The 144,179-nt window shown below is 38.4% G+C and overlaps 2 protein-coding genes across 3 annotated transcripts; one reads left to right on the forward strand and one right to left on the reverse strand.

Moving 5' to 3' along the window:
* Window positions 1-648: 648 nt before the first annotated feature.
* LMBR1 (limb development membrane protein 1) lies at window positions 649-72,945 on the forward strand (the record flags this gene model as incomplete). Of its 2 annotated transcripts, XM_082015590.1 has the most annotated exons (17): window positions 649-711; window positions 17,385-17,457; window positions 19,875-19,914; window positions 22,333-22,472; window positions 28,850-28,953; window positions 50,332-50,458; window positions 50,873-50,941; window positions 53,687-53,751; window positions 54,881-54,953; window positions 60,942-61,022; window positions 61,826-61,902; window positions 62,134-62,211; window positions 63,107-63,180; window positions 63,415-63,505; window positions 64,932-64,998; window positions 69,374-69,535; window positions 72,187-72,945. In XM_082015590.1, the coding sequence occupies 17 exons, from the start codon at window positions 649-651 to the stop codon at window positions 72,267-72,269; spliced, it is 1,467 nt and encodes a 488-aa protein (XP_081871716.1). In that variant the 3' UTR covers window positions 72,270-72,945. The 2 variants fall into 2 exon arrangements, with proteins under 2 accessions (XP_081871716.1, XP_081871717.1); XM_082015591.1 differs by lacking the exon at window positions 69,374-69,535.
* A 9,324-nt stretch (window positions 72,946-82,269) lies between these two features.
* On the reverse strand, window positions 82,270-97,743 carry RNF32 (ring finger protein 32; the record flags this gene model as incomplete). Its single annotated transcript, XM_082015350.1, has 7 exons — window positions 82,270-82,509; window positions 82,864-83,028; window positions 89,105-89,213; window positions 89,431-89,555; window positions 91,757-91,899; window positions 96,920-97,190; window positions 97,720-97,743. The coding sequence occupies 7 exons, from the start codon at window positions 97,741-97,743 to the stop codon at window positions 82,270-82,272; spliced, it is 1,077 nt and encodes a 358-aa protein (XP_081871476.1).
* Window positions 97,744-144,179: the final 46,436 nt, after the last annotated feature.

Genomic DNA, 144,179 nt, shown 5'->3' on the forward strand with positions numbered 1-144,179 from the left:
CCTCTTCCTTCCCCCTCCGCTGCCGACCCCCACGACACGACACGCGTGGGCTCTGCCTGACCCTGCCAGACCCCACACAGGCATAAAGCTTCCCGTTTCAGGGGAAAAACAGCGCGGCGCGGCACACCCCCCGCTCCTCAAGCCCCGCCCCTTTATCGCCCCACACCCACTCATCGGGCTCCGCCCCACCACAGCCACGCCCCTTCCCCGCCTAACGCCCACCTTCCCTTTAGCCACACCCCTGGACGTTGGTTCGCCCTCCCTTCACTGACCATTAAACCCTGCCCCTCCTTTGCCCCGCCCCCGCTTCGGGACGGTTTGACCACGCTTTCCGTCCGTTAGCCCCGCCCCTGGGGTTGGGGGCGGTGTCGTAGTGTGCGCGAGGACGCTGCGTGGTGACGCAGCAGGAGGAGTTGAGGCGGTGGTGCCCGCCCTTCCTCCTCCTCCGCCGCGATCCGCCGGACGGAGACGGTAGTAGCGGAGCTCGCCGCTCAGCCGCTGCCGCCGGAGCCGCTCAGCTGCCGCCAGGGCCCGGGGGAGCGGCCAGCGCTGCCGCTGGCCATGGTGGCCCGCCTGCCGCCGGGGGGGCAGGAACAGGCGCGGCGGCGGCGGCCGCCATTGCGCGCGGGGGCCGCGGGACTATGAAGGATGGAAGCGGACGAGGTGACGATCCGCGAGCAGAACTTCCACAGCCAAGTGCGGGAGTACACGGTAGGCGGCGCCGCCTTCGCCCCGCTGGGCCCCCGCGGCCCCCTGCCCTCGCAGCCGCCGGCTGCGCGATGCCCTCTCCCGCCTTCCCCTCTGACCTGTCATTGCGGGGCCCCGGAGGGCGCACTGCCGCCGGGCACCCCCCTGCCGTCGCTGGGCAGCCGTAGGTTTGTCCCGCTCTTTCCCTCTGCCTGCCCTTCGCTGCGTGGCCCCTCGCCCCAGCTCCCGTGCCCAGACGGACTCGGGCGGCCTGTCCCGTGTGGGCCCAGCTGTGCTGCGGGACCCTCGGGGCTGGCTGTGAGGATCCCGGCCCTTGCCCCTGTGGGCGTTCCTCTCCCCGTGCCCGCACAATGCGGTGTGTACGTGCAGGGCATAGGCGTGCTTCTGAAGGTGCTGCCGTGCGCTCAGCTTGCCTCTTCAGCACCTTGGGCTGCAAGCGCAGCCTTGTTGCTGTAAGGCGCGCGTGGGAGTTCGTGTTACCGCTTGTGATGTTAAGACCCTCCTGCCTTTCGCTGCACTGTTCGCAGCGGGTGTGTGTATCTCCGAGTTCCCTCTAACCCCTCGCGTGGTTCTCAGCGCTGCTGCACGCCCCGTGCTCGCCGAGCGGAGCGATACGGAGTGCAGCGCCTGTGCTGCCCCGTCTTCCCCAACCTGCTGTAGTCAAGTGCAGCGCTACACCTTACGTGGGGACGGAGAGCTGTTGCGGTTTCCTCTCTGGTTGCCTCATAATTGCTTTTCAGGACTATTCAAAGCCGGTAGAGGTGTTTAGATGGAGCTTGTCGCTCTTCTGCTTTAGTTCAAGCAAGGAAATACATGCTGCACACAGGAGAGGTGCAATGTTGTCCTGTCTCAGCTGGGTAATTGCATTCACTTAGCAGTTATTGCTGTCTTGATTTCTTGAATAAAAATATATCGTAATTTAGCTTTAAATATTTTTCAGCTGTATTGGGAGACAATATTAAATATCACTGTTAACTGACTTATGTAGGCCTATGGATAGGTTATTTGATAGAAGAGACTTGGTTGGATCCCTAGTGTGTTAATTTCTTTTTGACATTTTAAGAATCTCTATGTTAAGACCTCCTTTCTTCTGGTGAGTATTATATTTCTGGGATATTTTTTCCCTGAAGAGTGCAAAACAAGTCGGTATGAAGAGAACTGTTACTTCAGGAGACTTTTCTGGACCTCACTTTTCTGTGAGTGGATGTAGTGTATGTTGTGAGAGCTGTGACCAGTGGAGGGCCATAAAAAGAAAAATACTTTTTTTGTAAAGAAGTCTTTAAGCATTGTCTTAACCTCCTTTGTACTATGAAAACACAGGTGTATACTCAAAGTATGCATCTCTTCTGGATGCTAGCGTCCATCTTTTCCCTAGTGTCTGTTTTTTCCATTTGTATTTCTTTGTGCACTGATTATCTCCTACTTACATCCACCAGAGTCTTGTTCTCATGCATTGTGTGCTACATGTTGTGCTTTTGTACCTAGTAGGATGCACAAATTTTGAGTCTGAAGGAATGGCTGCGTGCAGCCTTTCCAGGCACTGTTACAAATAGTGAAGACCTATTAAATTCTTAAAGAGCTAGCTAATCTATACTACAGCTACTTCTCTAAAGCTTTTTCAGCCCCTCTAAAGCAATTGGTCACAAGAAATCACATAAGACATAAGGAACTTGTATTTTAGAGGTGCAGTGTTCCTTTATTTGGGCAGTGGAAGCAGAAGATTCATTGAATGACTTCTTGCTCTTGAAACTGTACTTTGATCTTTAATATTGATGACAAGCCAGCTATGTTATTGTTTAATTGGTGGGGGTGATAATAACAATTTTGCCTTTTGCCTTTTATATCATACATTGGTATGGTTGTGATCTTGTCTTTGTGTTGAAAGACCACAGGGTTTTAAGAATGCGTAAACTGCTGCAATCCACACTGGGTATGCAAACTTCTTGTGGCTCCCGCGTAGCTGCAGAAGGATATTGCAAGTATGATTACGCTTGTGGTTAGTGTAAGCATAAAGAAATACATGGAGTATGTTGATTACATGTACCATTACGTTAACATCCCCTTCTCATCATTGTTGCCCTTGCTGGTCATGAGGTTACATGGTGAATATAATTTCTTAAAATATGCAAATAGACAGTTGTTGTATGGGTGATGGGTATAATCATCAGCCCCTCAGCCTGAGAAAGGAACATGTTCCACTTTCTGACACATGCACAAGACTTTCATTCCAGCTGCAGGTGGACTGGGAGCAGTGAAGCAGTTAATAGAAGGATTTGATGTTTGTTGTGTAATATTACAGTGGAGGAGACCTCTATATGCCTGTTCATAGAAGTAAGTAAAATTTATGGCATCTGATAGTATTTTACTGTCTTTGGAGACCTAGTTGTGCGGCACAAACTGTACTGGAAGCTAAAACAATGTATTAATGAGAGAAGAGAAATCAAAGTAAGTTGATGTAGTTGAAAAGAAAACCCTTTTCACTTTTCTCTTACAAATTTTTTTCATTTTCTTTGAATAGATAGAGAATTTCTAGATTATGTTCCCTGAGGGAGCGTCATAAGGGCACACTAATCTTAACTTCAGTGTAATGCTTCATTTCTGTTTTATTTGTTCTCTGAACCAGCAAGCTATGAAGTTTTCCATAAATTTGTGTTACATAACAAAAATTAAAGGCTTTTTGTCCTTTTGTTGGTGGTGCCTGTCTCTTTCTGTAGGTGCCCACTTATGCTAATTCCACCTTGGAAATATAAATGTTTCTGACACAGGTTTATAGATTGAACAAAGGTAGTAAAATATCAATTTTTTAAAAAAATAAATCTTACATCTGCTTTTGAGGTGGCTGTCTCTGTGATTTAGTGCTTAATTTAACTCAGGTCCACTCACTTTTGACCTCACTTAGAGTGTCTGTATGGTACCTGTTTTTTTCAAGAGGGTGCCTGTTTGCAAGAAGATAATCTGCCTTGTATTTTGTTGCTTCATGCTTTTACTAATAGGAGGTTAACTCCCTAGTCCAGTTTCAGCATGGCTCTTCACATGTGAATCTGCTGTGTTGAGGATCTGTTGTTTGGAATAGTTATTGAAAACACCCAGACTTGTACTAACTTTAAAATTCAGATTCAGTAAAGTAAACGTGGAGATTGAGAACTGATGACCCAGTATAAGAGACGTGGCACAACCATGAGTTTGCTCTAGGTGAATGAGAGCCTTGACTTCAATAAAACCAGAGTCATGCTGAGTTCTAACTAAAAGGGGCATCTTTCTGAAAAGCAGCTTTAGTTGGTTACAAATATAGAAGAGAGCCTGTGTTTTGTACTTGATCAGCATTCGTGTGAAAGAGTTGTAAAGGCCCGACAATATTCTGTGCTGATCTGATACTATCTGTTATTTTTGTACACTTAATTAGTTTGCCTTTCTTGATCCTTTAGATTAATTTATGGTTTGCTGAGATCTTGCACATCTGGGGAAGATATTTAGGCTTTTAGCAAGCTGCTTTTCCCTTGTGTCCTGTTGTTAGGTCTGTTTATACAACATACTATAAAGTGTTTTCCGCTAGTAGTGTTGTGAACTGTTTATTTCAAACACAAATCAAGTGCAATGCTCCAGTCTCTTTGTGTTCCCCTGGGTTTGCTTTTTGGGGAAGAAAAAAAAAGGAGTGTAAGAACATTCTAGTTTAAGTCTTCTATTCTGCAATATTAGTTTGTATTTTTAAATTTTAGATTTACTTTTTAATTTTTCCATTTACAAAATGTAGGATTTTTGAGTTTGTGAGAATACACATGTACACGTGGTTATGAGATTTCCCTGGCAAAATAAATACACTGTGCGTGCATTTGTAGTGTGGGGAAAACTGTGGAAGAGAAGAGTTTGGTGACCATAGACTTATTAGTTAAAAGCTTAAAACAAACATGGTATATTTGGAAATGACTTAATTATATTTAATATGTCATAAAAAAAAAATCAGTCCTGGTAAGTTCAAATACAAAAGTGCTATTATAACTAATCGCTTGATGCAAGTTGAAACTGGTGTAATATGTAGTTTTGTGATTGATGTCAGATGCTTCCATTTGAAGGACTAAATGTTTTCATACCACTTTTAAATTTATTTTTGCTTCAGCTGTATTAAGGTTTTTTGGTTTTTTGCTTGTGTTTTTTTTTGTTACAGGTGATATGATTGTTATTTATTGTGTAAGTGGAGAATTCTGGATCTAAAAATAACTTCCAGCATTTTAGAAAGGCCTTTTTAGGTAGTTGCAACTGTGTCATGTCTTTGATTTTTGTCTGCAACTTCACACTAATACCACTGGCTTTGTTTTTTTTCTCTAGTTTCTTTTTGTACCTTTTGTCCTCTCATCCTATTTTGGGGTAGAGAGGTGTTCAGGATTCTTCTATGTGAACTAGTGCAGTTTGTTACTGCTGGCATTTGTGCCCTGTGTGGCTGTAAAATGAGAAAGCCAATTTGAGCACTGTACTCCTTGTTGGTAGTGTGCTCTTGTTCCTGACCAGTTCTGCTTCCTTAAATTTATGCTCCAGACGAAGATTGTGATCTTCACTGACCTTTTTTTATGCCAGAAGTGATGATATTCTGACAGTGGGCCAGGAAGAAAATGCTGACTAGAAGCATGGGTGACTTTTAACAGCAAACTTATTACAAATAAGGAAATGTTTTTGTTTGAATGTTTATGCAAGTTTATATTTTATTCAATAAATTTGATGCCTTTCAATTTTTCTATCCATGCTCTGAAAATTTGAGATACAAGAAGCACTTAAGATACAAATCACTCCTCAAAAACAATTTTGCCTAGGTTTCTTAGCATTGCTTCTCTTTTTTTTTTTAATGCTTTGGAAAAGAGTTGTAACTGAATAAAGGAGTATTTGTAGTAGTAGCATGAGATGTAAGACTGAAAGATTGGTGAGCAGTTAACAAAATTACATGTACAAAATGTTGGCATTATTCTGTCATCTTAAAAATATGCTTTTACTTGTAAACATGGGTGCTGTACTGAACTTTAAGAAGTCATGAGTCATCTTCTGGCTGCTGGTCCTGAGGATCAGCACTGGTGGATCCATCTGGAATCAATAGGCATCTCCAAATACTTGGCGTAGACAAGTGGATAGAGAGGTGCTTATTCCAAAAACAGGAACAACTTTTGGAGAGTTCCACTTTTTCCATTTACGTAAAACAAACATGAAAGGCTGAAGTGTAAGAAGTTGCTATTAGTTACAGTTCAAAATAATTCCATTTGAATACTGGTGTGTTTCTTTGTGGTAGCAATTGACCAAAAGGACACAACACACTTGATGGAAGGTACTGATCTAATGAAAAGTGAAAGAACTGACAGCAAACAAAACCAGCTCTTGATTACAAGGCCACAGACTAGAATATCTGTCTTGGGTTTTGTTTGGATGGCTGATCGTGTGGTAGAGGGACTGAGTAAGATAGCAAGATGTAACTGGGAGATCGTAGGGCTGTAATGAGCAGCCCAGTCTTTCCTGTGGTGTAGGAATGCTGAGTGTGAGTGAAATTTTTAAGCCCAAGACCCTCTTGAAAGAAGTGTTTATTCAGAGATGTTGAGGAGGGTTGAGGGGTGGGTGAAGCAGAGAGCGGGGGAGATAGTGGTAATGTCAGAGCAGAGGGAGAATCTGAAGCATGTTTCCAGTGAAGTTCTGATAAGAAAGTGAGAGTTCTGGTGACATGGATGGGAATTTCGCTTAAGGAAAAGTATCTAAAGAAAACATTTCATTCAATATAAGCTTACTGCTTTTATTTAAAGGTTATGCAAGTTATTTTTAATTTTTTTTCTAAATTGCAGTGCTTTCTCCTTTCCTATCTTTCACCCTCCTCTATTTCATTTGGTATTTATCCTCATTTAGGAGAGCAGTGGTAACCTGGTTGAGTAAGTCTTAACTTCTGCCATACTCTGTAGTCTCTCCATGTCCCTCCCCCTTACCTTGAAAATGACCAAAGCTTTCCTGTAAACATGTACTGTCAAATGACTAGGGACACTCACTTCATGGTAACATTAATCTGCAAGAATTTACATAACTTATAGCACAGGAACAGGAGAGACTTTGAAAGTAGTTTATGTCTTTATGCATATAATAATTAACAGCCTTGGCTTTTGCATCACTCTAAAAAGTAAGCATAGCATACAGCTAGGTAGAGATGACCTGGAGTAAGTTACTGCTGTAACCCCCATATTAGTCATTCAGGTGACAAGTGAAATTGCTTCATGCTTTCAGCAGCTTTGATCTTTTGCTCTTTGGGGCTGTTGTGGTTTAGTCCCAGCTGGCAACCAAGCCCCACGCAGCTGCTCGTTCACTGCCCCACAGCGGGATGGAGGAGAGAATCAGAAGAGTAAGAGTGAGGAAAATCATGGTTTGAGATAAAGACAGTTTAATAGGTAAAGCAAAACAAGGAATTCATTCACTGCTTCTCTTGGGCAGGCAGGGGTTCAGCCATCTCCAGGGAAGCAGGGCTGCATCACGGGTAATGGTTACTTGGGAAGACAGATGCTGTAACTCTGAACGTCCCTCCAGCCCTTCCTTCTTCGCCCCAGCTTTATATACTGAGCATGACGTCCTATGGTATGGAATATCTCTTTGGCCAGCCTGGGCCAGCTGTCCTGGCTGTGTCCCTTCCCAGCTCCCCGTGCACCCCCAGCCTTCTTGCTGGCAGGCCAGCATGAGAAGCTGGACTGTCCTTGACTGCTTAGCAGCAGCTCAAAACATCATCACCTTATCAACATTTTCTCATCCCAAATCCAAAACACAGCCTCACATCAGCTTCTGTGAAGAAAATTAACTCTATCCTGGCTGAAACTAGGACGGGGCCCAACTTACTCTCATGAAGATGGTGACAAAACTCATGTTGATGTTTCACCGGCTTGGTGTTATATATGTATTGTAGTGTTGCTGAACTGCTTCCCACACATAGGTTTCTAGTTTCTTGATTAACTGAACATATTAAAAGTTGTTTCTAACTATCATCAACATGATTTCAAGAAAGACCCCAGTGCTTTGTGCTGTTTTAATATTTGGGCATGTTGATGATAATTTGGTGTTGAAAATTTTGATTAACTAGAAAATATTATTCTATAGAACTTTGTTTCAGTTCCTCTATTTCCATATCACATATGTTCTCTACAGCAAGTAATATGTGTGTAGATGGCATTTAAGTATGTGTATGCCTGAATTTAATAAACAGAGGATAGAAGCAGTATATGTGCTTGACTTTTTTTTTTTTTTTTAAATTTCCCTGCTCCCGCCTCCCCCTTTACCTTCTTGGCTTATAGTGGTGTGGTTTCCAGTGTTAGGCTCCATGATTGTCATTGAAATGTCGTGCTTCACAGTTTTGCTGTTGATTTTTAAGTGCCTCTTTATGCCTTGAGTATCCCATTTTTCCATTACCTAGTTGTACTTTCTATTTTTAGCATATTTAGCTGATGGGAAGAATTGGTGCTGATGAGTTTGTGTTCAATTTGAATAGCAACACGTCTAAAATATCACAGTCTTAAACTCGGCAAATAACTTCTGTACAGTAGAGAGTCTGCATAATTAGTAAGAATTATGAAAACATACGTATAAGTATTGAAGTTTAAATAATGTTTTTGTTTTGGGAGTGGGGGTGAAAAAAAGAGATGTGCTGCTTAAAAATTCTGTAGTACCTATTGTGAGAAAACAAGGAAGAGGATTTTTATGAGTTGGGAGGAGAAAATTAATTAGCTCTGTCTTCTAAGATAGTTATGCATCTTGCCCAGGAAATTAATACTAGCCAAAGAAGCTGTCTCAACACAAATTTTTTTACCAAGTTTGTATTAATGAGACTTGAGTCTATATTTTCAGGAAGGAATTTTTAATGGAATGACTCTGTGAAGTTTTAATGTGACTGATTATTATAGTCTGCTTGTACAATGTTGAATAATACCTTCATTCAGTGGCAGAATGTTAGCGTGATCTAGGTTGGTGCTATTGGTGTTAATTCTAGAGGGTATTTTTAAGTCTTGCGCTAATGATGAAAAATATTCTTGAATCTGATTTTAATGGCACTGCTGTATCCCATGCAGGTCAAAGAAAAATGACTTGCAGTCATTTTTTGAGGCGTTTTGAGTGTATTACCTTTGTTCAGAGTACTGTATTCTATACCCAGTATCTTGGGCCTATTGTGAAGACTTGTGGAGGTGTCATAAAATACTTGGTTTTCCCTTTACCCAGCAACTTAGATACATTTCCATTGAGTATATAAAAGGGAATGTAAAATCTATAACAAATTCATATATTGATTTAAATTTCTTCATTAGCTTGAAGTGGGCCTCCGCTGGGGAAGTTAACATGAAAGTAGTTTTAATTGAATGACATATGGAAGCTACCTTCTGAAGGGTTGTAGAGGCTGGTTTTTTTAATCTTCAGTGGAGCAGGATTTCTAGCACATGGAATATGATTTTTGATCTTTTTTTTTTTTGTAGTTTCTGCTAGATCCTGGGATTTTTTCCTAGATGAGCAAGTCTAGGGACCCAGCCTCTGAAACACTTATGATTTCTTCATGATTTAGGAACCCCCCCCAAAAAAAGTGGGTCACTCTCTTGCACATGTCATAAGCCAGGGAGGAGTCCTGAGAGGAAATTATACATGTAGGGGAAATCATAGGTGTGGAGGGCTGTGTTAATGAGTAAAATTAATCTGTAGTCATAAGATGTGCTTGACGTTTTCTCATAAGCTTGAATTTAGTGTGTCAGGCAGTGTATAAGGCTGGCTGGGTTAGAGTGAACTTAATCTAACCACAGAGTGCAGAGTTCTAAAGAACAAATAGTTAATACCTCATTTGGAGAAAAGTGAGATGTCCAAAGGAGATATTATGAATGCCAAGGTGAAACTCAGAGTGGAGCTAAAAATTTTAGTTTTATTTAGGGTACATAGTTTGTTATAGGTAACTTACTGTTGACCCATCCAAAAGAGGTGGAACACCTTATTTGCTTTTTAGATGTCAGTGGGATAATGGGGGTTATTAAAAATAGACCAAGGACAACTGTTTGTCTCCACCTGTATTTTCTTGCTATTTATTCCTACCATCCTTTCCACGAGTCAACAAAAGTAGTTGCCAAGTGGGACAGTAGGAGGAAGCTTTTTAGTGGCTGTGTGGTATTTTAGTGCATAATAAAATACTTTAACAGCATGAGAGTAGTAAGAGATGGGTGTACAATGCTATGTTTAGTTGTTTTCTATTACAGAAATTAAAACCCAGAAGTACAACAGTACTACTTTTCTGTAGGTAGTAATCACCGTCAAGCAAAACACTGGTAGTTCCATGTTCAACTCTTAAACTTGTTCTTAGACATATTCTACAGGGTGGTATTACTCAGGGTGACCTCTGCCTTCTCTTTTCTCTATGCTGTTTTTTCTATTTAGGGAAAAGGACATGTTCTGTAAAGTAACAGCAAGAAGTGGAGATATTCTTCATTATGTTCTTTACATCTGTAGCTTTTTTTGGCATATCCTTTGCATAGAAATGCTGGTGGATGTAATAACAGTAACTTTTTTTTGGTTTAATACTGACACAGCTGCTACTTTATTTTGAAGTTATTTTCTTCCTTCCCTTATTCCTTAGTTTTTTGGAGCTTCTTGATCTTTCATTTCATACGTAGCCTAGTACAATGCTGTTCACTTCTTGTCTCTTTTACTCCTCCAGATTTACTCTCCCTATTCTAAATGCTAGTATGCAGTCAAGTGGGAGAAAATGATCACTTGTCTGATGCTTTTCAAGTGGAAATCTGGAACGTGTGTTTCATGCTTGAAAATGTGTTATATTAAAGAATGTTATTAAGGTCTGTGACAATCTTCTGCAAAGGAGTTTTGTGACGGTTCCTTACTGCTAAAAGATGTCATTCTGTAAGATGTCCAGCTTTTTCATAGTGGGAGGACATCCCTGCTGCAGGGATGTTTAAAAGTATACACTCATACTTTTAAAACACATTCATGAATGACCTGGAGAAGGGTATTAATTATGAGGTAACAAAGTTTCTGATGGTGCTAATTAATTCAGAATAGTAGAAAAGAAGGCTGACTGGACCCCCGCCTCCTGCTCAGAGCAGGGTCAGCTATGAGATCAGTCTAGGTTACTTAGGTCTTGAAAACCTCCAGAGATGGAGATTGTACAACCTTGCTGGGCATCTGCTTCCACTTCTTGGCTCTGCTCATGGAGGGGATTTCTCCTCACCTCCAGTCTCATCCTCCTGCTGTGCACCACTGTCAAGAGCCCAGCTCTGCCTTCTCTGCCTTTTTAATGATCTCCTCATAGGTACTGGCAAGCTGCTATCAGGTCATCATAGAATAGTTTGGGTTGGAAGGGACCTTTAAAGGTCATCTAGTCCAAACCCCCTACAATGAGCAGGGACATCTTCAACTAGATCACGTTGCTCAAATCCCAGTCTAACCTAACCTGGATGGGGCATCGACCACCTCTCTGGGCAACCTGTGCCAGTGGTTCACCACCCTCATTGTGAAAAATTTCTTCCTTATGTCTAGTCAAAATCTGCCCTCATTTACTTGAAAACTATTACCTCTTGTCCTATTGCAATAGGCCCTGCTAAATGTCTTGTCTTCATCTTTCTTATAAGCCTGCTTTAAGTATTGAAAGGCTGCAGTAAGGTTTCCCCAGAGCCTTCTCCCTGGAGAAGACTCCAGGCTGAACAGCCCCAACTCTCTCAGCCTGTCCTCAGAGCAGAGGTGTTCCATCCCTCTGATCATTTTTGTGGCCCTCCTCTGGACCTGCTCCAAAAGGTCCGTGTCTTTCCTGTGCTGAGAGCCCCAGAGCCGGATGCAGTACTGCAGCTGGGGTCTCACCAGAGCATGGCAGGTACTCCTGAAGCCTTGTCCTCTGGCTGAACAAGCTGAGGTCCTTCAGCCTGTCTGCACAGGCAAGTGTTCCAGTTTCCTGACCATCTTGGTGATCTTCCTTGCTGCAATTGCCAATGTCTTTCCTATATTGGAGGCTCAAAACTGAATGCAGCAACTACATGTGACCTGATGAACTCTGACTGGAGAGAGATAATTACTTCCCATGATTATTGGCTTTGCTTCTGGTAATATAGCCCAGGATGCTCTTGGGAGTGTTTGCTAGCAGGGCACACTGATTGACAGGTATTGAACAATTATCGGACAACACAGCTGTATGCTTTTTCCCTAGTAAAAACTACAGCTATATTTTCTGCACAACACTTGTGAAGAATGTTGTGCTATACAAATCAAAGCTGTTGATCTTTCTGTACGCAAAAATGCAGCTTTTAATGTGTGCACACACACACAAATTACAATTGTGAAGAATGGTTATCTCTTGTATATTGGAGGAAAAAAGAGAATTTTATGCATTTTCAGCTTATTATTTCATAGTGTGAAAGTGTATCTCTAGGACTTGAAACAGAAGATGATGCTTTATCAATCCGAGGCATGAATTTCAGTGCCAAAGTTTTAAAGATCATCCACACAAACAAATTAATGCCAGCTGATTTTTAGTAACTGTCAGTGGGATAAATACAGCGGGATTGCAGTTAGCTCAGACCTTTATTGCTTGTGTTTAATGCTAGACTCTTCACTGCCAGCCCCTTAGACGCACATAGTTATGAACTGAAATACATGCAGTTTATCTCCAGCTCCATTCTCACAGGAGCTGAGAGCTGTCTGGTATAGATAAAAAGTATGACTTGGATCACACTTGGATGATTCTGGATGACAGATCAAAAAGCATGACTCTGTGGAAGAGTTGGATACACTGTACTACATCCTTTGGTATCTTGTATCTCCAGAAGTAGCCTCTCTTGGCGTGTCTAGTGTGTAATCTAAGGAGGACTTGAGGATGAACTGCAGGGGAGGACAGGTTTCTTTTGCTTGTCTTAACAGAGGCTGTATTAGTCCATGCAAAGAGATGTGAATGAATTATGTGCTTGAAGTTTGAAGACTTCTTAATGTGCCACCTGTTAAAAGGGAGCCCCTAGATGTAGCATAGAATCCATGCGTTTTGTTTTAAGTTAGAGTGGTGTGGAGGGGAGAAAACAAAAAAAACCACATTACAGGTTTTTAAGAATTGCTTTGCTTGACTGCTTGGTTATAACAATATAAATATCTCAGACTTGTCTTAATTTCCTTTGTATTTTGATGCAGCTGGTCAAATGTGCGGGGAGTATATTTCCCCTGTAGTGTGAAAATGTGCCATAGTTGAGTTTAAAGTAGCTTCCCAGGAGCATTTAAACTGTGGCAGCAGATCCACAACCACTTTGTCCCTCTATAAAGCTGGAATGAATTTAAGGAAATAAATTTTAAGATTGGAAGTTGTTGTTGTTCGTGTGTGTTGTGTTTTTTTTTAAGCTGACATGATCAGGGAATGTCAGAAATCCTTATTCATCTGTTGTGTGCATTCTCTGCACAGTGTCTTCACTGTTCCCTCAAGTCAAACCTCGAAGAGCTTCATTTGAGCTTCAGTGAAAAACTCCTTGCAGAGAATTTGGGGTTATGTGGAATATAGCTTGTCCTGGATTTGCTGCATTTGCAGCATCCTTAACATTTGTCAGCTCTTGTTGTAGAGGTGGGTGATGGCATAAAACAGTGCATTTTGGTTGAAAACGTGGCTTGCAGTATGATTCAGGTTTAACTTTGTATTCCAATATTGGCTCCAGTATTGTCACATATAACAGTTTTCTGAAGAAAAGGTGGAATTTACAAATATAGGCTCTTCTTCCACTGAAGATACCAATGTAGCTTTATGTATGGTGTTCTCTTTTGATTAGTGCCCTATTTCAGCATGACTACCTGTGCTTTTCAATAAATGATTAGAAAGGAAAGTTAACAGATGATTTAGGGTACTATGAACATAAGTATATGTGAATTTGCCCTATTCTAAGTTGGTTGGTTTTTTTTAAGGAAGACAAATTAGGAGTTGTTAAGAACTGTATTTTTTGAAGCCACATGGCTATTGGTAGAGTGTTTCTTTTGCATATGCCAAGGGCTATATCCAGGAAATGCAGGGAAAGGTACTTCTGCTGCGGCATACTGACCCTAGTTTAAGAGCTATAAAGGGAATAAGAAACCGGCTGTAGTGCACATCACAATAGGTATTGTGTTTGGGGGGGAAGAAAGCTACTATTCAGTTTCCTCTGGTATCAGTATTAAGAGCAATCTTGCACAACTTAGCTGAAAATGAGGTAAAACATTCTGTTGGCACAAAACTAGTTCTTTAGGAGATGTAGTCAGGAAATAGGAGGGTTAGAACATGGTGCAGAAAGGACTTGATTACCCCAAAATAATAGATGTAGCATGAAATTAAGGTGTGGCTTTTAAAAGAAAAAAAAAAAAAGACATGGTGATGAACATGAACCCTAAAACCAAGTTTCTACTCTAACTTGAGAGTTGCTCTGCTGGAAGCAATTGGGGAGGACAGCATGGATGGATTCAGTGAGTGGAGGATAATGCCGAGTTACTAGCATGATTCTCGAGTGAATGTGGTGAAGTATTTTTAGCACAGAAAGAAAGGCTTGGTGCTGTTATAGATAGCCATAAGACCTTACCTGGACTACTACTACAAGCCCAGTCATTCATAATTAAGAAACATCAACTGAAGCTAGAACAAGTACAAAAAAGGGCTATATTTTTTTTTTGCAGTACAAAAATATCTTGAAAAACAGAGAGCAGTACGAGGAGTAGGAACCCTGGATTGCAGTGTGACAGGACAGTGGAGTCTATTCTTTGTCTGTCATGGGCATCACATTCCTTTTCCCCAACTTAACTGAGTTCCACTCTAAAAATAGCGAGGATGCTGGCTTTGCTGCTCCCTTTAGAAAGCTATTCAGAATACATGGTTAGATCATAGGTTTCACCAAGTATAAATTGAGACTGAAGAAATATTTCCAAGTTTGCTTATTGACTTGTTTTGGTCAGTATGAAGAACTTTTAAATTATGAATACTCTTTTTTTTAAGATCCTAAAGCTTTCACTGATTGTAATTTACTTAGTTATTTTCTTGTCAATAATTTAAAAATTATGTGTATTTTCAGTAATAACTTTATCAAATATTTACAAAATTGTTCTCAATTCTGACAGACGTAGAGGGGTAATTACACCAAGATATATAGTTACACCCTATTGCTGAGTTGTGAAGTAGCTGTCATCTAAAACTGCAAATACAGCCTTTGACAGTTCATGTTACTGGACAGCTTTCTCCTGCTGTGCCCTCAAAATACCTCAGTTATCTCAGCCGTACCTTATAAGTACAGACCCACATTTTCATTGTAACCTTGCTATCAAAGATAGAATAAAGGTCATCTATTTTATTTGAAGATACAAACAAGATTGCTGTCATTTTTATTCCTGTTTTAAATAAAGATATAGTTAAGCTCATTTTTCAGTTTATTTTACACAGGAGCAGAGCTATTTCTGTCAGATTGTGTCAGATTTTTAAAGGATTTTACTGACCCTGTATATGTGATACCTAATTTTCGAAAGTGAGTGCCTAAAATTAGGTATCTCTATCTGTAGCCTTGATCTAGTTTTTGGAGGAACTGGAAACCTAGGGAAGGACTGTTTGTCAGCACTGGCACTGTGTTTTCCGATACTCTGACACAGCTTGTCCTGTCAGTACTCTGAAAACCTAAGGCTGTTCTCAGTTTCTTTTGTTTTTCCTCATTCAAAAATATGCCAGCATATTTTTTTAATTAAATCTTAATAAAATTCTTTATTAATAGAATTATTTAAAGAATTAAATTTTTTATCAAAAACCTTTCTCTTTGAAGCATCCTCTGGAAAGTTGGAGTGGTGAACTCTATTCAGATTGAGTATTTGAATTCAGACATCTAGTTGTGAAATCTAATTTTCAGCATCTGTATTTCAGATGTCACTGCTGGGTGTTGCCTGCACAGAGAATGAGCTCGGTTGCCACTTTCAGACTTAGGGCACTATAATACTCCTGGGGGACACCTATAGGGCAGTTGCAGGCACCCAAATGTCATGCTCAGACACTTGATTATGCTCTGCTTTTTTGTTTTGGTCTAAATGTCTAACTGCACAAAAGAAAGAACCCTCCCAGTTTATTTATATTAGTATTTCTTAAAAAACCTTGTCTTTCCTGGTAGAGTGATACATTCTTTCCCTCTCTGATTCTGCTGGTTTGGATGTAACATGCTTCTTTAGATGTAAATTTTTAAGAGTTATCTTCACTACCTTTGCTTTTGCTTTTTCCTTTCACTTAGGGTAGCTTCTCTGCTCCTGATTTTTTTTTTTTTAAGACAGTGAGTTCTTAAAGGCAACAAATCTTTAAATAACTGATTAGAGGAATAGTTCAACTGTTGCCTGGTGAAGTAGTTTTGCAGTTTCAGGCCTCAAAGGAGAGTAGAGCTCAGACTGAAGTAGCACACATTTAGAGTGCTTAATATTATGAATTGCAGATCCAGGCAGGGCCAATTAAAAAAAAGCCTTGTGCAGGTAATAGGGAAAACACGACTAATAGTAAAAACTGCTACAACAGATTTGCCTGATTCAGTTGCTTAACTGCTGTGTGTTAAGACTTATTCGGTGGCTACTGGTATTGTGCACAGACAAAAGAATATTAACAGTTTGGGCTAATTCAGGTAGCTTCTCAGCCTGTGGTGTGCAGGTAATGTTTCCTGCAAGCTCACAGAAAGCAGGCAAGCTGTCGGTGTACAGCGCTGTTCCCCGTGACTGCTCAGGTTCTAGTGAAGGCTGAGGGCCACGGCATCGTGGAGTGACATGCTTCCTTCTGGTTTCATTTCTGACTGACTCATGTTTCTAGTAAGTATCAATAAGCAAGATTCAGGAAGCAGTGTTGAGCCACTGATGCCTCATCCAGGAGCAAATAAAATGTTGGGTTTTTTTCTTTTCGTATCCCCACAAAAGCTTGGAGGGTTAAAACTGTCTTCCTGTTCGATTCCTTTCCTCCAAGATTTCAGACCTATTTGTAGATGTTTTGGTCTTGCCTTATTGTATTGAAATTCTGGTGCTAAATCTTAAACAAGTTGATGCAAATCACGCTGGGCTCAAGGTACAGCTGACCTAAAGTAAGCTACCTATTTTATGAGGAGGAGAGTTGTGCCTTTGGCTTCTGACTGTAAAGGGAATGCTGTGTTTGACTAGCTCGTGCTTGGATGGCCATTGTAGGCAGATGAGTCTTCCCTGTGTGTACTGTCACCTAGAATTTGTTTGGTTCAAGACATGAAATAGTAAACATAACTGCTTTCTTCTTTCCACATATGTTGATAACTTAATCTAAAATAGATCTTCAAGAGCCCATCGTATATGATACAATTACCCTTAGGTTACATATGAATGGGATACAAAGGGTGATAACTTTTACAACTCAAGTGGATTAAAACTTTAAAAACCCCACCCCTCCCTCAAACAAAAAAATCACACTTTAAATAAGGCTTTTTCCTTAATTTTAGAGTAAAATTTGCTGGCCATATAATTGATCCAATACCTGTTACTCCAATTAAACTATTCTTATTGGTTTAACTTTCTATTAATAAGATATAAAACATAAAACCAGTGTTAACATTTACATACAATACACTGTTGAGCTGAAGTCAGTTTTAAATTGCTGATACTGGATATTTTCTGTTTATTCTTATTATAATCCAGGCATTTCTTCCCAACTTAATAAATGCAATGTTGGTTTTTTTCAGATTTGTTTTCTCCTATTTACTGTTCTCTACATAATTTCCTACTTCGTAATCACAAGATACAAAAGGAAAGCAGGTAAGCATAGACTTTTCAATATATTAAAAAATAATTTTGTTTTTCAAGTGAGTAGGTGTTTCTTTTTCTTTCTGCCTCTACAAGGAAAGTGGAAGAACTAGATCTCTCACCAAAAGTGTTTCTCAGGCTGCTGGGCTATGGCAGCCTGGACTGATCTGATTGTGTATGCTGCTGTCTTGCCTTCTATCTGCTCCCTTTGTCCTTGAGCCACAAGCTTCCATCACCTCCCTTGTGCCCGCTCTGGCATTTCTCAGCCTCTTCAATGTCCCTTCTGATATCACTAACGAAGGGAGGGAGTGCACTGAGGCATCTCAGAAAAGGATCAGAGAGTGCTGTAGCTGGCACTGTGGCTGAGTGAGAGTGGGTGGCTGTTATGGAGGTGGTGTGGATGGTCACAATCAGTTGTTCTGTTGTGGCTCCGTGGCAGACAAAATTTTAACAGTTTTGAGAGGGAAGAATGGGAAGATTTCAAGTAGCTGCTTTTGCCTCCCTTGCCTTTAGATCCTGTTGTTCTCCTTTCATGTCAGCTTTTCTAGAATAAGTATCTTTAGGTCGTGTTCTAGCACCAAAATCAAGTTCAAAGCTTTAGTTGGTAAAGTGAAAAGATTGCTGGTAATACAGAAGTGATGTCGTGGATTTCTGTTAAAAATCCTGCTTTGTGCAGGTACAGTTATTTTAGTGTTCTTAACGTGTTCCTTATGACCTCACCACCAAAGTTTTATTCCTTGAGATAATTCTATATTTTTTTTTTCCTTTAGAAACATTGTCTGTCTGAAACTAGTCTGTAGGGACCCCAGTCATTTTCTTCTGTATTTCTTCTAAAGACAAATAGCATAAAAATCTGTATAAAATGGCAGAATCTTTGACTCTTGACAGCTTATCTGGGACCTTGGTGCTCGGTGATACTGTCAGTCATGCTGGAGAAGCATTCTTATGCATGGTGATCTTGGCACTTTGAACTTTGGAAACTTTATTGAGCTATAGTGATCTGTTATGGTAGAGCTGCTTTCATAGATGGATTCATGTTTAAAAATGTAAACTCTAAACAAGTAAGACAGGTACTATTTTCTGATACTGATGGGTATTTTGGATACTGCAAAGCTGCTACCATTTGGAGATAGGGAAGAACAGGGAGAGGGAACTGGTTTGGCAAATACTGTTGGATGTAAAGATGTTTTTATTACCTTTTTGGGCAGTTGAGTTCATCAGCCTAGTTAGAGGAACTGCTCTGCAGCTGTCCTGACTTTATGAAAGCTTTGTGAGCATTTAGTTAGCAAACTTTGTAGCCTGCTAGGATCTTCCTGATGAGACACATTTGAAGGGTTAGCAGTTCTGGAAATTCTTTCAGGACAAATTGTTTGCTGTTTCTACAACAAGCTCTTTAGTCAAAATGATTCATAGGAGACCTTGACTTAATCTCTCAAAACACCATCAGATTCCTGGGAAAAAAACCCCAGAAACAATAACCCAATGTACTTTCAGAGAAGAATTTCAAAATAGCATGGTGTTAGTGACTACATGTTTATTTCAAGTATGTGCATGACTCTTAGGAACTTGAAACACCTGGCTTTATTTATTCTTAGGTTTTAAAATAAATGTGAATTATCTCTCCTGGAAAGCCTGGGAGACTTAGAAGAAAGCTGACTCCAAAATTATTTCAGATGCAGAAATACATATATTTGTGTACAGACATGTGTAGAGAAGGATATAAAGAATAAATGAAGGCTGTATTAATAATTGACCTCAGAGTTAAATGTTGGTAATATTTCAAAAAGTTGGAATATTAATTGAGGAATAAGTGAACAAAAATAACTTAAAATGTGAAATAATGGAAGGGGAGCCATTGTATCTTAAATCCAAAACAAACAACAACAACTGGCCTTCTCCCTCTCCCCCAAATCCCCAGGAGTGGTGGGGAGGGATGACTAAGGGGAAGCAACTGAGTGGTCATCGCTACTGTTCTGGGTATGCTTTCTTGTTTTCAAAATACAATACTCAAGATGAAACAGCTATTTAGGGATTTATAGTACTTAGTATGGACCCTAAAAATTCCCTGTAGCTTGCCTGCTCTCAATAGTTTCAGAGATGCCAAAAGAGACAGTTCCTAGCAGCAGCTGTGGTAGTAGTAGTCTGAAAGCTTGTTTGCCATAGAGCCCTCTGGAAGATGTTCCCAAGAAGTTTTGATCTGCATATTTAAATAAAGTGAAATAACTTTGTAGTTACATTGATTGAAAAGAGTTTAAGACTAGCAAAAAAAGTATTTTTGGTAGGAACGTTCTTAAAATATTGATGCTAATAAGTTGTTTTAGTAATTCTAAGTTTTAATTGTAAATTACAATTATTCCTATGCATATACATTTTAGCCTGAGGAAAGATGACTAAGTATTGGATATAACCTGCTGTAATTTACTTTTCAGATGAGCAAGAGGATGAAGATGCCATCGTTAACAGAATATCGTATGTATAGTTCTTTTTTGCAGAACTTTTTTCCTGAATATATTGTTATGATAGGAATCTTGTATGCTTCCAAATAAATAACAATCCATTTAAAATGTGATGGCAAATAAATTGCTAGAGGGCCGAGAAAAAAGATTGGATCAAGTGGCACCTAGTATTATGAAAGGCATGACAAGAGGTAGGGCAGTTTGGTGTGGGGCTTGTCACCTGTGGTTTTCCCAGTAGGCATGAAGTTGGCCAGAATATTGCATGAGGACCTGATGCAAGAGGTGGAATTCAGTGTAAGACCTGCACCTAAGTTTAAGGCTCTAAAATGTAGGTGTTTATATGGTTGGTAGGTGTTTAAGTTCCCACTGCAGTCCATGGAAGTCCTGTCAAGGGAGGCAGTGGATCCTGGAAAGAAAGTTAGCTCACCCTGAAGTAGACATCTGTATTTGATCATCTTAAAAAAAGCTTAAAAAAGAATAACAAATGGAAGACAAACACTTGCCAGACTTGATGGTCTGCCAGCAACTTTCTCTTCTTCCTGTTCCTTTGTAAAGCTAGATATTAATCTCTCCTACTTAAATATGTCTGAAGATTTACAGTACATTTATAAGCTGTTGCTGCCCTCTGTTATGTGATTTGCTAAACTATGTGGGCTTGCTACTTGCTTATTACAGTGTTCTTAGCTCTTCCATGGCAGTGCTGTCATCCTCTTGAAAGGAGAGCTCATGGAGTATTTTATTGATTTGTCTTGTACCCTGGGAGAGTGCCGAGTACATTGCAAGCTGTTAGCTTTTAGCTGTGCATTTGTGGCAAGCTTGAAAGATATACAAAGGTGATGTAAATCTTAGGCGTGCTTCTCCCAGTAGTGTCTGATACCAATACTTTTTATGAATTTGAAATACTTATTTGCCACAAACTCTACTTCAGATCTAGAGAGAGAAAAATACGTACTTTCAAGTACTGTGAAGCTCTTTGCTCTCAAGTAGAGGGGCATTTCTCCTTCTTTTAACACTACAGTGAAGGCTTTTCTAGATTGAATGATTTTCATAGCAGCTGTGGTCTTAGCCTGGTTCTGAATTTTTTAACATGCAAAGACTAAATTTAGTCTTGTTCGCTGTTATTCCCCCTGCATCTATTTTCTAGTTTACCTCTAAAATACAACAAATACCAATTGTAGTGTTCGTGCAAAAAGTGTAAGACAAGATTAACACTTCCATCAGAGTAGTAGCCTTTCATTAAAAGTGTTGTTATATTTATAAAATGCTGCTTGTTCTTTCAGCTTAAGATTTCTTGTACCTTAAGTGTGTGTGTTGCTTTCCAAAAAGCAATAACTGACAAACTTATGCAGATTGATATTTCTTTGCATAGCATAATTGTCAAGACTTAGAGGTGGGTGGGGGACAAAACAAAGCCAAACTGCTGTAGCACCTTGAAAAGCTGTAGTGTGTTAGGTTCACAATTCTGGCTTAGAATACTTAAACATCCTTAAATAAAAGAAGAAAATACCTCAGAAACCAACAACAAAACCATGTAAGAACATATATTTAAAATAAAATTAGTCACCCACACTTTCTTGAATAAGTATTGTGTGAATGAAGAATAGATTTGTAGACTGTTAAGTAAGATCTCTGTAAGCAACTTACAAATGATCTATTTAAGTTTATCTCTTTTGTCATGCAGTTTTGAGAATTATTACTAATTTTATTCTAGCATCGGATTAGTTCTGTAAGAATATTTTTGTTGGTCTTATTCTTTTTGAAGAACACAGTTCTTTTTAATGCCACAAGATGGCATTTGATATAAGTTGTATTTGGGATCTGAAAAGAATAAGCTTAAACACTTTAAATAATTCTGACAATTTCTCTGTATTGACTTTACAGTTACAAGAAAACCCCAAGCTATGAGATGATACTCGAATAACTACTTTGTTAAAGAAAAGCAATATTGTTTCAGTTTGGTATTAAAATATTTATGTATAATTATATTCACTTTTTAGACATTAAAAAGCTGCTCTGCTTTTAAAAATTGTAGTAAGAATATAGAAATGGAAATTATTTTCATTCTGAAAAATGAATGAAGTGTGGGAAATGAAGACTAAAATAGGAGACTTATGAAAAGGTATTCCGTGAACTCCAATAACTTATCCTGTATATGACGTTGGAATTGAATGCATGCAAGTCCCAAGAGAATAATTGTGGTAGCTGGTAAAAAAAGTAATTATTTTTACTGGATTCTGTAAACTACTTGGTATTTGAAATTTGCTTTCTGGAAGTGAAATATTGTGGAAATCAGTCTCTCCTGCCCCTTTACAATGTAAGAATGTGTTGCTTTCAGACACTGATTAACAGGTAGGCTAACTATTTTTTTTTTTTTTTCCCCCCTGTTCAGAGCATGTTGGTGGTAACAGTGGTACATTTCTTTAAATTTCAGGCTGTTCTTGAGCACCTTCACTCTAGCAGTTTCAGCTGGTGCAGTCCTGCTTCTACCTTTCTCAATAATCAGCAATGAGATCCTGCTTTCTTTTCCACAAAACTACTATATTCAGTGGTTAAATGGCTCACTAATTCATGGTTAGTACTCAGCGTAATGTAATTAAAATGGATATCTTCATTATACGTGCACAGATATGTTCTTATTTCCAAACTAATTACTCCCTTTTCATTTAAGATGCTAATTGAATTGTTAATATGTCATTGGCTAGTTGGTTTTGCTGCTGTGTGATGTATCACAAGTCTGTCTTAACTCTTCTGTGGGGTTTTTAAAAAAAATTATGCAGCCTTGATGGAACTAAACAAATTCACTGCTTCGTATATATTAATGTAGAATAAGAGCTACTAGAATCCAACCTGAAAACACACTGTTCAAACTTCTTCAATATGTTAATGCAAGATTCGTAAGCTTATCTGTTTATTATGATACATATAAACTTACTATGAAAATAAAAAATTGATTTAAGAAACTTGCTAGCTATGAGCAGTTGGGATTAGATAGTTAAATTCAACTGTTCGTGATTTATTTGTAAGCAAGGAAAATTACAGAGTACAAGTGTATTGAGTGTGGTAAAGAGGCACAATGAAAATGAGCTATTTCAAGGAAAACAATGCAAGAAAAGAGTATTTTGTATTTGCAGCGATGATGCCTTGATGTCTGGCAGAATGAGTTTTGCATGCTTTCCAGTATTGGTTAACATGCTTATGACTATGATGCGTGTGATGGATACTAATACTTGAAAATGGTTTGGATACTTCTATGTGTCTAAGGGAAATAGCTGGTGGAAACAGGACATTCTTTAGTAGATTTGGCTGGAGAAAGACGATAATACCTTTGCTATTGTGAAACAATCTATTTCATCTGGAACAAATAATTTACAGGTTAACTGTGCTGTCCTTTTTCTGTGAAGAGATAGTAATTGGGCTTTGGAGGATGTTTCTCTGAAAAATGTACTCTTTTTGCTGAATGTCTAGTAGTACTCACAGACAGCAAATTCATGAATTCCAGATCCAAATTTTTTTACAGCAAATTAAATGTGAATAGGTGAAGACAGAAAATAATGCACATTTCTGTCATCTTTCTGAAACTAGTTGAGTATTTTTTGTTACTTGAACAGTAAAAGAATTTTGTTGTAAACCCTTGAATAAAGAGGAGTGGACTGTAGGCGTGGTTGTCAATGATGACCCTGATTTAAACAGAGTAGTTTAAGACCTGAGAAGAGTGAAGAAGGAAAATAGTAAAATAAAGATACTAGATTTTTAAGAGAGTATATTTTGTCCTCTTCAGGAAATGTCTATGTGGGACCTTACTGGAGAATGCCCTGAAAGCAAAGGTAGCCAGGAGAGATGCTTACTGTCAAGCACTATAATGTGCACCTCAGTATGCAAGAAAATTAGCAGGTGTAACAGGAGGTCAGCTTGGCTTAATGGGGAACTCCTGAGCTCAAAACCAAAAAGAAAGTGCACAGAAGGTAGAAGTAGGAATGTACTGCCTGGGAGGGGTGTAGAAATACTGCTTGGGTTAAAATCCTGGTGTGAAATTAGGAAAGCCAGGGCACAGCTGGGTTTGCAACTGGTGAGGGGTTTGTAAAGAGCCAGCTGCTTCTCTGGAGCATGCAGTGAGAGGCAAGAAACAATGTTTGCGGGACATAAAGCCAACAGTTATTCACAGCAAGGATGCTTGAACACTGGAAAAGGTTGTCCAGAGGGACTGGGAGATCTAAATCCTTGGAAGTTTTCCAAAGCTCATCTGGCTAAAGCCCTGAGCAACCTGATTGCATCTGTGTTAAGCAGCAGATCAGACTACATAACTTTAACTCAGATAGAAACAACCTCTATCCTATGATTTGTTTTGTCACACATCATGGGGGATTGCTAGTTTGGTATGTCTTCTACATGGAAGGAAAAACCCTAGCCTAATTCTCATTTTTTCACATGGATTTAACTGCTCAGACATTTATATTCTTTACTCCCAAAAGTGGGAAAAAAATTAGTGGACAATAATCCTTCCTTCTGTGTCTGAGCTGACTTTGGAAAAATGACAATAAAATATTTCAGTGTGAAAAATTTATATGATAACCAGTTCAGAAACTTCCAGTCTGTCAGAATTGCTATGGTACTTGAGAAAACTCAGGTTAATTAGAAATCTGCTGGAAAAAGTAGCTGTCACATAGGAAGGCCTTTGAATTTCCTAGTGGCCGTCATCTTTTGATTTTAATTTGATAATCTTTTGAAAATTTACCACTTCTTGAAAGTTTTTGAAAGAATACCACTTTATTCATGCACAGTGTAACTTACATTTCTTAAGTCCAATAATAATGGCCAGCAAGGAAGTAAATTCAGCATCCTGGTGTTTCTGAGTTTGATTGCCTATTGCAAAGCTTATGCTAGGGGTAGACATGACTGAACTAACTCTAGAGTTACCACAGTTGGTGTGAAGACTTCAGAAACATCAGTAGATTTTGGATCTGACCATGGGCTTCTGGTGCTGCAACTTGACAAAAATCTGTACTTTATTTCAAAACGTGACCTTGGGCTCCCTCTTGTGGTATTCACTGGGTTTGCAAAATAACTTTGCACTGCTCTCTAGAAATCTATTCCATGTAGTGGCAATACCTTTTTGAAGTTAGTTATGAGATACCTATGCAAGTTTTGAGAGCTGTTAGTGCTATCACAAGCACTCAAGTTCAGAAAATGTTCATATCTTTGTAATACTCTGTCTAGCATAGCTTTCATGTATGGTTTGCTTACTGCTTTGGAAGTGTTATCAACTGGGAAAATTTGGCAGTAAAACGCTTTGGTTTTGCTAGATTTATCAATTGCAGGTATAGTTGGAGGTACTTGAAGGTAACATTAAGAGGTTTTATGCTGTAGACTCTTGCATTAGTTGTGGCATACAGAAAAATAGAAAATACATGCTTCTGATTTTTGAAACTAGGCTGGAAGCCAATACCTGGATCCAGTATAAACACTTTAAACTAATGCATGTTGAACTAAACCCAGAAATACTTCTGACAGCTGGATGGTCACTTGTGCTGTTGCATACAACCACCAGGTGGGGGTAAAACGTAATGAAACTGCCATGAATGAGAAAGACGAAGAGTTGCTGAGGGTCTCATCTGTTTGCCAAACACTGAGAGATTTTTAATTTTTATGTTTCATTAGCCTGTTTTATGGGAGATAGTCTTAGGTTGTTAAAAATGCAAAACCAAAAAATTTAAAATATTCCAGTAACTTCCTTAAAGCTATTACATATGTTGATATCAGCAAGTCTCTCATGCAATTTTATGATGCAGTCAATGTAGTAAGAAATAATTAATTTTTTTGGGTGTATTTTAATTTCATTTCCAAAGTATCAGAATAAGAAATGTATGTTCCTTTCTTTGAGAAAAGTGTGTATGTATGTCAGCAGCAGTACACCAGTGTCCTTAGCTTTCATAAGTTTACATCGATGTGGTAGCTCTGTAGTTTAATATTCTGTAAATGTGGTTCCTATCAGCTGCTAATGTGTAAATTTCTTAAAAAAACCACTCTGGATGTCCTCCACTCTTCCCTCCCTTAAAATGCTCTGTACATACTATGCAGCTTTTATCCACAATGTAAAACAGTGCTTATACATATAATAGAGCTGCTGAAATTAGGACAACCAGGTACTCAGCTTTGCAGTAAGTAACTGAATGCACTGTCTTCAGTTAGAACTGCTGAAATAAGACCCCCATCTCTATCTAATAGTATTTCTACTCTAACACTGGTGTCTTAATTTTCTGGGGTAAAAAAAAAAGGGAACAAAAAGAAGGAGGGGAAAAAAAAAGTATGCAGACTGCTTGAGTTAATGTACCCCCGGTAAGGGCTGTTAATGACATTCTTGCTGATGTTGCTATGTGTGAATGTTTCTTGAATGGTAACAGGAGCTTCCTGGCTAAGCAAATTCAAAAGGAAAAATCCCCCTCTTTGTTAACTGGAGTTTAGCCACCTTTAGACAGTCTGTTTTCTTTAGCAATTCAGTATTGCATTTCATGCATCTTTTGGAATTTTCTTGTTTTGTTTTCTTTAGCTTATTTGGCTAAGTTTGGTTCCTGGTGTCCTGGTGTTATCAATTGCCCAAGCAGTAGATTTCTTGGCCCCCCGCATCCCTTCTCCCCCCTTGTTTTTTTTTTTCTTCTTGAAATTTAAATAGTTTAATTTAAGGAAAAAAAGTATATATGGTAAAAGCATTTTTTAAGGGGGTGTAGGCAAAGATAACTGCTAACTATTTTACATTTGGAACCGAGAAAAGGAATGTCTTTCAATAATGAATTCCCCAGGCATCCAGTAAATATCTCTTTCCTTCCCTATTCTCTTTCCAAAATGGACATTTTCAAAGGAGAAGATGAACAAGCCTGTACATGAGAAGAAAGAAATAAACAAAGCTGTTAGTTCAAATTTTCTTGTCATGGGGGATGTTCTTTTTTTTGTATTTCAGGTGATATAATATAGTCCTTTAGAATTGTGGAAATGTATGTGTTTTGGGGAAGGTGGGGGACTAAGCCTGTTTTTCTCAACTACAAAATAAAAGCTGTGTTTTCAGGATGCAGAACATGTGACACTAGTTAAACCTCTTAGCTACTAAATTGCAGGTAAGCTTCTGCTTTTATAAAGAAGAAACACTGCATCCTGCACAACTTTTGATAAGATGATGATGGGTTTGTGTTTAGGCATCAGAAACTGGCTGTTCAGAAAGTGTTCAGCTTAGAAAATCTTAAAAGAGCAGATACCCTTAATGGAGATCAGTTATCACTCCAGGTTGTTTTTTAAACCTTTTCCCTTCCTGCAGATGTCACATGTGTCTTACAGATGTCCCAGTTGTTGATTTTTTCACCTAGATCACAGAATGGCTGAGGATGGAAGGGGCCTCTGGAAATTGTCTAGTCTGCCCCCCTTCCTCAAAGCAGGGTCAGTTAGAGAAGGCTGCTCAAGGCAGTGTCCATTTGGGTTTTGAGTATATTGAAGGATGGAGATTACAAACCCTCTATCAGCAACCTGTTGTAGTGTTTGACTACACTCTCAGTGCAAGTTGGGGTTTTTTTCCTTGCATTTAAGTAGGTTTCCTGGCTTTTTAATTCATGCTCTTTGTCTCTTCTCCATTCACTGGATACCACTGTGTAGAGTCTGACTCTGCTTTCCTTTCCCCCTCCCTCATCAGATATTTATATACATTGATAAAATCTCCTAGAGTCCTCTCCTCTCAAGGCTAAACAATTCCAGCTTTCGTAGCCTCTCCTTGTATGACACATGCTCCAGTCCTTTTATCATCTTTTAGTCCTTTGCTGGACTCGCTCCAGTATGGCCATGTCTGTCTTGTACAGAGGAGCCCACAACTGGATGCAGTGCTCCTGACGTGTGCCACCAGTGCTGGGCAGAGAGGAAGGATCACCTCCCTCAACCTGCTGGCAACACTTCTAATGCAGCCCAGAATGCTGTTGGCCACCTTTGCTGCAATGGCACGTTGCTGGCTCGTGCTCATCTTAGTGTCTTGACAGAAACTCTAAAGGCCTTTTCTATAAAGCTTCTTTTGGGATGATTGGTCCTCAGTGTGTGCTCTGCCCATTTGTCCAGCCTGTTGAGGTTCATCTGAGTGGCAGGCCACTGCCTCTCCCCATCTTGTATCTTCAGCAAACTTGCTGAGGATGCAGTCTCTCCTATCATCCAGGTCATTAGTGAAGATGTTAAACACAGTATCGACCCTCTGGGGTATGCCACTGGTGATTGGCTTCCAGCCTGACTTTGTACTGCTGGTCACAAACCTTTGAGCCCAGAAGCTCAGCCAATTTTCAGTCCGTGTCAGAGTCTGCTTACCTAGCTCATACTTCATTAATTAGACTATCAGGAGGTTTATGGAAGATGATGTTGAAAGCTTTACTAAAGTTGAGATAAACAACATCCACTGCTCTTCTCTTGCCCACTGAGCCAGTCATCTCATCGTGGAAGGCTGCTGTTGCTGTTACCATGATACCTTCTCATTTGGAGGTGATGGTGGCGTTTGTTTATTGCTCATGTTAAAATCCACGATTTGTCCAAGTTTCTCTTGAAAAAATAAGGGAGGAAGCGAGTACACCGAACTGAATTTTGTGAGATTCACTGAAAGTATTAAGGTACTTTTGTCCTGAAACCTTATAAAATGATTATCTAAAGAGCCTTCAGTGGGATATTGTGGAAGTAGTCCACCTGAGTTTGCAGTCTGTGTCCCAAGATTTCAGACATTAGCTGCTGTTCAAGTTGGCATCCAATTTTTGTTTAAAGATCATTACGCAGAGAAATGAGTATTTTTCAGGAATGACCTATAACTAACTATCCATAAAAAACTGGTTTCTGTTAACACTTGTATGTATACTACACTTTTATATGTAAGGGAGAAAAAAGTAATATCTCTAACTTTTAAAGCTGAGAAACTTATAATGTCAACTTCTTGTTTGTTGCAGGTTTATGGAATCTTGCTTCTCTTTTTTCAAATTTATGTTTGTTTGTGTTGATGCCCTTTGCCTTTTTCTTCCTGGAATCAGAAGGATTTGCTGGCTTAAAAAAGGTAGGAAAATTCTGTTAAATACATAGTAATTACAGTATATATTCCACTTTCAGCCTTCCTTTCTGATGAAACAGAAATTACAAATTTAGGAGGCTTTGGCACTGGGACGTGTATGGTTGTGTGAATGTGTATACAGGTGCGCACTCTTGCACAAGCAAGTGAAGTGAGTGTACAGCATGTGGGTGTGAGTAAGCTTAAGGGGAAAAAATGGTCCTTGAAAAGCCATGTGTACTGAGATCAAGAAAATGACTTAACTTGTGTCTTTTTGATAACAAAATGTTTTAATCAAGGTTTTATTTTTCGGAAAATGATTTTGTTGGGATGCTAAAAGGAGGGAGGGTTCAATAAATACATAGAAATAAAGTAACAAGGGAAAGAAGTACAGGCTTCTTATTAATGGGGAGGCTGATTTAAACAACAGATGACCCAGAGAAAACAAGCTTGATTTGTGAATTTTAAAGATTACAAATATCCCAAACAAGGTTCGAGTGTGGTCAGTATTAACAATAATGTGTTAAAAAAAACTGTCTTAAATGGGCAGAGAGTAACTAAAAATATTCAACTTAATTGAATATACTCAAGTTGGGAGGGCTGAGTATTTCAGTGAAGCATGGAATTTGGCAAAGCAATTTCTGAACAATGAGTTGATAACTTTTGTATTAATATGTGAACTCAAGAAATATAATGAAAAAATACTATAATGGGAGGCCCAGCAAAATGAATTTCAAATTGCAAATATCAAATAAATTAAACTGGAACGACTGTCTGGGGACCAACTGTAGCACGTTTTCATTAATCTTTATCATCCAAATGATTACACTTTTGTTTTTAATGACACTACACTTGAGGGAATTCTGTGCCCTTTGGGTGACAGTTATTAAAAAGCTAAGAATCTTGAAAAGTCATCTGAAATCAGGAAAATAAAATGCATTAAAGATGGATGCGAAAGATTTGAGTCACTGATGGATTGCACATAATGTAAATCAATGAGGGAAGAAAAACATAATTCCTGGTTGCGTGGACAGGAATTGGCACAGAGGCAATGAAGTTGCCATTTTTGTTCTTGGTGGAATTGGGGAAAACTCAAGTACTGCATTCAATTTGGGATTTTAGGGTTCATGTAGACACTTGAGAGAAAACAGAGGACAGCAAGAAAAAAAACACCAAAAAGTTAAAGCACAGCATGAAGGAAATTTTTAATTCAGAGGGAATAATGTGAAGAAACAGAGACTTTATTCTATATCTGAAGCTACCGGGAGATTACATAGACTGAGCAGTATTGCTGTGTCAGAAAGGACCTGCAGGACGCAACCACGATGGTGTGTAAATACTTGTTTGATGTAGCCTGTTCTGAGCTGGTTGCTGCTGCTGCAGTGTTACATCTACAATTTGGTCAAAACACAGTATCCTAGTTACTTCAGTTACAAGTCTGGGTGACTAAGCTAATGAGTTCAACTTCAAAGAGGTTGGTGATGGCCTGCTATGTTTAAGTCTACTTATCCAACTTGGCTGGAAAACACTCTCCTCTCCCCTTCTTCCTTCATTTCAGGCATCTATAGGGCTAAGAAAATTTTTAGCAGCTTCTTTTGTCCTTTCAGTTTTCAGGTGGAGGCCGCTTCATTTTCCTTTTGACTCTGTTTAGCCACAGCTACTGTATAAGTTTATCTTCTACAAAAGAAATAAGTTAACTGATTTTAGTGGGGTTTGTGTCTCCTGCAGTCTAACCATACCCAAGGATTCTCTCCATTAGTGTACCATGTACTGTAATGGTGGTGTGTCCCCTTGACTTGTAGATTTCTGTTGGCTCCAGCAGGTGCATTATGTATCCCAGCTGCATTAAACTTGCATTTTACATAAAGCTGTAATAGTTATAGCGTAACTTTTAAACTTATGATACTGGGTATCAATAAATACCATTCAAGATAAACAGAATCACCGTTACATGTTTACACTTGGAAGCATTTGTAACTCCAGATGAGGTAGAACCGTAATCTATCTGCAGACGTCAGGAAAAAAAAACGTTTGTTGGTGCTTTAGAGTAATTTTGCTTCTTCATGGGAATAAGATCAGATTTTAGTACCAAAACCCACCTATTGGGGGCTGGGGGGGGCAAACCCCTGTTTTGGGAATTTTTTTTTTTGTTACTTTGACTTCTTTTGGATGTTTTTGGTACACCCGAGAAGCCAAGTGTGATTCCTAGTACAGGTACTCAAAGCCTTTGTCCAATGTCTGTTCTACCTGGCTGCTCTATTTGAAAGTAACCAAAATGAATGCAGGCATACTGAATTGTTTTAACAGCTTTGAGTGAGCCCTAAAGCTATTGGTGGAAGTGTGGGAATTGTAGTCCGTTTTAATATGAACATACCTTGTCATTGATTGCTTTTCTTAGAACCCAAGTGACAAATGTTACTTCTGGATTAAGTTGATAGTTAAAATTGAGTATGCTGTTGTGTTGAAATTCTGATGCAGATAAATGATTCTACTTGCAATAAGTACTCTCTCTATATTTTTAAAAGAATTACATGATGTAATAAGGTGATTAGAATCTGGGAAAATTGATAGTTAAGTGAACTCAGGATTACATGTAAGCTTTTCAGTCCTAGAATCTGTGAAGGGTATTCCCCATCTCTTACTTTCCTTAGATTTTAGCACATTGCTTATCTCTTTACAGAGGAAATTTTGAGACCATGATTACTTTGTACAATTCTGGTACTTTAACAAGTTATTTTTGTTTTGATTATACTTGTGCAAGTTTTTTTTTAAAAAAAAATTGTCATATTTTGCCATTCATTACATCAGACTAATGGGCCAGAGAGATAAAACATCATTCAAATGCTATTACTGTTAAGTGGCAAAACTAGACTTTAGTGATCTCAACTTAAAAGAACATTTCATACATTTGGCAAAACTTGCAGCATTTAAGAGTGATCTACTGTAAATGTGAAGACATTCCATAAGGAGGTTTGGCAGAGGATATGGAATCTTTAACCTTTCAGTTGGGAGTTGGATACAAGGAGTAGGGAAAGCAGTTCATTCTAGATACCCACCCAGCTCAGCTCAAAACTTTGATAAAAAGACTGTTCCAGTGGAAGCTTTTATGCAGGTCATCTTGAATCTGTCATAGAATTACTTTCATTATAATGAATAAATAGGTCACTGGAGATTTAGATGTGTGTAGTCAAGATGTCTATTTGAAGGTGTTCATGTAAGAATTACTTGCTGGATTTTAATAGAAGATCTGAAAATGGATGATTAAAAGAAGTTCAGTTCTGAAGTGGAATAGATTTTTAATTTTTTTTAGATGGATTTCTTTGTTCAGCTTAAATTGCAACAGTAATGTTAGTCGTTATCACATATGGGCCTAACCCTCAAAGTTTTTAGCCATCTGTTTGAGTGTTTATCAATACACTATAAAAGTTGCTTCTGTGTATTCACTGTAACGTCAACTTCTTGCAAGCTATGATATTTCAGATAGCTCAGGTTGCTATTATGAGCAAACTTTCCTTTCCATGTATTTGTAAGGAAGTATTGCCCCCTTAGTTGTTTAAGTTTCATGAATCAGAATGGGTTTGATTAACCATCTTCCAATTTACTATGGCTTTTTTTCTCGGTTGCTAGTATACTTTCTAAATGGCACATGGCCCCTCTTATAGACTCTTTTTGATTCCCCAGGGCAACAGTTTAAAACAACCAAGGACTTGCATATTGTGCAGAGGAGAGAAATACGGAAATTAGGCACTCACCATGGACGGATGCAGTGTTGTACTGAAAATCAAACTGATTCTCTGCCTAGTTTTTAATGAAAACCACTATGTTAATTCAAAAATGGCATTTTGGGCCTAAGGGGGTTCACCATCGTCTTTTAAAGAGCTTAAGTGCTCTTCCTTACTATCGTTTATTTCCATTTAATGGCAGTTGCAGACTTCTGTTATCAGGAAAATAATTTTAAAAGCAATATTGGAGGTGTATAACATGTATGTGTATATGTATATCTTTGTGTATTTATGCACACGTATTTTCATGCACACATGTGAGTTAGTTTTTTCAAGGCTGTTGAAGTAGTTGGAGGTCACTGTGATACATTACACCTTAGCTGGTGCTATTAACTGAGCTATTGGAGTACCTGAAGTAACTTCAATCTCCTGCATTGTTATTAAAAACTTTTTCATATCTTTCTGTATTCTTCGTGTCTTCCTTTGTAGAGTCTGTGCATAAAGGCGTATTTCTTGTTTAGATACTCTTCCAGTTCTTTGTCACTGGCCTTCTCAAATTCTGTAGTGTAGTTATGAAACAGTGTCAGCCATGTTTCTTAATGTCAGAATTAACCTCATTCTTTATCGTTCTCTCCAAAAAAGGAAAATTGTGGTATTTGGAGTTGGACATCTGTAGTTCACAGTGCTGATGCTGCCATGTGTGATAACAGACTTCACAGAAAATTACGTGTGTGCTGCTGTGTGAAGGAGGCAAGCATTTTTGAGGAGATAATTGCTATACCTTTTCTTGACCTTTAAAATATGCTTTCTCTTGATGTAACTTCAACTGAAATTTGTATTTGTTTGAAGTTGACAAAGATAAAGATGCTTAGGAGTAATTGCCTTGTAAGAAAATACAAATAGTGCAATTTACTGCTGTGAGAAACTGGAATAACTAGGTATTGCATAATCGTGAGTGCAGAGTTTTAAAAAGGCTTTATGAAGTATTTTACCTTAATACTGATCTTTGAACTTGAAGTCATGGCATAAAGTTTAACATGAGCGACAGCAACATCCTGACCAATTATCCAAATTATCCAGACATCCCAAAATGTTCAGAACACAACACACAGAGTCTGTGGATTAAGAGGTTAACTCCTGGAACATCAAAAGAAGTGCATGATAATAAAAACAAATAGTACAAAAATTTGAGGTAACTTCCTTGCTTAATTAATTAGGTAGACCAGGTGGAAGCGAAGAGGCCAGAGCTGGTGCTCAGAATGTCTATAAAGCTGAGCAACATGACAGCACAATGGAGGAGGAACAAAGATTTTTTTAATATACTTCTATCCTGTGTCACAGTTTGAAATTGTCCTGGTTTATGTCCCTTTTGGCAAACTTACATAAAAGTGACCCTGTACTGTATTTTATGACCAGATGACTTTTTTCCCAGTGGCTAATTTGTATCAGACCCCCATCTTAAAGAGACACAGAAATGAGTAGGAAGTCCAAGCCGGTTTGTCTCAATGAGCTTTCATTGCATGCTTTCATTATTTTTGCTCGTTTTTGCCACTGATCATCCATAAATTGTTGGAAATGAGTGATTAAGGAAGTGCTGCTTAGTGTTAGCGGCACATGCACATTCTTGGTATGTTTTTTGTGGGTGAGAGGAAATCACGTACTGCACAAACAAAAAGGAAAACTCCTGCTGGGAACCTTTCAAGGAAATTTAACTTGCATAATGTTTTGATCTTGGTGTTTATTACAGAAAATAAGAGTAATATTTCACCAGCTATTGTTATGTGTCAGCTAGTCTCTCCATCTGCTTGCCTTTCCTCGATATCTCTTTCCAAATTCTCATTGAGTTTATTTTAATACAAACACCACTTAAAAATGTAGCAGTTTATTCATACACTTAAGGCAGGTGAGATGGGTCAGTGTTCAGAACAGTTTATTGTGTAGTGCTTGCTACTGTATAAAGATTTGGCTGTCATGACTGCAAAGTCCTGCCTATGTTAGCAAGTTGCAGCTTAGCCCATGCAAGTAAAACATAGTGTGTAGGTTCCCTTCCAAATAGTGAAAAACAGTGGTTGCTGCTGTTAAAGGCAGATTTCTTCCTCTCTTCCATTGGAGCATGGCTTTTAAAAATGTGTTCTGTAAATAAAATTACTTATTGGGGGAGGAATTGAAACGTTGAAGCTTTGCAAAAATACATTTATTAGCATTTTTTTTATTTTTTTTGGAAAGTGCTTTTTTTGCTGTAAAGGTAAGCTATTGTTAACTTGCTGAGCAGCCACAGTGTGTATGTCTGCCATCTCATCAACATTTAAGTTTATTTGATAAGCTCTCTATTTATCAATAGCAATGACTTTTCCTAGTCATGTTACTATGTAATAAGACTGAAGTAAGCTTAAGTTTCTAATGTGTTGTGTTGCAGTACATTGTATTTGCAAACTCTAGGTAACTGAACATAGTAATAAATGTAAGTGAAAAGTAAACCTGCCACTTTTTGTGGTGTGTATGGAAATTCTAATTTCTGTGTTTTTCCATGTAGAAAAGCCGTACTTCCCAGTTTTGCTGTGTGTACCAGTAGAACTCTGGTTTAACTGTAGGTGTAGAGCACATTTTCAGCATGTGATGAAGCAAGTGTAGGAAGCATGTTCAAAGTCAGTTTTGAAGTATTCTACAAACCTTTTTGCTAATCTCAAGAAGTGTTCTGTGGAAAGCAATTGTTTCTATTATGCAAAATACTGGGGAAGTTGGCTTGGAAATCCTTCCCAATGTCAGATTATCTCTAATTAAACCAGTCAATTTTCTAAATTTGTATTGATTTTTCTGGAAAAGTGATTTGGAGAGTGGAAGAGTCTTGAACCCTGTTTGGAAACAGCATTTCAGTTTGTCTTTTATGCTTGCATGTACCTCCAACTGCAATACCCACGGGCCACTGTGTGTAATGGCTCACCAAATAATCTTGAGGTACCCTGTTAACAGTGTATGTTTATTTGGCATTTAAGCACGTATTTATTTGTCTATAAAATCATTCAGCATGAACTGAGACTTTCGTGCTCTGATCTCCATGAAATGTTTACTAGTGTGTAACTAAATTATTGTACATTATATTACAACCCATTTACTCATTCCATTAGTAATACCAGAGACAAAAGTTGTTTAATCAGTCACATCAAAGGCAGCTGTTTGGTTTTGTATTTTTGACATAAGCTAACATCTTAAGTTCAGATATGAAGTCTAGTTCTTTAAACTGGAGTCATTTAAAATGACACCACTTAAAATTTATTAGAGTTTTTCTGTTGTTGTTTAAAAGCAGATCCTGATCATTCTGGGATTCTGATTTGGAAAGTAGCTTGATCGGGTTTTTCCTCCTCCCTATTAAAATAAAAGCATACTTAACTGACACTTACACAAACCCATAACATAATCTATAAGATGTAAGGTGGATAGTTAAGGACTATATTTAATGGCGAACCTTGCCTTAAGAATGGAGCATATCATGACTCTTCATATGCTTCCTGCTTCAGTTGAAGTCTCAGAAATGACATGTATACAGCTAAATGTAGTGTGTCTAATTTACAAAGTGGAGGACAGGCACATCTAATACTAAATTTGAGAAGAGTTTATAAAATGGCAGGAAATGAAAGCTGAGAAGGTTTAGCATACTTGTTAGCATGTCACACTGGCGAGTGTCTACACTAAACTCTGGAAAAATGTTAAAATTACAGTTTTACACTATGAGGCCCTTTATTTGCAATTCTGAAGAGGAAAAGAAAATTTCGTACTTTAAGGGTGTATTTCAGCAAATGAGTCTGAAAAGAGTTCTGTGAGTGTATGACCTGCTTCAGAGGACCTGTGACTGGAATGTGTTAACTAGAGACTAGTATGACTTTAAAATAGCTTTGTCTGTAAAAGTATTGCAGGGGTATCTGGTCTTCTGTCCTTTCACGATGACTGTAACTAAGGCAAAGTTAAAGACAGTAAGAACACAAACATTACTACAGGTAGGTCAAGAAGAGGTTGGGAATGTTGCTTGCATGAATTTTGGTGTTACAAAGCCTAGACTTCAGCATGTATAACTTACTTGGTGTCTGTATTTAGGAACGAAGGCTGTGCAAGACTTTTAGGTAAATAACGTGTGTGTATCCTTCAACTTAGGGCCCTGTCATGTTTCAATGAGACCTAAAAAGAATTCAAGAATTGGTGGTTAGGACAGAGAAACTTGTGGCTATTGAGTAAGAATGGCTTAATGTGAGGATTTACTTTTGTAGCTTTATAAAACATTTTATAAGGTATTAGAAGATGTCTTGCTTAAGTCAGTTGGGGACATTATATGCAAAACCTGTCCTTTTATTTTACCATAAGGAGATCTATGGTTTGTTGAATATATGTAACAGTTCTGTATCTGGGACAGCTGAGGGGGAAATAAGTGGATGTTGGTTGTTGCACACATTGGATCAAGATGTGATGAGATGTGATCTGTGCTCCGTTTCATTGAAGTAGTTAAATGTCAGTTGGTTGCTTCCATAAATTAGAATGTACTTCTTTTAAAGAGGCCTCGGTATAAGTTAAAAAAAATAGAGTAACAGGAGATAAGCTAATGGTATAGTTTACTTGGCATAGCTTTTCTGCATTACCTGTCTCCCTGCAACTTCATTAGCTGAGCAATGATTCAGCCTTTCTGCAGGAATTTATGGGGTTGAGATTATAATTACTTTTTTTGACCAACTCTTTAATGTAGATAGAAAAGCAAAATGTGTCAGGCTTACTCTGGGTTCTTGCAACATTTTCATGTATTTGAGCTATGGAAATTAGTAGACTAACAAAGTGAAACAAGAATTATTAGTAATATGGGGGTAAAAACACTGTGCAAAGAAAATCCCAAACATGCTTAGTGTTACTTCAAAATGTGGTTGTCTGACCATTACCTCTAGCATACGGTGGGAAACTGTATTAGATGACTCTTACAGATGAGTACCTACTCATATGCAAAACTAATTAGTTTTAGAAGCTAGCACTGGAGCATTAGTGTTTCCATCTCATCTGAGCCAGGAATGAAATGCATTGCTGAACTCTTGTACTTTCCAGACTCCTACATTGTTCTGAACTTGTACATCTCTGCTATATTTAACATGCATGTATTTTGTGGAATTTCTGTAGTTCTTTGGTAAATGCTTTAATATGTAGTTGGAAGTCTACAAATGGAATAAAATTTGAATATTTTTCTCTGCTGCTCTCTTAGTGAGTAAATTGATTGGGTTTTTAATGTTACAGTTTTTATTTGTTTTTAGGATAACTTATGAGTTATGCCTGAGTAAAAATAGACATGCTAAATACTTCTACTACTCATAAAGTATACAGATGGTACAGCTACCAATACTAAGCCTGAATCTTTTCATTTGTCATCAATGTAAACTGAAGCACTGGGTTCTAAAATACTTTTTTCCTAAGATACTTTTTTTTTTTAGGCAGAAATGAGTAGTTTTCAGATTTTGTTTGGATGATGCATACTTAATGCCCTCTGTAGACCCTTCTGTTTGTGGTAGATGATAGCTGTACATCTAAAAACCCTGAGGTATAGTTCTTCATTTCTTTAATTGTCAGTTTATAATAAAGTTCACATAAGTATTTCATTTACACTAGAAAATTTTCCCATCCTCTGGGAAGGAAGTAAGTATTCACACGTGCAGGATCCCCGAAATGGCTGTGATTCAGGGGATCTAGAAGCCCCTCCTCTTAGTCAATGGAAAAAGGCAGATGCCTCTCAGAATTTGGCATGTCTGAATTACAGGCTCCAAGAAGGCAATGTGAACACCTTTCCATCTCAGTATATGGGTTTCTTTTATTAAATGGTAAGACATGCTGTTGGTTTTATTTGAACATGGTGATTTGTTTTATAAAAATGGCTGGTTTATGCATGAGGAATGTTTTTATTAAGCTTTGAATATTTTCACACTAGTCTGTGTTTTCATTTGAGTCTTCATTGGTATCAAATAGTGACCTTTCAGGACAAGCAGAAACATCGTGTCTATTTTAAGTGTCTTTATGCAGTTTTATGACTTTATATAGAAAAAAGACAAACTTTACAGATTTAATAGAAATGTTATTTTAATTCACACAGAGGAAAATCACCATATAATTTTATGTTGATAGTGGCAAGATTTAATATAAATATCGTAATCATAAAGGCATGAAACAATTTTCTGAGGCTTCCTTTTACTAAATGAGGCTTTGCTAGTTAAACACCACTTCTGATTCCCTCTCTAGAAACAGTTTTTTTCACTAATACTGATAATCAGCAATATGATATTTAGACCCTTAGTCTATATTACTTATTTAGTATTATAAGAAATACTCCACATTAAGGATTGCTCTATATTAAGAATTACTTATTCTGAATTGACAATGCAAGAAAGAGCTAATGCATCTGTAGTGAGGAGTTGTAAGGCAGCCAACAACTTCATTTACAGAGGACATGAGGAAGGAGGACCAATGAGTTTCTTCCATCCCTGGCCATTTTCTTTTCTTTTTTAATTTTTAATTTTTTGGGGTGTAGCTTTTTGAAGGATTTCCCAGCTTATTAAAAGGAACTTCCAGCTGTCTGGTGCTTTGGTCAATTCCTAGAAGCATGTTTTCTTCTTGATCTTATTCACACTTGCAGGGGGTTAGTAACAGACACTGACACCAAAAAAACTTCAAGTTTCTCTGTATTTTAGAACTTTAATAGTGACCTTTGTGCTTCTATGTGCCATTTGCTTTTGGGAACTGTCTTTGTGGTTTCTTTCTGCCAGAAACACAATCACAAATTCCAAGTCTGTCTTTATACTTTTGCGTTACTTATCTTAATCCTCTGCCAAGCTACAAAGAAGTTGGAAAATAATCCATTTATCTTCCTATCACTCCAGTCTAGCAGGAAAGATTCTTTCTGATCCAAAAGTAAATGAGTAGAGGCAGACTCATGGTGTCAGAAATCCCACAGCTCCCATGTTGTTGCAGGTGGCTTTGGAAAGTCTGGGAAACTTGGTAGATGGAGAGAGTGGAGCATCTAAGAGCTAATTAGCAAGGGCTGGGCTAGGGAATGGAACAACAGAGGAAACTTAGGGGAGAGGGGTAGCATTGGGACAGTCATCGTTTTACTATGTGTATCTCTTCATTTCTTACTTCCTCTCTCTCCAAAAGGTTTGGGTTGTATTTTAATAAGAGCTTAGACATAATCCTGGTTTGTTTTTTTTTTCACAATAGTTTCTTTCTGCAAAGGAGGGATGGGCAGGCTGCAGCAGGGTAGTAGCGTACATCTGACAGCTGTAGGCTGTAATTATTTTATTCCAGCTAGTAGGTGTTTGCATTTTCTCTGATATTCTGTCTAGAATTCTTTTCCTCATATTAAGAAATTGGTATGTCTTCTGTTACAAAATTTGGGGGGAATGTTTTTCTAATATACTATTTCTATGTTAAATATGCAAGAATGATATCTAAGTGTGGAAGAGCCAGGTGTATCTTCTTTCCTGAAGTAATTTGAATCCATTTATTTGAAACAATGCCTTAACTGCTAGGCAGTATATGAATCTCAGGTTATCATTTTCACTGGAGTGTCTTGTATTGGTTAATTAAAAAGGTCCTAGGGAAAAAAATGAGAAAGCACTGTTTTTTTTATCCCAGTTGTGAGGATGCAAGTCTGCAAGGAGTCCATCTTGGTTCTTAAGTTATTTCAGTGAGTTACTTGCATGCAAAGATGTCAACAGGAAAGTTTGATGGTTATAGACCCCAAAATACACTATAACACTGTGGTTTGGATGCTCTTCTGGGACACTAAGAGGGCCTAAGTTTTCTTTGGCAGAGAAATCATTCCAGTGGGTGTACTGCATCCTGGATAGATGTCCTCTTCACCAGTGTACTAAATAAAAACATCTCTCTCTCTTTTTTTTTTTTTTTTTTTTTTTTTACCCTAGTTGAGTGATTTTGGTCCTTCATTTCCAGCTTGGAAGGCATAGGTCTAATGCTTGTTGGTACATGTCTTTAGCCAATACCCAAAGAATTAATCATGTTGGGATTTTTTTTCCCCGTAAAGTTCCTTTAACTTTCATTTTGTTTTTCTCTTTCCAGTTCTTAGCTTCTTTTAGAAATTTCTGGATTTTGTTACTTACATTGTGTAACTATTATATTCTGTACAGTTAAAATGATTTCAACTGCCGCCTCTTGATCTATTGACAGAATGGTAACCATTGTGAAATCATTTCAGAAAAGATACTAACACAAAATCATCTGAAAATTGCTGGGCATGTTTTGCGACTATGAATTTTTTTTTTATTGATTTGTATTGATTGAAGATTTGTATTGTGAACAATAAATATAAACTTTAAAATCCTGTGTTGTGATGAAAAGTGTTCGTTTTAATCTTAATCCCCACAGGCTGGAAAGATTCTGTGAGGGAAGACAGTGTGTGGGAGAAGGCATAGTCAGCACTGGTTACAGTCTGAAGTCTTTGATTCTTGTATGGGCAAGGAAACTTTTTTCCTGAGTTCTTGAAGCTGATGCCTGAATATATTTCTTGATTAAAATTTTTTAGCTCACTCTGAGGGTTCTGAGTCATTGGATTCTACATTTTAAAAATGAACTGAGTTCTCCTAAAACTACAGCTTCTGTTTTTGATTCAGTAATTTGTGGTAGTCTCATAAGGTAATGACCCCTTGACTAAATATCAGTGTGCTAAATTTAGTATGTGTTTCCATGTTACCTAATGGAAAATGGGTCTCCTTTGCTTACTAAAAAAAATGGTTCTGCACTGTCTTACAGAATTCAGAAAAAAGGTTGCGCAAAGTATGGTTTCTAACCATAGAAATGCTTAGAATGCTTGAAGCTCATCTCTTCATTAACGCTTACAAACTGAGAAAGAGGTGGTGTCGTGTGCTAAAAATGTGGTTGATGCTAACATCCCCAACCTTGTACCTGCTGTCGTTCTTCTTCTTTTGTAGTACCTCCATTTATTTTCCATAGATGTTCGCGTGCATGTTTGTTGCAGTCAGCCTCTCACTGAACAAATCTTAAGGTTACTAAGACTCCTTTTTGTCACATGAAAACAATGGGCTTCATGTGTACTTTAAATGTGCCATGATTGCAGAAATGTTTCCCAGGGTTTCCCTATGGGTCAGGGCATGGTGTAAAAAGTAATGTTTACTTACCATGCAAGAGGTCAGGATGTCCAGGCAGAACTGTGTGCAAATATTCAGCACCATAGAAACTTTGTTAGACTCTCTGGTTTTGTGTGTAACATTGTAATTTTTACTTCATTAAGAATAGGTTTTTTCATTATTTTTTTCTGCACAATTTGCAACCAAATTAAAATGTGGAATTAATAAAAACTAACAGAAGCCATACGATGTCATTGGTCATATAGTTCCAAATATGTCCATCTTATAGGAGCTAATAATGTGTCCATCAAAACCACTATAGCCAGGTAATGTTCCAGCAAAGTGCTTTTTCTGAGGTAGGGGTGGGGCTGTAGTTCTTTGGTTTTGCCAGGAGTTTTGCCTCTTATGGAAAGAGAAAATAACATGTTGCAAGTTTTTGTACTCCTTCACCAGTGTTAAAGCACAAGAACTCTTGGTAAATATTGTTGAAATCCTTACAGTGTTAGAAAACATCAACAATTAGGCTTAAATCGCTGGAAAATGTTTGTATTCCTGATCACAACTGGCAGAGGAAAAACTGGCAAAAAATGATTTGATTACTTTCATTTACGTAATCATCCTTTACCAAAAAGTATTAACTTGTGACTTTCTGGCACAGGGTTGTGTTACTGCTTGGAAGACAGCTGTATCTTCCACAGTGTGTTTCCTGAATACATGGTGCATGTTTTACCGTAGCTCTGCAAGAGGTGGTCGTCAGCGATTTCCTTTTAAGCCTTTCCAGATTTTGCATGTGACTCAATGGAGAGGGGAGCAGTCAGCCGGTTTCTTGCCTATGCACTGTCCTTGTGAGGCATTGTGGTCAGGAAAGATCCCTGTGCTAACTGCTAGTTACACGAGATACCTGAAGCCTTGTGAACAACCAGTGTGCAGAGCAAGGTTTTTGCTTTTTACCTATGCTAGCTTAATAGCAAAGCATTTTGTGCTGTTAAATTTGTATCAATCAAAATAGTTATAGAATTTCAAATGGGGGGAAAAAAGGCCCAACACTTCTTACTGTCTCCATTATCAAGAAATCTCCCCTTTCCATATTGAAAAGCTGTAAGAAATTATCACCAGACATATGTTCTCTTATGAAATAAAAACCAGCCTCTAAGTGTTATGTGTGAACACACGTAGTGGGGAAAGTCTTAATGTGTTGCAATTGGCATAAAAGTCATCCTGCTTAACACAAATGTACTTGGGAGGAGAAGTGGTTTTCTTAGTAATTATACTTTTTGACTTTCTTGTATGACATCTGTCATCCCTTCAGGACTGTTTTTGCCATTTGTACTTCATTGCGTTTTTCAGCTGGAGAATTACCTTTTTTGGCCATGTGCTGGTTTTTAATATGTTTTGGATATTTCTCATCCAGGATGACTTATCTGTGTTAATCATAGTAGAAACATGGTAAGGTCTTGGTGATGCCTTCCAGAGTAGCAACTAAAAATTTGTCAGAACGCTTCTAGAATAATTAAAAGCTTTCTTGCTAAAAGGAGGCTTTTCTGGAAACATGAACCCTTAGGCTCGCTGCTTCAGGCAGTGTAAGTAGCTCAGGATTAAACAATATAAAAACTTCTGAGTGTCTGAGCAATTGAATTTTAAAGAAGCAGAAGTCTGAGAGACAGATATCTCTAAGGCTATACAAACCACAAGATCCTTAAAATGTGTTTGTAGGACAGCTTTTCTTTATAGGGATGCCTTGAGAGCTTCAAATGCTCTTTTTGTTCATCTTTCATTTATTCCCCCCCCATTAGTGTACAGAGAAGATGACAGATATTACTAGGCTTCTGTCAAGTTCCAGGCTGCTGGGATTGATGTGTTAAACATCTTTCCTTTAAAAAAATATTTCACTTGGTTAAGCACTCATGTTAAAGAACTTAGTGGATTTTGAAAACGTGCTGTGAGTAAAAATGTAGGTGAGCTGTTGAGTCTAAACTGTGAAACTTTGAGCCTGAGGTAGAGGGGAAAATTTTTAATTCTTTCTAAAGGCTGTGGTTGTGTTCATCTCATAAGTCTACAGCATGGGCGCATTATTTAAGGCTGTGTTGTTAATGCTGTACTTGAAATCTGAGTTTGATATTTTAATCGGTAGTGGTTTCAAGGTTGTTCTCCTTGTGCCGCCCCTAGTAAGCTGTATAGACCCTTATTTGTTTCAGTCTGCATCTTACATTTTAATTCTTCTTTAAATTAGAACTAGAACATAGGATAGATGCAAACCAGTCTTTTTCTTCACGGTGTCAATATCCTGGAGGTATCCTTCTGGTGCTTTACGGTGCAATCCATGCTTGGTTCGGAGATAATTAAATCCCTTCTCCCTTAAAACAGGCTGAACTGCAAGTGGAATTGCATTAAAATAATTCATAAGATGGTGAATTAATTGTGGTATATGCATTCTGTTTGTAATGAAGGACACCTTAAGAATGAAGTAGTATTTGCATTATGAAATGTAGGTTTAAAAGTTGGGATCTAGAACAATTTTCAGAAAAACCTGATGTGTGCTGGTTGGTTGAAAAGTGCTTACTTTCCTTGTTCTTACCTGTCAGAACCATTAGGAAAATATGGCTAGATGAAGATTTGGACAACTTAATTTTCCTTCCCGAATACAATATGGAAAGCTAAAAATACAAAGTATTTTCCCATTCCTCTTTCTTATGGTCAGTCTAGTTTCCATAGGATGTTAAGCAGTGATCATAGGAGCTCCCGAGGCAATTTCTCCTGACTAAACAATTGAACTGGAAAACTCTGATGTAAAAGGTGACTATTTCCCCCTTTCTTCCCTTACCTGTCTGTGCATGTGTACGTACATATGTGCATGCACACACATTTAACTTGCTGGGTAGGCCACCTTCTTCATTTGTGTGGTAAAGGTTTCCTTTGTTCCAGTTGCACATTGACGATGAGGAATGAAGGGACTCTTCCAATTGATTCAAATGCAGTCACTTTTTGACACCAAGATTTAGGCTGTACAGCTGTTTTTCCTTGCTTAGTTAGAATGCTGATTTGAAGTAGTCCTACATACCTACACTGCATGTTTTTCATATTGTACTAATTTGTTAATTCTGTGCTCGAGACAGATACGATGGTGTAGACCGAACACAAACAATAACTGTACTTTTACAAGCTGATTTGAAATTTGGGATTGTTGCTGTTTTTGAAGATGGCAGACTCTAATGCAGCTTTTCACACAAAAAAATGTGAGGAGTAAATTAATTCAAAAAGTGCAACAAGTATTATATGAAATACAAGTGGCATTACTTCTGCTCCATGAAGATATGCTGTGACATTTTGTTCATCTAAGAAATCTGAGTAATATAATGGGGCTGTAGGAGGGAAGTGAAATGACTCAAAGAGGAAATGTTAAGCCAAAACCAAAATGTCAGTGAAGAGGTTTTTGCTCAGAAAAAATAATTCCGCATTGAATTTCAAGGTTTATTTGCATAGTTTTGCTTTCATTAAAAAAAAAGAAACGTTGCTTGTATTTACCTGTTTTTTCTCTGTTCTCAAAGTCAGGAGTATAGATTTTTGCCCAGCTCTTAAGTTAGTGATGTTTCTAATGATAATGTTTAAGCTTTAAGTTTTTTTCACCTGAACAGACAAAAGTACCTTCAGAAAAAATAAGAAGTAATAAGGACGTCTAAGGCTCATTTATCACTACTTTTTTTTTTTATACCGTGAGGGTGCCAGAGTGCTGGCAGAGGTTGCCCAGGCAGGTTGTGGAATCTCCATCCTTGGAGGTACTCAAAAGCCACCTGGACACAGTCCTGGGCAGCTGGCAGTAGGTGGCCCTGCTTGAGCAGGTAGGGGTGGACCAGATGACCTCCAGAGGTCCTTGCCAACCTCAACCATTCTGTGAGTCTCCAGAAGTTTTCTGTATATGTGTGTCTGTGCGCATGGGGGGAAATTCTGTACCTTTCATTCCTTACAAATAGCAGCTATTTGATAGGTACACTAATGTATGTAAGTATGAACTAATGTGCCTGGAACCTTAATGTTTTAGTAGGGCACAGTCTTATGGGTGCTTAATTGAGATTAAGTATTTACCGATATGCTTTAAGCATCTTAATTTTTTTTTTTTTTGAATCCTGGACTGTTACCAGGTATTCATTAGTGCCTATGACAGAATATGTCTGTCTAGTCACTTCACTGAAGTTCTTCAAAAAATTACTGTTTTACTATTTTTAAATGATCATCAGCGTGTGAATCCTATCGTGGGCATGTTCTGTGTAATACAAAAATGATTCTGCCCTTGGTGTGAACTGTCAGTCCTGCTTTTCAATACACACATGAAACTGCAGTATTGTTGATGTATCTCATTGATGCGGAGATAGTGTAATTGGTGAGAACAGGAGATTGGTCCAATTTTCTGAGAATAAAACTAGCACGGAAACCAAAAAATGGGGAAGGCTCATTAGATAACTAACTGGCTTTTTCTAGAGTTTGTGCCAATGGTACTTTTGGTCAAAAGCAATGGTTACCTCAGAGTGCTTGCTGTGATCATTTCTCTCTCTTTTTCAGGGAGAGTTATTTGTATTTTCTTAATCTTACCTGTCTTTAGAGAACACTTGCAGTAAACGTGTGGTGGGTTGACCCTGGCTGGATGCCAGGTGCCCACCAAAGCTGCTCTATCACTCCCCTTCTCAGCTGGACACGGGAGAGAATATAACAAGAAGCTTATGGGTTGAGATAAGGACAGGGAGAGATCACTCAGCAATTATGTCACAGGCAAAACAGACTTGACTTGGGGAAAATTAATTTAATTTATTACCAATCAAATCAGAGTAGGATAATGAGGAATAAAAACTAAACCCCTTCCTCCCACCCCTCCCTTCTTCCTGGGCTCAGCTTCACTCCCCATTTCTCTCCCTTCTCCCCGCGAGCGGCGCAGGGGGACGGGGAATGGGGGTTGTGGTCAGTTCATCACACCTGGTCTCTGCCGCTCCTTCCTCCTCAGGGGGAGGACTCCTCACCCTCTGCCCTGCTCCAGCGTGGGGACCCTCCCACGGGAGACCGTCCTCCATGAACTTCTCCAGTGTGAGTCCTTCCCATGGGCTGCAGTTCTTCACAAGCTGCTCCAGCCCGGGTCCCCCCACGGGTGCCGTCCTTCAGGAACAGGCTGCTCCAGCCCGGGTCCCCCCACGGGTGCCGTCCTTCAGGAACAGGCTGCTCCAGCCTGGGCCCCGCGCGGTCCCAGGTCCTGCCAGCAAACCTGCTCCAGCCGGGGCTCCTCTCTCTCCCCACGGGGCCACAGGCCCTGCCAGGAGCCGGCCCCAGCGTGGGCTGCCCACGGGGTCACGGCCTCCTTCGGGCATCCCCCTGCCCCGGCGTGGGGCCCTCCCCGGGTGCGGGTGGAGATCTGCTCCCCCGTGGAGCTCCATGGCCGCAGGGGCACAGCCGGCCTCCCCGGGGGCTTCCCCAGGGGCTGTCGGGGACCCTCTGCTCTGGCGCCTGGAGCGCTCCGGTGCCTGGAGCCCTCCTGCCCCTCCTGCTCTGGGCTGGGGGCTGCAGGGCTGCTCCTCTCACACATTCTCACTCCTCTCTCCACCTGCAGATGCTGTGTGCCTGTTTCCCCACCCCCCCCACCCCCCCCCTTCTTAACTCTGTTACCCCAGAGGTGCTACTACCATTGCTGATGGGCTTGGCCTTGGCCAGTGGTGGGTCCATCTTGTAGCCGGCTGCACTGGCTCTGTTGGACACAGAGGAAGCTTCTAGCAGCTTCTCACAGAAGCCACCCCTGCAGCCCTGCCCCTACCAAAACCTGCCCACGCAAACTGAATACAATATGAAAAAAAATGTTATTTACAGTTGATGATCTCTGTCACAGTGTATTTCTTGGTTACCTGTTTTGACAATTGTGCTACTCCAACCCAAGGGTGTTTGGGCTGCTGTGTAAATTGAAGTATTTTCCAGGTCTGTCCAGAAAAATCTCTTGCTGTGAAATCTGAAGTCAGAGAGGCTGAGATTTGTGCATGTGTCTCATAGTAGGGAAGTAAGGAATCCACCTTCTGTGGCTAAGGCTTTCAGAAACCCAGAATGTATTTTCCTCTGCCTAGGAGAGGAAAGGGGTCTTCAAGGCTTTTGGAAAGGTTGAAGCAGATCTCTCTGTGTATGTGTTCTTGAATGTTTTGGGTTTTCTTCTAATCCTATGACTTTCTTCTGCTGCAAAGAGAAGGCTCTATTTCAGTGCTCAGTACTTAAGACAGTAATCTATTTTTTCCACACAGAATCATTAAGGTTGGAAAGGACCTTCAAGATCATCAAGTCCGACCATCAACCCAACACCACCATGCCCCCTAAACCATGTCCTGAAGTGCCACATATACACGTTTTTTGAACATGTCCAGTGATGGTGACTCCACCACCTCCCTGGGCAGCCTGTTCCAATGCTTGGCTACACTCTCAGTAAAGAAATTTTTCCTAATATCTAGCCTAAACCTCCCCTGGCGCAACTTGAGGCCATTTCCTCTCGTCCTATCGCTGGTTACTTGGGAGAAGAGACCAACACCCACCTCACCACAACTCCCTTTCAGGTAGTTGTAGAGAGCGATAAGGTCTCCCCTCAGCCTCCTCCTCTCCAGACTGAACAACCCCAGTTCCCTCAGCCGCTCCTCATAAGACTCCAGACCCCTCACCAGCTTCGTTGCCCTTCTTTGGACATGCTGGAGCACCTCAATGTCCTTCTTGTAGTGAGGGGCCCAAAACCAAACACAGGATTCGAGGTTGGCCTCACCAGTGCCGAGTACAGGGGCACAATCACTTGCCTACTCCTGCTGGCCCCACTATTTCTGATACAGGCCAGGATGCTGTTGGCCTTCTTGGCCACCTGGGCACACTGCTGGCTTATGTTCAGCCGTCTTCACTGGTAACCTATTGCTGGTAACCTGTTGGTTTCCTGGTAACTTATTGCTCAAGTTCAGTACTTTAATATTAAACATGTGGCTATTTAATCTTTAAATATATATATTTGGCTTAGATGCTCACCTTCAAAATAACTCATGAAAGCTTATTTCTGAGCACTACAAAAATAACATTTTAAATAACAACCTCAAAGACACTTTTATTATAAACAAAATACATTCTAGGAGTAAATCCATATCCTAGCCATACTTTAACTTGAAATGTGGTGTTTGAAATACTTTAGGGAGTTGGTCTTAAGCTGCCCACTTAAGCCTTAAGGGGAATTTTGTGAAGGGGTCTGTTTTTCCTTTGTGCTGCCTGAGCTGTTCTGCGGAGGACTGATGGCAGAGTGGAACTGCTGTGCTAGAAGAGATCAACACCCATGGTTAGGATGCCTGAGGCCATCGTTCATGACTGGATGCAGTGGTTACGTAGGGACCATAATTTCCAGTGTAAATGTCATGTAAAGATTACCCTCTTGTATTAAGCAGTGAGGGAAGAGGTGATAAAAGTAGTCAAACAATAAAGTAAACCAAACTTTCTGCTTTTTACTATAAGGTAGACTTTTCAATGGTAGGTTTTTCAGTCAGGTAGACTTTTTCATATGCTCAAGTTGGTGTGAACCTGGGTGAGAAACAAGTTTGGGTTTTCTTGTGGAGATGTATACTGGCAAATGAAGAAAAAGAAAACTAAAATTGTTATGTGAACAGCAATGTGATGGTCTCTTAATGGTAAGGATGTCTGAAGAAAGGATCCCAATAGCTCTATTTCTTGAAAGTAGTTAAATTTAGTGTTTAAAACACCAGTAAAAAAAAAAATATGATTTTGTGTGTTATTTGGTATATTTACATTTGCAAGTCTAACACTTAGAGCGTAGTTACATTTTTCAACTCAGGAGCAAGTGCTATGATCTATGAGCTTGTAGGCCTGTGATTTGTGTGTGCTGTAAGCAAGGAGTACGTGTTTCATTCAGCTGGGAACTCGCAAAGATGGGAGGCCATGGATGCGGCAGCAGCAGTGTGTGGGCAGGCTGAGAGCCAGCAGTACTCCCACCGTACGCTTGAGGGCTCTGAAGACTGCGAGGAACAGTGCAGAAGCACTTTGCAGTTGAAGAATGTATTTTAACTAAATTGGTGCATTGTACCTGCTCAGGGTTTAATGCTTGCTGGGCCATTTGGCTATTTGCCATAATTGGCTTTCCATTCCCTTGATTGGAATCATAGATAAAAATTTGCTAATCCACTTTCTTTGCTGAAAGTATTAGAAAAGTAATCCATCTTTTAAAAAAGCTTGAGCAAAATCATATGGTATAAAGAATACTTTATGGAATAATGAGATTAATGAGAACTGTAAGGCATATGCAATTTAAAACATTTTTGCGGTTTTAAGGGGGGGAAAACGTAATCTGGGCACTATAAAGCCATAAGTACTTCCTTTTTTATGCACTGCCTTTTAGATGTGTATTACATGTTATGCTGTTGTGGACATGATAAAATGTGAGTATATATTCAGAAAGAAGGAACTGCTATTTATTTGTATTTTTCTTATGCTTGAAAATACCTGATTCAAAGTTCTTGTCTGTGTTCTTTCCTCCCTCTCCCATCTTCTGCCCACAGGGCATCAGAGCACGCATTTTGGAAACCCTTGTAATGCTTATTCTTCTTGCACTGCTTATCCTTGGAATTGTATGGGTTGCTTCAGCACTCATAGACAATGATGCTGCCAGTATGGAGTCTTTGTATGGTATGGAATTTAAAAAACACCACACTAGTTTAATTTTAATTACGGAAATGGATGCTTTCAATTAAATGTATTTCTAGTAAATGCTATGTGAGTATTGCATAGGCTGTGAAGAAACTGTATTAATTTAGTCAATGCCATTTTTTCTGTTAAATCTGTTTTTAGCATGCTGAGAAGTTCCATGCTTATGTGGACACGAGGTATGTTAAAACAAGTGACTTAAATGATAAAACCTGAAGATATTTTTCAAGCTAAAGTACTTTAGTTGCCTGCAGGATTATTAACTAATTCTTAGTTTATGCTTGAAAATACAATCATTCAGTCTTGAACACTTAAGAAAAGTTAATTCAGTTGTGTTTGTGACATAAGTAGCCTATTTGTGATAAGCTAAGACTGTGCTCAATATTTTCTTTACAGACCTCTGGGAATTCTACCTCCCGTATTTATATTCCTGTATATCACTGATGGGATGCTTGTTACTTCTGTGTAAGTATTTTCCTGAATATTCCAAAGGATGAATGATTTTTTAATTTTTTTTTTTAAGATTAAAGGAAACTGTATTTCACTGTGAAAGTTGAGTGTGGGAAAACTTTATGGGTTTTTTTTTATTTTTTATTTTCACTCAAGTTTAAATTTAGATGTAAATTTGTTAGGTTTAGGTTCTGAAACTTTTGGAAAAAATGTTACCTTACACTTTCAGGTTTTGAGGAACATCACACCTCACCAAAAATAATGACAATTTTTAACTTTTTAAAGCAAGTATTTGAAAAATAGGGACTCTATTCCACAAAGAAAAACACAATTTTTAAATGAAATGTCTGCAGGAAGTCAGTAGTATGGAGAGAAAGTTATTTTGGAACACTTAGTTTGTCCTATATTCAGTAAATGACCCTTCTTTTTTAACTGAAAATCTTCCCGTATAGACAGAAATTGGAACACAGTGCAGTTAGCTTTCATAATTACAAAACTGGTATCTGGTCAGTCTGGAGGTCAGTTATATGATTGCATATAAAACAAATGCAGTAAAAACCCCCAACCTTATACCAGCTGGCCCTAGCCAGAGTTCAGTCATCCATGTTTGGGGGATAAGAAAGATGATGGAAGGCTCCAAATCCCACTTATAATTTCAGCTCCACCATTTCTAGAAAATTGCTGAGAGGGGGACAGAACATCTCACTTCAAGATTATCATGGTTTCACCTGTTCTCCAGGCTTCATAGGTTTACAGCTAACACTTACAGGGCTCTCACTGTAGAGAATGGGTGGGGAAGGATAATTTGAAACTTCCTTAAAGCTAAGCCTATCTGTTCCTGAAAAGTGTTGCTTGCAGAGACCTTGGTGAGTCTCCTTCAGTTCTCTGTCTGCAGAGATTCTTAAATGCTCTTTAATTGAGGGAGGTGGGAGGGAAATATAAAAAAAAAGTGCTTCTGAATGTCTCACATAGGCTGTTCAAGAGTGTGATTCACAACAGTTGCAGAATGGTTTAATGGCAAAGTTGGCTTACAAACTTCCTACATTTGTCTTGCAGTTTGTTTCAGCAGGGCTGAAAACACGGTGTGTTCTGGGGCTATTGTAAACCAGTTCACCCAAATAATTGGGATTAAATCTCAATTTTTGGAAGAGTTATTTGTAATTTGTACAAGCAAACCACCGAAGTTATTTAAGGCCCTCCAAACTGTTATATCTGTGTAGCTGAAAGGGCAGCATGCAGCAGTGGGAAAGTATTAGGTGCTGGGGTAGAGCTTCATTAGATCTTCAGCTGGCTAATTGCTGAAGCAGTGTATGAATAAGTCTTACTGCAGTGGTAATTTGGAGCATTGCTTCCTTTCTCTTTTCTCCTTTTCCTTCAGGCTTCCTCTGTAGTAAAGGAAGACTAGCTTAAGTTAGCCTTCTTGAACACTTAGTTTTCCTGTAATACATAGTAGTCATAGTGAAACACTAGTTAATATAAACAAATGTAATCCTCACTACAAAATCTTGTGTGCTTCTCCTTTTTTTTTTTTGACAATGCTGCTTGATTATAATGGAAAGTATAAATGTTTATCCTCATCTATGCTGTTACAGATTCCTTCCATCTCCTATCTTCTACACACTTCAGTATTTGAAGGCTATTCTTCCTAAACTATTGATTTTTACTAATAATTTTCTATGATCATGGTTTGAGCCTTTCTGTCCAAAAACATAATCATTAAGGTTGAAAAAGACTGCTAAGATCATCAAGTCCAACTGTCAACCCAACACCACCATGCCCACTAAACCGTACCCCGAAGTGCCATGTCTACACGTTTTTTGAAGACTTCCAGTGATGGTGACTCCACCACCTTCCTGGGCAGCCTGTTCCAATGCTTGACCACTCTCTCAGTGAAGAAATTTTTCCTAGTATCTAGTCTAAAGCTTCCCTGGTGCAGCTTGAGGCCATTTCCTTCTGTTCTATCACTACTTACTTGGGAGAAGAGACCAACACCCACCTATACATATAAACATATATGCAACCTATACATGTAAACATAGATGCACCATACCTGGAAACCATCACAGGCTACGATCAAAAAGGACCAATTGTTATTTCATAGAAAAGTTGCAGTATAACTTTCTGAGCAAAGCAGCTTCATGATCTCTTTACCTTACAGCTGCACTTGTGCTAATAGATTAAATGTGCTTGAGATGTTCTCCAGTGCTGTGGCCAACTAGTGTTGTTGTTCCATCCATGATATTGTAGGTTGCAGAAGGTGGCTGTGTATGTATTGCCTCATGATAATGGTTTCTAGTCTGCATGAACTCCAGAACTGCACCTGGGAATTGTTTGGGAAGGTGCTAACTGGCCCAGGGCAAATCATGCTAGGGATAGTTCTAGCAATTTATTGGTGTAGACAATCAAGTCTTAATGCCCAGGAATGTATCCTGGCACTGCTAAATTTACAAGTGTAGACATAGCCTTTGGTGCCACATACTTTGAATAGATAATTACTTAAGCAAGTTTAAGATACCTGATCATATGGTGTTCCTTGTTGACAAGATTTCAGAGTTATGCTTTTGGAGGGGAAGGATGCTTGTCTTGTTCAAAATTCTTATGATAGCAATGTGTTTTAAAGTTTGTATTGGAGTTTCTAGCTCTTGCAGTTCTCTTCAAAACCATACTTGGTTATATGTGGAATACCACGTTGAATGTCCAAATAAAAATCGGTCTTTGACTTACAAATCACCATTTTGCATAATCTTTCTTCCTCTGCAGTATGCACGCCAGTGGGACTTTCACGGATGTTTACAGTAATGGGTCAACTGCTGGTGAAGCCAACAGTAAGTGTTAGAGAAATCTGTCCTCATGTGCTATCTGTTAGAAGGTAGAATGGCATTAGGGTACTTTCTTCTAGAATGCTTGCACTTCCACATAATTCTCTCTTCAGTTCATCAGAGTTTCTATAGTCAATATTTATGTACTTGTTTAAACTTTTTGTATACCACAAAAGCCTGTTTTCTTCCACAGAAAAAGTTTGTTTTTTTTAAAATCATATTGACTTCCTCTGATTTTCCAATTTATATAACTGTTACTAGTATTAATATTTATTGGCAGCATTACCTATTATGTCTGTCTTAAACGCCTGAAAAGTCTGGGCTTGTTCTGAATTCAGGAGCAAAGGATACAAAACTAAACTAAGGCTGGATGACAAGAAGGGTACCTGGGGGTACATGTAGATGGGTGAAATGTAAGACCAACCACCTACATGTAAATACTCTAACTGTTTTTGTACTGAATGCTTTGAGGGAAGGGAGAAGTTTGTACCGTGTGCAAGTACTCTGGTGACTTTGCTGTCACATTTATTAGTTTGTTATTTGCTAAAATTTGGGTGCACTTAGGTCTTGCATTCCTTTTCATTAGGTCAACCCTGAAAATACAAAGGAAATATATAGTGCTATGGTATCTGTAAGCTTTAAACTCAAAGCACCTGATAGTAAGGTAGACAGACTTCATTTATTTCGGTATAGCTTCCAATAGCAATTTATATTTGCTTGAAATACTGGCTTATGTGAAGTCACTTTTTAACATACTCTTTCAAAATCTGCAGTTATTTTTATTTAAATCAAATTGAGTGTGAAGGTTGATAGGTTGTTATTTTTTTTTTCCCTTTAGAAATGATTTGAATATAGGTCAGATGCACTGTCCCTTCCTCTGTTCCCTAAGTCTCTTTAGATTGAAACTGAATGTAAGAGCTTTAACCTGAGAAGAAAACTTAACAGAAAGTTTGCTTACAGTAAAGAAGTAGATCTGCAACAGAATGTAATAATCCTTTGTGGAGTTCTTACTTGTGTCAGTATTGTGAACTTGTAGATTATATATTTAAAATATAGTGTACTAGAACAAAACAAACCTGACTAGATTAGCACAGTTGACTGTTACTCAGTTCATTGTTTCTGTTTCCAAATACAGATCCTTGAAGACCTAGATGAGCAGATGTATATCATCACTTTAGAGGAAGAAGCAATTCAGAGGAGGCTTAATGGTATGCTTGTTCTGGTACTGCTTCAAGTATGGTGTTTAGAGTAGAGTGGTTCTGGTCATTACTGTGGATCTCACAGTTACATAGCCTCTTCTCTCAAAATAGAAAATTTCAACATCTTTGTATGTAACAAGCGTTACAGGCTTACATTTCATTGCTCACTGCGGTGTTCAAGATTGGCTTTTGTGTGTGTGGTTTGCTTTGGTTTTGCTTTTAACATGTTCATCAGCTCTAATATGTGAATATTCTGAGACTGAGAAGGCAAATTGAGTGGCTGACAAACCCACCACCCTTACTGCAAAATAGTTTGGATTGGTAAATGACTGTATTTTAGCCTTGTCTGAAGAACAATGAACTTATATTCGCAAGAGGCTCAACTTTCTGCATTATGAGTTGTGTTTTTTGAGTATTTTTTTTTATTTCAGTTCGTTATTATTTGGAATCTTAGGTAATAATTCAGTAAACATAAGAGCAGTCTTTTATATTCTAGGTGCTATTTGATGAATACAATAATTTTAGTAATTCTGTTAATGAGTAATTACAGTGAATAATTAATACAAATGTTTCTTTCTTGTATTTAGTATTACAATTTTGCACTTCTTGATTAGGTGTTTCTGTTTTGAAATATTTCAAAAGCAGTGTGAAGCTTTGGCTTCTAAGAGTATTGCAGCATGGCAGGCACCAGTTAAGGAAAATAGATCAATTCTTTAAATGTGGAAATCATGTTATACAAATTCGGTTCTGAATCACTTTAACTGCATGGATAAGCCATCCATCCACAATTTATACAATTGCTTCAGGTTGGAAAACCAAAGAATATTCATGTCATGACACATCCATTGTTGTGTTGTCTTATGATTTATTTTAGCCTCAATTTTCTTCATTTCCTGCCTTTCTTTTACTCTTCAGTCTTCTGTCATATATCTCAATCTTTTCTTCTTTCAAGTCTCAGTAAGTCTCTTTTCGAAGTTGCTTGGTCAGGGAAAGTACCTCTGATAACAGTAGATCATGGTGGTCGTCTTTATTGCAGCATTTAAAATTTGTGGAGGAGTAGTGACTTCTTCATGCTAAAATCAGCCAAGGTTTCAGTTTAAAAGTAAGCTGTTTTGGAAGCTTAGGTTTTATACTGATACGCATATATAGCATACACATACAGACACACAAAAAGGTGCATGCAGTGAATGTCTTTGAAGCTGTGATGGGGTAATTATAATTGTTCTGTGTGTTTGATGTTAGCTAGCAACTGTAAAATATTTGTTACTGAATATTTCATGTTGTCATGGTGATTGTGCTTATGTACAAGAAAAGTGATACAGAAAAACGACCCAATAGTTATTCAAGTATCTATCAGAACTAGTGCAGAGTGATTTCCACTATTCAAGTGGAGAATGTGATTATTTAGGTCCTTGTCTGCTGTTTTTCTGCGTAGAAGTCTATGCAATAGTTTTTTATATTGTGATTTAGTAATATCACTCTTGAGGTGGAACTACTCTGTTTCTTGGCATCTGTTAATTGGCTCTGGATTTAGAACATGTGGCTCCCCTAAACAGGTGGCTCCCCTAAACACTAGCCGAAAGGCTGGATTCTCTTTCAGCGAATTGGTTAGTATTCAACGTAAGGTGGAACTGCAACCCACTCATGTTCCACAGAGCTCTCACCAGCCTGCTCTTGAGCGGTGAAAGATGTGGGGCTTAAATGTCCTTTGACAGGAGAGGGAACTGAATTATTCTCTTTGACATGCTGAGGGAATGGTATTGACACCACCATCTGAAGGAATGCTTGAAAACCCATAGTTTGTTGTACAGAGAAAATTAATGGGCTTAAGCTGAAAAGCAAATAAAAATCTAAACGTGGATATAGCATGTAGGTGGAGGGCAATATGTTATATGCACGAGAAGATACTCTGCAAGATTGAGAGTGATTATTTAAGTAATTTTAAGTATGGTTCTCATTTATGTTGCAAGCATGGAAAGCTTCATCTTCTCTGCCAGAAGTCTTTCTAATATATATAAATTATGCCAGAAAAATAGGTACCATTTTTGCCAGAACTATGGAGACTCATGCTTGTCATGATTATGCAATTTTTAAGGACATGTACAAATGGGCGTGTGGTGCTAATTACATCAGCAAATCATGCTGTGATGTTAGAGGCCGTAATCTGTGACTTAACACATAGATTGTGTAAGTATTTTTCTTGCTGTATCAGAGCATATATATTAGGCTGCACAATTCCTGTGCCATGGCTGTTGCAACTCTTCCACAGTTGTGGTAGTGGAAATATATGTGCTTAAGTAACCCTGGTGGAGACTTTTGCAGTAAAGTGTTCTGAAATACATATTCCATTTATATATATAAACGAAAGAGTTGAATTTTTATTAAAACTGAAGAGGACCAGAGCACAGGATTAAGTGATAATTGATGATTGTCAATGCTGATCGGTAGAATATTTGCTATCACACTCCTAGCACTGCATTGCCCTGTCCTAATTAATGTTTCCTCAGACAATGCCTGGACATAAGAAGGGTGTAGCATGAATCACTGTTCCCACTGAATAGGCTGGGTAAAGCCTCTGTTTTCAGAGGAGAAAAAAAAGTTTAGCTGTGTGAGCTGATGCCCTTCTTGATTCGCATAGATGTAAGTGTTGGGGTGATGATGCAATTGATAGTGTTCTATAAAGGTCTTCATAATTGAAAATAAATCTAACTGGGAAACTGCATATCTTCTTTGCAGAAACTAATTTTCTTCCTTCACAGATGTCTACTGTGTATCACTGAAAATCAGAGGAGGAGGGAGGGAAAAATTTGATCATGTTATCTGCCCTAGTATTTTTATCTGTTGAAGAGATACTGGGCTTTGGGAAAATGTTTGTTTCCAGTGTATTATATTTCAGTACCCACATCACTCCTACAGTGAAGAATAAAGCTGGGACTTTTTTATATTAAAAGAAAAAAGTTGCCTTCAGCTATTAGTTTTCCTGAATCCAAAGAGACGGGTGGGGTAGGATCAAAAATACTTACTTGATCAAAGTTATTGGCTCTGAAGGTATCCTTACCTATGTAAGAAAGATGAAAGGTGTTGTTTTTATTGCACGCTAGTAACAGTGTAATTTTGAACTAATTGGTGTTGAACTGCCAATCACCTAGGGGGAATGCAAATAGATACTCTTACAATTTCCTTTGAGGTACTGAAATCTTATGTCGGGGCTGGAAGAAAAACAGAATAATACCGTTAAATTGACCTTAAATGAGCTGCTTTGTGGCTTTCTTGGAGAATCCCTTCTAACTTTTCATTGCTAGTCCAAACAAGTCTCGTCTACCAATTTGATTTATTGGCTAGACAGCGCTGACATTGAACTTTGTGCGTGTTTGAAATAAAGCTAATGTTATAGAGCTTTTAAGAATTTAGCTGCATCCTTTTCAAATACTCTTTTGACTGATCTGAAACTTTGTCTTCCCCTCTTGTAAAATATCCTTTTGTACAGCAACCTGTTGTTTGCTACTATTTTTAAGGAGGAACTACCACAGCACTTAAATATGATTCAGAATGTCTACTGAAGTGTCTCTTAGGGACCTAATGTGATCACACTGACTTTGTTGGAAAGACTCCATGAATATCAGTGTTTTGAGCTCTGGATCTTTATATTGAGGGGAGGAAACATGTATCTTGAACAAAGCTTTTCCTCAGAGACCCCTAAATCAATTATGGAGAAGAAGAAGATGTCAAATGCTAACTTATGTTTCTTATTTTTTCAACTACTTCCATTAAAGTACTTGAGACTTTTTCCACTGACCTATCCTTTTTCTCAACTTGTAGTAATTAGAAATTCCATAACACAGATGTTCTGTACCTTTTTCAGAGGGGATGCATCAGTACAAAAGCTTATTTTTTTATAATGATACTGAGATTTGTTTGTGTTTTTAAAAAAACCACAACTTTTTCTAACCCTCCCATATTATGATTACTTATTTAAAAAAACATTGACAAATTAAACTAATGTTCGTATTGCAGGTACTTCAAGTGAATACAAGTTGTTACAAACCAGCATTTGTAGGTATTACTGTTTAGTCCTGGGAATTGAGATATTTATATATTTGAAGCCCTGTAAATATTACCACATATACTGATATAAAAGATAAACGTTTAGGCATAGCACAGAGGTTACGTGTTATATGCAAAAATGTGTGTGAAAGAAGCATGTAATTAAACATTTAAAAATTAATTTCTGAAGCAGTTGGATGCCTCATTGATAATTTGACCGCATCAAACAGATCAGTATTAATACCCTGAAATAAAAAGAGACTAAGTTTAAAAAAAAAAAAAAAGTCCAAGAAATACTCTTGTATATCTTGAATTTCAGGTAGGACCTCACTGTGCTGGAATATGGAGAATGTGGAGGCTGGATGGGATAAGAAATTTGCCTTCTTATCTTGTACTGAGATTGCTGGATGGATGAGCAGACAACAGAAAATAAGGAAATAATGAGACTGGACTACTGAGTAGTGTTGGTGTGCCAGCAATCCAAGTGCTATTTAGTTTTTGTATGCAAATGATCAAGATATGAGATAAAAGCCTATTAATCTCATAGAAATTTATTAGGAGTATTTAAAAAAAAGTGTCTGGAACATGGTGCTATTACAAGTTAGCCTGCAATCAGAGGTGAGGCTGTGGGTAAGGGAATGGCCAACAGGTGAAGGGTGTCAATGTAAATCAAGAAAGAAGATAACAGAGAGGACTTAGGGTTTATTAAGACCTTAAACTGTCACTGCCACAGAGTGTTTTTGCAGAGTGAGGTTGGCCTGGAATAGACAGGGAAAAAATGAGCCCTCTTACCTTATTTTCAGGTGAGATTATTCAGAAATAAAAGGGATGCAAGTGGGGCAAAGATGAGAGTGGAGAGTGTTTCTAACTTATCCTGGGAAGAATATTTCCAGTTTGGTTGCAAAGAGTAAAAGCTAAAGTAGAAATAATGAGATCAGAACTGAAACAGCAGTTCTCTAGTCAGCATTTTAGAACTGTGTCATTACTTGAACACTGTGCAATGTTTGAGGAGGAACTGGAATCAAGGAGAGAAACCACAGCGTGCTCGCACTGGAAAAGATGGGTGGTTGGAAGAGAATGGGAGGTTGATGAGAAAAAGGATAAAGAGGAAAAATGGGCTGAGTTCCCTAGAGCCCATGTAGGGATAGGAGGAAGTGTTGCCGAGCAACTTGTAGGCAGAAAATTAGCAAGGGAGAGAGGAATTAATATTATGGTTGTCCGTTTTGAGCTGGTGTAGAGATGAGAGTTTGAGGAGTTGCACAACAGTGAAAGCATATGCTGTAAACTGTAAAAAGGAAAGAATAAGGTCTCATGGGTGGTTGTAAGGAAGATCTGACTGTGGTGTCAGAGGGAGCTCTGCAGCATGGAGAGACTGACAAATCGGGCAAACTGATGGGAGCAGAAAGTATGTCAACAAACAGGTCAGCAGTATGGAAATGGAGCTTGAGTAAAAAGGACTGGGGAAGGGCAGGGAGAGGCAGAAGCTGAAACTGGAGGTCCAGACACCAGCTTCGTTAGTTTGGAGGCAAAGACCCACTTTGTCTTTAAGTTGTTAAACAATAATGCTCTTGAAGGGCATCCAGAGATTCTTTAGATCTTGATCTGTGAATTATATAAAGATACAAGAATGAGGCATTTGAGATATCCTGTGTTAGGCTGCCACACCATAACTGATTTTTTGAGCTTTGCCACAATTCAGCAGTAGCAGTTCTTTTACTTCTTGCAGCAGCTGGTCAACAGAATAGGCAGGGTTCGCAGAAGGTCACCCTGTGAAACCTCTGATGTGTTGAACTCCTCTGGTTAGACAGAATTAGAGGGTTCTTGTCTAACCCCCTGTTTTTCAAAAAGTTGAAGACCCTCAAAAAAACCACCTGCAGTTTAAAGCCACAAATGCATTTTACAGTACTATAGTTAGTCTCATCCAAAAGAAAATACTATCTTCTGTTTCAAAAGGTGTATCTTCCGCAGTGGAATACCAGACAGTAGAGTTGGAACGGGAGCTTGAAAAAGTGAAAAGCAAGAAAACGAATCTAGGTAATATTTTTTTTCCTACTGTTTCATGTGGATTGGAGTTCATTAAATGACCTTAATATGCTCTGTTTAGCTTGTAGCAGTCACTTGATTGATTCCAGTTTGTTCTTAACCAAATTTGTGCATTTGAAGTCCTTTCAAATTGTAGTTTCTACAAATACATCACATGGAATTGTTGTACCCCTCTAACAAACAAATTTAAGTAGGGAGTGTGATTTTTTTAACATAATTTTAGAGAAAGTCTACCATTCTTAACTTCCTTGCATGGAGCTCAATGGCATGGTCTTTTCATATATGATGATGTGATTATTTGGGATAATCTAAGACATTACTTTCCCCTCTGTTTTTGAATTATCTCTGTAGAGGTCAAATTGTGTTTAAGACACTTCTGGTAACAGCAGCCATTCAACAGGAAAATACTGTTTAAATACATGAAAATCTCTTCTGTCCCTTTAGGTTGCACGAAAATAGCCATGTAAACAGCATATTTTTAAATTCAGTATGATTTAAACTTTGCAAAACTGCTGTATGCCGGGGAAAAAGATGTGGTGAAACATGCCTGTAAACAAGAAAGAAAAATCTACTTCTGTATGTCTCCTCAGCCTTTTCTCTAAAGAGGCTTCATGGTTTTGGCATTACTTTGTATAGCTCTTCAGGGTGGGTATTTTTACAAGCTGGTTGGTGTTGGTTCAAGATAACATTACTTTTGTTACTTATAACGAGTTTATAAATAGCTGAATGATTTTTACTTGTTTTAATCTAAGATGATCTACAGAATTAAGCTTCTGTTTTTCTCTTCTGAACAGAACGGCGGAAAAAAGCTTCTGCTTGGGAAAGGAATTTAGTCTATCCAGCTGTTATGATATTGCTACTGATCGAGACAGTAAGAATTTTTGCTTTTTTTCTTTTTGCCTAGCAAAAAGAATGAAGAATTCTGTGGTCATTTGGGGGAATAGTTTTAAAATTTTTGAGTGATGTGTCTTTAAGCAACAAGCGGGGTATTCTTTTCTTGACCATTTTGAAAGAACATTATGAAATCTGGTGAGGATAGATGTATACGTTTTAAAAATGTGGAATACTTTTAAATAACAAGGCTCTTTCTACTTCTTTATAGTCCATCTCAGTCCTGTTAGTTGCTCTCAACATTCTTTACCTGTTGGTTGATGAGACTGCAATGCCAAAGGGATCAGGGGTAAAGTAAACTTCTCTTATGATTTTTGTAACTTTAGTAATGCTTTGCGGCCCTTACAAAAGTGCAGGTGAGAACTTCTGCTGTAATAACATTGAAACTAATGAGCCTCAACCTTCTAGATTTCGGTCTTGTGCACACATAAACATTTTTTACATGTCATGTTTTAGTGAGTTCTTAACAAAACTAGTCCAGAATCTTTATAAAGACACAGTGATTGAGTAAAGTAAATCAGCAGTCTGGAGTTTGCATTTTACACGTCTCCTACTTTCTAGATCTAGAAATGTTCAATTTCAGAAACTATGTTAAAAACCAGTATGAAAAGCCTGTCTTGTGTTTGTGTTCTTACAAAACATGACATTTTTTCCTCCTTTATGATAAAAATACTTCAAGAAAGTAAAGAACAGCTGATTGAGTAGTAGTGTCTTTAATTATAAGAGGTTTTTTATTCACTTGGTAATGCTTTCCCCTCTTTATAGCTGTATATGAGCTTGCAAAGCTATAAAAGATATTTAGGGGTGGTGGCAGCTCTGCCTGTGGTATTGCGAACATCTAGAAGTGTCTTCTTTTGAGACCTCTTACTTTAGTTTCCAAAGTAATGGAGTATATATAAAATGCAGCATGGTGGGTCAATGCAGTGTGCATAAAATGTGAATCATTATACTTACTGTCTTAGTAATACATTTCACTTGAGTTTGAAAGCCAAGTGATGCAATTGCATAGGATGGGAGACTTGCAGGTTAAAACATTGGAATACCCCTTAAGTACTGAATTGAGAAAAGGCTGTATTTCATGCAAGATGTTGTTGTGTGGTTGTTTTTTGGTCCTGGTAGAAGTTAACTTTATGAACAATTGCATGTATCTTACTAAATTATGCAAAGTGTTTTTCTCCTTGTAGGGGCCTGGAATAGGAAATGCCTCCCTATCCACCTTTGGTTTTGTGGGAGCAGCACTTGAAATCATTTTGATTTTGTATCCTTTCTTTAAGAATTCAGTCTGTTAACAAGTATTCTGTCTAGTTTTCTGGGACATTGGCAATTTACTAAGACACTTGCCTGGAAAGAAGAAAGAGATAGGTCAGTCCTTCTCAAGCACTCGAAATGTTTTTGTTTTTTTTTCTTTGGTTCTTAAGACTTTTAGGAGACTGCTGAGAACTTGAGTGAAACTTGCATTCCTTGGAGGTTCCTTTTTCCTTGATTCTCACAGCTATCTTATGGTATCCTCTGTCGTCGGCTTCTACAGTCTTCGTTTTTTTGAAAATTTCACTCCCAGGAAGGATGACACAACTATGACAAAGGTAAGGTAAAGTCTGTGATGGTGATGGCCCCCTCTTCTCTTTCTTGCCACCCAAGACAAACTGACTCTTTTAGTTAGTAATTACCCTGAAAGGCTCATTTGCAGTGATCAGTATTTGTTTGTAAGCTGCGTAAACACAAACTGGAAGATTTTCAAAATGCTGAATGAGTGGGAAAAAGGATGTGCTCTGTTTAGTTTGGATGGCATCCATTCACTTGTAAAAAGCTGGGAATAGCACAGCTTGTTAACTAGCTATAGAAAAGCTAGTGAAAGAACTTTTTTCAAAGGAAACGTATTGCTAATGAGTAACTTTGATTGTGCTAACTGTACTTCAGGGACCTTGTTTGAAATCTGAAGAACTTGGTTGCTAGAAGTAATACAGACAAAGTAATTCAAATTTGAATAATTAAACTAAGACTGAGGAGAGCTATTGCAGTCTGAGGCTAATTTGACTTTCCACAATTTAGCCCTGGCTTCAGAATAACAAATGCTGTTACCTAATGTGGAGGAACATGCTTAGGTTTTTGGAAAAATATTCCCACAGCTGACCAGGGGAGGTGATCAGTAATCACGGAACAGATGTTGAATTTAATTATTTTTTCAACGTGTTTCATTGTTTGGTTGGTTTGTTTTAAAATAATGGATAAAGACATTTTTATCATAAATTGTTGGAAGTGAGAAAATAGGTAAACACATAGAATAGTTATGGTAGGTAGTAGGGAGTTGGAATGTTCTTAATGTTTTCTATTGTTTGTTTACAGTACATCAGGAATAGCATAAAAATAAATAGTGAATGCACAAATATCTACCTACTTTTAAGAAGTTTTCTGTATTTTTTTCTTCTGAATTCTGATAGAATTAGAGCTGAAGAAAGTGATCCCTTGTGAGAGAAAGTTTCAATTACTCTTTTTAAAAGCTTCACAAAAACTAGAGTAAAATCTAACAGCTGTGAATTTTTTCATACTCTTTAAAGTAGTCAGCAGGCATTCAATTGAAAGGAAGCTCTTTGTTGTAATTTTTTAAATAATGCTAATCCTGCAAGCAGTTACATACAAAGCTTAAGCTGATGTATCAGTCATCTATTCCCATGGAATGGTTCTTTTATAAGAAGTTTGCAAGAATTAAGTAAACAGCTGATCCTTACAACATGGTAGTTTTGAATTATTTTGAATCTAAGCATACGTAGCACTTTGATTAAAAGGAAATGATTACATATTTGATTTTTTTTTTTTACTCTTCTCTTGGATCATCTTGTGTAACACCATATGGAGAAGTGTGCAGAAATATGTTATTGTAAATTGCTTTAGGTTCCATTTGAAGAATGTAACTTTCAGGAATCCTTTTTCATCTTGACTTCTGTTTTTTTTCCTTTTTTTTCTTCAGCAATACCATTTATAATTTAAATGCTGTTTGTCATTTTCAAACAGATCATTGGAAACTGTGTCTCAATCTTGGTGCTGAGCTCTGCTTTGCCAGTGATGTCAAGGACACTGGGTAAGTGAAATGGAAGCATAAAACATTGTAATAAAGGATGTTTAACTGAGTTTAAAAAAAAAAAAAAAAAAAGAAAAAGGAACAGCCTGTAGCTGTACCTTTCATACTGTGTATTTAATTTTCCATCACTTTCAATAGAAGGAGCATGTATGTGTGGCCGCCTCTTCTATACCAACATGAGCTGTTGAACATACATTCTACCTATATATGAACTGCAGAACATACATTCTAAAAAAAGATGCTAAGCATTTTCTAGAAATTATATTCTTTTAAAAAGGTAGGTTGGATTTTAAACTTCTTTGGTTTAAAAGAGATGGTGAGAAGAATAGACATGGAGACTGCTTGTTCAGGGCAGTATAAAAAAGTTTCATGTTCACTGTGAAATTACAGTGCTCAGTTTTTGTGGAGATATACATTTGGGGATTCCAACTATAAATTTGAGATAATGTTGAGTGCAGATGTCTTTAAAAACGGTTAATGACTCTTAATCAGGTTTTTTATCAATGATAGCGGGCTACTTTCATTTTCTCTAACATAATTTGCTTACATTCTTTGTTACTTCTATTTTCAAATATAAAAATTGGGAATCCAGCATAGTAGAACTGAAGAAGTTCTGATTTTATCGTTAAGAACTGGTGGTGGCATTTGAAGTGGAAAAACTATTTTAACCAGTTGGAAAGACAAGGTGTTTTGTATCTTCGCTTTGTTTAATTAGGTAATCTTCCACTTGAATTCTTGAAGTTAGATTGCAAGGCTTTTACATGTTAAGTAGTGCAGAATACTTGCAGCTAATGTGAATTTCATTGGGAACATTAAAAGGAACAAAACAAAAATCTTCACCTTGGGCTGTACGAGTCTTAAGTAGAAATTTAGGAGTTTAAGCTCAAGCCCACAGACCAGTAATATGTACCCAATAGTTCTGTAGTTGATTTTCTTTCCAACCAGAATACTGTCAAATCAAGAGTAGTTAATATTTTTCGGTAAACTGTATTGTATGTTTTCATGATGTGTATATCTGCAGATGATGAGTTTTATTAGATTTACTAGATCATTTCTACAACAAACAGAAAAAACCCCAAACCTGTAATGCATTTTGTATTTTAAGATTCAAACCTCCACATTCTAGAGCTCACGTTTTAAAAAAACTAAAGTTAGTTTAATAAGTTTAAGTTACTAAAATAAAGTAGTAAAACTTCACAAAAATGCAACAGAATAATTCAAGTATTTAAAGTAGTGCAGTTTTAAAATATAGCCAGAACAATAAAGAGATGAGAAGTAAAACATCTCTAGCACTTAGAGCAAGATGTTATGTTGAAAAATTAGTGTTTTAGAATAGAATTTTAGCATTGGTATTGTCCACTAAGTTACTGCATTCATCACTTAAAAAAAAAAAAAAATTAAAAAAATCATTGTTAATGATCGATGAGATTAACAGTTGATAATAAATGGATTCTGTGGAAGTAAGTATACATGCTGGGTGCATTGTTGTCTCATAGGAAACAGATTAATGGTAAAACTCACTTAAAAAAAAGACTAACAAATGAAATTCCTGAATCGTTTGCCATAGAGATAAATAAAAGAAGAAAAAAGATGGAACAATTAACACACAGCTAACAAATGCACAGTCACAGCTGTCCAAACAGGATTAATAGAGTGTATTAGAGTACAGTGAGTCATGTGGTGCTTTGCAAAAATATCAACATGTGTTGCACTACATGCTACCGCCCTCCGGCACTGAATAGATGAAAAGAAATAAATATGTTAAGCAGATTCATAGTCTTTTCACTTTATTAAAAAAGCGAGTTTCTAGACTATACAGAAGGGACTAGACTTTATCATTATGGGAAAGGTAAAAAAGCAGAAGATACCTAATACATGTATTGACCTTTTTCAAGTTTTAAAAATGGAAATAGGAGAATTTTTTACATGTTTCATAGCATTCTCATTAGATGTGTAGGTGGTGGATGTCTCTAATCTGTCATTCTTTTAGGACTCCAGGAAAGTTTTTGCTAAAATAAGTTATTTTAGTAAAATAAGTTAACTCATATTCCCAGAACTTTTCAGCCTTTTAGTAGTCCTTCAGAAATGTTTCCCACCAGCACCATATTGCTAACCACTGAGAAACAAATTGGGACAGGGCACTTAATAGTCAAGAATACAGAAACAAAGAATTGCAAACAAAATTGAATTTTCTAAAATAAAAAAGTTTTCCTAGAATTCTACTCTTGAGTACTATGGTTTACGTAAATAGTGATTTGAAACTTGTTTGTATGTACAGTCTAAAAATATAGTAACTTTTTTTAACCTGAATAATTCTTTAATAGTTTATTTGGTAAATTGTCACCAACTTCCTTGGATATATGTTTGTGTCCACTAGAGATGTAGCTTTCTGTTCAATTACTGAGTAGTTTTTCAAATTGCAGTCTTGGGAATTTTTTTCTCTGTGGGCCGAGTAGACACTTCTTCTGTACAAAAGTGATGAAAAACTTTTTAACACTTTTCTCCCACAAACTTACAAAATAATACTGTATCAGATCTTTTCTGATGAGCAGTGACTTTTATTTATTTGTAAGAGGAAAATGAATGTAATTTGTGGACAATATTTTTCCCACCTGTTCCAAGAGGAGTGTCAGGCTTCATTTTTGTTTGTCCCTATAATGCCTGCTCTGTTGCTAGCTATTCTGCTGGTCCCCTTTCTGTCAAGGAGTATTATTTAGTTTCCAGAGAACCCAATGCTCTACCTGTTCTGTTTCTTTTCCTTTAAAGGTCTGGAAGCCTATACGTTCAACCCTGACTTTCTCAATTTTCCTGTAGCTCTACAGTCTGACTAAAACACTGCTTCTTTGAAAACACTAAGGACACTGTTGGCCTTCAAGTGTGAAAGCAGCTCTGTGTGTGTTGTCCTTCATCTGTTTACTGGTTAATTCAGTTAACCGGTTTCTTTTTGTGCTAAGACCTCTATGCTTTTTTGACATTTCTCCCTGCCTCTTTTGCTATTTTGATCAGATTCAGTGATTTTTTTTTTCTTTATCCTTTGAAACTTCTTCTTTTCATTTTCTTCATTTTGCCATGTTTTCCTTGGATACCAAATTTGATTCCCATATTTTAAGTGACTGAAGCTGAGTACAAGAAGCATATTTTTTTTAACATTGTGATAGCTGTCTGTAAGTCTTGGGTATCAAGGTGCAATGAGATTCGCAAGTGCCAGGTTTACCCTTAATTCTGTCTCCATTTATTATCACTGTTGAAGTCACAGTTCTTAAAGCCCCCAAACCCTTTCAAAATAAGATGAGAGAAAACTTGCTTCCAGGAACTTCAGAGTCAGGGTTGTTTTTGGATTGCCTAGTTCTCTGCTGCCATTTTAGTTCTGGGGCGAGGTAAGCTTCCTTCCTTCGCACTCTTGGTCTTGACTGTGAGAGCACACATCACTCTGACATCGTCTGTGCCAGAAGGTTTTTTTTTGGAATATAATGGCTCATCAATCCTAGACAACTCTTATTTGGGTATCATCTCAATATTCTGCCCTTTATTCAGTGTAGTTCTCGATGTAGACCTGGCAAAGGAACAACCCGTTTCTTCCTCTTCTGCCTTCTGGGGTGGACCCTATCGCTTGTAAACACTTCTACATTTTGGAAAAATTTTGCTCACTTAGCTTTAGTGATTGACTAGCCTTTGATCAGCACAAAGCCCAAGTCAGTGTTACGAGGTCCACTGTGAAGGAGACCTGTCAGCACTGTCTTTCAGCCAGACTCTTTTCATTCTGTGCAAATGTTCTGTGGCTGTAGTGGTGGGTAGATCTAGGAGAAAAACTGCAGCTGGAAAGATGTTTTTAGAGTTATTGTCTTCTGGTTTCAAAAGTAACGGCTCTGGAAAAAACACTTACAAAGGCTTAGTGTGTACTGTAAGATGTTGTGGCTCTCACAGAAAGGCTTTCTGCTACCTGCATTTTTTAATAAGAAAGCCCACTGTGCATTTCGTCCTGTTCTGGAATAGGTAAGGATTTCATAGAAACTGACAATTCAAGCAGCTTTCATACTAATACTGTTTTTTTTTTTTTCCCGCTAGTTAGATTTATTGAAATTATAAAAGCAGATTTCTTATCTAGAATAGACAATTTACTTCAACTCACATTATTCAAGCATTTTACTAGGAAACCTAAGAAACATTTTTAGAAGTATATCTTACAGTTTTATAGTGGTCAGTGAAGCGGAAAATTACCTTGAGATCATTGTCTTGTGTGTTTAACCATGTGTCTTATAGTGTGTTGTCTGAAAGAATTTTGCTTCCATATGTAAAAAGTAATAGAATGGAATTTTTGTGTTCATTAAAAAATTAATCAAGATTTTGATGTAAATCTTAAATGCAATTTTAACAGGAATCACCAGATTTGATCTGCTTGGAGACTTTGGAAGGTTTAACTGGCTGGGAAACTTCTATATTGTATTATCTTACAACTTGCTCTTTGCTATCATGACAACGTTATGTCTGGTGAGAAAGTTCACTTCTGCTGTGCGAGAAGAGCTCCTGAAGGCATTAGGTAATATAGCACTGCACATTTAGTTTGTACTTGAACGTTTCCTTTCTCCAGCATTGATACCTTGATGTGTTACTGTTAAAGTTCTGTTAGAACTTGCAGAAAACTCTTTTTGGTGGAAGTTTCTGTAAGTTAAGGTGAGAATACATAGCTTTGTTATTTTTTTGAAGAGTTGAGAGCTCAGGTACAATGTTGATCTTAATGATACGTGTGTGTACTTAACTGATCTGCAGTTAGATTTTCAGCTTTTAGAGAGCACAGAAACATTCTCATTTCTACTGAGCAATTATTCCAAAATAAAACTTCAACTTGTGTCTGGATTTGCTTTTTTGTGTTTAAAGCAACTTATTAATTCCCTAAAAATAGTTTAGTGGAGGTCTTACTGCTTTGTTGTGATGCTTTTTTTTTGAGCACTACATCTTCAGAAAATCTTTGTACAGAATATACAGACTCTTAGTAACTGACCAAGTAAAACCTGTACTTGATAGAATCAAAATTTTTGTTCAAATTTTGCATTCATGTTTCTTGGCCATAGGAGAAAAGCTTGAAACTTAATACTAAGAGGATAAAACGTACATATTTAGGAATTGTGTTGTTACTATGTCTTATCTTTACTAATTAATGAAGCTCTGACCTCTTTAGAACCCTAGAGTAGTATTTGCTTAAATTGAGAGGACTAGTGGTGGAACTTCAGTGTTTGTTTATAACTGCAGTTTCAGACTGTAGTGTCTAAAAGGTACTTTCGTTAGTTTTCACCGTTACTGCTTTCCAGAGCTGTGGAAAATCCAAGCATGTCCTAGAGTGCACCTGTCCTGGTGGCAATTAAGTTAAAATCAGACCTGCTAAATAGGGAAATACAAAATGGCTGATAGCGAAGGATTAAAACAAGCCATTCTGTGATTTTTGATGTTGAGTGTTCAATCTCCAGGGGAACAGATTAAGTGGGCCAGGGGTGTGTAAATCTGTCTATTGATTTTTATGCCGAAAATATTTTCAGAGAAGTTCCATTGTTGATTGAGACAGATAAGTGATGTGAGTATGATGTATTTGACATTATCCCCCAGCTTTTAGTTAAGGTCATTTTATGAGAGGACCTTGATTCATCTCTTTCAGTTGACTTGCATAATCTTTTTTTTTTTTGGCAACTGTTTTGACTGTAAAGGGATTACTTTGTATAATGTAATGGCTCTGAAGAAAATAAATTAACATCATTCAGCATGGGCTTATAGCAACAGGTCTGGTAAAACTTTAAAGTTTCGTTCTTAAAGCAAATGATGTAAAATATTTATCTTGATAATTCATAGCACTTTATTAAAGATATAATGTTTAATAAAAATTATGTTGAAAGCAGATTAAGAAACTTCAGAATGCAGGTGTAGTAGGATAATGGTCACTGGATGGCATCATCCAGTGGATTTTTTAGGGATTTTTTTGGCCTCTAGCTATCACATATCGTGTGATTTTTTTTTTTTTAATTTTTTTTTTTTGGTGTAAATATTGTGGTGGAGACAAAAAATTGAGAAGCAAAGTAATTGGTAAAAAGTTTGCATTTGACACAAGCAGGGTTTTATAAATCCTGAAGAGCGCAGGTTCTTGACACAAACGGGGTTTGTTTTTAATGCTATGTATAACAAACAGTGTCTGTTAAAAACTATTGCATGGAATTCAAAGAATGAGAACCAAAATTCGCATGCTCATTTCTACCCTGTGCTGAAAAGCATGACACTGAGGACTAAAGGTTGGTGAAGCATCAGAGCTAATTTGTGGAAGGTAAATTCCTGCTGCATGCTTGTGACCAAAATAGTTCATGTAATATTGGGACTTAAAAGAATACAAAATTGATTAGATTTTGGAATTTTTTTTTTGGTGCCGTCAATTTTGTAATTCCAATGATGCAAGAAATTTAACTTGGTACGTCATAGCTCTTCAGTAAAATGTTTAATATAGTCTACACTAAATGAATAAGCTCTTTCCATTTTTGATCCTTAATTTTAGAGACTTGATAGGAGACTCCAGAGAGAAACTGTAGCAAGCAAGGAAGGACTGACATTATGTCTCTTGTGAATAAAATATGGTTAAATTTACCATCTTTCCCCACCTCCCCCCAAAAAAAGAGTAGTTTAACTACTTGCCTGGGGCAGAATGGGAGACTTTAATTAGCACTTATAGTAGAGAACTGTGCAGTAAGAACAAATAGCTGGAAATGGAGATAGACAAATTAGTAATAACGTATGCCTAAAAATGTCATTAGACTTATAAACAATTTAGAGAGGTGATGTGGTCATCACCAATGATCTTAAGATCAGCAACGGGTGCTTCTCAGATGCTATAGTATAAAAGAAATATTTTAGGTACTTACTTTGGTCTTTGTAGTTTGACAGAGTAAGGCAAGTCTTTCTCGGTTCTTAGCATGAAGTTAGGCTTCTCTCGTTTCCGTGCCTGTCCATTGTAATGAACTTTTCTCACTTAAAACACAACTGAGGGAATTTCCCAGAAGTAGCTCTTACCTGAGATAGAATGTCAATTCTGGTCTTTAGCAAATGCTAAGTCCTCAATCACGAAGGCGAATTTGGTTTCTATGTGTTCTTTTGAATAGCTGTATGTGTGAAACATGGGAGAGTCTCAGTTTTTCCTTATTGTGTCATGTTTTGCAGGATTAGATAAACTTCATCTGTCAAACAATCCCAGAGACTCGGAGACAAAGCCGTCTGCGAATGGGCATCAGAAAACACTGTGATTAACAATCACCTGCAATCAACAGAGCTGAAAACATCAACCTCATGGCATTCCTGTCATCTCATCAGCATTTTTATATTGATTTTATTTGTTGATAATTTGGGTCCAACCTTGTCTCGTTTTTTGATGCTGTGTGCTTCTTGAGGGAGTTAGGTATATCAGATTCTTCTCTTTCCAGTGAACTTTTGGTCTGCTTGTTTATTCGCCAGTAAGTTAATGCAGGAGGTGCCTTGAAGACTGGAAGCTGAAGAGAATAATGCATTCCTTTTTATTTGTTGACAGTCTCATATCTTTAGATATAAACCTGCTACCATTTGAATGCACAGTACCTCCTGTGTTATACAGACACAGCTATAAAGAATAACTTTGGGACTTGGTTTAAAAAAAACGAAAAAGAAAAAAAGATACACTTGAAGCCCTCTATGACCCTTACTGGAAACATAAACTACCTGCAGTAGGTATCCTTGACAGTAGATAGAGTTCCACTACGAACGTGTTAAAAATGACAGTAACTGGTAGAGGTCAGAGTTTCTTTCATGCTGGATGCAGTAGGCTGTTCGTAGCCTGATGTCACGAAGCTTTCTCGGAAGGCCAGTGTTTTCAGCTTTCTGTTCGTAGCTATAAATGCCAGGTTGCTTTACTGGTCTTATCAAACAGACAATGTCTTATCGAATAGAGTGAAGTACAAGATGAAGATTAACTTCAGGGTTAAATCTGAGCCTAGTATGCTTTGTAAAAAGCTGTGTAGACCCTCTGTCACAGTTCTTACAGTTCTGTAAGCTATTGTGCCATGGAGGTCACTTACCCTACCAACTATATCCCTCTCAAATTCTTTATGAACTACTGTGTATAAGCAGTACTTGTAATCAATGCAAGTAGCACAGGCCTAGGAGGCTGCAATTGCAATTTTTTTACAATCTTCTTTAATTTTAAGTAAATTATTTCTCTAAATTTATACTATAGTTACTAGGATTTCTGTTCAGTGGCATAATCCAGGATCTTTCACTAGCCTATTTTTTAATGTACACGTGAACATGTATATAGGCCTATATGTATAGATATCGTAAATTAAACTCTAAGCTTATAGAGATGACATAGGTGGCTTGGTAAGTAAAACTTGTGTGTTCAGCCTCAGTAGTATGAATTTCTGCGGTGTTACTGTTTGACTGCTCAGAGGCCTTAGATTCAGGATGTCATCGGTGGGTGGTAACGTCCTTTTTCTTAGCATTACTGCAGCCTTAGGAATCCTTTAAGCAGTTTATAGTAAAGAAAAAACCCACCAACCAAAACCCAATTACGTGTTCAAAATCTGGTTGCACTTTTTTTGTCCTGCTCTGCCACAAATAATCTTCAAACAGATCAAATGGAGACACCTTCAGTGTGCGCCTGTTATGTAGTGAGTCAGAGAACGTTCCTCTTTGGTTCCTGTTTCTCTAAAACAAGTATGTCTGTCTGTAGTTTGAGGTCTTACACGTGATCGAGCGGTGACAGCTAGCTCTCCAGTGTGGTTCTGAAAGAAGATGAACCTTGTCAGGAACTCTTTGGGTGTTCTCCCAAGATGACTGCTCTGGGCTGTAGACCGTAGTGCTGTCTGTGTGAATGTGAGCTTTTTTTTCCCCCCTCGGAGTGCTTCAGAAATCAAGCTCCAGCATACATAAGGATTTCTCAGTTGTTGGGTTGTGTATGATGTTTTGGGTTTTTTTTTTTTTGCAGCTGCCTTTTCTGACTTGAACTGCGGCATAATGTAAATACTGCTGTAGTAAATATGATGCTAGAGAGTTACTTTTTTTTGGTGATAAGTATAAATTCAAGGCTTATTAAACTGGCTATTGATGTGTTGTACTGAGTCTTGGAAGACTTAAAGTAAAACTGCTTGATTTCAGTAAGATTTACAAGCATCTTTTCTGTTGTTTGAGTTTAATGCTGACATTTTAGTGAGAAATCTTTATCTGAGTCAAAGTTCTGCAACCAAGAACAGGGAGCTGTAATTAAAAGTTGTTTTAAAATGCGTTTACATTTAAAATATTGGAAGATTTATTATTAAGGGTGTCATTCAGGTATTCTCAGAACTTGTAGCCTTATGTATTAGCATTATAGTTAAAAATAACTGAAATGTATCCACTTGTCCATGCAAGTGATTGTGTGACCAAAATTGTCCTCATACCTTAATGGGGCTGGTGAGTTGTGGTGTGTGACGCTAGTTAGCTTTAGTAAAATACTTGTATTAAAACTTTAAGATAGTTATTTAAATGCACTCTGTGAAACTGAAGAAATTAATTTAAGGACTAAATCTAGGGAGTGTGAACCAGCATAGGTCTTGCTCTTCATGCTTTCTCAGTACTTAGACTGAGATGACGTTTTGGAGAGATGTTTGTCCTGGCATCGGTGACCCAAGAATATCGAAAAAGATGGGATGAGGATGTGTATGTGGTTTCTGAAAGTGAGTTGAGCAGTTACTTAAATTGATGGTTCCTGCTGATAAGCACACAAGTTTCAGGCAAGACTTCAAAACTCTTTCAAAACAGATGTGAGCGCCTTGCTTGTTCCCACCCCTTCTGCGGGACTCTGCAGTTGGAGATGTGTGGGTTAAGGCTACGTTAGTGAAGATTTTACACTGAAATGCGGAGGGTGGTTAAGATGCTGTGTGGTTTCCAAGGTGGATGAGAAATTCAGAACTACCCTGTGCAACTACTGACAGTGTTTTGTTTGAGAATCAGCTGTTTATATTGTGACACTGTCCACATGAAAATACGCCTTTGCCCTTGAAAATGACATGCTTATGCAAAGCCTTCTTTTATGCTACTTTCAAATATACAATGTGTAAGATACAGGTCACTATATACTTTTCACAGAAGCGTATGGTCACTTAAATACAAGCTACTGGTAATTCATTAATGGATATTGACGATGCATTCCTAGTATTTTGACTCATGTAGAGTCCGGTGGTCTATACCTTCAAGGTATATACAGCTGATCTTAGTAACATTAACATCTGCCTCACTTCTTATGAGGCAAAAAGCACATAAATGCTTCCATCTTCAACTAGATACCACACAAGACCAAAAAATAGGTATAAACTAAGTGTTTTAAGTTAGCTGGCTTTATTCTGTGTTGGTAGCACAATATTAAATGCAGTGGCAGAACTGTAATATTGTGGGATTTCTAAGCCTAAAGCACACATAGGTATCACTTTAAGCTAAAAAATAATAGTATTGGTTACTGTACAAGTAACAGTCTTTGCATTCAAAACAGCTTTGTTTACTGTCTGTAATGTGATGTTTGTCTCTGGCCCTGTTCCTCCGATACCTTTTACCCTGTTGACTGTTTTAGTGTCGTAGAAATTAAAGGATTTGACAAGCTGTTTTCCTTGTCTGGTTCCAAAGTACCACCTCGAGTAGCAGAGCGGCGCGGCTGCGCGCTGCCGTCGAGTCTGGGCAGGCAGGAGCTCATGCAGCCGCGTGCCTCACGGGACGAACACGCGAGCGGGTGCTGTGGCGCGACGCTGTCACCAGGAGTGACGAGCGCGAAGGGGGCCGCAGCCCTCGTCCATTCCACCGGGTCCCTCCTGCTTGCCCCTGTGTCTGCAGCAGCTGATGCTGCCTCAGGTGCCGACACGTGCCCACCGCTGTGTGGTAAGGACGAGGTGGCCCTTTTCTTAAAGAATTCACAATCTACATCAGGAAGGAATAAGGCAGAAACGAAGAGCGCGTGGCTGCTTCATGCACGTGACTCCTTGAATTTTGCAAGAATGTTCTAGGCTGTTTTCTCTTTTCCTCTTCTTCCAGAAGTGGGAGGGGCGCAGGTGGTGTACGTACAGCAGCTGGGCCGTATGCTTAGTGGACTGGCATCTAAATATTGAAATACCAAATACAGGAAGACAGCTAAAGCTTGTTGTTTTACATATACTCTGATTTTTAAAATAGCAATCTTTTTTAATCTAGGTAAAGTCATTTAAGCACAGACAATACACTAAGGCCATGTTAATAATCTCTTTAAAAAAGAAATGTGCTTAGTTTTGTTTAAAAAAGTGTTGATGTGAACTATGAACCTTTAAGGAAATAAGATCCTCCACCCTCTAGTGTTGGTATTTTTGTTGTTATTTTAGAGCTGACTTGAGACAGTATTGCGTACACTAACTTCCCTCCCCGACCTGGGTATTGCAGGAACTGAAATTTGAGCTCCTGAATATTGAATTTACTATTGGTAAACTGGCAAGTTACTTCAGTTGCATTAACAGCATTTGGACGTTACAAAAATGCTCCTTTTGATTTCGTCCCCTTTGGGGAGAGCAATCTAAGCCATCAGCCAGACGGTGATAACCTCTGCCACCTCTTTCTGCCCTGCCTGGTGCCCTGACCGCAGGCCCGCAGGCTCTGACACAGAAGTTGCAATGCTCCTTTTCTGCTCAGGGTGTGAGATCAGCCGGTGGTTTGTCCGTCTGCCGCATGCGGTTGTAGTTGCTGAGTTGTGTTACTCTGATGGGAGTGCAGACTCTCAGGGGTTCCGGGCGACAGCTGTGCGTGTTCTTCAGCTGTAGCCTTTCACTTTCAGCTCTGTTTTCTTGGGACTAAGTTGTTGCTCTGGATTTTCTGGTGGTATGTCTCTGGGTGGGGTCTGTTCTGTGTTTGAATGGCTTCTTGCTGTCTCAGGAACCCAGAACCGTGTCCCCCCGGACCACATCCAGAGAGGATCTCCTGCAAGTTTCATTTTAACAATTAAAACCTGGCAATGTTGGTCAGAATCTTAGGAAGAATGCATCTTGTGGGGAATTAACACCACTTCCAGAGTCCCCGCTGTGCCTGGTGCGGGAGGGGAAATGGCATGGAGCTCACCGCTGCAGACAGTCTGTTTTCCATTCTTTCTCTAGTTGATCTTTTAATATTCAATCTTACTAAAAATGTATTTAAAATCCTTAAGTTCATGAATTTCAGGGGCTGATGAAACTCTTTTCTAAATCTGGTCTTAATTCTTGAAGACATCTAAGGTCTTGGCTTGCTTTCCTTTTTTTATGTTTTTGAGTCATTCGCTATCTTATTCAGTGGCATTAATGTTAAGAGTTACTCTTCTTGATGTAGACAAAACGTGAAATAACAGGACAAGATGAATCTACATAGATCTGATGTAGGGTCTGTGAGGGAACTTAAATGGGAAGGTTTTTTTTTTTAAATGTTTCACAACTGAAGCACCTAATGAAACACATGTATCATTAGTATATGAAAGTTTATTGTATGTTCTTGATATGCCCCTAATTCAGTAACACTGAAAAGAACTTTAACTTCTTAAAGGCTGCTTTGTGATTCACTGTGCAACAGCATCCTTGACTTTAAATTTATAGAAGCCTGGGAGCTTTTGAAGATGGCTCTGTCTTGGCAACAGGAAACCTGAGGATGGTTGCTAGTTCTGTATTAATTACCATATTTTTCTAAGTAACTTTTTCATTTATTGCTCAAAGAGGTTTTTCTACATACATAGCATTAAGTGTTTTAACAAATACAGAAGGTAACTCCAAACTCTCAAAGGATAGTGGCAGAAATATCCTGTAAATGTTGATAATCCTGACATATCAAATTCCAAGCTATTTAAAAGCTGTATCTGTATGAAGGCTGCACATTAACAATTGGAATTTCCTAATTTCTGTGTGTAAGGCCGTAGGTATCTGACTGTTCGTTTGTACCTACATGAGCACTTTGGGATATTGCTTCTGAATACTTGGTGTATATTAACCTCAAGTGTTGCTGTTGCTTCCACTCCCCATTACATTAAGTTTTACCATCGGCACCACTGCATGAAGCTCTGTTCATGAACGGTGCTTTATTCTGCATTTCTCATACATTCAGTGCTTCCATAGACACCAGCTATTGAGTATCTGGGCATTTGTTTTGCTTTTAATATGTTTCTTTTCCCACAGAGTCTATATGGAGACATTCCCTAATTAGAAATGTTCTTCTGATCTGACGCTAGTATTTATTCATTCATTTGTAGTTGACTCTTCTTTTTTACCCCTAGATTCCATTAAAACAATGCTGTCATTAGAGCACATCCTCTAAGAAATGACCAAGAGCTCATGTAAATTTGAATCAGGAGTGAGATGAAGATGGTTTAGTCATTGCATGTGTGCATGCTTTTAACTTCCAATAGCATGAGGCAACCAGCTCACTTCTCAGAGCAGTGTGCTCGTACAGCCCGTGGCGATGGCCGTTACTCCAGAGTAGCCGATGTGCTGTGGGGCCGCTCTTCAGTCATCTTCCTTGTAACTTGTGGAGTAGGACGGCGGCCCTCGATGTGCCGTGCTGCCTTACTCGATGGGAGATTGAGACGCATCATTCCGGTGTGTCGGCAGCGTGTAACTCTTTCATGAGTTGATCAGAGTCAACCTGTGCATGGTGCCAAGGTAAGACTCTTCATGTGTTTTCTGCACCTTTTGTTTCGTGTGTACAAGCGTGTTTTGGACCTTCCCTCTCCACGTAAAATGGTCGTTCAGAAAAGCAGCGCGACAGCGGTGCCTGTATTGTGAGTATGACGGGTCTGTTCAAATGCTTAAGGAGAAAATGATCTAGTGCATGGCTTCTGTCTTCCCCCAAGCACAAGTTTTCCCAGTCTGGGCAACATACTTAGATTCACAAAATCAGTGGAGGTAACTTTTTCTTCCACTTTTCATTTTTTAAAGGTAGGTTTCAAAGTATTTTTGTCTTATTTGGCCTGACTCCTGTTGTTCTAATACAAATGGGTAGAAAATGAAGATACATTTGGGTCATGGATTTGAAATCTTATAAGTGTACAAAACACATGTACACAAAAAACACAGCTAGACTTCCTTTACTGTCTTGTGGGGTTTGGAATCCCACCCTGCGTTACCTAAATAGAAAACGTGTATTGCTTTTGTCTTCATGAAGCTTTTTAGAGAATTTCAGAGATTAAAATTCCTGCTGAGGAGACTGAGAATATTCTGAGTGCTGCTGGCCATCTTGTCACCTAAGTGCACGTGAAGCTGATCCCGTGTGACATGACCATAGAAATACAGTTCTGAGCTAGTGTTTCTGTGGACGCCGCTACTGCTGGTGCCGTAATGATGGCCGCAGGTATCTTCTGTTGTGACTTTCAGGCTTTTCACTGCAGTGTTACTGGTTAAGATTTCAGTTTACAAAAAAAAAAAAGATTACGCACAATCTTAGCTGTGTGTGAGGCTGAGAGATGCTGAATGGAATCGGCAGTCCCCTCTTGGTCCCATTTGTGCTTCAGGCTTTGTGAACTCTGCAGTCTTGAGCAACTGATGTTTCGTTCACATGGATGTATCTCAGATCAAGGTAAAACATAAGCTGAAAAACTGCTTGTAATCGGAACAACTATCTGTGTACATACCTTCCCACACCAAACCTTTCCTGGTTTATTTTAGGTCATCCAGAAATACCTTTTATAATGTACTGAGTGGTAGATACTTGCTGTGTTACAAAACTAAATGCAAATACTTGCCACCTTAGCCAGGTTGACTTTTTTTGTGAAAAGCAGTGGTAATGTGTTTTTTCCTCTGTTTGAAATGTTACACTGAATGTTTTGTAGGAAGATTTTTTTTTTTACTGTGTTTTCAATAAAGTGTGATTCATAGTGGAGTTCTGCTTTTTTACGTTTTTTTTCTTTCATTGCTTAAAATAAAATAAAAATCTCTGTGGCATTCTAAATCATGCTGTCAGTACTTGGTGTGAATAGTTGCATTCCCCTCTCTTCGTCCTTCTTCCCTCCAATTTAACATGCTTTTGAGATTCTCAAGTGGTCAGGTTTTTAAAATATGTGAGGCATGGTATGTGATAGAGATTCCTGTACCTGCTGTGGCGTTGCAGCCCTGTGTTTGACAGGTGCACAGTTAATTTCATCCCTCTACTTGAGGGAAGTGGGGTTTGTTTATAGACGAGTATGCTGATTATGCAATGTAGAAGTAATTTTCGGTAGCTTAACAGTTTGACTGCAGGGCAATTTTTGTATATTAAAAACATGACCACCATTTTTCCTAAACTAGTTGAAATTTAAACAGCTTCAGATTTTCTTTTTCCATTTCATGGGAGATTTTTTAGGTTGTTTTTCAAGTTCAAGAATCACGTGGCTGGAAAAGACCCGGAGAGGCCCGATCTGTTCAGCTGCAGGGGATCAGACATACCGAGGCTATTCCTGGCATTTAACCAGCTCGGCAGGGATTCTGCCGTGTCGTTTCCGTGCTGTCCCTAGGCAGTCACCTTCCAGGGTTTAATTCTCTGAGGTTTTCTAAGTGTTGGAGGTGAACAGCTCCTGCTGCCCTTTAAGCTTTCATTTGGTTCTCGAGCATCCGCAGTGAGACAAGTCTGTCTGCTTACGCCAGTGGTTTCCACCCAACGGTTACATTTCCTGTTACCTTCTGAGTAAGAAGTGACCCCCAGCTCCCTCAGCTGCTCTATGCTGGCCTCTCATCATCCTTGTTGCTGCCTGTGGGGAGCCTTGTGTGTTTCTAGAAATGCAGAGCTTGGATCTGGACACAGAAACCTCCCAGCTTAAGCCCTTATGCTGCATCGTGTCTTCAGTATGTTCTCGGTTGGGGTTTTTTTTGTGGTTTTTTTTGGAACACCATTCATTTGTACTGAACTTGTGTTCTCAAATATATTTCTGGATGTGTTTCTACAGAAAGACTCTATATTGCTACATATATAAGCTGTGAGCCATCTCATATATGGGGTTATTCCTACATAAGTGTATATATTGCACTTTATTTTTTTTGTGATACTGTGTTTACTGCTGCATCTGCAGGACTGTATCCTGTTACAGAAATGAACTGAATGGGCTTGGTATCATTTTTCTTCTTGGCAAATCCCGCGTCAAATACTAGTTCCTTTCAAGTAGTTTGTACCAGTGTTATTCTGGGAAATGAGGTGAAACTGTTATCTGCATTTCCCCAGGATTTATTCCCTCCTCCCTGGTTTCAAGACAGGTTTTTCAGTTCCTGGTCCTTTGGAGTGTCACGTGTTCTCCCCAAGTTCTTGGAGACAACCATCTCTGAAAGCCCTGTAGACAGCTTTCTGGCTGCCAGAAAGCAGAGTCCTTCAGCACCCGATCTATAAACCCCTTTTTATCTAATGAATCTCTAGTACAGCCTTTCCCACTTCCAGCTCAGGACTTCAAGCCCGTACCCCTGGTATTCTGCTAACCATGTCACTTGACGCATGACACAACCTGATCTTGTATTATTTGGAAGCTCTCTAGCATTTGTGTAGTTGATCAATTGTTGCCTTTTTATGCAAAATTAATTTTCTTTTTACCTTGGTATGTTGCTACTTCATTTTGGTTTAGCTTCTGACTTTTGTCTTTATGTGCTCATACTTTTCTTAGAAATTATCTGTGGTGACCTGACTTAATTTCAGCAATGCACAGCTGAAGTGTCATAATCGTCTTTTTACTTCTTTTGAATGTGGTCAGTACTTGCTGCAGTTCCATGGTTCTCTGAAGTTCTGAAATGATCATGCATCTTTGAGGGCCACTTTTATCTACCTACAGCTATCTGGAATGGGTCAGAGTCGTTCAAGCAGAAGTGGCAGCCAGAGTTCTAGTTAGCAAACGTGGCTGAAGGAAAACTGAAGGGGGAAAAAAAAAAAGTGTTTCTTGCTACAACCATCAGTTGCAGTACTAGGAGCAACAAATTGGGTGTAAAAAACCAGGTGAGGGATAATATTGGAGCATCGCTGAATGAACACCATGCCTGAAACAACTGTGCCTCATCTTTGGGAAAGGGAAATGAAAGTGGAGGAAGGTGGGAGTGACAGAGAGAGGAAGAATAAAAATACTGGAAGACCAAAGGTGAAGCTGAATATAAAAGGAAAGCAACAGCACCCTTCTGACTTTTATTTCTCCAAATACAAGGCAAGTACCATTTTCCATACAAAACCATTTGTTCTTGGAAGATCTGGATGAGAAAAGACTCCCCAGTTTGCAGTACATGCCTTGTCAGCTATGTTCTACGGGGTAGTTCATGATGAGCTATGTTATCAACATTTGAGGATTTTCTTTTGATAATATGAGCGACATAAAGGACAAATATGTTGCTCTCCCAGGGAAAACTCTTCGAATGCTTGAAGACAGGTATGATGAAACAAATGTGAACAAGACAGCAGAACAGTCTGTCGTGAAAACTGATTGCAGTTACCAGACAAGAGACAGGCAGGATGAACTGCAGGACTGAGTGGCATGATACAGATAGGACAGTTGGGTATCTCTTGCCGCAATGCCTAAGTAAAAACAGACACACACCTGCAGTGAATCAGTGGAAGGTAACTATATCAGCAATATGCTAGTTTAAATGTTCAAATTTTATGACTGTAATGTATTTTGAGAAACTATTAATGTTTTGATTTGCAGTTTTTTCTATAGCCTCTTTGGGCTCCTTAACTGAGTAGGAGAGAGATGCTGCTAAGGTAAACCCCTGAACTGTAAAAATTTTTAACATTTCTGATTTGGAATATTTAAGAAAATTTAAGAAAACGGAAAACAACCAATTGTACTGAAAAGACTGATACGCCTCAAGAGGATAAAAGAGCTTATAAATGCAAAACTACTTTAAAAAAAAACACCAACCAACCAACCTGCATCTGGATCTTCTCCCAGTCAGTTTCACTTATTAATATTTCTTTTCCTTCCAACTGCTGAAGTATTTCTCGACTTGCAGCTATAGCAGAATCTATTTCAGAAAAAAATTCATCCAGGTTGATGTTGTAAGAACTCAACAGTCGATTGCTGATCTGTTGAACCTGAAAAAAAAATTGCTGTTGGATTTCAAGTTACTTATAGGTAGCTCGTATATGGATGAATTGTGAGTGATTGGACAACTGGGCCTGATTCATTGCATCATCTATGGACTCTTGTTCCAGCTTAAATCAACACTAGATACCAGCTGCAGAGGTTAAAAACATCAGGTCCCCAGACTCCACCAATGCACCATTATCCTTCAGAGAAAACACAGGATTTTCATCACTGAACTTTCCCAAGATAGATGTACTCTTTTTAACCTGTGTGGGCGCAGCACAGAGGCCACAGCTGTGTTTGAGAAAGGCAGTACAGAACTTGGCTGAGCACTGGTTCTTTGACAGGAAACTAGTGCATCTGCTGTGGGGTTGGTTAAAGACATGATAGCCAAGGGCAGAGGAGGCACCCTAGGTGTTGTCCTTTGTATAGATGTTTATGACCTACTGCCTTAGATCTGTTTCCGCATATTGCGCATTGGCCTGAGCACTCTGGTCATCACAGCTGAAGATGCTCTCATCAGTGTGCAGCAAAATGAATACCTAAAAGCAATGAATGCTTTTCTTAAAACTTAGTCATCCCCTTGAGCACAATCCCAACTCACTGTGGCCACTTTCCCTCATTGCTACCACACTATCCGAGAGCTCTCCAGGGAAGTCACACAAGTCTTACTTATCTGTCATGACAAGAAAGTTTTAATAACAAAGTTTTAAGGAATATTTCAATGCCTCTCCTGTGATCACGCAGTGTGAGCCTTCCTCTCCATGAATGTCCTGTGAGGGAAAACTTGATAGGGAAACAGGGAGCCATCTCTTCAGGGAGGATGGGAAGGAGGAGGTGAGGTGGTAGAAGGATTGTTGTCAGACAGCCTGATAGCACCTGAACACTCTCCTATTGTTTTATTTCACTTTTCTTTGGGTAGCTTTTCTCTACCAGGACATGTGTTCCCTTACAATTGCTACAGTGACTCTTTGTAGTATATATCAGAATATTCAAAGTGAACTTTTATAGACCCAAAGGAATCAAGAGCCTAAGTTGCACAAAAACCATCTGAAAAGCTCACTTAACATTCTAAGATTTCATTTAAACTTTGAATTTCCTGAATTTCCAAAATTTCCCTAAAACTATGAAAAAACTAATCAATTTTTTTTTAAAAGCACACATAATGTGCAAGTATGAAAGTGTCTTCTAGTGAAACCCATGTTTCTCAATAAAGACTAAAGAGACAAACATTAAGTGTCCAGGTAAGGGAACTGGTGAAAACCATCACTTAAGGCAAGTTGTTTGCTTCTTGACATTAGATTTGATCCTGTGTATTCTTTTTATTTTATGGTCTGATTCACCGCTAACTGAGACCAGTTATGACTGACTCACTGTATTTCCAAATGACCCCTAATACAACAGCATGTTGAAAGGATGTATCCATTTGTCAGTACAAATGGGATTCAGTTACCTTGTTAGTTAGTGCTGATGCATCAACTTAACATAACTAACTTAAAAAAATCCCCTGAAACCCCTTGTATAGTGTATGTATTTAAATTACAATGTGACTGGAAAAGCAGCAGCCCCTTCTGTACTCTGTAAGAGAATTCTATGTCTAGCAAAGAACAGATGGGTACTCTTGTGCTCCCCTCATGACTGTTCACTGACAGGAAAGGAAAAAAATCTGATTCTATCCCACACTGACCTTCAGTGGTATGTGAAAACAAAAAAACAAACAAACAAGAATCCCACCCCAGGCCTCCTTCAATATTTACACTTGGTCTCCAAACAATCCCAAACGATGACACTGTGGGCTTCCCGAATGAGACATGGAATACTAATGCACTATACTTTAATCAGGTTATAGCTTTAATATTTTAAAATTATTATGTATTTAACTAAGCAATAAGAGTCCCACTAAGTTTTATCTGAACTGCTGTTAGCTAGGTTCTAGAACTGAATCTACTCCCAACTGCATTTTAACTACTCTTACTGATTTCATTTTAAAATCTGGCTTCAGGAAGAACAGGGTAAGATTACACCTAAACCTTATGTAATTCATGGTTTCTGTTCAACATCAAGTAAAGGTTGATCCATTTGAAAACACTTGTAGTCCTGATTTATGCTTGGTCTTCATTTCTGTTGATATCAAACTTGAACAGACCTGAATTGTTTTCATAAGAAAGCTAGGAAGATTTAATAGAGATGCTTTCCAATAGTCTCTCAGGACCCCAAATTTGAGGAAGAACCACCACATTTTAACTCCGCCCATATCCAGAGTCTATTTCTGTGAATGTGAGAGCAATGCCAACAGTGTGTGGGCAGTCCCAGGACCTGGCCTGGCTTTGTGAGCCATATGATGACTACACAGGCTGCTGGAAAACTAATGAACACAAAGAGCTGAAAGCAGGGCGCAGAGAGGGGCTGCGGTTGCATTAAGCCACCAGTGCCCCCTTTCTGTCTCTGCCTGTGCTGCTTGTTCCCTCTTCACTTCAGCAGGGAGAAGCCCTCCTTTTCTTCCCTGAGTTTGCCCTTGTGTTTCTCTTCCCCATGTCACTAAGGGATCCTGGAAGTCCTCTCATGAGCCTCCTTCAGCAGAAGCTGTAAAAATAGAGAGGCAAACTCTTCTCCTGCCTGAGACAGTGATCTATGAAGTTCCCCTGCTGCTAAGATACTATCATCTGCTTTGAGCTACTCCTGTATTTTCTGCAGTATGACCTAACCCAACCCATATCCATCAATCAGCAAATAAAGTCTTAAGGTTAGGAAGAAAAAAAGTGTAACTGAGATTTAACCCAAAATTTATGCTAAGTGGTAAATCAGCGCACACCATCACTGTGAACAGAAAGGAAACACACATTTTGGATCATTTGTTAGTGTGTTCTAGGATTTAAATATTAAATCCTGCTATGTTGTAATGCATAATGCTGAATGTCCTTTCTTCCCCAGAACAACTGAAACTGATTAATTTTTTTCTCAAAACACCACACCTCTGTCTTTTATGTCTGTGACTTCTTAAAACTTGAATACAATGGCATAAACTGAGTATTTGAAATACTCTATCAGTATGCAAAACTACATCAGTCACCTGTACAGCAGCACAAGACTATGATAAAATAAAACGATGAAACAAAGCACTGAGGTGAACTTTGTCCACAGGGAAGCCTTTTTAAGTGATCCAATGTCAGCAAATTGCTTACTAATGTGTTGACTTATGGCAGCCCTCAAAAGGAAAATGAAACGGCTGGAATTTACAGCATATCAATGAACCAGTTGATAAGCTTTTACTGGTTTAGTATCCTCCTAGTTTTGCTGCCTGGAGCCACTTCAAGTTAGCAACAGAATGTTTACCATCTCCATGTGATAAAGGAAGCCAAATGACTAAACAAATTCCAGGACCATTATACTGTTTGGTGAGATTTAAATTAAAATCTTTGGGAGAAATCATGTGGAGGGAGGAGGAAAAGCCTAAAGTCAACTACATCATTTCACAATGACTTACCTCGCTTCCTGAACAATGGCAAGGTTTTTAGCAAAGCTGGAGATAACGTATTTGAAAAGATTTAATTGCACCAACAAAAGACTATACCACAATTAAATGACATACAGAAGTGACACTTATAGGTAGGATCAAATAAATTCACTACCTCGCATACAGAAGCAACATCCTGCTTTCTGTGTATAGTAGTGCTGAAACGCAGCCTACTTTGGTTTCAGTGACCTTATCTCCTTTGATCTAGATTATTAAAAATTTTAATGATAGGTGTAATAAGGGCTACTGTAGCACCCTGAAACAAGTAATATGTGTCCTTCTTAGTACCAGTATTTCAGACCTTGTTTTTAACTTTGTGATACTTATTTAAGAGTATGAAAATTGACGTTTAACCTTTGTGATTGTTCCAGAGGGCCAGGGTTATTAAAACCTTGTTGGTTCCCCCCCCCCCCAAATTGTGATGCCATTTAATTATGCTAATGTTTAGGGAGTGACATTTTAAAAGCACAGCACAAGTTTGAGAGGCAAAATTTATTTTAGAAAAGCTTTTTAGCATCTGAAAATGGATAGCTCCTTATGACAAATTTATTTAGTGTTTTCATTAACCAACACTTGAAAGTATAAGACTGAACAGCAGGAAAACTCATCTACAATTCCCACTTGAAAGCTGCTAAGAAAAATAAATATATATCTTTTAATCATAATTGGTACTGAATTCATTTAAACCTGGCTAATCTGTATGAGAAGACTTATAAATTTATTCTCAGTAGAAGGTGAAAAAGAAGTGCCCATTTTGTTCCCTGGAAAATCCTGCAGTTTTAGATATGAGAATGATTTCCTAATGCTGTGGGCTATATATGGAAACTATGTTAAGTGAAGACCTTCCCATGGCTTATAGTCATGTGATGAAATGTGAGCAGTCTATCAGGCTGTTTCTCCCTAAACCAGCTAAAATAGGGGCCCTAAAGGCTAGCCCACTGTAGGTAGCTTGGTAGACTGCTACAGTAGACATCGGAAGTTCGATGAGAGAAATTTTAACAAAGGACACTCAGCTGCAACTTTCAGTGTATTTAGAAGCCGCCTTCGACTTCCCTTTACTGTGACCCTGGACTTCATGCTCTTAGAGATCCTTTCCAACCTTAATGATTCTGTGATTCAACCTTAATGATTCTATGCTATCTTGAGCCCACAGAAAATTGAGAACATACTGGGAAGGAGGCATACGACTGTTTCCCTAGGCTTCCACACAGAAAAATCTAGGTGTTTCTGTTGTCTATTCTCATTGTGCTACTTGAGGACAGTCACAATCCACTGAAGGATTCACTTCTTCCAAACTGACATGTCTGAGCAATTTTAAGTGTAACATTAGCTTTCCTCAGTTACCTCCATATTCATTTTTTCTGTTACAGCAAAGGACTTTGCATTGATCACAAAGGTAGCATGGCAACCAGCAAGCTGTCTCTGTATTAAGGCTGAGAACAGTGTTTCTTCTCTCCTGCTGCTGTTGCCACACAAGTTTTGTTGCAACAGTCTGCAGGATCACCTCTAGGGCACCAATCTCACCACCACACATAAATGTATAACATATCAAGAGAGGGTCTTTGCCTCCAAAGCTCTCCTCTAACAGGATACAACCAGGTAAGTGTGAGAAATAACAACAGGCAGTAACAAGCCTTTTTCTGCAAGCACTCTTCTAGTTAACTAAAGCAGTGATTTAAAAAAAAAAACAACAAACCCAAACAACTGATTTAAGTATTGGTTTAAACCTAGCACTGATTTAGCCTGGGTAAGAGTATTTTCCTAGTTGCATGCACTAGCTACATTCAAACAGCTGTCCTGTGTGGCTTTGTTAATCTCTGCTAGCCAGGCTGTTTGGTAGTCTGGACTGGAAGATGGCTTTTCTCACTCCCTGAGGGATAGTATGCTGATTGCTGAGGATGTGTCAGAGCAGTTTTTGTCACTGAAAAGCTGAGCTAGGTTGGCCATTACTAAACTGGGGGAAGACTGGAAGTTGGCAGAGAAGGACTTGAGGATTGCATGGGGACTCTGCAGCAGCTGTGTGCTGAAAGGCAAGCAGGGTCATTGCAAAATGCTGGCACCTGATCTGGCCTCATTTGTATGGGGTCAGGACCCTAATTTATTACAGTCTGACTTGCATCTGAGCAGAAGTTAGAGAATGGCAAAGCTATGGAATAGAACTATCCAGTTCAGTGTCCAGTGAGGGAACAACGGCAGTGAAAAGAAGTTATGATTGTTTATGGATTTATTTGCTTTTCCCCTTACGATAGCCCCTTCATATAATTCTATAGGAAAACAGATTACTGTGGTTTATCAAAAAGGGAAATACAGAGCCTCACAAAGAGCCCCACTATTGTTGGCCTAAGCAAAAGGCAGGCCTTAAAGTTAAGTATTTACATTATTTTCCTTACTTCTACATTGTAAAGAGGATGGAATGAACAGACTAACACAACAACTGAGTTGCCTCCAGTACAGCCTGTTATGAGTAAGAAGGAATAAATTAAGAGGTAGAGAGCTGATATTCAGGAGTTTTGATTTACAGGAGCTGAATCAGAGCAAAGAAACAGTCCCAAGAAGCAAAGGCAACCTACCTTTTTCTCAAAGAATTGCTTTCTTAATTTGCTGTCTTTAGGAGGCACTGTTTTTCTCAAGTTTCTATACCATTTCCTAACAATATATCCCCTCCAGGAAGCTTGAATTCTGGAAGACACAATTTTGCTCAAGAAGAGGAAACTCAAAATTATGTAATTTTCCTATTTACATGAAACAATCATCTTATGCATTTAAAAAAAACACCTTTGACTTTTGTAGTGCATTCAGTCTAGTTTCTTATAATATTAAGTTTTAACATATTTTAAACATTATTTAGAAATTAATATTGTCCAGTGACAACACCTGTAGCAGAAGTAAGGCTTACCTAATAGCGCACTTTATTTTAAAGAAGTGTGCCCCGTCGTGTATTACTCTGGTCTGATACTGCTCTTTTCTACACATCGGACAAGACTTCTTACCTGTAAGTTTTTCAAAGGCTTTCAGGCATGCCTGAAAAAATAACTGCAATTACTTACAATATATTTCATATCATTGGAACAGATGAAACAGGATAGATTACAGAATGTAAACCCAGTTTATTCACCAGTCCATGAACACTATACAAGGTGCATATTTTTATAATTAAAATGTTAAGAAAATTTTGTAAATCTCCATATATTTGCATGAAATTTAATGAATTAAACTATTCCCACTTATTATACGAAACTATAGCTCAGTTAAAACCATATGGGAAAACATAGTTTGTAAGAAAGGGAATAAAATTGGAATAAGGTGCCTCATCATAAAATAGCCTTAAATTATACTTCTTACCATAAAAATCTGGAATCAAAATTACTTTTCAAGATGATTACATTTAATTCATTAAAATATTCACTTAAGTACTTCAATTAAAATACTCTTGTATTATGTGCTTGAATAGTTATATAAAAATGTACTCACTTTATGGAATACATGGGAACATGAAAGCAGCACCTGTTTTTCAAAGGAAAGAAAACAACAAAAACAACCTGACTTTAAACCATTCTAAAAGCTGAAAAATAAAAAAATGCTGACAAGAAAAATTCTGACTGCCTGAAAGGTCATCAGTTTCTTTCTGTTACTACTGCAGTCTTTCCAGTGAAAATAAAATTAGTCTTCTACAGAAATTACTTAATATATTACATGTTAAACCAATATGTGAGTTTTGTATTAAAACCACATGGAGTGGCAGAAAGCAAGAAATGCCAACTGCTGTTGACTGGAGGAAAAGATTACAAACCAAGTACTTAAAATGAAAGCTGATTAATTTTTTTCCCTTTTCCCCACAGAGATGTTAGATTTCAAGAAGTAATATACATCAAATGCAGCATTTCACATATACAAAAAAAAACAAAAGAGAAAGCATGTTCACAGGCTACAAGAAAACTTCACCTTTCTCTGACCTAAATTCCCACCAAATGCTGATGATCTCCATCCTGACAAAAGATATAGTTGGACAAAAAAGGCAGTTGGCTCTTAGAGGAAGGAAAAACTGGGAAAGGAGTGAAAACCAGAACAAGTAGTGAACACTATTGAGCTGGCAAACACAAAAGGATTAATGGCTAGCAGCATGCTGAAGGGAAAGCTTTCAGATACAGTGGCTTTTTTCCCTTGAGGGAGGAGAGCTAACGAAACACTGAGGACAAAAAGAATTCCAGAGGCATTTCCCTTTTTGTGCCAAATCTAAAGTAACCTTTTTAATGAGTGCTGTCTTTTGCTCTCTCTTGTCAAGCTTTAGACTTTCAGAGTAGCCAGAAATTGGCGGAATGGTCTTTTGCCAGATCCATCCCACCTGTCTGTGGACAATTGGACACCTTCAGTTAACGTTGCTATAAACGGAAGCAAAAGCCCTGTATCCAAGGTATTGAAAGACTTTGATTCACATCACAAACTTGGCTGTAAAAAATCTTAAAAGAAAAATTAAAAGGAACAGGCAGAAAAAAACACCCTAAAATGCAATGTGGAAAGAAACTTGCAAGCACTTGGGATAATTCTTCTAATTACCATCATCACCTCTCTGAAGCAGCCCTCCTCATCAATCAGTCACTCCATCCCTTTTGCTTAACATTTTCAAGATGATAGATGAGATAATCTAATAAAGCATGATGTATTTATGCTTATGCTACACACATGCACTGAATACAGCTATCCAGGTAAAATGCAAGCATTTCTTCTGGTAACCTAAGCAAGTGACTGACTGGTATTAAGACCACACCTTATTTCTATTTGGAAAATGGAAGTAAGTATTGAACTAAAGTGCAAAATAACAAAACTTGTGAGAAAATAAAATACATCTTAAATTTTATAATTAGTGAATATTTACCATTTTGATGAATGAAGGCTAGGATCATATCTAACAGGAGTTTAAATGAAGCAAAAAGTAGCCTATACCTGCTTTGCAAGGACAGATAAAAAGGCTGATTACCTCCTCCTCTATTGTCATAACTTCAGAAGTGAAAAAACAGGACCAACCTTTCTCTGCCATGTCATGCCCAAAATACTTCCAGAGCTGATAGCTGGGTCCAGCTATGAAATGCTGAATGGTGTCTTAAAAGTAGGTTCTTTCACTTCTTTCCTTTCTTCTTCCAGCTAATGATTTTTAGCAATAACTCTGGAAATTTTTTTTTAAATACAATTATGTAGTCCTCACAAATATACAGTTATACATGTACCTGAGGTTGAAGTGCAAATTCTTCCCTGCATATTGCACAAGGCTGTATAGAGTCTCCATGCTGTATGGATCTCTGCTTTACTTTTACCCATTCTTCAGCAGTTAGTGGCAAAGAAGGAGGATCAACTAGGCCTAATTTCTGAGCTGTAGACAATAACAACAACAAATCACTGAAAAAACCCCCACTGGTAGATGGTTTTTCTTCATGTGAAGATGATGCACTTTTTTAAAAATACTTTATACAGATGCTTCATATAAATCTATCATCAGACAAACCACTGGCAGGCAACATACTTCTATTAGTTAGCTATTTGGTAATTGTCAGAACCTCTTTTACGTACAGGATTTATACAGGAAATTTTTAAATGTCAATTTTTATTTGCCGAGTAATTTGAATTTATTTCGATACCTTTCCACAGCCATTACAATGGGGAATATTAACTAGACAACGTAACAGTGCACAATAACGTAATTTTGTTTGTAGAACAAAAATCTCTGTTGGAATTCATTTGTGAAGGTTTCTTCAACATTACATTTTTGTATTCTCAAAAATAAAAATGAACAAAGTGGTATAATAAAAAACTGTTGCTGGTGCAAAATGCTGAAGTGTAATGAGACTGTGATGGATGCAACAGAAATAAAGAGCATAAAGAAACAAAGAGATGGTTACAAAACACCAGTGATAGCATCGCTGTGATAGCTGACCTTGTCAACCTCAGATGATAACCGTGAGGGGCCTTGCTGCATGTCCATGTGAAACCTCTGCCTTCTCAAAGAAGCAATCAGTGAAAATACAGTATTCTGCCCCGCCTCCACAAATGGCAGATTAAGGTCAGTGTCACTATCTCAGTAGTAACAAAAAATGCTAGTGTAGGTACAGCAAAGAAGAGATCTTTGACATCTTTGAAGACCAGAGGAAGCAGCTTGTGTGGACTGACCAAGGTCAATGGAGGAATGTCCAAGGTATGTGTAACGAGGCAATAATGTGAGTCCACGATGAGGCCTCAGTGGTATTTGCTAAAACCAGAAAGGAAGAGTTAGAATGCAATAGTTAGAATGCAAGCTTAGGACACCTAGATGAGAGTTTTAGTTCTAAATGGGAAGGGTCAACTCTCTCATTCATAGCAAAATCTTTGCATAAACCAGACATTAATAAGCAGCACTTATTTGTTCTGTGTAAGCTTTCAAAACCTCATCGGACAGACTGTGTATCCAAACCCATTATACTACTTAGTCACAAAGAGAACAGGAATCCTAACAAACCGAAGAATGGGGTTTTGGTGATCCACTTGCTCAAGTATCTGATTATACTAGGATAGGAGTTATTAATTTGAGACAAAAATTCTGCTCCTGAGCTCATCCATCTACAGATGTGTATTGTTAATCATTTAAAATTTGCACAAAACTTTGATCTTTTTAAAGAACTTTTGTGAGTTATTAAAGGAATTAGAAGGAATACTTTCTTCCCTATTGTTGAACTATCTGCCTAACTTACTTCCTTGTGATCTCATGACATCTTTCAAACGTAAATCAGTTTGATTCCGTATCTTAGTAAAACAGCATGGCTTTGAGATTCCAAGCTGGGTCAGTTTATGCTTTTGGAACAACGTGGAAAGTGCTTTCTCTACGTATGGTTTCATTTGCATACACCCACATCGTTACTTTTGTTACCTTTGTTAAGGTATCCAGTCAAACGTAAGCAATGCATGTAAATCTAAGCATCAAAAGAAAATTTGAATCAATGAATGCCATAGATTACATCGGTGGTCATAGATGAATCGTCTTAGAGGCATGCTGTTTTACTCCTGGACAACTCGATACCCAGACACAAATACAGCACCTCCACACGTGCGGGAGCTCACAGCTCTGCCTGCAGGCTATAGGCTAGAATTCAAACCGCGCCGTGTCAAGTAGCACAGCGCATGTGTATGTATTTACGGCACTGTAATTTCAGAATGTAAACCATACACTGTATTAACATAAAATAGCATTGTCAATCAATTTTTGGTGCAGTAAAATGCTTTCACTTGCTGCTCCTGATGGTGAAAAATAATATGAGCTTTAAGAGAAATATGAAGGATCCTGCAAACTTTTTAGAGTGTAAAAAGTAGTTCAGAACATGTATTTTGCTTAAAGCCTACACATGAATTGCTGAAATTGGCAGCTGAGTGACTATGAAGTTTTCCTAATGAGGGCTGCTTTCCCTCTTGACCATTCAACTCTTGAAGAGCATATATTGCACAGAACAGTGTTTCTGCTACAAAAGAAGAATCAAATTATAAAATACACGATAAAAGTTTCAGTAAAAACATGTATCAAGTTTCATCTGACAGTAATATCTAAGAGTATCAGTGAATGAGTAAGGAAACAAGATCCCATTTTGACAGTCCAATATACAGAAGTGATGGTCTTTATGATGAGAAAATCTCGATGGGAGCGAACAAGATAGCAAAACAGTCACAGCATGAAAGACAGTATCACAACATGAAAAATGCCTACTTGGTTTTCTTCCAAGCACTGTGGTCAGAGACTGTTTTAAGGAAGACAATGAGATGGCTTTGTGGAAAGCCTTTTGTATACATCCAGGATAAGAAAAAATGCTGATTTAAAACTTGCACAAATGGATGATTAAAGCTGACAAATAGGAAGAGATTGGTAGCAAAACTTAACTTCTAAATAATATAACCCAGATGGGGTATTTCTGAGGGACAGGTTATACAGGTGTTTAGAAAGAAAGCTTTTGTACAACATAGTTGATGAAGGAAAACTGGCAGCAGGACACACACGAAAGGATACGTGGTTGAAGGAAAAGGCTCTATGAAGATATTCTCAAAGCAGCACTTGGAATAAATACAAGCAATAACAGCCTACATTTATCACAGCTCAAGACATCCAGGACTTTTCATCCTTATGCATCAAGTTTATAAGCCCAACCCATTTGCTGACACACCCATTTAGAAACAAGTGAGTTAGTTATCCTACAATGAATATTAGCAAAACAAATACATACATTAACCTTTAAACTATTATGATTATTGTTTGATTTTAGGACTCAAGCTGCTATTGAGAAAAATGTAATGATAGAGTCCTGTGAGATTTTCACAAAATTACTAAGGTTGGAAAGGACCTTCAAGATCATCAAGTCCAACCATTAATCCAGCGCCACCATGTCCCCTAAACCATGTCCTGAAGCGCCACATCCACACGTTTTTTGAACACTTCCAGAGATGGCGACTCCACCACCTCCCTGGGCAGCCTGTTCCAATGCCTGACCACTCTCTCAGTGAAGAAATTTTTCCTAATATCCAATCTAAACCTCCCCTGGCATAACTTGAGGCCATTTCCTCTCGTCCTATCGCTGGTTACTTGGGAGAAGAGACCAACACCCTTGTCACCACAACCCCCTTTCAGGTAGTTGTAGAGAGCGATAAGGTTTTGTTTGATTACTCACAAACTCAAGAAAAAAAAGTTACATTAAATTACATTTTCAAAGTTGTTTCACAGCTGTAAGGTTTAAACCACACAAGTCTTATTAAGAAGAGAAAGCTTGACACAAGCATTTTAAAACAATGTGAGACTATAGGAGAAAATACTAATGAGCAAAACCCAGAAACAATTGCAATTAAAAAAAAAAATCTTTCAGCACATTCTTTTGAATCACTTGCACAAGCATTCATATGGGATGTTTCAGTCAGTGCTGTGATTTAAAGAGAAAATACTTCGTTTTTCTTATAATTGCAGAGAACATGCTCACACTTGGGCTGCATTTTTTCACCACAACCTTTACCTTCCATAATCACTCATTATTTATATTTGCGTTAACCCCAGTACCTCTCTGCTGTTCCTGCCCCCCCCCCCCCCCATCCTCTCTTCTTTCAAATTCCTCTTCAAAATGAACCAAGGAAAAAACCCTCCCATCTTTAGAACTATAACCATGTAAACATGGTAATAATCACCTTGTCTTACTACCTATGTCCTATCACTTGTTACACTCACTTGTGTATTCTCTTAAGTTACCCTCTTAACCTTCAGCTGATTCCAAGAGGCAGATGCCTGTGCTTGTACGGAGCCTCATTGATTTACATGGTTCTCTTTAGAGCTGGGACTGCTGTGACAGTTACTATAGCAAAGGCAACATGATCTTCAGAGAGGCCTAAGGGCATTTTTATGAAAAAGAATAAATAATTATTAATGATGATGAAAGTTTATTATGCTTAAAACTGCAAACTGTTGAGCTGGAAGGTCCTTTAAGAAAAGCCTAATCAAGACAACCGAAAGGGTGGAAACAAGATGATGTTCATGGCAAGAATACTGGAGAAAGCTTTAGAAAAGGGAAACACAAGACTTAAAACAGATAGGCAGGAAGCACATGTGGACTCCTGGTCTGATAAGATGCTCCCTGGCTTTGTTTTTTTAAGCAGTATTGTCTGTCACTGCTGTACAACTGTATTATTATACCATTTAAAAGTGATTTTTCTCACCAGGCATCATTCCAAGCGCTCACATCTGTGACTTTTATCTTGGTGCATGTTTGCTTCTAAATTTGAAAAAGGTATTTAACTACAGGTGTTAATTCTTCCTGGGTTTAGCCCCAGGACCATTGTAAAAACAAACCTTTTTAACTTTGAGTAAGGGTGGGTATATATTAACAAAGAATATATTTAATGCGGCACTAGTAACTGTCTCTTTACTGAATAAGGAATAAACCAAACCATTTCAAATAGACTTAAAAAAAGTCTTGATATCAAAATATTCCCCCAAATAAATACAATATCTAAATCGTTGATGTTTGCTTGAGAACATAAGGTCAAGAACAAAACATATTAAAAAAGTGTAAGAGGCTTCCCATCTCTTCATGAAGAATTCTTCATCAAGATGCCCTAGCTTCTTCATTTTTACCTTCACTGTCACAAGAATAATATTTTTAATACATTTCAAGTATGAAAAGACACTTTCATGTCTGTGACACAAGTCACTGATGGCAATTCTACTGTTTAAATGACTATTTCTCTGACGGCACAAACTGCTGAATTTTACAAATCTCAAAACAAGATTTCTGCTTTTTAGCATTAAATTACCTTATTGAACAAAAAGCTTAGTTTCCTCATTTTTATTTTATTTTAAATAAAAACAGAAATTCACAAATCAGAATATAATGGTTTACCTAATGTTAGCTGTGGAGGACTGGGGTCAAGAACATACTCCTTTTCTGCATCTTCCTTGGTTTTGTGGCCAGTGGTCTTTTTTCCTAGTCCAGTATCTACTACTGCTCTGACCATTTCTTTGTTCACGGGTTTGTAAACATTCTTGATATTCCTTGTCCTTGATTTAAAAGGGTCTGCTAATGAAAGATCCTGGAGCTGATGACTGTGTATTATATGATCCTGTAAAGCAACTGCAGAAACTGCTATTGTCTCTCGTTTGGAGAAGCGGCCCTAAAAAAAAAACCAAAACAACCTGTGAATAATTACTTTTCTACATGATTTTAAAACATATACATTATAATAAATGAAAAAAAATTTCTGCTCTTAGCCAATGTTTTTGACTTGTCAAAGGCTTTTATACACATGCAACTCTCATACTTGAAGCCTAACACAAAATTAACCATAACATGAAATTTAAGATTAATGTTTCTGACACATCCTAGTTTTAGCTTATAAAAAGTCAAATGAAATCTCTGATTTATCAGTTATATTAAATAAAGTAGCAGTAATTTGAAAGTTTTAATTACTGAGCCCATGATTATTATATGCAATAAACTCATTATGGACTATAAAAGTTTGGCATGCCCAAACACATTTTTACTTCAATATAATTAAAAACAATCCCAAAGGCTAACCTTGCCTTCCAGAACACTGAATATAAACAAGAATGTATTATTTTTATACAGGGAATAGGCTTATCTAGCTATTCCTCTGTTTCTCCCCACCCTGCTGCCTTATTTTAAAAGATGTGAAATCATACCTTGCAAAAATCACGATACTCCATTGAGAATCTTTAGCTGATTTTACAAGCATCATGTGGCTCTACAAACAGACATGTACAAGAACCTGAATAATATTTCTCAGCAGAAACAGCCTCATCAATAGTAGAAGAGAAATCAACAGTCTTAGTCGCTTTCTCCTAGGCCTACTGTCGGAGACAGCTTAACATGTTAATGGTTGGACTCGATGATCTTAAAGGTCTTTTCCAGTCTGAATGGTTCTGTGTTCCAGGCACAGAAGTTAACTCTAGACCCATAAAGCACCAACTGTACCCCCCTCCTGTCAGCCTCATCCCACCGCCAGCTGCCTGCCCATAACGTACACAGAACAGCCTCAAAAGGAACGGCAGCAATCACCAATTCCAAGCTGAACCGAAGAAAAAAAAACGGCCGTAGCAATAAACCCCATCCAACAGCCACCTTAGTTTATTGTAGACAAGGAAGATGTTAGCAACCCCTCTGAGGCTGAAGCTGCTCCGCTGAGACCTCAACACCCTCACGGGTACAGCAGGGGAAGCGGTGGCCTGGCTCGGTAGCAGGGAGGAGGCCGGCAGAGGCTGAGGCGCACCCCTTAAACCCGGCTGTGGCGAAGAGCAGCCACTGCTGGCAACGCCGTTCCGTGTCGGCGCGTACCTGCTCCTCCTGCTACCAGAGCCAGCCGCGCGCTCCCCGAGTGACGGCCCGAAACTGCCTTCCGCCGCCGGGTGACCAGCGAGGCAGCGCGGTCCCCGCCACAGCCCCTCACGCGGGGCAGCGGGGCCCACGGGCGGGCTGAGAGCATCGCGCCCTGCCAGCCCGCCACACGGCCGAACCACCTCACGGCGCTGCCGACGCTGCTCCCGGCCTTGCAGCAGCCCCCTGCCCGCGGCCTCGGTGCGCTCTTTTACCTCTCGCACCTCTTGTGCCTCCCGGGCCTCGGCCCCGGCGCGCACGCGCGACCTCCGCGGCTCTCGCGGCAGGGGCTGCGTTGCCCGGCAACGGAGCTCCCCGGCGAGGCAACGGCGGCCGCGGCTGCTGCGCAGGCGCCGTGGGCGCGCGGGAAGGCGCTGAGGGGACGGGCGCGAGTGGGAGGCGATGGCGGCCCCTCAGGGGCTGCCGCGTCTCTGGCCCTGCGCGTGGGTGGTTGGTGGTGATTTTCGCCGACACCGAAGCTGCGCGCTTCCCTGTGTCCCGTCCTGGCTGGTGAGCGTTTCCCCCGTTAGCTCCTGTGCCAGTGTTGTAACGTGGGGGCTGGTAGTGCACGTTAATGGCAGCCCTCCATGTGCGTTTTGATTTGCAGGCTATTTTTCACTCTGAGTTTTTCAGTTTTTAATGTGTGTTTTTAACCTTGGAGCTGCTTTTAACCTGGCAGGTGGTAAGATGAGGGAGGCCCTGTGATTATCATACCTGGAAGGGCTTCCTTCAGCGGCGGCCTTTTAGCAGAGCTCTCCAGCTTCTCAAAACTTGCCAGTGATGGTGGCAGGCATGCACAGTCTTCGTCCGTTTGCGCCGGTAGCCTTGCTGGTTAGTGATGAACACTGAGGTGCTATTTGTGCTGCATTAGCATCAGCTGGCTGTTGATGTGATCCACTGGGGATCAGTTTAGTCATGGGTGGCTCTAGGGTGAAAACCACCTTTAAGGTGATTATTTTGGTATTTGTGACTGCACCTCTTCCTAAGCATGGCTGGGTGGGCGTTTACACTTTCCCCTTCATTTAGCAAGGTCAGGGTGGCCCATTTGTATGCACTGGTGGCTTTTAAGTTTTAAGGGAAGCTACGTCACTGACATTATGGGTGACCTGTGGTTCTGGCAACTCTATAGAGTCAGCATTAAGAAAAAAAAAAATCTATACAAAGACCAGATGAGCGGTATCCATGTGGATCAAACCAAAGATCTTTGTCACCTCATGTCCCGTCTTTGTCCATGGCAAAAAATGGATGGCGGGGGGAGAGCGTAAGACCGGAGTTAGTGTACAGCAGCAGCTCCTTCAGGGACTTCCCAGGCTTCAAAACGTGGCATCGTGAGCAGAAGCACTGCCCTTCTTTTTAATAACCATGGAGGTGTTTCTTTAACATCCAGAACTGTGCAAAGGTACTTTTAGCCCCTAGTAGGAGTGTAGGCTTCCTCTCGCCCTTTTCCTGGGTATGCTCACTTGGAGGCCCTTTATTTCCCAATAGGAGAGGTACAGATGCTGCCTCAAGTCCAGGTGTGCCATTTCTTTAGTCTTTTGGGTTTAAAAATTGCCAGAGTCCTTCTCAGCTGCTACTGACTTGAGAGGTTTGTTCTCTTGTGGAACTGACATTTCCTGAGCACAAGCAGTGAGACTGTCCTGAGAGCAATCCTTCGAGCAGCGTATAAATGGAGTGATTAATCCACTGGATGCACTCCTTCTCTGTAATTATAAGTAATTACTTTAAAGTCAAATCTGCAAATGAGAATACCTCTGCGTACTGTAGGGGAAAATATGTAAAAGCAACTGAAGTGGTGATCTTGACATTAAATCACTGACTCTTTCTAAAGACAAGAATAAAAAGATAAAATAATGTTTTTTAAAGTGAACTTGCAAATTAGCCTGACACCAAACCTGACTCAGTAATACCATAAAGGGATATTTTACAATATAAACTTTTGAAGAGTTTTAGTAATAAGTTTTAATTAGCAAATAAAGTAGAAAACTTGATTTTCTGCTCTCTAAAATCTAAATGAAAGTGTAAATGCTGTAGTATTTGCAAAAATAAACCCACTGATGTGTAGAAAAATCACTCGTATCTATCAATTTGAATACAGAGATACTTGAAAAGACCTCTTATACCCATTTTGGTACTGTTTTTATGCTTGAACTTGGTCCAGCATTCTTGTGTCTTTTTGGTCTTTTTGGTATTGCATTACTTTTTTTTTTTTTTTTTTTTAGGAATTCTTGACTGAGTTTCTTGAAGTTGCTAATAAGCTTCTTTTAAAATAATGTTTGCTGTCTCTTCTATTTCTGTCATACCTCATTAAGGTGATGCTATACACATGCATGCTTAATTAAGGCTTTTCATTAAAATAAGCCTTTAATCAAAAGGTGCTGGGCCTTAACTGAAGCTCAGAGAAGATTAGTATCATCTCTTATTTTGGTTTTCACTTTTACTGTACTTCCTAGTGCTTCTAAACTAAAATGTATTAGCCTTAGCTGATACATGATCAGGAAGAAATTAAAATTCATACCGCAGTCTTCTGAAAAGTAACATGCCTCAGTAATTGCCATTTCTTATTAAGTGCCACCTTTTACCAAGAGCCTCCACTTCAAATGGAAAAGGTTGCTTTAAACACTCCAAGGACATTAACATAATGAACATGCAGCCTCTTTTGAAAGTGACTAATAAGTGACTAATGATACCTGTTTTTATCCACGTGTATAATTTTAAAATGTTAATTGTGTGTTTAAATAGTGCTGAAATCATGGATCTGTCTAGAATGTTTTGAGTTTTACAGAATTCTTTTTAAGAAGATTTAGGAAAAATTAGGATTTTAGCTACAGGTTAGCAGCACTCATTTAAGGTACCATACAGTGTAGTAAGTTTTAAAGTATTTCTGAAGCAGTAAAGACACAGACTGAACAGCTTCTAGTCTTCTAGAACAAAATGCACTAGCTGAAGAGCCAATCCATTTTCTTTTGTAGAGCTGCAACTGAGCATGGTGCTGCTCATCAGCAGAGGCAGGTGGCCTGCTGCCATTAGTGGCAGGAGAGTAACTTCTCAGGAAGAACTGGTAAATTGTGTGGGTTGAGTAAGTTTGATACAGAAACAGCAATGCTAGGACTGAGGTTTGAAGTAAACTTTTTAGCATAACAACTGTAATCAGCTTCACTGAAATTGAGTCTTCATACCATGATATTGTCTGTAATATGTTTTTACACTTTGCCGTGTTAGAGGAGTGTAATAAACCCGTTAATATATTTGAAAGGAATGTAGTACTTTTGTGGAGGTTACTTCAAATTGATTAGCATTTGAATGGTGTTTTTAAAAGAACATGTTACAGAAAATGTGTATTGACATGGTAAGTAAAGCCTGTGTTGTAAACAGCAAGAATGGTGAGCGCTAAACCTTTTGTAAGCTTATCCCTGGAAGGGTTATTAGGTAGTACAGTTACAGTGATGTTGGTCTGTGTTATTGTCTCCACACTAAGCTTCAGGGTGTGGATAGTGAATAGGTAATGACCTTTGCATGTGTAAAGATACAGATTTATTTTCACTGGAAATAAGGTCATTTATGCTGCTGAAAGTGTACAAGCCAATAATTCTTCTAAGAATCAAGCACACTGCTGTCTTAAATGATGAGAGCGGAGCCTGAATGGTTTAGTGAGGAATTCCAGCTTGAACTGCTTCTGCTGGCTGAGTAAGGCAGGTTTTGGCAAATCTGCACATGTGAGCCGTGCCTTTGACTCAGCAAGGAACACCGTGTCACAGAGCTTTGTAGTTGCCCAGTTAAAGTTTTTTTTTAAGAGAACTGAGTCAGACATCCTTAATTATAAAAATACAGTGCCAGCTTTTTCTTCTCAGAAGTTTGAAAATGTTTTACCTTGTTTACTATTTGTTCACATATGTATTAAATATATATTTGTTTATACATTCGTGTACACACACACAATATATTTTTCGTTGCTGTGCTATTTGTTTACTGTTTGCATTTTTTGTCAGCTTCTGCTAACTTTCAGGCCTGTGCTTCCCACTCAGTAGGAAAGCTGCATAGTTTTAGTTTGTAAGGGTAGTAGAGTTGTTATTAGGTCCCATTTAAAGCTTTTTCAAGTCAGTGAAAAGACTGTCACTGGTTTGTAGTTGAATTCAAAATCTGTTCTATTAAGCAAATATTATTTCCTTCTCAGGGAGGACAAGCTTAATTTAAGGAGAAAATTGTATATGTACATTTTTGGAACAAAAACCAAGTGTGATTTCATGCATGACCATTTATTTTTATTAAGCATATCTTACAGTGAAATTTTTTTACTGCAGTAGTGCACATTAGTAATGATTTATAGATCTGAAGTGCTTTATATGTGTACAAACTTTCAAATATTGTATAAGAATGCATTGGAAATTACTTAGGTAATGTTACTGTAAAAAGAACAAAACCAAAACACCTGATTTGCAATATTTCTGATGCCTGTGTATTAACTGTGTATGGTACTAGGTTGTGTCATGCTGTGGATGTATGAATGTTTAGTTTTGGTGTATCTGTGAAGTGCTGCATATGTTCTAATCTGTAATTTCCAGTTAGATGAATATTTGCTTAATGTAGACATTTTCCACTTTGGGAAATTCATTTAATTATGTAAAGGGTGAATTTTCTACACACACGTACTGTAGAGTACGAGCCTTGAATTCATACCATTGCCAGCATTTAATGCACTGATATTGTTTCTTCCTCTCTGTTTGTCTTTGGAGAAGTCCTCATTCCTTGAGGATGAAGTAAAGCTCTGATTCCATCACTGCAGTCTTCAGAATTAGCACTGAAAACACTGGATTCTTTTCCTGGGTTGATGAAAGTAATTTCTTGTTTGCTGTGTCAAACAAAGCATGCTATTTGTCACATTGTGGTTTGTGTATCTTTTAAGAAGCTTTCAACTTTGATCTGAGTCAAGGTACACTCAGTAGCACAGATGACAGAAGTAACAAACCAGTGATGTGCATTGTCATTCATACAAACTCTTTAAGTCAATAAATACTGAGACTTAAATGTAGAAAACCATATTGCTTTTGAAGGGGCTTGTGCATTCTTGTGAGAAAACGCAGACCTTTGCTTTTCTTGCTTCAGACAAAGGTGTGGAACAATTTATTAGTTAAGGATTCAGTTCAGTGTCTGCAATCAAAAGGTGCCTCTTCTCTTCCAGATTCTGGCCTTTGCTTATATTTTCTTGGTAAACAGTTGCATTTAAAAGACATTGTAGAGGTGGGCTCAGTAGCACATAAAAGCTGCTTTCTTCAAACTGTCATCACAGAGGTTTTCAGACCGTGCTTTTAATACTTCCAGTGCTGGCGTTTGTGTGTGTCTCTTTTTATGTTAAATGCTATTTGAAACAGGGGTGTTTTTTTAAATGCAACTTTCACCTGCTTTTTACTGGATCTGTCTGTAGCAAAATTAACCTTTTGTGTAACAAGACAGAGGTTTAGAAATCTGTTTCACAAAATTACCATTTTAAGAGACTGCAAAACAGACAATTATAACAAATTTCAAATAAATTTTCAAATAAATTCAGTTTTTCTGAATGGTTGTGTGATTTTGAAAGTTATGTCTTGCCACATGTTAAAACTTTCAGGTTTGAGGTGCAATTTGATCATCCAGTCTGACCTTCTAAGGTGGTGCAAGGAATTTTATGCAGTTAGCAAAATTTAAAACTGAAACCATTTGTTTAAATCATATCTTTCAGAAAGCCATTCAGTTTTCATCTAAAAATTTCGTAAGTTGGGGGAGGTTGGTTGTTCAAGTGGTTAATCGTCGTGACTGTTACTCTTTATTATATCTCATTTGAATTTGTCTGGCATCAGCTCTTAGCCATTTTCTCCTTTTATGCCTTTCTCGGCTAGGCTGAAGAGCTCTTTATTAACTGGTATTTTCTCCTTGAAAAGATACATTAACAATGTCATCAAGTCATCCCTCAATTTTTGTTGCTAATCTGAATAGATTGGCTTTGTCCCACCACTCTTGAGACATTTGCCCAGGCCTAGAATATTTTCCTGTCTTTTTCCCACCCTGTGCATTATACAAATTTTCAACTTAAAAAAATTAAGATACTGGAACAATATAGTATTCTGTTCTTTGTTTCATCAACAACTTACACAAAGCAAAAATATTTCTTACTCTTGCTTAGTACTATACGTTTCCTGGTAGAACAAAAGTGTATGCAGCAAAAAACATTCTTTGCAGGAAAGTATTTTTCCATAATTTTGCTTTTCTGATCTTGGTATTTTCAGATGAAAATGTCCTGTTTCTTACGTGCTGTTCAGACCTCTCCTCTTCGCAAAATATACCCAGGAATAAGAGATACAATAAGCAACTGCAGTTGTGGTGCAGCAAAGGTGAAAAGACACCTTCAAAGAGGAACCTTTCAATAAAATAATAAAACTTACAAATACTGATATCAGGAGTTTGAAGGAAACTCTGGGTGGGGCTTAATGTCTGGCATAAAGATAATATAGGTATAATTTATCACTTGTAAAATATGGTGTTCGTGAAAAAAATCAATGAGGTACAATAATTAATTTCTGTATACTGTGTAGGAAGGACAGATCAGGATGTGGAAGTGGGAGGTTGTTCTATAAATTCCATAGTTTTTTTTCAGGCAAAAAAAGCAAAGAGTGTATGGGACCATGAGAGAATATGTGGGCTAAATACTGCCTTGAATAGTTTAAGTATGACAGTAAAGAGCACAAAGCAAAGACTTTTCCTCTCCAATGGGCCTTTTAGGAGAATGTGAGTAGAGGTAGATGACCGTTCAATGTCATGTCAAAATGTTACACACAACACAATATAAATGAAACAACTTATAAACCTAAGGTTTGTAACACAGCTAGAACTTGGAATGCGAGTTTTTGTGTGCATTTTAAATAACAGGTTTTAATTATTATTTCAAAACCACATCCCTGTGAAACAAGTGTAATTAATCTCAAATAAGTTAGAGAAAATCTGAAGAATGTTTAGTTACAGTGATAATGTGCTGGAAATACACGAGGACTCACCAGGGCACAGAGGGAACAAACTTGAAAAGACAAAGAGCTTATGCAGAAACAAACTATTTTGGCTGCTTGGAACTTCAGCAGAGCACATCATAAGAAACTACCTGCCCTAGTGTTCACTATTTACAAACTGCAAGCGTTGCCAAAAGCAGTGATGTATGTACAGGGTTTGCAATAACCCATGGAATTAAATGACAGTGAAATTCAGAACATGTGGCGTTCATCCAAGGAATCTGAAGGAGCTGAAGAATTGCTAACTGAATTCCTATTAAAACTTAGGTAATTAATCAGTAAAATGTAATACAATAGAGGAAAACTGAAGGTAGCCAGCTTCATACAAAACTGTTTTGGGGGAAATGGTTCTGAGAATGATTCCAGGAATTAGAATGGTGAACCTTTCTTTGATGTCAGGAAACTTAATTGATAAAACCATTAAAGATAAAAAAAGCTATAAAGAGCCTGTTTGGAGTATAATTCTACAGAGAAATAACTGTGTCTGTTGCAACAGTGTATCTTGCTGCTCCAGCCTCACAGTATATTTTAAAGGTTAACAATTTAATGGAGAAGGTTGACAATGCAAGTACATATATAATTTTATCAAAAAGATGTGAGTTCCACAAAAAGTAGTAGATGAGGTTTTTAGACAGTAGCTAGTAACACTGCTTATCATAAACAAAGAACTTGATAATTAAGGTAACGCAAATAAAGCCAACGTGGAGATAAACTAGATTGGTGACAGAAAGCAAAAGATTTAGTCAGAAAAATAAATCAGTCAGCGGAACACCCAAGGATTGTGGTGGATGTGTTTAAACTGCCATTGAGACAAAGCATGTGCCACCTTTTGTTCTGACGCGACACAGTAAGCAGGTCTTATTACCTGAGACACCATGCAAGCTGCGCCGTGCGCTTCGCTTCCTGCACCATGCCAAACCACGGAGGCATACCAGCCTGGGACAGCACTATTGCAGAGCTTTTTGTGCTGCACCCTATTGTGAATCTGTGTTTGGAGGAGAGGCTAGAAGTGGTGACTAATGACATCCCAATTTGCTGATGAAACAAAATAAAGCATTTTATCACTACGTTTCTAAGATAAAAACCCAACCTCAAACACAGGAAGGGTCAAGGGGGAAAATAGAAATGATTAGAGGCATGTGGGGAGCTTCTTTACAAGTAAATTAACAAGAATGGTCCAGATTTGCAGCTGATGAAAACTGGCACAGTTCCACTAGAATCAATGGCACTGTGCCAATTTACACCAGCAGAGAATCTACCCCACTGTCTTTTTGATATGAAAAACTAGGGTGGCTACAGCAGAGACCTACAGTAAAAGACCAACATAATGACAAAAGCAAGTCTGAGAAGGTTAGGAAGTGCCAAAATTCACACTGTGTGCATTTTTAGAGATGCGTTCTTTTTTGAGGGTTGGTTAGGATCAGTTTTTACAGTCAATGCAAAGTTGCTTCCTATTTTTTGCTACACAGTGCCAATTTCTCCTGTCTTATCCCAGTCTGCTCCAGTCTAGCCCTTTCTCCTACCATCTCCTACTCCACTGGTATCAGGGAGGCTTCTTTAACTATTCTGAGTGAAAAGGGGAGCAGTGAGAGCACAGGAGGCAGCTCGAATGCCCATACTGCTGTCAAGGTGTGCCTGCTCATCTGCCATCGTGCCCAAATTGGCTTTAAGATGGGGAACTTACCTCCTGCCTCTAAGTTGCTACAACGCACAACTTAGTGGGAGCTGTAAAATCTTTTTGGAAAACTGACTTAACAGGTGGTTGGCCCACACTGAGGTTAAGGCAGACTTGGCTGTGGTGTTAAACTGCATGGGTTCTATTGCCCAGATGTGTATCCACAGATCTTGGTCTGCAGTGTAAGACTAAAACCCATAGCTTTTCTGATCTTGGTCCCTAAGCTTGTTACACTGGTATCTCCTGATTGCAGAAAAAGTCCTGCATAGACTTTTAGGACAAGGATAGAGAACAGTCAACTTCTGGGGTTAAAATACGGTCAATGTGGTTTTATTTTCAGAGCTGTGGGAGGATGGAACATGTTAGCAGTAGACAGAGGCTTTAAATCTGCCAACTCTAACAAGACTCTCTTGAGCATATGTAGAAGGACATGCCCAAATTTTATCTCTTTTGTGCAATTGTCACACCAACAATAACAGTGAAAGGCACAAGTTTTCGAATGTAGGCAAAGCAGTTTTTCTACTCACATAGAAGATTTTTACAGAAACTTTCCAGAGAATTTTCTTCCTGAGAGAGAAACCTGGCATGGAAAACAATTGACGTTTGGCAAGGTTGTAAGCAAATGAAAAGATGTAATAAAGTGGTGTTAAACCACTTAATTCTAAACATAGTTACCAGCTAAATAATTTGCATAGTGGAGATGTGCTTGATGCAGCTAATTGCACTTCCTGATACTACCTGAAATAAAAGGTGAATTAATGAGAGGGAAACACAAAGTTAATGAGAGTTAATAAGATACAAGAAAATGTGCATATAGGTACATCCACACGGGGGAGAGAGAGAGGGACTCCACGTTGCTTCTGTAGGGCAAGCTACTGCACAGAGTAGCAATTCCTTCTATAATTAATTTTTCCCCTGTAAGATTTCGATTTGTTTTACCAATCACCATTGCTTTATAAACTCTCATCACAATCTTTCTTGCTCATCTTATCATTTGCCCTTGCCTCCTCACCTTATTATTATTTTTTTTTTGTTTTGGCTTGAGTGGAAAGTCGTTCAAGGAGTCAATGTGCTTATCTCAGAGAGGAGAGGAGGAGGGGGATACCTGAGCTACGCGTTTGCTTGGCATTGTTTGTGGCTATTGTCGCCTTGTGTGCGGATCCAGCTTGACAGGGTATAAGACATTTTGGGGGGATAGATATCATTGAAGAACAATTTCAGATGGAATGATGAGTATCCAAAATGTTTTGTTTCTAGTAATAATAACTATGGCTACTGTATAAGTAGTACTGTATTGCACAATAATAAATCTTTTTAAGGGATTGTTTCTTCTTCTAAAACAGAATTCACTTAATATTTTAGAGACTGGTCACTGATCTATTGGTGCATTCCAGTGCCCTAGTATTTCTAATTTTAAATTATTTTTTCTCCCTATTAGTTTTTAATAGAAGATTTAAAGTTCTATTTTAAATACCTATTTAAATGTCTGTTTAAGTTCTATTTTAATTTCCTATTAAAACAGTTAGAAGATAGTAAAGCTGCATCTTTATCCTCCCTTTAAAATTTCCTAATGACCCTGATATTTCTAATTAACATTTATCTTAAAGGCAGAAGAACCAGTAAAAGATTTGTTGTATAGGAGGCACAAATGATGTTGCTAATAATGTGGTAGTGTTGTAGCTATTGTGCCTGTGTGAGGCTTATGTGCCTGAGAGAAAATAAATATTTATTCCAAGTATATCTGTTAATCTAAAAAAAGTGAATAAGTCTGTCTATCTATATCATCTCTCCTGAGTAGAGCTTTGCATATTTTTTTTTCTAAAGGTTATACTCTGTATTTGGAAGAATGAGGAAAAGCAGACATTCTGTCAAAAAAAATATGCTAACATTTATGGTAGTCCATACAATTAAAAAAGTAAATCACAATTTTGTTTTAGTCTTTATGCTGTCAATGCTGGTAGAAAGGTAGCTGAGTAGTTCTTGCTGAATGAGATTTTCTCTAATGTTTCAGCCACTAGTAAAACCCCCAGTTAAGCTCTTCATAAGAAACTTAAGAATTGACTGATGGGAGTCACATGGTTAAATCAGTGCTTGTTATTCATAATTTATTCAATGGTTGATGGAAAAAAATTGTCCAATTATTTGACAAATACTGCTTGGCAAGATGATTTACAGAGAATAATGCAAGTATTTGTTGAAGAATTTAAAGTGACAAAAAATGCCAAAATTACGGCCTTTATTCTCAATGCAGTGATTAGAGCTGATTGAATGAAATTCAGACAGTTTGACTAATTTTGAATAGTCCTTACACAGGCAATATTCCCATTGACTTCAGCTGGAATTTTGCCAGTGTAAGGACTACAGGATTGGGCCTTTGAGTGTAAATGTCTTGAAAGGGTCCCTTTATAAAGCAGCAGCTTAAATTCTGAACTGCAATGAAAACCCATTTTCACTTTTCTCTGTTACTTTGCCTGTTCTGAGGAATTGCTCTGTATGAATGTTAATCCCATTCCCTCTTTATCAGCAGAGGGTGCTATGGGAGTTTTGTGCTCTCCAGTAGCCTTTTGTTTATGCACAGTTCAATCTAATTTAAGTTGAACTGACCATTTCAATGGGAGTCAAGTGTGTATTTAAATGGTGTGTGGGAGAGCCATAATTTAATGGCAAACCATTTCCTTAATTGATTCAAGTTAAAGAAGGGAGACATTTTAAAGTGGATAGTTTCAGATTCCTGGCCTCTACCCCCATACCCTCCTAAATGGGTCACTGGACAGGGTCTTATACCCATATGTGATAAATGATAACATTTTCACGTAGTTTTGAAAGGCAAGTTCAGTATTCCAAGTTACTAGAAATGTATAACGAGCTAATATTTTTGAATATAAAGTTCAGTGACTTTTTAAAGTTCCTGATTTTTTTTAATATTCATAGGACTTTAATACAAAAAGGTGTTTACAAATCCCTGACATGAAAATACTCAAAAGTGAAATAACGGTTTTTGGTAAGCCAGGATATCATGTACTTTGTTACAAGAGTGTTAAGGTTGTAAAGTCAAGTGTAGAGAAAACAGAAAATACATAGGCAATCTTAATTCTGGTGAATTTTCCAATTGTTCATCCACATCCTGACAAGGATATTAAATTACATGATTGCATAGCTACTTTTTCTATGAGATGTCTGCGCCTTTACCATATACAATAGACACAACTGAATAGGAGCTTTATGAAATGTTTCTTTTTATCTGAATTGCTCAGTGTATGCCACTGAGTTATTTGCTGCACACCATTCTGTCCAGCATTGAATGCATGATTATCGACTTCCTCAAGTACCTTTCTCTAGTGCTACCATAAGAGGGTAATTTATTAATCCTCTGATTAATTGTTTAATGTATTTTTGCTATGTAACACACGAACAGAAAGAATGGTGAAATGCAAGGTAAAAGTGATCACCAATTTTATCAATCCAGTCTGAGATGCCTTAAACCTGATACATTTCAGAATACTTTGACTTCTTGTAGCAAAAGCAGATGTGTAGCTGGCTCCTCCTGCAGTTCCGAATTCTCAGCCTTTTCATAAATCAGATTCTGTGATCTCAGAAGATCTGGATTTTCAAAAAGTAAGGCCAGACAGTCAGAGTTCAGCAGTGAAAAGTTCAGAGTGATCTTTTCAGCATCATATAGGCTGTGGTCAAAGCTGAACAGACTCCAATACTTGCGGATGACATTTTTTAACCTTAAGACGATGTTGTTTCCTTTCCTCATGTACTGGCTGTCTTTCAACTCGTGCTGTAAAAGAGAGAGGATCTTAAAGATGGCAGTCTCATCTCCTGCATAGCTGCGATGGGTGCCCATACTAATGGCCTCTTGGTACACGGAATGAAATGGCTTCATGTGGATGAACATCTAACAGTTAAGAACTATTGAGGTGCTGAGGTACTGAAGTGGTTGTGGAGGGATTCCAGAGTGATGGGTTGGTTTTTTTTTTTTTGGTTGGTTGGTTTGTTTGTGGGGTTTTTTTTTTTGTTTGTTTGGTTTTTTTTTTTTGTCCCAGCCTTAATATTTATAGTGTCATCCTGTGGAGGGAAATAAAACTTCAAAATTGTTGGAAAGGTGGTTGTAAATCTGCACCTAGAAACATGCTGATTGCCTGAGACACTGGCAAGGCCAAAATCCTTGGATGCGCTGGACAGTCTGCTGCCATTTGTTGTTCTGTGTTATGTGGCCCGACTTCTACTGTGCACTTTGTAATCGAGCTGCTTTATCCAATCACCCCCAAACTTTTCTTCCTGATACTCATTCCACTGTGATAATTTGCAATATTCCTTTCTAACCATGACCAAGGAGAGGAAGAATAACAGATGGAGGCAATAAAAAGCATAGGAGGGAGAAAATTTACTGCTTTCATTCCTAGGCAGTGGGCCTGGTGGCTGCACGCAGGCAGAATGGCTTCCAAAGCTCTGCCAGGGGATTGGACCTGCAATTCGGGAGGACGTGGTGCGCACACTTTCGCTGGCCCAACAGGTTTAAGTGAGGGCAGCTTGCTTCTTATTATCGGCTCTACAGTCAAAATTTCCACTCAGTCTGTGTGGGCAGAGTTGTAGAAGTTCATAACTTGGCTGAATTTCTGGACATTTTCACAAGAACAGCAGAATGTTGACACTATGGCAACTGCTATACTATGTTTCCAAATCCTGGTCTGAGTCATGGAGGGAGCTGTAGCATCTCCACCAAACAGCTGTAAAAAGTGTTTTTTATTTTAAAATATAAAATAAAAAGGGAGGGGATGGGGGAAACAATGTATTAATCCTCTCATCCCTGAGAAAGAGCAGAATTGTTTTGTTTCTCAAAAATGTCAGCCTTAGTCAGAGCTATTTTCAAAACTTTCAGCCCAAACCGTTAGAGTTTGAGGAAGCTGTGAACTCCTGAAAGATGGTCTTTTAATGGGAAGTCTGAGACAGCCTTGTTTAAGAGCCCTGTCCTCTGCAGACGGTGCGTTCTCTACTGTAAACTGTAATCTGGTGGTGAGAACGTTTTGTTCATTACTTTTGCAGTGCCTCCTAACCCCCTTAGAAATACGTATTTTGATTTACTCTGGTCCTGGTTAGTTCTGCTGCACATGCAAATTTGTTTTCCTCTGGCATCATCTAAAGCCTTTTTATGTTTGGGGTTTTTTTAAACAGCAGTTTGAAATCCAAAGGTGACTTTTGTATTGTTTGAGGCTACTGCTAGAACAGGTGTAAGATGATGAGTTCCCCAAAAATGCTTGTAGTAAATATAAAAAATAGTTGGCTTTCTAAATTGAAGACTATCCGTCTTTTTTTGTTTGACACTGTAACTAATCAGTGTGCTTCACTTCCAAATGTATTTAACTAGAAATTTTGCTTATTGCTCATTTTCACAGTTTATTCTTAGTGCTTCCAATGATAAAATTTTCTTGTAGGTCAAGTTAATGTCATTCTTGCTTACTGGTCTCTAGAAGGTGGTCTTCCTTTCCAGCTACTAAGGAATAAGGACGTTATTGTGAAGGATATTATTACTGTGACATGACTTTTAAGTACAGAAATGAAAGATTTCTGTATTTAGGTAGGTATTGAGGAAAAATGATATAGTACTCTTAAACCTAGTGATAGAGGAAAAGATTTGTCTTGTTGTTTATTTGCATATATTCAGTGAATTGAAAGAGGATTTTAAATGGTGATCTGTACTAGAACAAAACAGATGCAGAGAAAGTAAGTGAAAAAATTGAACCTTAGAAGATTTCCTAGCACATCTCTTACTTTTACCCCATTATATCATTCATCCTGAAGCAACTAGTGAAATGCAGTCAGTGACCAAGCCACCATTTGAGTAGAAAACAAAGCAGTTCAAAACATGTCTGTATCTATACTTCGACTGTGGAAGAGAGCGCAGTGAGATCTGGTTATGCTAAAACTCTTCTTTTCTTAAGGCCTGACCCATGCTTTTAGTTTGCTCAAAACTGACATTTCCTATGTAATGAGTGCATTATCACTCAGGACCTTATCTGAAAAAATGCTTGAGCATGTGCTTATTTTCCAGCCTGTGAGCCAGCCTGTTCATTTTATGTATACTTAAACATCTGAATGTAGGTAAGATTAACTTCCAGGTTTGACCCATGTGGAATCATCTCATGCAATGAGAATGAGTTAGGGAGGTCAGTGTCTGAGGTATATTACTTGTAAAGTTTTTGACAGGAGCTTTAAGTGGTGGGATGTGACAGTTTATTCAGTATTATGTCTTTAGAGATGACACAACTGATACTTGTAAGCATCCCAAATAATTTTGTTATTCAAATATTGTGGATGTTTTTCTGTTTCCAAAGAGTCTGAACAAAACCTCAGCTTCTCAAACCATTTTAAAATTAGTAATTCTAATAGGAAGTGTTATCTATAACTATATATTTTCAGATATGTGATAATTTTTTGTTGGTAAGTCCCATGAAATTTTCTACAAATAAAGGTCTGGTCTCTGCACCAGTGAAGGCAATGTTATCTTTAATTTGCTTTTGTATACCAAGACCATTTTGTAAACCATTTTTTTTACACCCATTGAGAAGGTTAAGTGAAGACGGAGATTTTTCATTCCATGTAAATATTAGGATGTGTATGTGTTTTTACTACTGCTAGAATTCTCTTTAAGAGTTGCTGAGCACTGAAACATAAGCAGTCAGGAGGGAATAAACTTGCTGATCAGGAGGAACTTTATTGCAAAGTTCTGTAGCATAGAAATTTTTTTGTTTTATTAATTTTTACTGATGTAAGTCTCTAACCTGCATTTCTGCAGGTTGGAATAAGGAAGCCAGGAATTTTCCCATATGCTTTCCTAGTTTGTTCAGATCACTTGCAAAATTATGGCACCAAACTGAATACTGCTTCATCCTTTTCTTTATTTTAATTATTGCTAAGCTCTTCTGCCATGCTGTGTGTTCTTATTTTATGTTGTATCCTGTGTGAGCAGAAACTGTCCTTGCATTAATCCTTGTGGCGACCTGCTAATCACTTCCCTTTGCCCTGCACTTTTCCATTCACAAGGGACTTCTTTCTTTGATATCCTCCCAGTCCAATGAACAGCTCCTTCCCAGTGCTGGGGATGTTTAACTTTTAGATTAGGTATCAAAAGGCTTTTTTAAACCTTAGGCAAATTATATCCAAATCTGTTTAATATCAACGGTTCTCAGATCCACACTAGCTATAGTCTTCTGTTTTTCCCATTCTATGTCTCAATTATTTCTGATTGCATCCCACTGATTTTGTTTCTTTTTCAGCCCACCAGTAAATAAGATGCCCTGTTTTCAAGGATTTTGGTATTTTTACGGTATATTCTTGTGTTGAAAGCATTTGAGCGTTCTTTCCAAGAAGGATGGGAACAGGAGGCACTGCAGAAAGAAAAACTTACATGGATGAAGGAACTGGAAGAATGAAAGAAGAAAAGAGAAAGCAGAGAAGTCTAGTTACTGATCTCCCACACATATATGGTTTATAATTAGAAGTCAGAGCTCCATGTAGAAGGAATCTGTTTGTTCCTTCATTACATTGCCAGGGCAGTGTACAATAGCTCAAGTATACTTGTAAAGTATTTATTAGGTATCAATGCATTTGGATTTTGGCTTGAACACCAAAGTGACCTAGAATATTTTGTTCATGATGATCTAAAACCTGAAGGGGGGGCAGATCTTTCCAGACTTAGATAACTTACATCTAAGTTACACTTAGATAACACTACAAAATCAAAAGGGCTGGATGTTCAGAAGGCAGAGCACTTACAGAGTGAATTGGGAAAAGTGCAAAAGTGGGTGCTCACCTTCTGATAAATATTTATGAATAAACACTTTGCAAATAAAACAAAACAAATTGGAAAAAAATGTGTAAGGTTTTTCTTCATATGTGTGTTCACTAGTTACCTTGCTAGCTTCTGTCAGGAGGAACCAGGCAAAGGAGGATTCCTTGCATAAATATGCTAGTGTGATTGTTCCTTATTTTGCAACAAGGCCTTCTAAGGAACTGGGACTTAAAATTCCAAATCCCACTGATGTGCTGTTTCCTTGATCCTAAAGGCAGACTGATTGGGAACTACCAAAATATGCCCCCATTCAATAAACAGTGTAGGAAATTCCAGTTTCTCCTGCTTATGGAAGCTTAGACTTAGTCTAAAGGCCACCAGAGGTCATTATGTATTACATTATCTCCCTGTGCCTTTATCCTGGGAATTCCAGGAAGTCATTTATCTCATTATACAATAGCCTTTGGTCAACAGCTTGTACCCTTTGTAAGAAAAGTAGATAATGGCCAGTACTAACAATATTGTCCTGGGAGTATGGGTTGTAAATCCCTCCCAGGAAGCCTGGCAAATACTTGGGTATTTAGCATGAGTATTTGAGCTAACTTCATGGAGGGTCACTTGTGTACAGCTTTGTGCATGGCAGTGACAGTGGTGTAGATACTGTGCCAATGCACAATAAATTTGGGTAGATGTTTGCCAGCATAAACTCCACGCATTTAATTACCAACCACATTTCTCTAATGTGGAAAAGCGTGGTGGAGAAAATTGTCCACAGTACAGTAGCAATTCCATTACTATTCTTGAATGTTAATCAAGGACAGCTGACTGTCACTGTGAATAGTATTTCATAATGCTGATGTTATCAGGTTGCTGCTTAATTCCTCATCTGTCACCTTCGACCATATCCTAGTGCTGGCTGAATAAATATGCACCCTTCCTTTGTAAGCATTTTTAGAAGAGTCAAAGAATTTTCTTATATTTCAGTTTTTCTGTCTGTAGTTACCCTCTATCATTCTTTAAAGAACCTGTTGAGGTCACATTTGTATCATCCACCTAAGTGAAAGACCACAGCTGGGATTTAAAGCTCAGGAGCATGGAGCGTTTTGATGTTCACTTTTCCTTGTTCTACTGCATTTAAAAAAACGAAACAATTCAGCTTCTGTTACCTTTTTATTTAGTGTTTGGAGAACCCTTGAGAAATACTTTTCTGGAGATTGATGTCTGTTGTTCAGTCTCAGCTGGATGAGTAATATTGGCACAGGTAGGGGAAGGAAACACTATGTGTTACGCTGTGCTATCCCTTCCCTCTTCCTCCAAGACTGTGTGTTAAAACCAGCAACCCTGAAGAGACGTGGTATGGATCTGGACATAAACTTGATTCACATAGCCTAATCTTTGCTTATTTGATGATTTCTGTTGCTTGAGAATCCTTGAGATTCTAAAGGCAACAAGCAGCAAGGGTTAGAATTCAAATGGAGTTTGGGCTGTAAGAATCTGGACCATGAGATACCAGGAGGTGAAGTATGACTACCACTGTTTCCTAGAGATGTTGATGTGGATAATCAGAGGGCAAAGGAGCTGTTTTTTGATAACAACCTTAGAGATGTAAAATACTCGAATAGTAAGATAGTAACAGCACCTTGCAGCATCTTGTAACTTACTTTAGATTGGAATGGCCAACTTAGAAGTGACAAGGTCTGTATTCCTTCAGACTTGGGGATGTCAGAGGTATGTCTTACTAACATTCTGTTGTAACAGTCAGTTCTTTCTCAGGTCTTTGCCACTGTGTTCCCGTTTATCTGCCGTAATGAAACTCTTAAATGAATTAAATTCATTGGAAGCCACCTCTGAAAACCATAGCAAATTGTCTTGAGTGTCCAACTCTAAGACTCCAAGAGTGGGTAAATACTTTGTTATGTTTTCATTGGGAGATGGGAAAATTTGTGCAGTACAAGTGAGCTAAAGAATGGTAGTAAGATTCTTATATAAAATACAGAAATATTTTTTGATACTTTTGCAATCTGTCCAGTACCTTCAGATGGACTTGGCTTGGGTGATGAATGGTACCTATATCCAACTCTTAAGCAATGACATGATGTTACATAATGTTATGTTTTGTTGGCAGCCCTAAAACTTTTCTCTTCTGGGAAGAAATTTCCCAGACTATATTCCCACAAGAAGTATTTTTTAATATGAATCTCCTTGCTCCTTCTTTTCTTCTGTTCAAAGAAAATGTCATCTCTCTTTACAATTGGCCAGGAAGCATTTGTAAGAGGTTAAGTGATACTACAAATATTCCTTAATTGAGTTTAGATGCATTCCATGCATTTTTACAGCAGCATCAAAGAAAACATCTTTCCAAAGATAAGCGGCAGCTTCTCATATTTCAAAAAATCATCACGTATTTTCATCAAGCTTTCAGGAATGAAAGCTACTGGACTGCAGTGTTGTCATAATAAAAAAGAAAGGTGCACACAGAGGTACTGTGATCCAAAGGTGACAAGTGCTGAACAAATAGCGCGTGAAGACATCTTCCTAGCTGACAGCGTCCGTCTCCATCAGTTATTGCTCTTGTACTGGTTCAGATATGTTTGATCAACTTTCAAATGATTATCCTGGCAGGAGCAGGTGAAAGCAGTCATGATACTTTGGTTCAGAGTAAAGTACAAGGCAGTCTGAAGGAACCTTTCATTAGCAGTTGATACTCAGTTGACAGTGAGATTCATATGAGGAAATTGGGATGAAAACAGTTTTCCATTTCCCTCCTTTATAAGAGGGGTTTGGTCAGGGTAGTGTGAGTGTAGCAAATTTCTACTTACTGACTTTTGTATTAACACATGTGATATTCAGATGTACCACTGCAAAATATGAGTATAGAAGGGAGACCTTCTGTCATTTTTGTACCATTTGTTTGTTTGTTTGCATCTAATATTTTCAATTCAGTGACATGCTGATTCTTTCACTTGGGTATAGTTTTTAAAAGCAACTTTGAAACACACCTATTCCTGTGACAAAACCAATGCAATTGTCTGTGTGCAATTTTAAAGCGCTCTGGTTTCAAGCAGCTCAAACTAAAACCCAAACTAAACTTTCCCAACAAGAACTTGATTATATTGGTAGCAATAACATTATCCAATTAAAGAAATGCTTTTTTCTCTTTGTAAATTATTTGGTAGATTGATTCCAATTTCTGTGAATGTATTTCTTTTCCGTAAGTGTTCACCAAATCATTCATAGTGATTTAATTTCATTTTATGGCTTCTTCTGGGCTATTTCGCTGCTGTGTCTTTGTTTTTCACTGTATACTTCGGGTTGGTTACCTAGTACACATGATAATGGTTTTGTTTTCTGAATAGATTACCCAGAGCTGTTGATGTACATCCCAAGGTGTTCACATCAAGTATAAGTCTTTGAAACATTCTCCATTCATGCAAATGAAAATGAGTTCAGGTGAATATGCATGACTGATGACTAAAGAGGTTAGAAACCTAGTTAGTCTGAATAGTTTTTGGAATAGGAATACTTTTTTTCTATATTTAACCAGCTCTAGTGTTAAATAATTTAATTTTACCGAAGAACAAGATTTAAATTCTTGTCATTACTGAAGCAGATGAGGTCATGCCAGGAACTCCAGTGGGGTTATGCTTTCACTGTATGTTTAATTTAAGACCTCTTGGAACCTGCTTTTTTTTTTTTTTTTCTTCATTCAACGCAACTTTAACCAAACAGAAAGGAATAAAGGCTCCATAATACAAATAAGAATCAGGACAGTGGTGTATTTTCATATCCCTAATATCTCTGCCTCTTGTCAGCATTTCTCTGATATCTTTGTTTCAAGTTACAATTTCATGCACCTTCGTTTTCTTGTACCTGACATCCTACCGCTTTTGTCTTTTAATCTGTGTCCATCTCTTTATCATCTCTGATACTTTACAATATTATTTGACCCTACACTGTGAGTGACATAACCTAGCTTAATCAGACAGTTGGGTTTAGCTGGCTACTAATGTTAGCTGCTGACAGCTGTTATCCTATGCATATTTGAGAAAGAAATGCCTTTTGTATTATACCACTTTACATTTTATGTTTGCATTTTATCAAATATTCATATTTTGTCACTATTATAACCTATTTAAAAGTCTCTCCTCTGCTAAAAGAAAATGTGATTTTAAAAAGTAAATAGATGCTTATGCAAGTTTTAATGGTTGTAATTTTTGCACTTCCTCTTTCCAGTTTCCTCAATGAGACAAACTCTTCAGCTGTTCTTCATCTTCCCTGAACCATGAATTGTCAAGAGTGAGGTAAGATTGAACCATGTTAGTGCATTGTGAGAGATGAAGGCTGGTTGGAGAAGTTGAGCTGTGAAATAGAGAGAGTACAAATCACAGAATCACAGAATCACAGAATCACTAGGTTGGAAAGGACCTTCAAGATCATCAAGTCCAACCATTAATCCACTGCCACCATGTCCCCTAAAACATGTCCTGAAGTGCCACATCCACATGTTTTTTGAACACTTCCAGGGATGGCGACTCCACCACCTCCCTGGGCAGCCTGTTCCAATGCCTGACCACTCTCTCAGTGAAGAAATTTTTCCTAATATCCAATCTAAACCTTCCCTGGCGCAACTTGAGGCCATTTCCTCTTGTCCTATCGCTAGTTACTTGGGAGAAGAGACCAACACCCACCTCGCCACAACCCCCTTTCAGGTAGTTGTAGAGAGCGATAAGGTCTCCCCTCAGCCTTCTCTTCTCCAAACTAAACAACCCCAGTTCCCTCAGCTGCTCCTCATAAGACTTGTGCTCCAGCCCCCTCACCAATCCATAATTTGGATTTTTTGCTGCGCCACATTTACACAGTTGCATCAAAATTGGATTAGCTCCTCACCTGAATAAAAGATAATGAGATATTAAAATAAAATTCTGCATAGCTAGATTCTATAGGACCACTTCTGCTTTTTCATATTAAACCCAGAAACTCATATGAATAATTTACATTTTCTGCAATACCTTCCCAGTTTTTCCTGCAATTGAACAAGACCTGCCATGAATCAATTTTTAATTACTTACAAAATTGTAAAAGGGTTCCATACCTTGTTTTGGATGCCTTGGCATAATATTCTTCAATAAGCATATGAAAGTAGAGTTCGCTTCCGGTATCAGTTAATAGTTACGGAGAGCACAATTAACTAAAATGTGCTCCTACAGGCAAAACCCTCAATAAAGTATTCCTTTAGAGACAAGATCATCAGGAACTGGAAGGCCTCAGCACTTTTGTGGCTGTTCTGGGCTTGTACACTCAGATTTGCAGTGAATGTCTGATTGAGAGCCCTGATATCTTCAAAGTTTATTATCTCTGTTGTCCATTTTTATGGTCTTTGTTCACTGCACTTGCAAATACCCCTCCTATGTCCTGACAAACTCCTTTAGCAAAAAGAAGTGTACAAGGAAAAGCCTCAAGTAATTTGTTTTTTATTTGCTGTAATGACAAGCTGCACTGTTGACTTTTCATTGTTTTTTGGTGAGGAAGCTTTGTTTTAATATATCTTATGTGGCTTGGTTGTAGTGCGATGCTCGGGTCAGCTATTGTAAATTAAACATACAGCATTTGCCTTGTAGGGTTCTTGATGCTATGGGTACGAATAAATGGATGATCTTTCCCCTAATTCTTATCCATGTTCTCTTGATTCTGATCTAGTTTCTGACTGCACTGGCAATGGTCTTGAAAGCAATGGAAAGCTGCTTAAAAATAGGAATAATTTGTGTGAAACATTTTGTGAGGATATTTTCAATATGAAATGAATTTTGGCACAAGAAGGTGCACACTGAAACTGGAAACTTTGAAACTTTGAAATTCTGACCCATACTATCCAACAAAATGCCACAAAATTCTCTATTACATGTCACAAGGTTTGAGAATCTTAATTTTTATTTGACAATGGCACATTAGAGAGCAACTTAAAAGTCTTTGATTCATAAAACGTCCATATTAACTCTCAATGGTAAATGAAGAAAGAATATAAAGCCCAAAGGCAAAAATACATCAATAAAACTTTCAGGCACCATAACAATTGAAGACGTGGGGGTCTTTTCAGAGAAGCAGCATTTTTTATTCCCACAACAGATTTACTGGTCATTGTGCGGGTGTACCATTTCAGATGAAACCGAAGAAGCACACAGCAAAACGCATCACAGATTTGGGGCATCTGGGCTGTAGGAGAGATTTTCCTTACAGTGACATGCCCTGCAGTGCAGAGGCCTGTCCAGTTTCAACTGTCTTTAAGTGATGCCAAGATATTGCGGTGATAGCATAGACACAGAAGATTCTTGCACTAGAAAATTTGTAGTAAAAAGCTGTTTTCTTTCACCTGCGTTTACTTCTGTGGCATATCCTTTTGCGTGCACAGCTGAAGTGATCAGTATTAATTAAAAAACAATAAAACATATACCTCCTCTTCAGGTTGTGCCATTTCTCAGGATGACATCCAGCACCTTACTGCCACTGGGAGAGGTCACATTTGGAAAATGCCCAGTTGCCTGCATGCCTTTGGGATGGTTACGCACCATAGAATTCTTTAAGTTTAACCTGATTTTTGTCTTTATTTTACCATGTCTGTTTTCCTTCATTGAGGTTGACTCCAAGGAACTTTACTTGGCCTTCCTCTGAGAAGGGAGGACACCAAAGGCTTTTCTTACAGTTTGTATACATCAAAATGTGAAGAGGATAAAGCAGAAAATGTAAATGCCACCACTTGCATAGTTTAAAATTGTAAATCCCTACAAAGCAAGGCTAATTAAAGTCCCTGTCTTCACTAACCAACTATTCATACTCTGTCTTACTCCAAAAAGGCCAGGTACGTGGGGGATTAGTGAGTGCCTGCATTATCAGATATCTGGCATCAAGTAACTAAGCAAGATGTCCAAGCTTCTGTGATTCCTTGGAGCTGTTTATATTTTTCCAGCTGGAGTAGGCATTCCTCAGCCCTGGGAGAGCAGGGAGGGAAGTACACCACACCTCCAAATCCCATTTACTTTCTCTTTTCCCACAGGAGAGAATCACTTTGTTGAGAGACAAGGTGGTTAGAAGTTAATTGCAATTTAATTACCTGCTGTGTATATCTTTGCAACTGAAGGAAAAGACAGCCTCTTAGTTACTATCTTCATGCTTTCAAAAATAGCCCAACGAGGCTTTCAAAAGAGGTCTGTAAAATTGGGGTGCACTTTTTACACATGCAGTCAAGCTATTCCCCCAGTCTTGTTCTTGCAAATGCCATGGGGCAGCATGGGTTTTGAGCGGGAAAGTTGTTGTGTCTCTGATTAAAACTTGAAGATATCTGGGACTAAGCTAGATATTTTCATCAATCAATTAACACAATACTAATGAAAATATTACTAGCTTTATTTATTTTTCCTATGATGTTGACACGTAGGATGAGGTCGTCTTTCTTCCAGGTGCTAAACAAACAGCCTCCCTCCAAAAGAACTTAAAATCTTGAGTATTCTCTTAAGGGTAAATTTTCAGATAAACCTCTGAAAATCTAACCTATTCCATGGCCACGGACTGTTTTTAAAATAGTATAATTATTAGACTGATAAAGATTGCCTTTTAGTGGGTCTTTATTGTGCCGTTAACTTGAAAATGCCATTATTGTAATAAGATTTTTATTATTACAATTGAAATTTGGCTTGGTTTTACAGGTTGGGTGTAACTGGGTTTTATAGAAGCCTCTATAGTGAAGTTCAAATATTATCTGAATTCAAAAGCATGTGTATTGGTATAAGAATGTAGTTTACTCAATGTACCTGGTACAGAGGTGGGGTGAAAATATGTGTAGCAAAGTAAATGTTAGAACCAACATTTTCTGGGGAAGATTGATGTGTAGTAGATATGGCAGAAGACTGAGTTTCAGGAATCAAGTTCTGCTTTTTTTGTTGTTGTTTTCATTGTAAAATGTTTAAAATTCTTGTGTCAAAAGGCCTCTGTAATGCTTAGTATTGGCTTGTTCCCATTTCTTCCACCAGCTCCTTGTTTAACCAGGGACTAATAATCACTTAGCTTTTGTATGGCTGAGTTTACTTATGAATGTGTTCATTATGAGTATTTTGTCAGAGGTGTCTTTAAGTTTGATTTTTTTTTAATCTAAAGATAAAAGGCTTTATTTTAATTACTGTCTAATTCGTGAAGCAACACTGACATATTAAGTAAAACAATACACAGTTTTTATAGTGTCATCTTAGTAAAAAAACTAAGCCCTGACTGTGTTTTACAGACATGTATTTTCTCCTTCATATTGAAAGAAAGGGAAAGATGATTGCTACTAGAGTTTTTGAAATACAAGAAAAGCTGATGGTAACACTGTTGGTGCATCTACAAACAGTACTCTGCAAGGCTCTGAAGCCTGTGGACCACCCATTTTAAACTGCAAAGCACAAAATTTAACCTCGGAGACCCTACAGGATGGTTTGGCACTACCTGAACTTCCTCAGGGAAAGTGACAAGAATAGTACTTTGTACTTACAATGCCTTTCCCTTAGAATAGTTCTTAAGAGTGCATTTTGCAGATGGGAAAATAGAAATACAGAGAAAAAGTGAGGCTGCAATGCAATGAGACACTAAATCACATCTTTATTATGAATGATTGTTCTTTAACTTAAAATTAAGCATATGCTCACGTTATGTTGGTCTGGGGCTGCATCGCTTGTCTAAGGTCATACAGCAGACAGTTCCAGCATTAAGACTATTGGAATCTGTGATTCTCACTACTCCGCTCTTTTTCTGGATTGTGGGTAACATCAACAGCAGAGATGAGAAAATGCAGTAATTAGAAAAGAATAAACCTGACCAGCAGGTGGTTAACACTTTTACAGAATATGACATTTTCCATCTTTACTAGCATGAGACACTGATGGTCATGCAAGAGAATATGCTATGAGAAAAAAATACAGTTAAGGGCATTCCATGCGCAATTCAAGGCTCTATGTGCATTGAAGAAAGACCATTGAACTCTCCTGGGAAGAGTAAAGTTTTTAGTAATAGTGTGACATTGAGAGATGATGTGGTGGTTATGCTCTTTGACATTAATCCTCAGTAATGCTAACTAAAGTTTTGTGCACGCAGCTATATGAAATAAATATGTGCATTTGCCATAGAATTCCTGCAGATTGACAGCTTTTGTTACCAAAAAAGTGTATAGTGTTCAACAGACACTAGCAATAACATTTTTTCTGCTTTTGTAAAGAAGTTGTAAATCATTCAGTGCAGTGTGTTTGTACAGCTAAGATATTTTATTGATATCAGGTTGCCCCAAAGTCTGGCTTTGGGCTTTGGAAGGGACCAAATGGTTTCTGGAGCTTTTGGTTGGGTTTTTTTTTGGTTGCTTTTTTTTTTTTTATGGGCAGGATTAAAGAATGTAAAAGACTATTTGTATTCAACAGATTAAGCTGTTAGTAAACATGTCCCCTTTAAATTAAGTGGTGGTGAAGACAAAGAAAGTGCTTTGTTGTTGTCAGATGGATTTGTCTTAAGTCAAATGGGCAAACAAGTTAAACATCAGTCCTCTTTAAATCCCTAATGGCTGTGCAGATTAAATCTCAAAAGGTCTGTAAAATGAGTAAAAAAATTAAATTGCTTTACTTCTTCCCATCGTTTACTTTGGCTAAAACATTTTTCTTCTTCCTTTTCTTTTTTCTTCTCTTTTTTCTTCTCATCCAGCTTTAAAGAACTTTGTTTTCAAACTGCATTAACATACAGACAAATATTAAACAAGAATTTCACTTCTCTGCACTCTTGTCACTTGTGATGAATACCTCCTTGCTCGGTAAGTGCTGGTGACACATCATTGTGGCAGCTTCTGCCTCTCAACAGAAGGATAATTAATCTTGCTATCAACACTCCTAAACAGGGGTAGTTAGTTCAAAGTTTTATTCCATAGAGCTGCTTTGTATGGGGTGGGATTCCTTCATTTGAAATAGCTGCCTCTGAGTCATGGCCTTCCTGTGATTAGCTTTTCTTTAATGCTGGAGGGGTTGATCTGTGTGGGAACAACAAAATGAGTAGGCTTTGTGTTGTTCTGACCTGGCACTTTTATGCCTTAATAAAGTGGGTGGGTGCAGCATGCAATTCAGAAAAGATACCAAGAGCTAAGGTAGGAGTGTGGATGTGAATTCACGATGTTGTTCTGCAGATTCTTCTTCCTTCCGACTGACTACAATGGGAATTTGGGTGGTTTGGTTTCTGGCAGAAAGAGATCCAGGGTGAACATGTTGCTTATACATCCCAGCTATGAGTGTGAGTATATTTTCTATGCGCGTCCAAAAGCTGTCAGCATCAGAAGTATTAGAAGGGGGACAGACTGCTCGGTAGCTGAGCATTTAAGACTAAACATTCACAACTTTTTCCCCCATGAATTTAATCATTCCAGCAGCTCTGTGATGATGAAAATCAACCAACAGAGTATTTGCTCCAATTGGATTTTCATTCAGTTTATTAATGATAAAGAAACCCAACTTCATGCATATTAAAGGAGTGTTGATTGAAGGTCACAGAGGTGTTAGCTGTGGTGTCCTGGCTAAATTCCAGTTGTCTAATTACAATCTGCTTTCCTAAAACTCCCTTGTAGTTTCATTATTTAGATCATTAGCTCTTTATATTTTGTTCCAAACTCTTAGTAGCACGACTTTATTTTTGTTAAAGAGCTTTCACTGTTGAGCATGTTGGTTCATCAGAAGGCAAACGGTGAAGCCAACTTCCTGCCTCTTTGAATGCAATATCAGTGACATAGATAGGGGATTTAAGTGGGAATACATCTAGCTCCAGTAAAAAGCAACTGAGGCATGTTTTACAATGTCGTGTCACACTCTGTGACTGTCATTTGCTGTACTAGAATCAGATAGCACATATATGGAAAGGTGCATCTTTTTGCTATTTTCTTCGAGTTATCTAAACACATCATTGGACATGATTTTTACCCCCACTCTTTCATTTTTGAATTGCATGCTACTTACTCTTGCTTGCCAGATGCTTTCTACCTTCTGGCAAGCATCCTTTTTTTGCAGAAGTTTGCTGAACCAAGAAGGTCAGATGGGCAATCTCTTTTTGCTGCTTGTCGCATACCAGTTGCTTTTTCCAAAGCTATCTCTGGCCCTTCTAAAGGGATCATGCTGGGAAACATAGGAATATCTTTTCTATTTGGTGGTGCAGAATAGGATTGCCCTCTACTCCAGACAAATCTGTGTTTGGTCAGGCCTCCCAAAGCTCTCTGTAGGAGAAAGATGGGTTCTGTACTCAGTTTTGAACTCTAGCGATCATGTTGCTGCTTGCAGAGCTGATCCATAAAGTTAGGTGGCATTTAGTATCTCCAATATTGTTTTCACACTTAACAGGCAGGGGCCACACCTTTGACTGAGATCAAATTGGCTGTGGTCTGTGCTGACTTTACTCTTACACTTTACTTGTGATTTTTGGTTGCTGAAGGTCCACTGTGAACACTGACGGAGGAGCAGCAGTGAAGCAGCTATTTAGAAATGGGTTCAAATGCAGTTGAAATAGTTGGCTCTAGAGATTAGGTCCACACTCTTAATTAAAAAAGGCAAGGAAAATGATTTATCAATTATTCAAGATGTTTTCTTTGTACAAAACACTGAGGTTTTTTGTAGGTATATGTGTCTCAATATAGTGTTTTTATTGGACTACTACATGTAATTAGAAACCAAAGGTAAATGGTGTCTCAGTGAGTCAAGAAAGCCACAGAGGAGCTGAGTGGTGTCTGTAGCTTTCTGAGCACTGTCAGTTCTCCACGAAGCCTATCTAAGGGTGATTAGCTCTTTACTCACCCTTACTTCAGCTTGTTTCTAACTAATGATGATTTACCATTTTGCTAAACGCTAAGCAGCATTTGTTTGACAGAGTTCAAAGTGCAGACTTAGAGAAAAGCAGGTAAAGATTCACTACAAAGGGCCTGTCAAAATACTTCTAAAATATACCGTCATAGTGTTAAACAGTTTATTAATAAACCCATTAATACTCAAGGATTTTTTTGTGTGTGAGTCTGGAGGTTCTGTTAAAAACATCAGTGTTTAAGATGCTATCCACACAGGCTTAATGCCAGGGAAAGCAATCCCATTAAATTGGACCTCATAAATATTTCATGAGGTCCAATTTAAAATTAATCTTGGCATGCAGCCAAAACAGGCAGTATATTTGCTACTGTATTAAAAAGAAGCAGCAGATGAGGTATTTTTTCACAATGGTAATCTGACTGGATTTTTGCACAATCCTAACAATATTTTTAATAATACAGCTGTTAGTTCTGGCAGGAAGAAATGCATTTCTTTCATCACCTGTTTCATGCAAGAATCATACTGCAACTAGCATATTTTAAATGTCATCATTTTAGAAGATGATTTTTTTTTCCTGGTGATGAAATCTCTGTTTTCTAAAAAAAATTTCACCTTGTTACTTTCAAGGAAATAAGTAGTCAGAGCTGTAACTTAACAGTGAGAGAGTGGTTTCTTCAGGAAAGGGCTATTTTCAAAAGGGATTTAGGCAGGTAGGAGATTTCAGTGTGATTTGAGTCTGAAGTACCCAAGTCAACTGGGAAATAAAGTTTAGGGTTTTAAGTAATTTTGATAGGATTGTGAAATTTACTTCTGGTCACAGTGTTAGTAGGCAAATTGGAAGAACTGCGATTTGACAACAGTTGAGACTCAGTAAAAATATATCCCTAGGTATGATCAAAATCTTCTAGGAAAGCCTTTATATATTTTTCAGAGACAATGTGTCCTGATTTAATGCCTCTCTGAGTCAATTGGGGTTTTAATCGGTGGATACAGAATCAGAACACATAAGACATAGGCAGAGAAAGGGCAACTCATTTACTTTGCTCATTTAGGACATCAGATGGTTCTGGGAGACTGCCTGATGGGAAAAGAATTCAGGCTGAAAAAAAATCATTGTGAAAGGAAGAAGTCTCCTACTCTTGACAATAAGCATCAGATGAGTTCTCTAAATAATTGCTCATTTTTGACAAGAATATTAGGAGATTCACTCTTTTCTGTCTTTCATATATTGCTTTTTGTCCTAATCTGTAACCAAATTCCAGTCTCAAGGATTTCCCTTATACATTTGGAAAACACTTAAAACTGTGTGTGTGAGCAAAGGGAATAAATAATAAATACAATGACGATATAAGAGCTTGAGTAACGGTTTGTGTTGTATAGCTTTAAAACTGGTTTAAGGATGAAGAAGAAAGCCTTTTATGCTGGAATAATTTCTGGGAGACACTGGTGATGAACAAGATTACAGGGTGTTTAGAGATGTGTGTTTCAATAAGGAGCAATCACCATTCATATGCATACGTTTCATTTAAATGCATTATATACACTAGCAGATTGGGAGGCAATCCTGAGACATTGAACGTAATTTATTTGGATTTGAAGAAAGCCTTTGCTTTTGTGCCTTACAATGGATTTGATTTACTAAGTCAGGAGACATAGTGGAAGCAAATTCAGATGGACTTGCATTTGGCTGAGGAAAGGGGAAGAACAATAATATCAATGTGGAAATGGACAAAGATAACATGTAGGAAATGGCACAGGGTTCAGCTCACCTGACTTGCTGCCTGAAATTCTTGTTAAGGAGTAACAGAGTGAAGGAGTGAGGGGTGCTTCTTCAGATAGCAACTTGTGCCTTCTGTCTTAGAGATGAATTGCATCATCTTGTGAAAACACTGCTCTACCCCATTTACTATAGATGGAGCCTAGAGACCTAGCCTGTACTAGGTGCTTCATGTGAAATTAGAAGAGGAGAATGCCAAATTTGTTATTATTGTATGTGTGTTAATTGTCTCTTTTCTTGTTTGCAACTGGTGAGAGACCTAAAAGTCCATTTAATTCATCTGAACTCTTCTCTAGTGGGTTTTGGACAGGGCTCTCTAGCCTTATTGGTGGAAGGGAAGGAAATGAAATGCTTCCTGTCAGGGAAAGGTGACCTTGATCAAACACTGCGTACACTGGCAATACTGGATGTGTTATGCAGGGAAGGAGCGAACAGCTCTGGCAGCCAGCAGGGATTTGCTGAGAATGGGTCACCTACAAGCTAGTGATACTACAAGACAGTGAGAGCTAGTCACAGCTCAGCAGTGAGGTATGTCAAATGCTTCAGTTACACATAAGAGTCTTCAAGATCTGCATTTAAAAGTCTGTGAGATATGAATAAAAGGGCATATAAGAAACCAGAGGGGCTTGATTCTTCCAAAGAGGGGCTTGTCAGTATGGGGGAAGTGAAAGATGCAGACTTTTGAGAATTAGGGATTTCATTAGTTCAAGGAACTAAAAAATAAAAGATCTATATTTTTTAGCAAAATTTGGTCAAAAGTTGAGTCTTGTTGAGCTTTCATTTTACACATTTGGAAGGCACTTCTGGAGTTTGTCTAGTCCAACAGTGCCTGCTCAAAACAGGGACAGCTAGAGCAAGTTACTCAGGGCCATGTCTAGTTGGGTTTTGAATATATCCAAGGATGGAGACTCCACAACCTCTCTGGGCAACATGTTCCCATGTTCAGTAACCTTTACAGTATAAAAGTTTTTTCTTATGTTTAAATGGAATTCCTTGTATTTCAGTTTGTGCCCATTGTCTCTTGTCCTTTCCCTGGATACCACTGAGAAGACTGGGGCTCTGTCTTGTGTATGCCATCTCATCAGCTATTTATATGGTCAGCCAGTTTATAATGAGGTTATTCCTCCCAAAGGACAGGACTTTGTGTTTCCCTCTGTTGAACTCCATGAAAGTCCTCTTTGCCCGTTTCTCCAGCATGTGGAGGTCCCTCTGAATGACAGTACAACCATGTGGTCCGTTAAACACTTCTCCCAGTTTTGTATTATCTGTAAACTTGCTGAGGGTGCACTGTGCCCCATCTTCTAGTTAATTAATGAAGATGATAAACAGTATTGCCCTCAGCATCCATCCCTGGGGTACACCACTGGTGATTGGCCTCCAGCTGGACTTCATAAAATCATAGAATAGTTTGGGTTGGAAGAGACCTTTAAAGTTCATCTAGTCCAACCCCCTGCAATAAGCAGGGACATCTAGACCAGCTTGCTCAGAACCCTGTCCAACTTGACCTGGAATGTTTCCAGGGATGAGGCATCTACCACCTCTCTGGGCAACCTGTGCCAGTGCTTCACCCCCCTTGTCATAAAAATTTTTTTCCTTCTATCTAGTCTGAATCTACCCTCTTTTAGTGTAAAACCATTACCCCTTGTCCTATTGCAACAGGCCCTGCTAAATAGTCTGTTCCCATCTTTCTTATAAGCCCCCTTTAAGTACTGGAAGGCTGCAATAAGGTCTCCCCAGAGCCTTCTCTTCTCCAGGCTGAACAACTCCAACTCTCTCAGCCTGTCCTCACAGGAGAGGTGTTCCATCACTCTGAGCATTTTTGTGGCCTCCTCTGGATCCGCTCCAACAGGTCCATGTCTTTCCCATGCTGAGAGCCCCAGAGCTGGATGCAGTACTGCAAGTGGGGTCCCACCAGAGCGGACTAGAGGGGCAGAATCACCTCCCTCGACCTGCTGCACATGTTTCTTTGGATGCAGCCCAGGATGTGGTTGGCCTTCTGGGCTGTGAGCGCACATTGCCGGCTCATGTCCAGTTTTTCATCCACCAGTACCCCCAAGTCCTTCTCGGCAGGGCTGCTCACCATCCCTTCATCCCCCAGCTTGTATTGATACTGGGGATTGCCCTGACCCATGTGCAGGACCCTGCTCTTGGCCTTTTTGAACCTCATGAGGTTCATATGGGCCCATTCCTCGAGCTTGTCCAGGTCCCTCTGGATGGCATTCCATCCCTCAGGTGTGTCAACCACACCACTCAACTTGGTGTCATCTGCATACTTGCTGGGGGTGCACTCGATCCCATTGTCTATGTCATTGATGAAGATATTATGCCAGTGATCACATCTGTTTGAGCCCCAGCAGTTCAGCAAGTTTTCAGTTCATCTCACAGTTCACTTATCTAGCCTGTACTTCATCAGTTTCTCTGTGAGGGTGTTGTGGGAGACACCACTGAAAACCATACTGCAGTTACGGACACCATTCACTGCTATCCTTTTGTGCACCAAGCCAGTCATCCCACGGTAGAAGGCTATCGGTTTGGTCAGATATTTTTTCTTCATAAATGCATGCTGATAATTCCTAATCACTTTCTTGACCTTCAGGTGCGTGGAAATATTTTCTGGGATTATTTGCTCCATCACATTCCCTGGAATTGAGGTGAGGGTTCAAATGATGCAAAATAAAAAAACCCAAAACAATAATTATTTTCAGTAATTAGATTTTGACTTAAAAATCAACCTGCACAGGTTAATATTGCTAGATCCAGATAAAAGATGAAATTAAAATAATTGGGAGGGAAGGTTAAAGGGCAAGGGAAGGTTAAGAATGCTGCAAGGTATAAAAAAGGTATAAAAGCTGCAAGGTCAGTAAGAGAGGTCAAGAACTCAAGTTCTGAGATTCTTCTGCCAAGATCTTTGGCTTCCTTGGACTTGAGGTCATCCAGGAACTAAACAGCAGGCAACTACTAATGCCATCTGCTGGAAAAGGAAACTTGTGATACTGGGTTTCTTTCCCCACAATGTTTTTAATCTACTAATCTTGATGAAAGATGGCTGTTTTGGAAATAGTCTCATTCTGAGGGAAAAGCCATTATTATGCATCAGCTCCTTGGAAAACAATAACACACATGGAAATTTCTTACAATGGAAAGGTCAGTTTATCGTATGGTACATCTTTGTATACTGGAGTACATGCAACGCCATGGCAGTCCCATTGTTATGAGTCTCGTCATTTCTTTTAGCATTGTTCCCTGCCCAGTCTAGATGCTGATCACAATACCTATCTCTAGATACCAGCTTTAAATACCCAAACACAAGAAGCTAGATTGTGTTTGCGGATAATGAGCTGTTTTCATCTGCTTTTTACAGCTCCTTTCTTGCTATCCTCTCAAGAGAAAGCGATCCTTTTCTTCTTGGCCCAAGATGTAAATTCTGAATGAATAAAGACCTTCCTCAGTTATACCAGAGGATGGAGAGCTTGCAGTGATTAAGAGTGAAGGTGAGAGCTCATGTTTTATCAAAGAAAGGATATATTGAATGGTGGTAAAAAGATAACTAAGCTGGATATATAAGAAGGAAGAGAGAGAAATTAAATAAAACATCATAGAGTAATTTAGGGTTAATAAAAAGACCAATCTGCTGTAACCTGGAAGCTTACCCACTCAAAATGACAAAGGGGGTAGAAAGGCTGGAGTCTGCTAGTTAACAGGGTGACTATGATTCACCAAAGTGACTGCAGAAAAGGCAAACAGAAAGTCTCAGACTTTCTGTTTCCAGTAGTGACAGAGTATTAATGTCATCACAAAAAGCATTGTTAAAGATTAGCATTGTTTAGCCTAGCAAACACTGTGCTGTAAGTGTATATGGCTTCCACCTGTAAACCTATCAAGGGAGGAAAAACACTAGTGCTGTTGAAGCTAGAAGATAATGTTGTCATTAAAACAAATAGGTTTAATCATCCGTGAGTAAGGCTGGCAATATGAACAAATTTGTAAGTATCAGAAAGAGCAGTTAAAATTTCTGGAGGCACCTCCCATTGCAAACTGTGGGGAGATAAAAATTTATGTAGGTTAATGATGGAGTGTACTCAGCTTATAAAAGAGTGTAATGCAGTAGCCTATGACAGCTCACACTATGTTTCAAGAGTTTTTTTCTAGTAAACATACTGATAAAATCACAAGAGGTGGGATTCAGTTGCCTAGCCATAGGTATCTAGTGCCTTTTGAGATACTTTAGGATATCATGGCTGGCCTTCAGTTGCCACTCCTGAAGGGTGTAGGTCTCTCGAATTCTGTGTCACATCTGATGGGTGTCAGATAGATGCTTCAGAGTCTCTGTGGTATCTCAGAATGCATTAGATGCTTGTGTCTGAGCCACTGAATCAAGCCCTGAAAGTCAATAAAGAAGGTATTAGCAAAGTTAAACTCAGCTTTGCTTATCTCTGGTTTGTAGTGGTAGTGAAATATCAGCACATTATGCTGATATAATGTGCTTTTGCATCAGCTTGTTAGCTTTGATATGTGTTTAAGGGTTTTTTTTATGAACTCATTAGAAATGAAGGAATTAAAACTATATGAAGCGTAGTTTGTGAATTATGTAAAGAAATATCTGTTGCTGCTGAATACTAAATTATGCTGTAGAGGACAATATAGGAGCAGCCAACAGCAAATTCTATACAACCCGAACATTTTTTTATCACTGTCAGGAGTCTATACTGCCCCTTTGCCTTCTGCAACTCTTCAGTAACCAGTGTTCTCTCACTTTTTAAATTAATGGGTAAACAATGATGTCTCCAATCTTACTTAAACGTGTAAGCTTCCTGAGATGCCATTACACGTCTTTTGTAATAGTGTTACAGTTTAAGTCCATTTTAGATCTTTGGTACCAATGAATGTTTGTCTTAAATTAATAAAATATAGGATGACTCCAAAGCCTACTGAAATGAGTAAAATTAGTTGAGTGTTACATTGATTTAGTGAGAGTTAGAACAAGCTATGTGTATGGAAACAGGATTAATTAATTTGTATTGACTGCAACATAAATGGAGAAAATTCTCGAAGAAGAGGTAGAGGTGCCCTTAGAAGTGGGACTGGATGATATTTAGTGAAAGTCTGGAGTTGATACTAGATAAATTTGGCACTCCATGAAAGCAGATCAGCATTCCATTCAAGTTGTCATGCTTCCCTTTCAAAAGTAGACTTTTATCTTTTGCCTTCAGAAGGAAAGCATGTGATTTTTGCAACCAGGTGTTTCTGACCATATGCCAATATTATTAATATCAACACATTAATAATATTATTAGAAGATTATCCACTGTGCATAAGGACCTACACAGCTTTTGCAATTTCATATGTTAATGATCTTTGGGGATAAGATGGAAGTTGAAGTAGATTTATATCTCTACAATAGCATGCAGTGTCCTGACAGCATGCTACTATTTCTCCATTATATGGGGTAAGATTTATACCAGATTACCAGCACACAAAGTTGAAAGCATTATCTTTGGCTATATATTTTATAGGGGAATTTTTTGAATAGAAGGAAGTTGCTTTATACTAGATAAGATTTTCTGTGGAAATTATGGAGCTGCAACTCAGGTATCCCCGTTGTAAGCTACACCTGGAAAAGGAGAAAGCATTTGACTGAGTGGAGTGGCGATGTCTGCTTATGATAGTTCAAGACTGCGTATGAGATACAGGGGATGTACCCTATAATATCCAAGCTTTCGTTTTTTGGAAGTATTTTAGTTTCAGTTCTGGCAATGCCTTACTGTTGCTTCTACTCATTCTGTCTTTGGAGTTTCAGGGATGAGGCTGTTACAGAATTATGGGTTTTATGACTCTGCTAATTCATTCCTACACTAATGATTTAGATATTTAATGCACTCGTGAACCAAAGATACTTTAGATTTTCCATGGCACATCTAGATTAATCCAATATTTTAATTTTGACTCACTTATGGTATGGGCTTTTCTGTGTCTTTGGAATCTATTTCATTTCCCTCCTCTTCCCACTTTAAAACAAACCAACAAACCACATTGCCTTTAGGCTGATTTCCTCTGCAAATATATTTTTAGATTGACCAGTGTTACCCTATTAATCCTTAACTTACAGTCTCCTCTGTTTCTTCTTGTAGTTAGATGGCCCTAGCTGTATGTATTTACATTTCCATATGTAATATTTTTCCTTTTTTTTCATAAATACTGGGATATGTCTTAAGAGACAAAGAACATAATTCAAATACTTACCTTCCGGAACACATTTTGATTTAAATGAATTAATAAATTAATAAATAAACGTCCTCTCATGCAAAATCCACAGTTCAGTTTGGGCTGAGTAAATATGAAATGTTAAAGCATAACATTTAGGAAAAGCCGGTTTGGGCCCATATTTTGCAGATAGACAGAGTCTATAATGTGATTATATTTAGGCTTAGTAGAAAACAAACCATTGCCTGCATAAACAGGCTTAGGTTACAGCAGAGGTGCTGAGGAGCTGTTTTTACGCTAATTTTATGGGTTTTATATAGTAGAGATAAACAAGTATTCCCAAGTGGAGTGAAATGTCTTTTAAACTCTCTCTGGAATCTCAAAATTGAAATTACATTGTTCTCCTGATATAAGTCGGTATAGACAGGTAATACAAGGCCAGGTGAATTGTATCAAGGAGGCGTTTTTATTAATTTGGCATGCTTACAAAATGCTTTTAGTTTGGATGGCAATCAAAGCTCTGAGATCTGAACTAATGTCAAACCCTTAGGACAACCTCTTGGTACTACCACATAGCATGATGCTTGCAGAAAGCTAAAGAAATCTAGCAAGTATCATGTGTTCAATGAGGTTGGCATACCTAAAGCATCTTTTGGTCCCCCAAGAGTAAATTGCTGGGGGGAATTAAACATTCATTTTTACAAATACGAGTGGGTAAAATTCTTGGTTCTGATAAAGGATTATATGTGGAAGTAAGTTTTAAATGTATGTTTTTAAACGTTGCAGGGACTATGAGGGACTCCATACATGTGCTTAGAGGTAGGATTGATTATTTCTTAGGTATGGTTTTATTCCAAAGATCAAGATTTCTTGAAACAGGTTTTAGTGATTTACCCTATTTAAGACCACATCAGCCATAGATACTTTCCCAAACATCAGTAGTGTGTTATGGGTAAGATGAGAGACACCCATGATTTTATGCACTCATGCTAACCTGAACGGCTTGTATTTCTAGTAATGGTGCAGTTTTTATTCCATAGATGAAGAAGGAGAGGGAGAAAATTTGATAAATAATTGAGTTTGTTCCAAACAAATTGGGTGGCACAAAATAAGGAATATACATGAAAGGTGGCTAAGAGGATGGATTTGCCAGAGCTAAGGAGTGTAGGAGGAGATGAAAGTAGAGATGTGGCTTTGAAAGAAAAACTTTGAAAGAAGAAGAAACATGGATGTGGGAGATTTGAGGAGACACACTGAAAGAGAGGAGCCGTAGGGAGCTGAGTTTCAAGTGCAACTGAGCTGGAAGAGTTGAGAGTAAGAACGTGTTACAGAAAATGGGAAATTGATCCTCAGGAGCGAGGATGACAACACAGGACACAGCTGGAGATGTAGAAAGTGGAGAAACTTCAGGGTCTGGATATGAGGGCTCCACAAGGGAAAACAATGAGGATTTCAGCAATAAAAAGGCTCGTGTCATCAAACAAGTAATGAGGAAAAGAAATATGATACTATTCATATTGGGTCATATTCTCTTTGAGTTAAATGGCCTTTACCAAAGAGAGTTTACCTACTTAGGTGCACTACTAAGTGATCTTAAACCATCATAAAAATATAGACATCTTAGGTATAACGAGGTCTGTAGAAGGTGGAGAGACAAACCTTTAGGGTATGGCAGAGGAGGTCACCTAAGAGACTGAGAGAGGTAATTAGCCTGGAGGAAATTGTCTGAGAGAAAATCAAATTAAGAGCTTCAGGATGCAAACTGAGAAATGTCACTTTATTATCGCTTCTGCCTCTCCTAACAATATATAAGAGACATTTATTGCACCAAGCAGTTGCTACTACGCTAGTTGACTACAGAAGCAGAAAGATTGGTGTTTAGAACAGAAGAAACTGCCTCTTGAGAAAAATGGGTGACAGTCTGCACTTTGAATTTTGTTTTAAAAAATTTATTAAATCAATTTACATCTTCCGTTAAAGCAGAAACAAGTTGAATCCTAATTTCATTTTACCAATGCTCTAGGATTTTAGAAAAAAATTTTGATTTTGCCTCAACTCTAATTTTGATGAATCAGCATGCATTTTGAGAAACCTCATATATAGGCAGACAGGGCTGCATTTTTTTTTATTTTACAAAGTGTCTTTGTGGTAGGTGTGTTCAAATAGTCTTTATGTTTAATCTAAACCACCATATTTCAGGAAATGACCTTGCATAAAGTCCATAGTTTCTCTTCTCCTCTGCATTTTATAAATAGGAAATCACTGACTCTGATTTCTTGTGAAAAGAATGTACTGATTTCTTAAAAATAGCTAGAGAGTAAAGGTACTTAAAAGAAGTGTGGGTGTTCAGTATTTTTGGGTTCTCAATAAATTTTTTTAGCCTCTTGCACAGGTTTCATTTACATTACTCTTTCTTGGCATTAAAAAAAGGACTGGGAAAAACCTGGTGACTTTTTGAGGATTTCACTATGTTACCTTGCTTCTATAATTACATAGACTTAAATCAACTGATTTACTCCACTCTGAAACTAAGTAAGCCTTACTCAGCCTTATCGCACGTATTTATCAGCACAGTTCTGTTTTAAAATGTTATTGGCTGTAGCAATTACAGTCTTCATAATTTATGATATTATAGCATAAGCTCTTTTTTGCCTGGAGCTCTATAATTTATTTATGTGTGTTTTTATTTACATAACATATTTATTACTTATGAAAGACACTTCAGTGGTAACGCTGAAGAGCAACAGCATGGAATGCATGCGCAAAATAATGGTTTTAAGGTATGTGCCATCTTCTTTGAGATCATCTTGCAAAGCTGGTAGTTCCAAGCAGCATCCAGAAATTATTCATTCCTTTCTTCTAACTCAGTCTATTCCCATTTCAGCAAACTACTATATCAATGGCATGTTTTCAGCATGCTCTCTGTGAGTATATTTAACATTTGGACTTCTATTGATACCAACAGGACTATATGGCTCAATTCCCACCCATTCAGAAATATGTATCCAAGAAAACGGGGCCATGTAGGAACTTAAGTTTAGTATTGGTTAACAGACTCACTTTCTCAAAGTTACGTTTGCTGCTTTATAAACATTCCAAGGCTGAGTAATATGGAGCTCTAAATCTTGAAAATAGTACTAATGAGCATCAACTCATTGCTTAATGCCTCCAGACACCAGATTAGATTGTATATTTATGAGGAACAGTGCACCTTCTTCCTTAATCTTTTTGAGTAATGAGACCCTCAGTGTAGTGTCTATATTCCATAAGCTGTTGGTGCTCCATGAAATTTATCTTCTGTTAGGCAACTAGATCAACATTAAGTACTAACAAAGCAAAGCAAAGGTGGTGGTCTTGGTTTGAAGAAGTCAACTTCTATAAATGTGAAAGTCAGTAACTGAATTTAGTAAAATCGCTCCCAGAAACCTAACTGGCTTCTGCAGACTTGCAATATAAGACTATGTAATGTGAGATTTGTGCGAGTCTGCTGCCAGTTTTTAGGACCTGTTCCTTGCATGTGAGAGTACTTCCAATGTATATGTGCAGTCCCAGGCAAATCAGTGGAAACACTGAAACGGGTAATGGTTCTCAGCTTGAGCCTCTGCTTTTAATAAGACTAGTGGGTGGATCTCAATACAAACAAAAGCTTGTCAATACACAGGATTGTTGCTTCCATGGACACATCATCATAATGAAAATCCTACACTTACTCTGTATCTTAAATTCCAATGGAATATTGAAAGTTCTCAAAGTGTGATCAATAAGCTAGCCTTAAAATATGACATATTTAAATACAGCATAGTGTCTTGCTTTTAAAAATGAATGGGATCAATACATTTTGTTTAGATGTCCACAGTCATGGAATTGATTGATCTTTAATTCTGAAGGTAAGTGAAAGTGCCTGAAACATTTACTATAATAATACATTAAGACGATCATTATAAATGCAGTGGACCCTATGCCCTAGAGATGCCAGGAAGGAACGTGTTTTTCATAAGTAATGCTTGTTGCTCTGGACGCAGTGTTTCTTCTGCAGGTTGTACATCCAGCGTGACATATTAATGTCACTGGATTTCTTTTCAGTATTGCTGATTGCGTGGTATTCAAGCATGATTTTTGCTTTGGTTCAGCAACATGGTGTGTCATGGGCTTCCATACTCATGTGTGACTTGCAGATAAAGAACTAAACACTTGAAGCTCAGAATGAAAGTGTTGGCATCATGTTTTGGCACTATAACTTTAGGTGGTTCCTTGCTTATACTGTGGTGGCTGGGTAGGAGGGTTCTGCTGAGAAGTTGATACTATAAAAAATGTCATGCTTGACTTAAGCAGACTACTTCAGAAGCATTTTAACCAACTCTGTGCCAATCAATGGAAGAGTTGTACAGTAGTTAGCAGGAAATTTTTTTTTGTTTGTTTGTTTTTTCCAGTTGGTGTGATCACAGCTGTTAGAAGACCCTAGGCCAACTCTGTCAGCATCTATGCTAAATTATCACTATTGAACATGGACTTCTGTGTCAGGCAGAGTGATACATTATAGAGTATTTTACTCATGCTTCTCATATCAGGGAAGGAGAGGGTCCCACTTTGCAAACAAACTTGCCTCAGCTGTAAATGTTTATGGAACACTTTCCTTCTGAAGTGAGTATTATATATTCAATTATAGGTGGTACCAGTTGGTTTGTACTAGTCTGAAACAAAGCTGGTTAAAAACAACCAGCTAATGTGAGTAATAAAAGTGATGTCCCAGCAAAGTATGTCTCTAATATAATCTTAATAATCCTTCCATTGCCTTCTGAATAGTATATTTGTTTTTAAATATGTTATTTTGGGTGAGTCAGAGCAATTTGTGAATTTAGATTAGAATGAATATGTTTTCCTGAAGAAACTATCACGAAAAAGAGTCATGCTTCACTGTCATTACACAGCCATGCCTTATACACTCTATAGTACCTGTGCCAAGATTTGAGAGCTTATTTGCTAATTGCAGATGAATATGCCACTTAATTAATTAGGTGCTACACACCCTCAATTGTATATATCTATCATACTGATTTAATTTATAGTGATGCATGTGTCTGGATAATTTATTGTCCATGGAGAAAGGTAAATCACACTGTTTATTTAAGGCATCTAATTTAGGTGTGATTTAGGACACCAGAAGTTAGGAACTTCAGTTTCCCATGTTAGGGGAGAGTAGCAGGTACCTCCAGAGGGCAATTCAAAGCTTGTACATCTGGACACATGAATACAGTCATCCTTGTGAGCAGTAGTGATGAAATTAAAGAGTTTATCTTATGAAATGGGATCAGTACTAATCAATAGGCATCCTTATGAGTTGCCAGAGCCTTTGATTGAATTCCTCATCATCCTAATCTTTTTGTGTCCATGGAAGCACCTAAACTCATCTCTCTGTCTTTCTGCATCCAGCTGCTATTAGCAATGTGATGGTCCTCGGTCCTACGAGGTGACAGTTACCTGTATCTTGAAAATCTGATTCTTACTTGCTGAAATTTGATTGTCATTTTGTATGCTCTTTTGGGACGATGTATAGTTTTCTTATTTTCTCTCCTGTATCATTATCTGCATGCCATAGAAAAACATGAATCATCTGTGCTTTAGGAATGACCCTAACGGAGCATAGAAATTATTGGGTGTATATATATGAGTGTGTGTGTATATATACATATATATGTATATATGTAAGTTAGGTGTAAGCTTAAATATATGGTACAGGACATTGCAAAGACAAAGTTATGCACATAGTGTTACTGTTCTTAATACAAGCCTTTTAAGAGTTAGCAATTTATTAAGGAAACAGACAGTATCTTAACCTTTTTTTGTATGAAATGTCTATGATCATAAAGATTTTTAAATTAAAATTTTTTATGACCTTTGGAGGGGAATCTCACAAAGTATTCCCCCAAATAAAACTAAAACTAACCAAACAATAGCTGCATATAAAAGAAAGTATTTGTATACATTCTGTTACTGTAACTTTGTTAAGTTTACTAAGGATGCTTATGGTGTGGTTCTCAGAATATATTTGCTGCCCAGTGACATATACATAAATAACAAATCATGTCAATACATTTGAGAGATCTTAATATTGTTAAAAATTGATTTACTAAATACATAATTTGATGGTTTTAATTAACAATATGCAGTAGTGTGGAGTTCTGTCACAGTGACCCTAAGGTCAAGACCTGTAGTTTATGGACTATTAATTAGCCATTAAGTCATTTGCTCATCTGACCTGCAAATCTATCAGATTGATGGATAGCAGAGACCTTTATGTTCCTAATAGGTATTCTATTTAACTTTCAAAATTTTCAAGCAAAGTTTGATCGCTGAGTAAAATGAAGTGAGAAGAGAGTTTAACAATTTTTTTAAGGCTATTTCATCACCTTTCACTTGAAAGCAGATATTAACTTGAAGAATACCATTGATGTCTTCACTGTTCTCCCAGGACTACTGACTGAACAGTGCAACTAGTACCTTACTTTCTTTTCTTTAAAAAGAGGAAATCAAAATGATTTTTACAGATCTTTTGAATGCGTAATATCAAGCATAAATTTTAATTGCACTTCATTTACTAAGTGGTGCATTACCTCATCCTTCGGTTTTAACAATGGATTTTCTATAAATCTTCATATGGTTAAACATGATAAACTGCTCAACATATCATGGAACATGGCAGTGCTTATTAGCACTTGAGAAGTTATTGATTGCTTATCTTGATTAATCTTTTATGGGTCTCTGTAGTATTAATTCCACAGAAAAGACTTTGGAAGTTCTGTAGCATTAGTCTCCTCATTCATACATTCGCCTTCAATTACATGGATTTCTTTGACTGCTCTTGCTAGATTAATTATAACCTCTTTGTCACCAGATCTTGCTTTCAGTTTATCAAGAATTAGAGTTTTAATGAAAAATACATATTTAAAAGATTCTAAGAAAGAGTGGTATTAATGAGATGGGATGTTTCCTGCAATTTGGTAGAAGGAAGGAATTCTTAGGTTTCTGGCATAAGAAGGAGAAGGGAGTATCAATTTTAGAGGTACAGTTTATGATGTATGGGTTTTGCTAGATATTCAGAGGCTTCATTTCAGATAGAGCCTGGGAAGTTTCCTCTCATGTTTTAACTTAATGACAAAGCTTTTCTATAACAAACTGTATCAGCTTTATCATAAAGAAGAGGAAAACTGCAGCTGGCTCACCAGGTTTATCTTCGGGAAGGTGGGCAAAGACACAAGACCTTCCAGATAAATGCTGAGTGTGTCCTTGAGGGTAGGTTTCCTATGTCCCAGACAAGTACGTGCTCTACTCAGCTGTTTTAGAATTTCTTGCCTCTTGTTTTTTTTTTAAATGGAAATCTTCATACGTTTGCAACTTCTTTCTGGTGAAGAGTGAAAATAAATTCCATGATTCAAAATTTCATAATGTCTTCAGTTTTGGACAGTCCTAAAGTCAAGCAGCATAACATACACAGAATTCACCTGTAGGCATAAGGACTTGGTAAACAGAGGTCACTCTAACAAAAATATCCTGACCACAGATTTGAGAAACTGCTTCAAGCAACAAAGTCTGAGAAATTAATATTCTAGTTTTAATTGGATAAAATGTCATTGTTTCATGGTCAACTACTGATGAAAACTTGGATGCTGTGTGGTTTGCCATCACCATCCCAGTATATTCTTGGTCTCAATCTGTGCTCTCACTACCTACTCTTGTTATGCAGTCACTCTAAATATGCATTTAATGAGCACTGGGATTCAGGGAAGAGGGGAAGAGAAGGCTTTGTAGCCACTCAGTGTCCAGCATGGACTGTCATGTGGCAGCATTATGGACAGAATCACAGAATCACAGAATCATTAAGGTTGGAAAAGACCTTTAAGATCATCAAGTCCAACCATCAACCCAACACCACCATGCCCGCTAAACTGTATCCTGAAGTGCCACGTCTACACATTTTTTGAATACTTCCAGTGATGGTGACTCCACCGCCTCCCTGGGCAGCCTGTTCCCATGTTTGATCACTCAGTAAAGAAATCTTTCCTAATATCTAGCCTAAACCTCCCCTGGCGCAACTTGAGGCCATTTCCTCTTGTTCTATTGCTAGTTACTTGGGAGAAGAGTCCAACACTCACCTCACCACAACCCCCTTTCAGGTAGTTGTAGAGAGCGATAAGGTCTCCCCTCAACCTTCTCTTCTCCAGACTAAACAACCCCAGTTCCCTCAGCTGCTCCTCATAACACTTGTTCTCCAGACCCCTCACCAGCTTCATTGCCCTTCTTTGGATATGCTTGAGCACGTCAATGTCCTTCTTGTAGTGAGGGGCCCAAAACTGAACACAGGATTCAAGGTGCGGCCTCACCAGTGCCCAGTACAGGGGCACAATCACTTGCCTGCTCCTGCTGGCCCCACTATTTCTGATACAGGCCAGGATGCTGTTGGCCTTCTTGGCCACCTGGGCACACTGCCGGCTCATGTTCAGCTGGCTGTCAACCAGCACCCCCAGGTCCTTTTCCGCTGGGCAGCTCTCCAGCCACACCTCCCCAAGCCTGTAGGACTTTGCATTTGCTACCTTTTGTGTAATGACATTAAAGAAATCTACATCTGTACACCTATGTGCCTGGCAAGATCATGCAGCAGATCCTGCTGGAAACTATGCTAAGCCACATGGAAAATGAGGAGGTGATTGGTAACAGCCAGCATGGCTTCACTAAGATCAAATCATGCCTGACAAATTTGGTGGCCTTCTGTTACGGGGTTGCAGTGTTGGTGGATAAGGGAGGAGCAACTGAAATAATCTACCTGGACTTATGAAAAGCATTTGACACTATCCCATGTGACATCCTTGTTTCTAAACTGGAGAGATATAGATTTACTGGTTGGACCACTCTCTGGATAAGGTCGCACTCAAAGAGTTGTAGTCAACGGTAAGTTGAAAACGATGATGAGTGGCATTCTTCAGGGGTCGGTATTGGCACAAACACTGTTTAACATCTTTGTCAGTGACATGGACAGTGGGATTGGGTGCATCCTCAGCAAGTTTGCTGACGACACCAAGCTGTGTGGTGCGGTCAACATGCTGGAGGGAAGGGATGCCATCCAGAGGGATCTTGACAAAACCAAGTGCAAGGTCCTGCACATGGGTCAGGGCAATCCCCAGTATCAATACAGGCTGGGTAGAGAATGGATTGAGAGCTGCTCAGTGAGAGGAGAAGGACTTGTGGGTACTGGTGGATGAAAAACTGGACATGAGCCGGCAATGTGCACTCACAGCCCAGAACACCATCCGTATCCTGGGCTGCATCCAAAGAAATATGTGCAGCAGGTCGAGGGAGGTGATTCTGCCCCTCTAGTCCGCTCTGGTGGGACCCCACTTGCAGTACTGCATCCAGCTCTGGGGCTCTCAGCACAGGAAAGACATGGTCCTGTTGGAGCGG

Source organism: Phaethon aethereus, assembly GCF_964289735.1.
Source record: "Phaethon aethereus genome assembly, chromosome: 2".
Classification (NCBI taxonomy): Eukaryota; Metazoa; Chordata; class Aves; order Phaethontiformes; family Phaethontidae; genus Phaethon; species Phaethon aethereus.